Source organism: Dama dama, chromosome 17 (assembly GCF_033118175.1).
Source record: "Dama dama isolate Ldn47 chromosome 17, ASM3311817v1, whole genome shotgun sequence".
NCBI lineage: Eukaryota > Metazoa > Chordata > Mammalia > Artiodactyla > Cervidae > Dama > Dama dama.
This window is the reverse complement of record NC_083697.1, coordinates 28,962,159-29,091,005: the sequence shown is the minus strand read 5'-3', so window position 1 is coordinate 29,091,005 and position 128,847 is coordinate 28,962,159. Positions and strand designations below refer to the sequence as shown.

Below are 128,847 nucleotides of genomic sequence, written 5' to 3'. Positions count from 1 at the left end.
TTTGAACCAGTCCTAATGGGATGGATGAAGCTGGAGCCCATTATACAGAGTGAAGTAAGCCAGAAAGATAAAGAACATTACAGCATACTAACACATATATATGGAATTTAGAAAGATGGTAACGATAACCCTATATGCAAAACAGAAAAAGAGACACAGAAATACAGAACAGACTTTTGAACTCTGTGGGAGAAGGTGAGGATGGGATATTTCAAAAGAACAGCATGTATACTATCTATGGTGAAACAGATTACCAGCCCAGGTGGGATGCATGAGACAAGTGCCCGGGCCTGGTGCACTGGGAAGACCCAGAGGAATCGGGTGGAGAGGGAGGTGGGAGGGGGGATCGGGATGGGGAATACGTGTAAATCTATGGCTGATTCATGTCAATGTATGACAAAACCCACTGAAATGTTGTGAAGTGATTGGCCTCCAACTAATAAAAAAAAAATAATAAAAAAAAAAAAGAAGTTAAGACTTTAATAAATACCTGGCCCAAATTACTACTAAAGCCAAAAAAGAAATGATAACACAAACTTTGGAAAAGTCTGAGAGGCTTAAATCGTCTAATAAATCTAGGGTTGTTGTTTTGTGCAATTCCTTAGAGAAAGGCCAAAGCAAAACTTAAATTCAAAATAGAATTTTCTCCATTTAAGGCAAAGCTAAAAAAGGATTTTAAACTATGAGAAAGTATTTGATCTCATTTCAATAATTGTCTATAGTACACTTATCATGCCTAAGACTCCAGGCAAGGCATCATAAAGGGTAAAAATATGTACTGAATATGACACTGTCTTCTATAAACCCTTGTCTGAGGGGAAAAGAGTCATGTATAAAAATTCCACTTCATACATAAAAAGTTGTTGAAATATTATGGGTATAAAAAGGGAAAAATAAAAGTTTCTTAAAAGTGGTAGTAGTCAAAGTGAAACTTAAAAGATAAGTCATATTTCATCAACCAAATGTGAACCTGACATTCAATTAAAACACAAATCTGGCACACATGGGTCACAGAAAATATTAAGATTAGAACTTGTTGGTGTTTTCCAGCAGAAGATTCTAGAGAAGGTAGTTTTTTCCTGACACCTAGGCAAATACAATAGACAGATATGAACTGAAAAAATTACTTAGATAATAATCATTTTGATCAAATAACCCCACTTCCTACTTTATACTTTAAAGCAGTAGATAAGAGCAAATGGAAAGTATTTTATATTATAACTCCTAAGGATGAAGTAATTTGGTGCATTGTTTAAGCCAATAACATTTGGAATTAAAACTGAGTTCAAATCTTTTCTGCAACACCAGCTATTTGATTTTGGAAAGATGACTAAAGACATTTTATGTCCCAATTTTCCACTCTATTAAAAAAAGGAGTAGGATAATATCTGCTTTATAGTCTTGTCATAAATATAAAAGCAATAATACATGCAATCTTCTCATCCCTACTTTACAATTAAAATTTGTTCCACTCCCCAAACACATGTTTTATTACAATGTTTACTTAGTTATCTGTTTGTGTTCATATACTGATTGCATCTGCTATTTACTTTCCAGTTTATTGCTTCCTAATGCCATGGCCAAATATATATCAGAAATACATGCTGGTCACGTCAATGACCAATTACATTATGTCTTAGAAATCACATCATGGTACCTTATCCATTAACTCTGAGAATCAGTAATGTGGGCATTGAAGAGAGATATATATTAATATGGGTTTCCCAGGTGGCACTAGTGATAAAGAACCCACCTGCCAATGCAGGAGATATAAGAGGCACAGGTTCAATCCCTGGGTCAGGAAGATCCCCTGGAGGAGAGCACGGCAAACCACTCCAGTATTCTTGCCTGGAGAATCTCATGGAGAGGAGCCTGGCAGGCTACAGTCCAGAGTCACAAAGAGTTGAAGCGATATAGTACACACACACACATGTATTAATATGTGAGTATAAATTAACTTCAGAATGGTTTAATGGAGAAAAATCTGTGCTGCAAAAAAAGAATTTAGTTTTGATAAAGGCAGAAATGGAAGAAAGGATGGAGAAGAGTGGGACCCATAAACTGCACTTCAACCTGACCTCCAAAAGGACCAGCAGGACTTCTTCCAAGTTCCAGAGCAACTGACAGCGAGGTCAGGGGGGTCTTTAATCCTCTTCCAGTCTATCTCTGGGCCAGGCCTTAATAGGAAAAAGTTACACAGAAGGTTCCCGAATCTAGTTCCATTTTAAGTATTTGTCATTTGTATGACCTTGAACAAATCCTCCTGTGCCTCAGTGTTCTCCTTTGTGATACTGATGTAGAAAAGCCAAGGCTGCCTGTCATATAGGATCAAATGGATCAATGAACATAAAATGCCTTGGAAACCTAGGAAGAGTAATACACATGTCAGTCATGATTGCCATCCCCACTGTCTCTCTTGCTATTTGCAAAAGCAGAGGAGGGAGCTGCTTTTGATAGATAATCCAAACCTGCTACTAGCTTTGAAGCTGTGAAGACAAGCCTTCTTTTACCAAGGTAGATTTGGGGCTGCATAGTGGACACAGCACCAGCTTACTGGTTATGCTTACGCAGTTCACTTAGACAATCCTAGGCACAATTTGAAGACTTCCTGGATGAACACAAATCTCTTCACTGATTGGCTGGACCACCTGTTTCCACGACAACTCTAGAACCATTCCACACTCATCCACCTCCTGTTCCCATTCACTGTAACATCTCATTAACATCAAGAGACAGAAAGTTTAATAAAGTAGAAGCATTTTGATTAATGAAGGCATAATTTAAATAGAAGTTTTTGGCTTTTTTGTGTGTGTCTCCAGAGTTTTTTATATGTTACAGTGAACTCACAGTTCTTTCCTCTAAAGGTGAATGGAGGAAAGCAGACACTTTTTATAAAATTCCCTTTAAGAATTCTGAGAAAACATTGCCCCATACATCCTTCACCATATTTTATGAACAGACATCTCTAGTCAACATTTAGTTCACCTTGTTATCTCAGAGGAGAAATGGATGTTCCAAGTTCTCACCTGCCACACACGCATCTTCATGACCATGTCACTCTCTTCCCTCTACACAATTTAGTGTCAACCAACACCTGGTCTTGAGGGGTGGGGAACCTAAAGGTGGGGGAAGAATCAGCCACCCTGAGTCCGGTAGGTCAGGGTTCTGGGCAAGCTCACGGCAATCCTATGAAGTAGTAGTGTTTTTCCCATTTTTCTATTTGACATTACTGAGGCTCGGAATATTCAATTAACTGACAGGTATGTCAGGTGTGTAAGGTATGTAAGTGACAGAGCCTGGATCCGAACACACACAAGTGTGTCTTGACCACACAGACTTGATCACATCCTTGGTGGCTGTGCTCTCAGTATTGCATCATCATCACAATTTTCAAGGCTAACAAACATTGCTTAGTTTGAGTTCCCCCAGAAATCAGAACCTGAAACAAAGACTTGGGACAAGGTAGCTTATTTAGGAGCTGATCCCAGGAAACAGGAGTTTCTCTGGAGCAGTGATCATGGTCCAAGTATGGGCTCTGTGAGCCAGGATTCACTCCTAGTTTCATCACTAGAAAGTCTGCATGCATAAATTACTTAAGCTCAATGTGCTTCAATTTTCTAACCTGTAAAATGGACATAACAAAATCCATCTCATTGTTTAATATAATGTTATATAAAATAACATATGTAAAGCACTTGCAAGAGTGCCTGGATAAAGCAGGTACTCAAAGAGGTGGGTAGAATTTTATAAACAATTTGCAATTGCCAACATTTCCATCTCCTCTCATAGGAGGAGGTGAGTACATTAAAAGCATTCCATGTCTTCCCATTCATGATTATAATATACTAACCAAAACCTCAACACAAAATAACTACAAGTCCAAAAACCAAACACCATGGTGGCAGAAATGTTCACCACTCCAAACCCAACGTTTTCTTAGCACTTTGTCTCAAACTAATGAAAAGCATTTGGTGGCATTCCTCTCTCACACAAACTAAAGCTAAAGGGAAAGATTTCAAAGGTTCATATTTCCACTTGGTAAAAATTTTTTGGTGCAATAACATCTGGTTAGAGACGGCGGGGGGGAAAGCAGCCTGAACAGGGGCTAGGTAGCTTCTGGTCTCCATGGTAACAGCGTTTCACACTCTGACCCTTATAATCACCTAATTCCCTTGGGATAAAGAAAGGAGCAAGGAGACAAAAGTGCTACGACAAAAAAAAAAAAGTCACCATTTGTGGAGTGGATGATAAGTCAGCAAACATGGCTGGGAAGTGATTCTAACCACTTATAGTTATGTGACATTTCCTTAGAATTATTTTTTTAGTGAGGGTGATAGGTTAATATTGATCAAGCACAGGTTAATTTAAATTACTCATTCCCCCCACCTGGGACGCCACAGCCCTCATGGCACCCTGGGGATAGGGACAGTTGGCAGACAAGTCACAATTCATAGCAGAATAATTAATTGGTCTCCTTAGGAGTGAAGTTCATGATACTTTTCTTCTTACCATAAGGCTTTGCTTGATTTCTAGGAAAGATATTGAACGTCTTTTGAGTGACCAGAGCAGCATCTCAAAGCCAGGCCCATGGAACCCTGCCTCAGGACCCCCGGGGGCAATGTCACAGCACAGATTCCCTCCAGAGAGCCAGACTGGAGTGGAGCCAAGGAAGCTTCTTGACTGAGCAGCCTCAGGGCACCCTTCTGCACCCTACACTTGGAAACCACTCATGCACATTTTGGAATTTACTCAAAAACCTAACAAGCTAACTTTCCTTCACTCTGCTGTTTATGTTGGCATTCAAAAGATCATTTATAAATGTGACAGATTCTACTTTTCTACAGATGACCTACAGAGATAATCCAGTTTTGAAACCCGCCCCCCCCCCAAAAAAAAAAAAACATAGGGAATTGAAAGGGAACAAATATCTATTTTGGGAAAAAATGGCTATAAATTCACAATAAGTGTAATCTTTGGTTTCAGTAATTTTATTTCATTCCCTACTATATCACCTCACCCCTTATAGTAATGCCCATCTAATTAGCATAAAGAATATCTTTCACTTTTTATAAGATAGAATTCTTATGTTAAAAGACAGAAATGTAATGCTTTAAATCACTGATTTATTTCAGACTTTCTAAAAAACTATACAAATTACATTTGGATGCCCATCCAATTGTATCATACATTCAGAAATTCAAATGTTTACCAAGCACCTTTTAAGTGCAAGGTGGTGCTCAATGTGCTGGAGTCAAGGAAGTCAAAAATCACTGCCATCATAGAGTTTACATTCTAGAAAGGAAGACAGACCATAAACGTTAAGTCAAATAGCTGCCATGTCAGATAGTGACAGGAGTGCTACCAAAAAATATAAAGCCAGGAATGACATGGTTGCAGGTTTTAGTAACTGGTTTATAAGAAGACCTTAAAAAAGAAGATGACAATTGAGTAAAAATCTGAACATGATGAGGGAGCACATCTTACACATATTGATGGGAAATAGTTAAGGCAGAAGAACTTTCAAGTGCAAGTGCCACTTGACCTGTCAGAAGAAAGTCCCGAAGACCCTTGGGTCTGGAAGGGAGTGGAAGATGGAGAGAGTAGCAGGAGATGAAATGAGACATAATCATTCGAGCAGAGGGGGGCACATATCATGACCTTTGACTTTCATTCCAAATAAGATGAGAAGATCCTACCAGAAGATTTTGCACAGAAAAATTGTATGAGCTGATTTAGATTTAAAAGGATCATTCTGGCATCTGACTGAGAACGAACTGTACAAGAGACAATGAGAGAAAAAAAGGAAACCAGGTAGAAGGTATCCCAGTATTTCAGGAGTGAAATGAAACTGTGTAAGACTAGAATGCCAGTTGTGATGGCAAAAGAAAGAGTAAGATTCTGGAAAATTTTTCAGGGCAGAACCAAAAAGATTTGTGGAAGAATCAGATGTGGACTCAAGAAAAAGAAGAATCATGGTTCTTTATCTGGGAAATTGAAAAGACAGAGCTGCTTCCTTCTAGATGTGGAAGACTGAGAGAAGCAGGTGCTGAGACATGGTAATATTAAATCATCTGCTAGACATCCAGCTGGTAATGCCAAGTAGACGGTTGTATGAAGCAATCTGAAATGCAAAAGAGATACCTGAGCTGGAGATATAAATGTGTGAATCACGAAGCTAGATGATATTCCCTAAGGAGTGAATGTAAATAGAAAAGGGAAGTTCATTGTCCAAATACGGGTATGCTTTAACATTTAAAGATCAGAACTGACTAGGAACCATCAAAGGGATTGAGAAGGAGTGACTGATGAGGTAGCAGGAGTATCCTTGAAGCCAAGTGATGAACACATTTCAAAGAGGTGGGAATAATCAGCAATGTCAAATGATCAGAGATCAGTACCATGAGGATTGGGACTGTTAGATTTCACAATGGGGACATGAAGGATGATATGCCCTAAAGCAGTTAGATGTACTTGTGATATTAAAACCTTGATTTTATTGAATTCAGAAGAGAACAGGAAAAGCGGAATTGGAGAGAATCAATATAAAAGATTCAAGTCTTTACTTAATGGAAGATCTTGAGAAGTGACTTTTTCCTACTCTTTTTTCCTTTCTTTTTTAAAATATAAAACTTTAAAGAAATATTTGCAATCTAAGAGAAGATTTGCATAGAAAGGGTCAATGTAATTACAAAAGACAGGAAGGAAGAGTTGCTGAGCAGTGTCCTTGAATAGAGGACATGGGGTGAGATCTAGTAGGAAAGTAATGGAGGTATTAGAAGTTTTTTTCTTTGGTAACAAATTATTCATCTATAACATTAGGAGAGAAAGCAGAGGCATATAGCTGGGCAGAAGTGGTTGTGGCAGCTTATGGAAGTCCTTACTGTTTGCTTTTTTTCTCAGTGAAACAGGAAATAACCTCATCTGTAAGAACTGGGGGAGGTGAATGGGTTTTGGAAGTTTGAGGAGAAGGAGAAGGATGAGAACTTGATGTGGTCCTGGAACCTAGAAAGAAATGGACTTGGGCAATATGATGACTGCCAGTGGCATAAGGGTCACCTTGATGAAAGCAACGGGGGCTAGTCAGTCACTGTGGCCTAAATACTGAGAGAAAATATAAGAGTCCAGTAAAAAAAAATCTGAACTAGCCATCATAAAAAGATTGCCAATTCACTTTAGAAATTTCTCTTTTAATCTTGACAAAAGTCAGTTTGAGTATTTCTCATTTTTTCTTGGCAGTGCTGAGTCATGACTATTACCCCTGCCTGCTAGATGTGAATTTTGAAGGGTTTGTTGCTGAATCTATCAGTCTTTCACTTTATAAGACAGTGGGGTATCTTTTTAAAATATCTCACTCATTCCAGCCTCCATACTTTATTCTATGGTATAAAAATCTTTATGGTGTGATTTAGGCTAACATCTTGGTGGCTTAGATGGTAAAGCATCTGCCTGCAATGTGGGAGACCCGGGTTCAATCCCTGGGTTGAGAAGATCCTTTGGAGAAGGCAATGGCACCCCACTCCAGTACTCTTGCCTGGAAAACCCCATGCACGGAGGAGCCTGGTATGCTACAGTCCGTGAGGTTGCAAAAAGTTGGACAAGACTGGGCAACTTCACTTTCCTTTCCTTTCCTTTCTTTCTAAGTTTATTCCTACCAAAACTATGCTAAATGCAAATCAAAATAAATCATTCTCAATCTCGAGCTTTTGAAGGCTTTGTTATTTATACCAAGGATGATACAAAATTTCTCAAAGATGAATTAATTTTAGTTCAAAACCATATGGCACATTACATACAATTTACTAATGGCAAAAGAAATCAAACCCAGATTAACCAAGAAAGGATTTTACAGCTCAGTCAGGATATTTTATATGAATCATAATTATATGAATTATAGGAATGCCTATAGTCAGTCCTGCTTCTTCACAAATCATGCATTTTCATTCATGGCTTCTGTTAACACTCTGCTTCACATCTTGCCACAGTTCCCATTCATCCATTGGTTTCTGGGCAGTGACTCAAGGAAGCTGAGAGAGGTATAGGCTGGCATTTAGAAAAAATCGAGACTCGTAGCCACACTGATTTCGTATACACCACCTGCCATCACCAGACACAACCAATTCTTCCTCATCTTATCCACAGTGATACATCAGGTATCTCTTACAACTTTTTTGAAATATAAAATTGGTAAGAGAAGTTAATATCAATGCCCATTTTATAAGACTTAAGCATATTGTTTTTACATTTTAAGATACCTTACAAGTTTACATTAAAGTGAATAAGCTTATTTATGGCCTATTTTAGTCACATGTGTAAGTCACTTGATAATAGGTATTTATAGTTCCCCTAATTATGACATGTCTCTATGGAAACACTTTGCCACTCCGTTAATATGATGTCATTTCAGGGACCACCTGTGTCTCTTTTGTTGCTCCTTTGATTGACTGACTAATTGATTAAAAGATTTGGTCTATGAGATATAATGGTAAGTAAATATTTCCAAGCATATACTAGCCTCATAATTAATATTATTCCATATTTGCCTTTTAAAAATCTCTCCAGGATCCATCCACCAATTAACCAAAGAATCAGAATACCGTGAAGTGAGAAGAATTTTTAACAAATGTAAGAGGAAAAAAAAATTTTTACCAGAATTGATAACTTCAACTTGCCAAAACCAACTTTGGTACATACCATAGCTTGCCTGCTCAACAGTCATTCACTCTCCTTTGCTCCAATAAAAACTAAATTGGGTTCATCCTTCTTCAAGAAGCCATGGCCACAGAGGAATCTGAACTCTCCAGACCCAGAATAAGTTCCTTATTGTTTGTCCTCTGAGGCTGTGCACAAAATAAGAGGACAAAACTTCTGAAATCAGAGGTTAATTCTTAATGCAGAAATTAATTGAATAGAACTGCTAAAAAACAACCTGGATCACTTTGACACTCAGCTACAAGAGGGTCAAGATCACATTACTTGGGAAAATGTTAGAATTCCAGGCCAGGATTCTTGAAGAACTGACAAAGGAAATGTTTATGTTAGTGAGAAAGGTAAGAAATTTTTCTTAATTCCTTTTAAAAGCATTATCTTTGAAAATTATCCTTCTATTGAATGTTATTTTTATAAGATAAACATACTGAACTGGAAAAATTACACACTTAACTCAAACAATAAGTCACTATGCTCTCTTGCAAAACCAGCAGAGACAGAATGACCTTACTATTGACAACCACACTTCGCCATCATTTGGAGCCATTGCGCTTGAGAGTTAAAACTCCAGTTTAAAAATATTGTGAAAATATAGAATAGTAATTCCCCTTTAGTCTTAATCAGTCACATTGGAGTCTTTTTTAAATAGGATAATCTAAATTTTATACAGCTGGAAAAGTCACCTCTTTCTACTGTCCTCTATCTTTTATTTTCAAATTCACCATGATTATGTCTATGTAAGTGAGGGGTGGGACAGTTATACATCCTCATGATGTGTAGAAGATCCCAAGTCACATGCACTGCAAGACGCTTGGCCTCCATCTGGGAAATTCTAGGCTCCATGGGAATAGGATTGGGCCTGTCCTGCTTAGCTCTGTGTCCTCCTTGCCTGGAATGCTCAATAAACATTTTGCTGAATTAATGGATGAATGAATGTGAACTGAAATCAGAGCTACCATTAAATATGAGTTCCTTCTATGCCTCACATCATACCCAACTACTGTACTTAACTATTTATTAACATTCACTGTACTTGATTTTTTGCCTGCTCCAAAATGATTCTGTAAATAATGACCATTAAATTCTCAATTCAGTACCTAGATTTATAACTACTTTAAATTTACCAGTGTTTCAAGAATTTTCTTGGGTCTCTTGTAACAACATTATATGACCCTACCTGTCTATCTGTGATCTGGCATCATTTCACCATAGGCCATTTTAACTACATTCAGTAAATAAAATGATGGTTCTTTACAACTCCTAAGAAAGATGAATTTACCCATCATTCTGTTTTCAAGGAGCTGGGGACAAAAGACGTGACAAAACAGGTCAGAAAAAGAACTGATCATGTTTACTGTGCTCTGTAACCCAGGAATCACACAAACCAAAGTGGCAAGATGATCACAGACCTTTGGTGATAGGACTGATTATCTTAAACAGCAATTTAGCAAGAAAGAACAGTTCATCTTGTTCAGTGAATGGAAAATGTTGGAGTTTAATAGCCATCATTTTTATAGCATCTGTAGCCTACCATACAGAGAAAAAAAATCATGAAGCTTAAATCCAGGTGATAATCTATTTCTGGTGGACACATTATTAAATAAGCTCTTAATTTCAATTTGAATAAGTTAACACTTCCCTCCTGGACCCATACTATCCCTGTTCACTTTTGAAGGAATGTGGTATGGAGTGGGGGCAGGGAATAGTGGGGAAGGGAGGGGGAGGCTCTTGGTCACCAACCAACAACTACTCCCACTTTTTGCACTGATCATAAATAGTCTTTAGAGCCCACTTGTCTCTTGGAGTAAAGGAATTTGCCATTAAAGTATGGAAGGTTATTCTTCATCTTTCCATACTGTTCTTGTCTTGTCCAGGAAAGAATACTGGAGTGGGTTGTCATTTCCACATCGAGCAAACTCCAGGTGACGGTGGAGGACAGAGGAGCCCTGCGTGCTGCAGTTCATGGGGTTGCAGAGGTGGGCACGACTTAGCAACTGAACAACGACTCTTCATCGTAGGGAGAAATATATATTTCTTGGCTTGGTTATAGACTTAGAAGCAAGTGGAATGCCCATTCTTTGCAGTAGTCTAGATTAATGACTGCTGCCCTTCTAAATCTTCATTGATATATGTGTAATCTAGAAAATAGTACAGATGAACTTATTTGTAAAGCAGAAAGAGAGACACAGACATAGAGAAAAAAAAAATTGTATGGACACCAAGAGTGGAAAGTAAGGGTATGGTAAATTGGGAGATTTGAATTAGCATATCTACACTACTAAGTATAAAATAGATAACTAATGAGAACCTACTATATAGCATGGGGTGGGGGAGAGAAAGCACAATCTCTTTGTAGGTCACATATTAACCTTAAAAATGCATTCCAATATATAATAGATGCAGGCAAATACTGTTTGATTCCATTTATATAAGGTGTCTAGAATAGTCAAATTCATAGAATCAGAAAGTACATTGGTAGATAGATGTCAGGGGCTAGGGGGTGGGGGTGTGGTGAGGGGGAAGAGGAGTTAGTATTTAATGGGGACAGAGTTTCAGTTTAGGAAGGTGAAAAATTCAGGAGATGAAGGATGGTGAGAGTTGCACAATGTGAATGTTCTTAGTGCTACTGAACTGTGCAGTTAAATATGATTAAAATAGTATGCTATACATTAAGTGACTGTCACTACAATAAAAACACATGTAAAAATAAATAAACAAAATTTTAAAAAATAAAATATATAAATCTTCCTGGAAGCCTACTGGACCAGAAGAAAAGACAGGCAAAGTGGTGTCCCCAGAATCAGCAGTAATGAACAAGAAATGGTTAAGTCTTCTACATGGTAATTCAGTGTTTTTAATGTAATTATACCTAATAATCTCATCTTCAACTTTCTTAAAGATACCTGCTAATACTTTAGAGCAAGGTTAGCAATATAAATTAGCAGGAAGAAAATAAGACAGCCAGCATGGCATGCGAGACAGCAGGGCAAATTCGGGAATGAGACCCATCTGAGTACAAAACCCAGGTGCCCCATTTTTGCTGTGTCTACAGGGGAAGCTACTTAGCTTCTCCAACCCTCAGTGTGCCCTGAGATAAGCATCAGAGGAGATAAGCATTCCCATTTCACAGCATTAATTTAAAAATTACTTGAGATTATATATATTAAACATTCTCAGAGTGCCCACAGTTGCTAAATACTCAAGAACTAGTACTTATTATTAAGCTGCTACTAATAATCACCTATAGTCCCATCTCACAAATAAGAACTATCAATGCTTTAGCATGTGATCTTTAGTTTAATTTTCTATGTGTGTACTTCCCATATTTTTATTCAATAATGAGATCACATTATGCATAATGCCTGCAGCTTACTTTCTTAAGACAATCTTTCCATGTCAACAAAGTTTCACAACACAATTTCCAGTACCTCACAATATTCTCTTTTGTATCTCTACAACCATTTATTTCTCTGATCCTTTTATTGCTAAGCATTTAGGATGGGCACATATTTTTAGCATGATAAACAACGCCATTATTGTTGCACATAAATACTTCAATATAATCCTCCTTGGGTTAAATTCCTAGAAGTGAAATCACTGGTTGAAAATGTAAATGCCCATTCTTAGATATTTTGACACATTTTGACAAATTCTCTCCCAGAAAATCCTCTCACCAAGGATACACAAGATTCACTTTTTATGAAACTATCTACAACACTAGATGCTGTCATTTTATTTTCAAAGAGAAAAGGCATTGCCAATATAATAGGAGTGAGAAAGTGGTTCATTGCTGTTATGATAAAATAAAAACACTTTGAAGGTTAATTAAAATCTCCTAATTACTATTTTCCAGTTTAAACTTATTCTAGAGAAGGAATCAACAAATATGACCCACACAATAAATCTAACCCACCATCTATTTCTGTACATCCCACAAGCTAAGACTGGTTTTCACTGATGAATATTTGCAATTAATTTGGTGATAAGGAATGCTACCTTGAACTCCAATTAAGCAAAATGTTATTGAAAAAAATCAATTTTTCTCATTAGCCAACTTGTATTACAAAAAGTTGTATTACTAAATAACCTTTAGTATTGTATTTTGAATTTTGCAAAAAAAAAAAAATTTCATGAATATTTGTTTTCTCTCATGTTATCTAAGCATGTAATATTCTGTTTTGCACCTTGAGCCACAAAAGGCAAAATACCATCTGGCTGTTTACCAAAAAATTTGTCAACCTCTCATTTGTTGAGGGTCTTCTGAGGTGGCTCAGCGGTAAAGAAGCTGCCTGCCAATGCAGTAAATGTGGGTTCGATCCCTGGGTCAGGAAGATCTCCTGGAGGAGGAAATGGCAACCCATTCCAGTATTCTTACTTCAGAGATCCCAAGAGGAGTCTGGCGGGCTGACAGCTCATGAAGTCACAAAGAGTCAGACCCAACTGACTATGCACACACTCATATGCAAAGCGTTCACTAAAAATACAAGAGAATGAACGCTAAGTCCCGTCAGACTCCTTGCGACCTCGTGGACTGTAGCCCGCCAGGCTCCTCTGTCCACGGGATTCTCCAGGCAAGAATACTGGAGGGGGTTGCCATGCCCTCCGCCAGGGGATCTTCCCCACCTGCGCATCAAACCCTCGTCTCCAGCCCATGTCTCCTGAGGCTCCTGCATTGCAAGCGGCTTATTAACCACTGAGCCACCGGGAAAGCCCCATTTGCTCCCTGTCAGCTTTGCCAACTTACAGTTCCCGGGTGCCCCAGAGGTGATTTTGGGAGGAAAGGGAAGGCAAGAGAGGCCAAGCCCCCACACTTCAATGGTTTCTATTGCCTTTGTTTTCACATCTGGGTCCCAAATAATATTTCACGTAAAAATTAACTTTAGTGTTTTACAAAAATGTCTGAAAATTGCTTCTGAGTATGGAGCAGGGCTTCACTTAAGCCACAGGCAGCTTCTCTGCACTTTCTTCTGGGGCCTGTTGGCAGGAGACAGTTCCCCATAGGCCCCAGGCCACCTGCTTTCAAATCAAACTGCTCCATTTTTTAAAAGATTGTACTTCTGATTGATGAAAATAACTAATGATCAATGCAAATCAACCTAAATTAGTATTGGTAACATTTTCTCCTTTCAGGAGGAAACTAATCTTGAATCATGGAAACTATTTTGCAGTTAAAACAGTTAAGCAACCAGGGATTAAGGATCTACATATTGAATTATGAATAGTTCAAGCCTTGTTAAACTTGTAGTGAAATAGGAAAAAAAAAAAACCACATTAGAAGTGTTCAAGTGGGAATTCGTGGTTGAAATAACAATGTTAAGCTGCCACATAGACTTTCCCATTCCAGTATCTAATCAAGTATTCCTTTATGTATTGAAGTGACAGGCAGGCCTTCTCATGTATGAAAGGAGTTGTGTAATACATCACCAGTATATTGTAATTGTAAACTGTATATTGAAATAGAATTGACAAAATAACAACAAATTATGTACTGCATCCTTGTAGAGAACTTAGGAATGGCAGAAAACTTGATCCAGTAGTGATTAGCAGTGACTCCAGTAGTGATTAGCAGTGAGTCCACTTAAACCTAGAATTTCTATAAGAAAATGTGTGAAACTAGTTGCAGAAGAGATAGAAATATTTAAGTCTTTTTTACAAAAATAAGGAAGTGAGAGCTAGGAGAACTTCAGTTTTTAATCTGTGGATCTGGTAATATCTAAAAATTAAAACACATAGTTAAATAATACTAGGGAACAAACTGTTAAGCAACTATCTCCACAGCAAGGGAGGCAAGAGAAAATGTACAAGGAGAAAATACACATAGAACAGAAAGTATAATCTTGACTTTCTTCCAGTTTTCTGAGCCATTATTGGGTTGCGAGAGTTAGCTTACATGGAAGCTGTTTCTTCTGTCTATGGCAAAGTGTAATGAAATGGTTAGGAGTGAAAAACTAAACACAGGAATAAGAACTGGGTTGTTTTTCCATTAACTGTGACTTTCTTGATGATTGGGCATTTCCAGAAGGTTTAACATAATTGCCTCTTCACCCTTCCTGAAGCCCAGTTAGATACATCCTGACACATTCCCACACGCATAGCTCTTCTACTCTTGGGTTCAGTCTGGCAGAGAAATGCTTTCAAATAAGCAAGAAAGAAAATAGTGTGTTCTTTACTGGGTTCATGCTATTGAAAATCAACAACAAAATAAAGTATCAATTCCATAACAGGAACTCTGGCTACTATAATTTAAAGGTATATAATCAGTTTATATCAAAGTTATCTTCATTCTGGAATCAGGTAAGTCAAGACAATGAGAATATAATCAGTAAAATTACCAAAAGAGTAACCATGATAATGGCAATAATAACTAGTGTTTGGTGCTTACTGTGTAGCAGGCCATGAACAGGTCATGAAAAACAGATGCCTTGTAACTCCATTGTATTAACTACTTCAAGGTAATGGCACCAATGAGGTAAGGCCATTATTTTCACCATTTTATAGGTGTCATTTAGCAGATTGACATGCTCTTGGAACTAGTCACAGTGGGCCTGGATTTGAGCTGGGCTTCTTAACTCCAGAGCCATCTATGATGATGCTCATCCATGATATTCTTTTGCCTCCCAAACCTGCCTGATGGTGGAAGGTGAGATTATAGTTAGACAAGCTCTAGTCTTAACTGTTACTGAAATATTGACTATTGTTGTTGCTCAGTCGCTAACTCATGTCCAACTCTTTGCCACCCCATGAACTGCAGCACACCAGGTTCCTCTGTCCTCCTGGAGTTTGCTTAAATTCATGTCCATTGAGTTGATGATTCTGTTTAACCATCTTATCCTCTACCACCCCCTTCTCCTCCTGCCTTCAGTCTTTCCCAGCATCAGGGTCTTTTCCAATGAATCGGCTTTTCACATTAGGTGGCCCAAGTATTAGAGCTTCAGCTTCAGCATCAGTCCTTCCAATGATTATTTAGAGTTGATTTCCTTTAAGATTGACTGGTTGATCTCCTTGCAGTCCAAGGGACTCTAAAGAGTCTTTTCCAGCACCACAGTTTGAAAGCATTGATTCTTCAGCGCTCAGCCTTCTTTGTGATTCAACTCTCACATCTGTACACAACTACTGGAAAAACCATAGCTTTGAATATATGGACCTTTGTCGGCAAATACTGAACAAAACAGCTTTTAAAAAATAGAAATTGCTGAAAATGGAGGTAACTAATCAAAAAAAAAAAAAAAATGCAGTTACTACTACAAGGGTGCATTTGAACTCTATTATCTTCAAACGCCTTTAGAAAAAAACCCAGAAAACTGTGCTCCATATCAATCTCCAGACACTGGACCAGTAGACAAGGAGGGCAACAATCCTCAGATCCTAGGTGGAAGTGATGACCATGAGAAAGGACAATAGCTAGGGACCTAAGAGTTCCTCCCAAATGCTAACACAGCCGCAGCATTGTCAGTAGGCACTGGGATAAGTGACAGATGTAAGAATCACAAAAACTGAATGAAAGTTGTCACCATTTCCAAAAGTGTTTTTAAGTGATCCAAATAAGAATTATCAAATATGAAAAAATACTATGTGGTTTGATAACATGAGGAGAAATGGGGGCAAAAAGAGTTACGCTGCTGAAACAGATCACCAGCCCAGGTGGGATGCATGAGACAAGTGCTCGGGCCTGGTGCACTGGGAAGACCCAGAGGAATCAGGTGGAGAGGGAGGTGGGAGGGGGGATCGGGATGGGGAATACATGTAACTCCATGGCTGATTCATGTCAATGTATGGCAAAAACCACTGCAATGTTGTGAAGTAATTAGCCTCCAACAAATAAAAATAAGTGAAAAAAAAAAAAAAAAGAGTTACGCTGGCTTCTCTACTGCAGGACTTCTAGAGTCTTTGATAAACACAAGTGAATCTCCATGGGATGACTGCAGTATGCAGCCTTTCTTAAACCTTTTGAACACAGCATTCTTTCTTCTAAGAAAAAAAAATGTTAACATTTTGTAGATTACCTTTTTTTTCCATAGAACACAGTTTGAATGAATTAATCAACCTTTCTTCTTTCTCTGTGGTGAAATTATCAGAGTGCATTGCTGGGGGAAGGACTTGTGCTCTGTGTCCCAGGTGTTCATATCCACACACACTTACATGTAAAACAGTGTTACAAGTCAGCAAAACCAGGCTGCCTTATCAGATGTGCTACAATGTGTTCCATAAGCAGGACTCTCAAAACTAGAGGTTCTTTAACTAGCTGAGTTGGGAAGGGGAGAGTAACTGTAGACAATGTGTGTGTGTTATTTCTGCTATCTATGGAGAGAGGCACCCTCACATTTATCAGAGATTCAAAGAATTCCAGGATCTAAAAACCAACTGTACCTTGCACAGTAAAAAGAATCTTTACAAATACAAAGGTGATATCAACACTGAATCCCAGGAGTGTGGAGAACAAGATAGCACAATAGAAAGACCCTGGGATCACCTTCTCTTACCAACGCAGGAAAAACTACAATTTTCACATATCACAACTGTCATTAAAAACAACCTGGGGACCAGCAGAATAGCTCTTCTGTAACCAAGTCTGTAAAGAAAGATCCACATGGAGTCTGGTAGGAATGGAGGAGAAGCAATCTGGTCAAGACCCACATTCCCACCAAGGAATCCAGGAGAGAGGGGGAATACCATAGGCTTGGGCACCCTCCCAAAGCAAGGGAGCCACTTTTAGTCACCCCAGTCCTGGGGTCTGACACTGGGAAGATGAGTCCACTTAGCTGGTCATGGGTGGCTGAGAGTCGGACACGACTGAGCGACTTCACTTTCACTTTTCACTTTCATGCGTTGGAGAAGGAAATGGCAACCCACTCCAGTGTTCTTGCCTGGAGAATCCCAGGGACGGGGGAGCCTGGTGGGCTGCCGTCTATGGGGTCGCACGGAGTCGGACACGACTGAAGCGACTTAGCAGCAGCAGTAGCAGCAGCTGGCTTGAAAAGCAGTGGAGCTCACTGGAGAGTTGTAAGAAATCAAGACTCTGCTCTTGGAAGTGTGCACACACAGACTTGCTAACTCCCAGTCACAACATGGAGGCAGAAGACTGAAAACTGCCTGGGGCTCTGGACAGCTTGCCGGGACTGCTACCGTGTGCCCCCCCCAGCCCGCAGAGGTCTCCTCCAGCTCCTGTAGCCCCAGCCCTGCACCCCACCGAGGCAGAGACTGCCACGGCCAACGAACGAGACTGCATGCTTGGAGAGAACAGGAGAAACCCCCCCCCGCCCCCTCCTCGGAGCTCCTGCTTCCCTTCCGGAGGCCCCACTTCGGGCTGTGACGACCGCTGAGCGGAGGAGAAGCTCTGTCTCCCACCTGGCTCTGGCTTCAGCCCCTCCAATTCCAGCCGTGACTTCCACCCAGGCAGTGGCTGCCACACGCCCAAGCGAAGACACAACCTGTGCTCCCCTCACACCCAGCCCTCCCATCACTGGCACACACAGACTGTACGGGGATGTTCCCACGCAAGGGCACACCTCCAAGACGGGGACAGGTAACTGTTCCACATAATTTCATGGCGACGGAGCAAGTTAAATAAAGTGAGAAGACACTTTGCTTCAAACTTTGATGAGCAAAAGCGCTGTATCATTATTATTCTAACATTGAGTCATATTTCCTCTATCAGAGACAGTATAGGAAAGGAAATAGTCCGTAGCATTTTGAGTAATATGTGTCTGAAAACCAGCACAAATTACAAAGAAATGGGAAATACTCAAAGAAGACTTAAAATCAAAGCAAAGTTCTCTGTCAGGCAAGGTCAAGATGACAATTAAGCCATTTCATGAATCCATCTGAATCCAGGCAGAAATTCCACTGATATTAAGTACCTAGTACAAAACACCAACATTTTAATTGAAAATATTACTTAAATATTTATCTTCTAAAACAATATTAGTAGTATTCCTGCTATACACATATATTTTCAAAATAAGCAAATCAAGTGTAATTCAGAAACCTAAGAAATACCCTCAGTTAATTTTTTAAATGTTAATAATTGTTATTATTTATTAATAATAGCTCTATGGTCTTTTTACCATGAAATAGAAACTATGCATTATCCCTAGGAGATATTCAGAGAATGAAGGAGATAATAAAGTAATACAAGTTGAATGTCTACTACTTACCTGACATATTTCATGCAAAGCCACTTTTAACCCTGTGAGCTAGAAATTCTTATCCCTGTTTTATAAATAAGGAAAATGAGGTTCAAAAAGGTATAACCAAGCTCTCACAGCAAACAGATATCAGAGGTAGGATTAAAAGTCTGGTCTCTCTGATTCCAAAATCCTTTCCCCTTCAACACATCTATTTCTACAATTTAAAAAACTAAATAATTAAAAACTGATAAACTAAAGAACAACTATAGAGAAATGCTTTTAGTGATATAAGAGCAAATCTAAAAGTTTAAATAGGAAATAAGATCATAGCAATTGTTCATCATGAAATATTTCTATGGTTATCCCAGAAAGTTTTTTTTATAATTATACCCATACCCATAGGAAAATTTCCTTCAAAAGGAAAAATCATTTTAACAGAAGTAATACTTTGTAAGTATTGGTGTAAGTAAAACAAATAATATAACCTATAATTTAAAATAGCAGAAGCACTTAATGGCTAATATTTATTGATTGATTGACAATGGACCAGCATTGAAAAAATGTTATATTTAATAAAATACCCTTTGCTCAACATCACCTATTTTTATACTGATCTTGAAATAGCAATGGCAAGTTCTATATTTTAAAATCAGGTTGAAGAATGATCTAGTTTTTTTGCCCCCTCTGAGTGCTTTTTAAAAAAGTTTTTTACCTTCACTAGTTCTGTGAGGATAACTCACAGATCATTTCAGTTCGATAAATAACCCATTCACCGAAGACACTTCCCACTCTCTATTCATCAGCAGAGAAATACCGCTTCAAAAATACCTTTCCCTGAATATCCATCCACCATCATTTCTTGGATGAATGAGTAAGTGAGATTCCATACCAGAATCCTGGAGTAGAAACTCCAAAGTGTTGTCAGGAGCTCATACAAGCCCATGACCCACAGCGCAAATGGAAGCAGTGAAGCCAATTTGGATTTCCACCTGGAAATCAAGGACTGGATAGCTTCTGTGAGTGTAAAGAGTTATCCTCCTCCCCCAAGTCCATATCCCATTCCCCCGTGAAGGTGTCAGTCGAGCAGCTTAAAGATATAGGGAAGCCCCCTGAAGATGTGGCATGGTGGGGATGGGAGAGTTGGGGAGTTGGAGGGGCGGTTCCAGGAATCGTAACCCAATCAGCAGAAGGCAGGGGGACCCAGTGCCGATGCAGAAACAACTGGCATGGGAAATAGGGCTGGCCAAGGACAAGCAGTTCCGGAGGGCCAGCTTTCCCACCCACCGCCCACCTCCAAGTCTAGGAAACCCCTCCCTCTTCCATTTCCAGGCCCACTGGCATTAAGCATCTTCCTTTCCTCTCTTCCTCTTGGAAACTACTCCTGCCTCCTCAACCTCATGGAAGCTTCTCCCCACCAAAGCAGAGGCTGCAAACGGCAACATTTCCTCGGTTTTAGAGATTCCAGTCCCCAAAAGTCAAGTCCAGAGCATCAGTCGGAAACACCTTCTTCTCCTTCTGCCCTGCAACAATCAGGCACCCTCTGAAGCACCATATCTCAAGATCATAAAACAATGAAAAACTAACCAACTGATCTGTGTGGCTTTTCCCATAAAAGTTAGCTATTTAAATACCATGACGGGAGTCATGTCTGGGCTGGGCTCTCACTGGTGACAAGAGGTGGATGACAACTTTCCTTCTGGTTTTCACAGAAGCAGGAAATCTTGGGAGGAAAAAAAATGATTTTAGCCTTCTTTTTCTCTTGAACCTTTTGTGTGTGTTATGTGTGGTGAGAACCATGAATATCATGAGCTCCATCCTCTCAACAAACTTTTAAGTGTACAGCACAATATTGTCAACAGTAGATACAATGTTGCATGGTAGGTTTCTAAAGCTTATTCCTCTTGCTTAACTGCAACTTTATGCCCTCTGATGAGCTACATATTTTCTCTCCCCCTGGGCTCTGGCAACCACCGCTCCACTCTGATTCTACAATTTTTACTCTGTTTTAAATGCCCCTAGATTAAATGCCTTAGAGAGCATCACTACGAACAAAGCTAGTGGATGTGATGGAATTCCAGTTGAGCTATTTCAAATCCTGAAAGATAATGCTGTGAAAGTGCTGCACTCAATATGTCAGCAAATTTGGAAAACTCAGCAGTGGCCACAAGACTGGAAAAGGTCAGTTTTCATTCCAGTCCCTAAGAAATGCAATCCCAAAGAATGCTCAAACTACCGCACAATTGCACTCATCTCACACGCTAGTAAGGTAATGCTCAAAATTCTCCAAGCCAGGCTTCGGCAGTATGTGAACCAAGAACTTCCAGATGTTCAAGCTGGTTTTAGAAAAGGCAGAGGAACCAGAGATCAAATTGCCAATATCCGCTGGATCATCGAAAAAGCAAGAGAGTTCCAGAAAAAACATCTATTTCTGCTTTATTGACTACACCAAAGGCTTCAACTGTGTGGATCACAATAAACTGTGGGAAATTCTGAAGGAGATGGGAATAGCAGACCACCTGACCTGCCTCTTGAGAAACCTGTATGCAGGTCAGGAAGCAACAGTTAGAACTGGACATGGAACAACAGACTGGTTCCAAATAGTAAAAGGTGTATGTCAAGGCTGTATATTGTCACCCTGCTTATTTAACTTATATGCAGAGTACATCATGAGAAACACTGGGCTGGAAGAAGCACAAGCTGGAATCAAGATTGCTGGGAGAAATATCAATAACCTCAGATACGCAGATGACACCACCCTTATGGCAGAAAGTGAAGAGGAACTAAAAAGCCTCTTGATGAAAGTCAAAGAAGAGAGTGAAAAAATTGGCTTAAAGCTCAACATTCAGAAAACTAAGATCATGGCATCCAGTCCCATCATCTCATGGGAAATAGATGGGGAGACAGTGGAAACAGTGTCAGACTTTATTTTTTTGGCTCCAAAATCACTGCAGATGGTGACTGCAGCCCAGAAATTAAAAAACGCTTACTCATTGGAAGGAAAGTTATGACCAACCTAGATAGCATATTAAAAAGCAGAGACATTACTTTGCCAACAAAGGTCCGTCTGGTCAAGGCTATGGTTTTTCCAGTGGTCATGTATGAATGTGAGATTTAGAATGTGAAGAAAGCTGAGCACTGAAGAATTGATGTTATGGTGTTGGAGAAGACTCTTGAGAGTCCCTTGGACTGCAAGGAGATCCAACCAGTCCATCCTAAAGGAGATCGGTCCTGGGTGTATATTGGAAAGACTGATACTGAAGCTGAAACTCCAATACTTTGGCCACCTCATGCAAAGAGTTGACTCTTTGGAAAAGACCCTAATGCTGGGAGGGATTGGGGGCTGGAGGAGAAGGGGACGACAGAGGATGAGATGGCTGGATGGCATCACTGACTCGATGGGTATGAGTCTGAGTAAACTCCGGGAGTTGGTGATGCACAGGGAGGCCTGGCGCGCTGCGATTCATGGGGTCGCAACGAGTCGGACACAACTGAGTGACTGAACTGAACTGAACTGAGATTAAATGTATGTGTGTGTGGGTGGGTGTACACGCACTCAGTTGCTCAGTCATGTCTGACCCTGCAATACTATGGCCTGTAGCTCATCAGGCTCCTCTGTACACGGGATTTTCCAGGCAAGAATACTGGAGTGTTCCCATTTGCAACATTTCCTTCTCCAGGGGATCTTCCTGACCCAGGGACTGAAACTGCATTTCTTCCATCTCCTCCACTGCAGGTGGATTCTTTACCATTGTGCCACCTAGAAGCTTTTAGATCATGCAGAAATAGAAAACAGTAAGCACTTGGAGAAATTTGGGCTTTTGTACACTGTTGTTGGGAATGCAATGGTGCAGGTAAGGAAGCAAAGGTAAGGAAAACAATATTAAATTCTTCAAAAAAAATTAAAAATAGAACTACAGTGACCTAGCAATCCCACTTCTAGATATTTATCTAAAAGAACTGAAATCAGGATCTTGTTCATAGTAACATTGTTTATAATAGCCAAGATATGAAAGCAACCTAAATATCCATCAATGAGTGAATGGATAAAGAAAATGCACTGTAGTTTTACAATGAAATATTATTCAGCATTGAAAAATGACAGAAACTCTGCAATCTATGATAGCTTAGATGAACCTCTAGAGGACACTGCTAAGTGAAATAATCCTGTCAGAGATGACAAATGCTACATGATTTCTCTTGAGTTTAGGCATATAGAGAGATATCCAGGAGACTGTGAAGGAGGGTGGCCCTCAGGCAGAGTTGGACACTGGTATTTGGATTACAGAAGGGAACACAGGGAAAGCTAGTATCGAAAGCAACTCAAAGAGTTTGCATGACTAGAAAAAGTGATTACTACGCATATCAGCAAGTCCGAGGAAGTGGGACTCAAAGTAGGAGGTTTGCTGGTTCAGCTGCTGAGAATGTTATCCTATATAATGGTTCCAGGTTCTACCTTGTATCCTCAATACATCATCTTTGTATTCATGTTATTTCCTCTCAAGGTAACTGTTTTCACTTGGCTGGAGTTGTCATAACAAAGTACCACCCACTAGGGGGCTGAAACAATAAAAATTTATGGTCTCCCAGTTCTCAAGGCTACAAGTGCAAGATCTAGGTGTGCGTAGCCTTAGTTCTTTCTAAGGGCTGTGGGGAAAATCTTTTTCATGTCTCTTTCCTAGCTTCTGGTGGAAACTTCACCACAATCTCCGCATTCATCTTTTCATGGGATTCTTCCTGCATATACATCTGTGCCTATATTCCCCCTTTTCAAAAGAATACTAGTCATACTAAATTAGGAACCCACTCTTCTCCAGTATGACCTCATTTTAACTAATTACATTTGCAATGACCCTGTTTTAAAATAAGATCACATTCTGAGGTACTGGGGATTAGGACTCCGACGAGTCTTTTTTTTTGCTGGAGGAAAGGGTGGACACAATTCGACTTGTAACCAGACAAAACGGCTGCTGCAGACATCACATCTACTGTAGTGTCTCAGGGAAGTAAAGGGTATCTCTTCTTTCTCTGACTTCCCAGCACATGCTGTCCTAACTCAGGTATCGGAAACCGTGTCATACGCCTGACCAATCACTGGTGAAGGGGTTGGAATTGTGGGGGTTTGGAAGCGAAATGCTTCAGAGAATACAACCAACTACCTTGACTGATAGACAAGGGAAGAAACATCACAAGATCTCAAGCATCTCAGTAACTATGCTCTCCTGAATTTTTCTGTCCTCTAAACTGTGAGCTTTTCTCCTTTTTTTCTAATCGCATTTATTAGGGTTTTTTTTTAGAATAAATGTTCACTGAAGAAAACTGAGAAAGTATTAAAAAAAATAAGCCTTGAATAATTCATATCCCACCAGCTGAGATTTCTTCTTCTAAAACACTAGTATATATGTGCATGTTTATCAAAGAAAATTGAGAAAATGTTAATATTTTACCAAGAACCAATTTACAACAGCTCATAATCCCACAGAGTTACCGGCTACTAATACATTGGAAAATATATTTCCCATCTGTATATACTATGTGTTCAGTCACTCAGTCATGTCCGATTCTTTGCAGACTGTAGCCCACCAGGCTCCTCTGTCCATGGAATTTTCCAGGCAAGAATACTGGAATGGATGCTTTGTCCCTACTCCAAGGGATTTTCTTTACCCAGGGATCAAAGTTTCATCTCTTGCATCTCCTGCATTGGCAAGTGAGCTCTTTACCACCAGTGCCAACTGGGAAGCCTGTATATATATATACTACATGTTTATATATACTGTATGTGTGTATGCTGTTCACACATTCATAAAGAAAAAGTGGGACTACAGAGGGAATACTGCTGAGTAGCCTGATTTTCTCAGTTAGTATTAATTTACTTGTTTGCAGGTCTTTCTCTATATTAGCAACTATCGTGTTATCTAAAAACCTTCCACCTCCAATATACTCACACTATACAGGGGTGTACTGCATGCCTTCTCAGTTGCTAAGTCATGTCTGACACTTTGCAACCCCATGGGCCCTGCCAGGGTCCCCTCTCCAAGGGATTTCCCAGGCAAGAACACTGGAGTGAGTGGCCATTTGCTTCTCCAGGGGATTGTCTGACCCAGGGATTGAACCCGCATCTCCTGCATTCACAGGCAGATTCTTTACCACTGAGCCACCTGGTAGCCCCTGAAGCCCACACTGGTGTAAATGATACCAAAACATATTTACTTGGGTCAAGGGAAATTCATTGACTAGATACAGTGTAAATGATAGCAGTGTATTGATACCAGAAGTATCATCCTGGCAATCCCCAAAGCACCATTTAGTAACATTAATTGCAAAACTGGTCCATCTCAAGTCACAGAGGGAAGATCTTGATTCAAGTGATGGGAAGGGAGAAAAGGTTAAGTCAGAAAGGGATTAGACTTATTCACTAAGAGTAGAAAGGAATTAGACTTATTCACTAAAACCAAAGTCAAATAGTCAAACACAACCTCCTCTGTGAAGAATTGTCTGACCAATTCCCACTCCAACCTAAAGAGAATTATCACGTTTGTGCTCAATTTCTATTGGCCTGCATGTTTGTCTATCTGTGCCCTCTATGATAACACCTACAAGTGTGGTATCATTGGTTTTTATGTGACTATTCCCTTATGATCCTTCTGAGAGCAGACATGAGTTGATTCATCTTTGTAATCTCTGGGCTTCACATGTATGTTGTACTAAACAAATAAATGAATTCATTCATTCACAGAAGAACAAGCTCAGAATTTTTCTCATTCCCTGCAGTGGTCTGCCTTATTTTTTTAAAAGAGTTACAGTTTGAATGCTTAATTTTTAAAGTTTTATTTGGAAAAAAAGTGAAATATAATTATTCCAGCACTAACCTGGATATTATGCTTAAGTATTAGTGATGCATGTGCCTAAAAAAGCCAGGTGTCTATAAAAATCAAGTAATAACTTGACAACCAGGTAATGGTTGCTAAGAAACTGTATTGTTCTGTGAACACATGGTGTATGAAGTATGGCCTAGATTCATATCCTACATAAAACATCTTCCTTGGAGTTATCTAAAAAGTCTGATTTTGCATGGCTTGTCAAGGCATATAAGTTACTCTTTCTTCTCTCCTGCTCCTGCTATTAAATATCATGGTTCTATACATAGAATATTATTTCAGCACCAAGATCTGTTCCGGACCCCAGGTTGTTAGGTTACAGACTGAGGCCCTCTTCAACTCCAAAGCATTTCAGTGGCATCAGATGTGACCTTCAAGTCACCGCTGAGGACCAACCATCACTTCTGATGTACTATCAATGCTAAACACAAAAATTTAATATCTACAACGTTTCTGTATTCCAAAGTGAAACAACGAATTGGAGTTTATCTGCAAGTTTTACTTTTGTTTACCACTAGTGGAACATAGGGAGATTTTGCTATACTCTACCAACCCCAAATAGGAGGGCTTTCCAGGTGATGCAGTGGTACAGAATCCACTTGCCTATGCAGAAGATGCAAGAGTCATGGGTTTGACCCGTGACTTACTGACCCCTTACTGGGTCAGTAAGATCCCCTGGAACAGGAAACGACACCCCATTCCATTATTCTTGCCTGGAAAATTCCATAGATAGAGGAGCCTGGTGGGCTACAGTCCATGAGATCGCAGAATTGGACAAGATTGAGCACATCCCAAATAGGAAGTTGTCTCCAAATCTTGACAAGGAAAGTGGCAGAGGTGGGAGGGTTGTCCAAAAAGTACTTATCAACTACGCTAAATTTAAGAGGTAGAAATCATGCTTAAAATAAATATATCAATGTTTAACTTCTGTATTAGAATGTTTGTATAGCACAAGGACCTACATTCAATATCCTATAATAAACCACAATGGAAAAGACTATGAAAAAAGAATATATAGGATTGGTCAGGTGGCCTAGTATAATTAAGGAATTAATCTGAAAGAAGTCTACCCAATATTCATTCTTTGCTTCTTCTTAGAAACAGAACCTGTATTGGTATACCCAGCTAAAAGCACCCTTTCCCAGCTGCCCTGGCAAGTTGGCGCAGCCTGCAACTAAATCTGGTACATGAATATAAGTGGAATGATTGTATATTACTTCTGAAAAAGGACCTTTAAGGAAGATAAACAGCTGGGTGTGAATATTTTGCCTTCTACCCTTTCCTCCTTTCTGCTATGTGGAATTTAGACTTTAAAGTGGGATCTCTCTTGCAAACACTTTAAAACATGATGTAATCTTGAAGTCCGAAGCCAAAGATTACAAATCAAAGGAGCCCAGGTTCCCAAAGGCCATGGACCGGCCATGCCAGCCCTGCACCACCTCTTCCACACTTTTTATAGGAAAAAGAGAAGTCAAGCTAACATGTGAACACACCCCTTATTCTACACCATCAAATCTTAAACACAACAGTGGTGGCATTTTCTTGGCCAGAGTCCAACTGATGATTTTCCTCTTTTTTCCCTTGTTTTATTATTATTTTTTTAATCTATTGGGGTATGGTTGCTTTACAATGTTAGTCTCTGCTGTACTAGAAAGTGAATCAGCCATATGCGTACATATATGCCCCCCCCCCTTAGGTCTCCCTCCCCTCACCCATCCCACCCACCTAGGTCACCACAGGGCACTGAGCTGAGTTCCCAGGGCTATACGGCAGATTCCCATGTTTCCTTTTCACACAACCGTAAGTTCCTCAACAATGCACCTGGTGGCTAGTGATTTCAGCACATCCTTCAGAAATGTTCAGAGGAGTGGGGGGTGGGGGTTGAGGGAGTGAGGGGAGGAAGCCATGCTTGTCTTAGAATTAATGAAATAGGTATTAGGATTTTTCAGTTTATCCAACTGCCTTGCATGCTTAGTTGCTTCTGTCGTGTCTGACTCTTTGCAACCCCATGGACGGTAGCCCGCCAGGCTTCTCTGTCCATGGGATTCTCCAGGCAAGAATGCTGGAGTGGGTTACCACTTCCTCCTCCAGGGGATCTTCCCGACCCAGGGATCAAACCCGTGTCTTATGTCTCCTGTGTTGACAGGTGGGTTCTTCACCTCTAACACCACCTGGGAAGCCTGAGATTTTACTAGTAAGGATGCTGATTATGAGACATACGGAAGCTGGGAGCCTTTGGTACACAGAGTGACCATGAGAGAAGGCTTTGTGCACACTCGGCACAGAAAGCAAGCTAAGGGCGCCGCACTGGTACATGAGTGTGGCAGCCCAGAGCTGGGGGAAGGCAGAGGGTCAGTGCGACAGCAGCTGTAGCAACACCGATATTAAGGGATTTATCACAGTCAGAACCTCTTGCACTGTGCACGGTGGTGGTGGTTCAGTCCGACTCTTGTGACCCCATGGGCTGTAGCCCACCAGCCTCCTCTGGGTGATGGACCTTAAATAAATACAAAGGCATCTGGAAATCACGGTAAAAAACCAACCTATTGCTAGAAACCAACATGAGCCCCAAAGGAAGACGATGCCAATCAGAGCCTGGAGGACAGATTTGCAGTTAACGTTCCCCTGGCACAGATCATCAATAATTAGTTCTGTTAATACACCTACACTAATTTTCCGGTAAACTCATAGAGCTGTTTTGATTTTTCCCAATTTATTCATTTTTTAAAACTTTAAGTGTCTTCAGTAAAGAAACCCCTTTAGATGCTAGGTTTGTAGGCTGGAAACACTAACCATCTACAGGGCTTTATGAAATGCTGCCGAGAGACTGGAGTCTCCCGTTGGCTCTGCTGAGCAATGCTGTAGCTATGAGCCTGGCAGGGTTAGGTTCATTTCTACCTTCTATGAGAATGTTATTTTCCTTCCCTTACCAGGGTAAGTAATCGAGGTCTCTTATGGTCTGAATGTTTATGTTCCCCCAAAACTCATAAGTTACAATTCTAATCCCCAATGATGATGATATGGAAAGTAAGGGTTTGGGAAAATACTTAGATCATAAGGTTGGGGGAGCCCTCATGGATGGGAATAGCACACTCATAAAGGAGCCTCCAGAAAGATACTTTGGCCCTTCACCATCTGTGGACACAGCAAGCTGGTGCCATCTATAAAGCAGACCCCAAATGTGCCTGTGCATTGGTCTTGGACTTCCAGCCTCCAGAACTGTAAGAAATAGATTTTGGTTGGTTATAACCTATTCAGTCTGTGGTATTTCCTATAGCAGTCTAAACAGACTAAGACAGGGGCTGATTCAGGACTCAAAAAATGCCAAATTAGTAATCAATTGTTACAAAGTTCAATAATATAAAAATAAAAGTATACACCCCCACACAATGTGTTGAAACCATTTTTGGTTTGTCATAGTAGCATCTTTAAAGCCCGAAATTATAGAATATTCGACTTGCATAATGAATGTCTCAGTATAAGGTATGTTGACTGACAGGTTTACATTTTGTTATCTAGGATAATTTAAATTTAATCACGGCTTCCCCTATCCTACCTTCTGCCTGGAACCATAGCCTCTAATAAGTAGCAATTTTCTATTTTGGGGGTCATCATACCCTATCATCTCTGTTCTCCTCATATTTGAGAAAAATGGCCAAAAGACCAATACATAGAAAGAGTAACACAGAGCACCCAGACAGTCCACATACATTTTGATCAACACCAGATGAGTTTGTTAAACTATCTTGTTTTAATATCATGTTGCAGCTTTTTAAAAATTTTTTAAACTTGGAGTATAATTGCTTTACATTGTTGTTAGTTTCTGCTCTATAACAACGTGAATCAGCCATAAATACACATAAAACCCCTCCCTGAAAAGCCTCCCTCCCCCCACCACCATCCCACCCATCCACATTATCACAGAGCGCTGAGATGAGCTCCCTGTGCTGCATATATACAGCACCTTCCCACTAGCTGGCTATTTTGCATACAGTAGTGTATATATGGGCTTCCCAGGTAGTGCTGGTCATAAAGAACCCACCTGCCAGAGATGCAAGAACAGAGGTTCAATTCCTGGGTCAGGAAGATCCCCTGGAACAGGATATGGCAACCCACTCCAGTATTCTTGCCTGGAGAGTCCCATGGACAGAGGAATCTGACAGGCTACAGTCCATGGAGTCACAAAGGGCTGGACACAACTAAAGCAGCTGAGTGTGCACACATGCAGTGTATATATACCATTTTGTTATCGTCATTTAGTTGCTAAGTCATGTCCGATTCTTTGCGACTCCATGGACTGCAGCCCACCAGGCTCCTCTGTCCGTAGGATTTCCAAAGCAAGAATACTGGGGCGGGTTGCCATTTCCTTCTCCAGATCTTCCTGATCCATGTCCCCTGCTTGGCAGGTGGATTCTTTACCACTGAGACACCTGGGGAGCCAATGACCCAGCAATCCCACTCGGGGGCATATACCCTGAGAAAACCATGATTTAAAAAGACACATGTACCCCCCCAGGTTCATTGCAGCATTATTTACAATAGGCAAGACATGGAAGCAACCTAGATGTCCACTGATAGATGAATGGATAAAGATGTGGTACCTATATACAATGGAATATTATTCAGCCATAAAAAGGAATGAAATTGGGTCATTTTGGTGATGCAGATGAAGTTAGAGTCTGTCATACAGATGAAGTAAGTCAGAAAGAGAAAAACAAATATTGCATATTAACAAATATGTATGGAAATCTAGAAAAACAGTACTGATAAACCTATCTTCAGGGCAGGAATAGAGGCAAAGACATACAGGATACATATATACTACCATGTTGTAGCTTCTTAAATCACTTCTCAACCCAGACATACACTCTGTGCCTTGAAGAGGTAAAGATTATTTCCTAAGACTGAATGTAAACAGGTGAAATGATAAAAATAGATTCTATGTATACTGATTTCAATGAACAATGATTAATCTTTACAGTATTTATTTGCTGAATAGCTTTGAAATAAACATACCTATTTCTCTTCCTCATAATACCAGGTACATGAAAGTTACTCAAAAACTATCCGTTAAAATGAATAATGAATGACACAATACAAGGTTTCAAAGGTGTTTACTATTTGGTCAAACAATATTTTCAAATTGTCAGAGGGAAATGTACATTAACATATATGCTAAACATTCATCACTTCTGCATTATTGCTATGTGACACAATTTTACAGCCTGTGGGACAGTATAATTCCCGAGGTCATTGTTGGCTTCTGTGAAATATTTTTCTAGTTAAATTGTCTTCCCTTTTAAGTGATTTGAGAGTGAGATTGGGGCTAGGATGTTCAATTATAGACCAACTTTCTGTATCTACTAAATGAATAAACAGGCTTTATCTTTTATAAAAGGTAGAAAAATAATCATGCTGTGTGGGATTTTTTTTGCAAAATATACCATATAGGAAAAACATAGGCTGAATACAAAAAAAAATATTTTCTATTTCTTGGGCACCCATAAAAAACATATATCTTAGTATTTGACATACAGCCATTCAGCTTTCATTTTGCATTTACTTAAAATAGCCTCTGCTAAATAGTTGTATTCATCTTTTAAAGTAAATTGCTTAAAATTGCATTCAATTTCTTTCTGTAAACCAACATTTTCTTCACCTTGACAAAAGAAACACATTGGATACTGCCGATGAGCTGTCATCAGCTTTACATTACACTTGGAGGAAAAAAAAAATCTGAGTCTGAAATTAGTAGAGCTAACAAAATTTTACTGATTTCATATTGTTTCAAGATGGTTTTCAAAGCCATCCTACAAGTCCCTATCTGTAATATAAAAACAAAACCAAAGCTGTAAGCAATCTTTCTCTCCTGGATTCATTAAGGCCTTGGAATCATTTATATTTGTGTTTTGTACATTTTGATTCTCTTCCACATTTTTATGTACTTGCTTGTGAAAGCACTAGAACAAATTAATTGAAAGAAACCACTCTGAAACTACTTGAACATTTGATCCAACCATAGAGATTTAAAGGCCTATATGGCCTAGTTTATATTTTCCTCTGGGTTTTGGTGTCAAAATGATTATAGAATGCATGTTTCTTGCTTTGTGATGGTTTTTTAATATGCATGAAACATAAAAAAGTCAGCATTTACCAAAGATCTCATGTATCAGGCTTTTCAGACTGGAACCAAAAGCTTTTTAAAGCATTTTTAACAACAAATGATGGTCTATTTCACAGATCCTGAAACCAATAATCAGTTTTCTTGACATACAGCTAAAAACAAAATTATCTTTTAACTAAATAGGATCAGCTTAAAAATCCCTTTGGAGCTGTTTTTATTTATTAAATGCCTTTATTAACACCACCATCTTTCACTTCTTATTACTCCAGTTCGATTTCTCCCGCATACAAAGTAATGAGCAGGATGGCTGTGAATCCAGTTAACATCCCAGCATTCTGAATCATGAAGAAGGTGAAATCGGTTTTTCTTCCAGTTACCTTTTCTCTCAGCATATCGTTCATCTCTGGAAACTAGAGGAAAGATATATTGTTAGATAACTGTTGCCATCTTGTGGTCAAACATAAAACAGTTATTACAGATTCCTGTTGGGGTGGGAGGGGGTGAGTGTTTCCGTCCCTGGTTTAAATGTTTAGTACAGACAGCATAACGGCAAAAGCCAGTGTAATCAGACATCAAGAAGAAGAAGAGTAGGAAAACTGTGTTCCCCAGGTCAGTCAATCAGTGGCTTGACATTAACCTCATTTTATGCCTCCTCTCCCTCTCTTCCTTGCTCTCTCTGCTCCATCCACATCATTCGGACCTCAAATGTATCCAGCCTCTTTCCATCCTCAAAATCTTCACACCCACCAAAACCTCTTTTCCCTCAAGTCTTTCAATGAGCTAAATCTTTGAGGTTTCCGCTTTCTTACTTTCATAGGAAGGTTTCTCTTAGGCCTTCCTAACTTAGACACCCCTATGATCATCTTTCATCACATATACTGTTTTTTCATTCATTTCAGTTTTTATTTGTATTTATGTAATCACGTGTGTGGTTTTGTTTGTTGAATTTAGGTTCCTCTCTTTGTGGACCAAAAACCGTGCCTTTCTGCTCCCTCCACCATCTGCAATGCCTTACCAATTTCCAAGCCTGATACAAAAATATCAATCGATAATAGCTGATTAAATATGCTTTTAGAAATCAGTATACAGTTAATTCTTGTTCTCTTCAATTTGTTTCCTTTTGCTTGTTCTATCCCTCACTAAATCATAAGGTTTTTTAAAATAAACGGTGCTGTTTTTGAATTGAAGACTATAACAATCTCATGGCAGTGAAAGCAATTAAAACCCCAAGTTCTGTACTTAAAATCCACCCTTTCTCAGCACAAAACTTCTACTGAAAAGGCTCATGAAGAGATCTGTAAATGTCATCTTTTCATAACAGATTTCCAAGTGATTTGCTATGTACACAGTGGTGCAATGAGCCAAAGCATTCAGGAGACCTCCAGAGTCTGCAGTCCCTCCATTTGCCTGATTTGAGAAAACTGTTACAAGGATACAGTGGATGAAATTTATGAAGCCGTTCTGAAAAAAGCAAAGCTGCTGTAAGTATATATAGCATCATTTATTTGTATTATTTCTTTAAACTGAATAGCTCTAATAGATTCTGTTCTTATATTTAAAAAAAAAAAGAAGTGATGACCTAACATAAATACATTATGAGGCACTAAATTCTGTGAAGGAAAACAAAAATGCAGTGATGGTTCTAAGAGATGAAATCCTTGTGCTTACAAGGGTCTGCACAGAAAAATGAACAGAGTTAAGAATGCAGGTGGAGGAAATTAAATTAATACATTATATATGTAAAAACACATTCAGTTCCAAATGCAAAGGAAACATTCCTTGATTTACATCCACTTAGCACATTTTCGGAGAAGGCAACGGCAACCCACTCCAGTACTTTTGCCTGGAAAATCCCATGGACGGGGGGGGGCCTAGTAGGCTGCTGTCCATGGGGTAGCAAAGAGTCGGACACTACTGAGTGACTTCACTTTTACTTTTCACTTTCATGCACTGGAGGAGGAAATGGCAACCCATTCCAGTGTTCTTGCCTGGAGAATCCCAGGGATGGGGGAGCCTGGTGGGCTGCTGTCTATGGGGTAGCACAGAGTCGGACACGACTGAAGCGACTTAGCAGCAGCAGCAGCACATTTTCAATTTCTAGAAAGCTATCCATGATTTATTTGAAAATGCAAGGAACCACTGATATTCTCTCCCTTACACACACACACACACACACACACACACACACACACACACAGAGACATAGACAGAAACAGCATAAACATAAACATAGATATAAATATATACTGACCTAAGTAAATATCATTCAACTTTAACTTATCAAATTTACTTTAACTCAAAAGGCTCTCGCTGTTTAGAGCTTTGAAGTAACAGAATGCTATTTACTTTATTCAACAAGTCATTTCCTTCTAGATATGACATCTTGAAAGGGTGAAAAGTCCTATGGAGCCATAACATAGCAGGATACAAGCTTTACTCACAAGGAAAAACACCCGGGAAAATATCTCTACTTCAGCAAAAATAAGTCATTTTGTCCTCTAGCAATGAGATCCTACCTAGATCAAAGAATTGATGAGAATCACTTTCAAATCACTATTAGAACAAACCACTCAAGAAGAGTTATCTGTTGGACCTGGAATATTTTAAATGACAACAGAAAGGCCATCCACACTGAGAAAAGCAAAAGGTCACCCTTAGTCAATTCATAAGCCAGATGTCTATTTCCAAATTTAAAACACAACAAAATCTTAAAATGTCTTACCATGTCCGCCAGCGAAATATAGAGGAACATGCCTCCAGCAAGGGCAAAGATAATATTTGGAGCAAAATTATTGCCCACCAAGATGCCAAAAGCTAGCCCAACATAGCAGGAACACGCAGAAAGGAAATTGAATAACAAGGCTTGTCGAGTGCTCATTCCTGCATTGAGTAGGATCACAAAGTCCCCTAGAAGAAGAAGAACACATTAAGTCAATGGTTTTTCTTTTTTAAAATTCCTTTTTACTGGAGTATAGTTGCTTTACAACGTTGTGTGAGTTTCTACTGCACAGCAAAGTGAATCAGCTCTATGTATACAGGTATTCTCTCTCTTAGATTTCCTTCCCAGCGTGGTCGCCACAGAGCACCAAGAAGAGTTCCCTGAGCTATATGCAGGTTCTCACTAGTTACCAACTTTATACATAGTATCAATAGTCGTGAAAGCAAAAGGTGAAGAGGGTGGCAGAAGATGACATGGTTGGATGGCATCGCCAGAGCTGACTCATTGGAAAAGACCCTGATGCTGGGAAAGATTGAGGGCAGGAGGAGAAGGGGACACCAGAGGATGAGATGGTTGGATGGCATCACCGACTCAATGGAGGTGAGTTTGGGTAAACTCTGGGAGTTGGTGATGGACAGGGAGGCCTAGCGGGCTGCAGTCCATGAGGTTACAAAGAGTCAGACATGACTGAGCGACTGAACTGAACTGAACTCAAAAGACATGAACTTGGGCAAACTTCGGGAGACAGTCTGCCCAAGGGAAGGACATGGAAGCCTGGCATGCTGCAGTCCGTGGGGTCGCAAAGAGTCAGTCATGACTTAGCAAATGAACAACAACAATTGATAGAATATATATATATGTATACAATATACATATATATATATATATATATATGTCAATCCCAATCTCCCAATTCATTCCACCCCACCTCTTCCCCCATCACTCGTGTTCATACATTTGTTCTCTACTTGAATAGTTTGAGTAGATTTGTTCTCTACTTAAATATTTTTTTCTCTTTCTGGATGAAATAAAAGATAATAACCAATGTCTAAAAGGGCTCCTTCATTTCGAGACATCAGCGGGAGTTTTCAGAGCGTGTCATCTGAAATGTCTCCGTCCCCTTAAGCCAAGAAGCTGGTGGACGTGGATGACGTGGGCAGAACTCCTCACCTAACTCGTGGGGGAACTCCTCGCACAGGATGGCGATGGAGGTGCTGAGTCCCTGCAGAAGGGACAGGGTGCAGGAGGCCCCGATGGCCAGGCCGTCGATGAAGTTGTGGAGGGCGTCACTGAGCGTGATCATCCAGGCGATCGTCCCTATTTCTGAGAGCTTCGGCCCCTTCAAACAAGTACACGAGCTTGACTCTTTTCTTCCATCCTGTAAAACAACAGAAAATCAATCCACAGGATAACCGACACTTCTTGAAAGTCCAAGCGATACAGAGTAGTAGATGTATTATGTGTTGAGAGAGACAAATGTTTCCAACAGAAAGTCTTTCATAGTGGATAGGAACCACTAATCATAAAAAATGGAGGGAAAAAAAACTTGGAGAAAGGAAAGGAAGAGACTGACAGGCCTTGAACAAACCACTTAAAAGACATTTTACTCTGGTTTCCCTTCAAACAATCCTTTTGACTTGTATGAACAAATTCTTACTACTCCCTTCCTAAAATGTAATATTAATAGATATTAACCTAAGGATTTGATTTATTCATACACATTAAAGTAAAAGAAGTTTTTCAAAGACTGAATTTAAACTCTTTTCCATGTTATAATTTGAATGTGAAATCCACATTTAAAGCATGATAACATCAAGGAGTATGTATTCTAATCTATCCTGTGCCAATCTTGTAACTGTGAGCAAGTAATCTGAGCCTTAGTGTCTTTGATCGTGAAGTGAAGAGAATGTACTAAATGATTCATTTATTTTTCAATGACTTAGTAAGTTTCCACTGTGTTCCAGGTAGAGTTCTGGGTGTTTAGGCTATAACAACATGGTCCCTACAAGCTCTAAATTTCAATGATTCTCTTAACAAATTACATGAAGTATGATTGAAACAGGCTTGCCTTTACATAACACTTCTTTCCACCTTGAAACAACAGAAAATCCTAAAGCAGACTCTTTGTAAGAATTTTAATTTTCATAAGAACTTTTTTCAAAAAGAATTTAAATTTCCATAAAATTTACAAAATTGTATAAAATCAAATGACAGATGCCAACTGAAGCATATTCCAGAAACTGTGGGAAAAGATAATAAAATGCAAATTCATTTTTAAGTAGGGAAGCAATTTGCAATTAACTGGAGAACATTTTATTCCTAATTCTCCTCCCCTCAACTCTACCTCAGCAGCTAATCAACATATTTATTGAACATCTGCAATGTATACAACAGTCTGTTGAATGTTATGGGAAGTGCACAGAAGTGGAAAACACAGGTTCTATCTTCAAGAAGCCTATTTATCCTGGAGAAACAAGATGTAAAGTATACAACTGACTCTAAAAATTGTGCAACATATATCAGCTGAAAAGGGCTTCCTTCAGAGCAATCATCTGAGAGGTGGTGCTTTTTCTCCGATGTCACTTAACTGCTCGAAACACTCTGGGGACCATTTTGGGGACGTTTACTCCTTGGAAGAAAAGTTATGACCATTCTGAAGTGAAGTCACTCAGTCGTGTCCAACTCTTTGTGACCCCATGGACTGTAGCCCAACAGGCTCCTCCGTCCATGGGATTTTCCAGGCAAGAATACTGGAGTGGGTTGCCATTTCCTTCTCCAGAGGATCTTCCCGACCCAGGGATCAAACCTGGGTCTCCTGCAATGTAGGCAGACACTTTACCGTCTGAGCCACAGGGAAGTTCTTATGACCATTCTAGACAGCATGTTAAAAAGCAGAGACATTACTTTGCCAACAAAGGTCCATCTCTTCAAGACTATTGGTTTTCCAGTAGTCATGTATGGATGTGAGAGTTGGACTCTAAAGGAAGCTGAGTGCCAAAGAATTGATGCTTTTGAACTGTGGTGTTGGAGAAGACTCTTGAGAGTCCCTTGGACTGCAAGGAGATCCAACCAGTCCATCCTAAAGGAGATCAGTCCTGAATATTCATTGGAAGGACTGCTGTTGAAGCTGAAACTCCAGTACTTTGGCCACCTGATGCAAAGAACTGACTCATTTGAAAAGACCCTGATGCTGGGAAAGATTGAAGGTGGGAGGAGAAGGGGACGACAGAGGATGAGAGGGTTGGATGGCATCACCGACTCAACGGACATGAGTTTGAGTAAACTCTGGGTGTTGATGATGGACAGGGAGGCCTGGCGTGCTGCAGTCCATGTGGTCGCAAAGAGTCAGACATGACTGAGTGACTGGACTGAACTGAACTGAGCATAGACCCGCCCATCAGAAGAAGACCCAGTTTCCCCCTCAGTCTCTCCCATCAGGAAGCTTCCCATAAGCCTCTTATCCTTATCCATCAGAGGGCAGACAGAATGAAAACCACAATCAGAGAAAACTATCCAATCTGATCACATGGGCCACACCCTTGTCTAACTCAATGAAGCTATGAGCCATGCCATGTAGGGCCATCCAAGATGGACAGGTTATGGTAGAGAATTCTGACAATGACTTAAAGTGAAGTGAAGTGAAGTTGCTCAGTCATGTCTGACTCTTTGTGACCCCATGGACTGTAGCCTACCAGGCTCCTCTGTCCATGGGATTTTCCAGGCAATAGTACTGGAGTGGATTGCCATTTCCTTCTCCATGACTTAGCACATGTTAAATGGGTGGCTTGGGTAAAAAGTCCCAGATTAGGAAACAATTACTGTCAAAGAGAAACAAAAGCAGTTATGAGAAAAGTTATAGAGAAAGTGATCTTGGCTTTCTAAAAACTTACTGCCAAGATACATTCAAAAGACCAGTGTTTTCCTTTTCCAGCTTGGTTTACCTAATCACATATTTATAATTTCCTTATTTACTTGTGATGACTTAGGGAAAAGATTGCTAGACCAAGTCTTGACTACCTGATATTTTGTACAGAGACTGTATACAAACTCTTTTAATTCTGAAAAACAAATTAATATATCAGGCATGGTTCTTTTACCTCTGGGTACAGATATTACTATGTTTATTATACTTCCTTTTAATCTTATAATCTTAGGTCTCAAATAACACTGTTGGTTAGATTTAACTGTTATAGATTTTTAAAAGTCTTAAAACAAATGAAAGTAGGCAAACATTCACGAACAGTTCTTTTTTAATTCACCTGGAACAAAGTCACTAAGCATAGAGAACACTAGAGTCAAGTCTTAACTGTTAGGTTAAGGAGTTTTCTCTTTTTCGTTATTTATTTTTTATCTTTCTTTGGTCTTGTTGCTTGTTTGCTTTCTTCCTTGTTTGACTTGTACACTAAATATGAGGCTATTTCTAACCTCAGTCATGATAAGGTAATGCAGTCTAGTGAAAAGACCATTGGTCTGAAATCCAGGAGAACCAAGGTCTTGCTTGGCTCCGACACGAATTACAGTGTAGTTATCAGCAAGGTACATAAAATTGCTCACCTAAATTATTAATGAAAATGAAGTCAAAGCAAAGTGAAGACTAATCAGAATGGGGGGAGAAATAATAACATGAACAAAGTTATGAGAGGGGAAGGGAGACTGAGTAGAATCCCAACTTGAGTATAGAGGGGAAGAAGAAAAAGTGAAATAAAAATCACTAGGAAATCATAATGAAGAAAGCAAGTGGGCTTATTGCAGAACAGCTTAAGGTTAAATAAGGCAGTTAAAGAAAGTTAAAGAAGACCAAAAAAAGAGACAAAGAGGAGGGTGTGAGAGGAGGAGGAAGAGGAAGACAGGAAGGAGGAGGAGTGGCCTGTGCTGGGAGGAGCAGGAAGAGCTATCGAAAGAGGAAGGTAAGGAAAAGGAGAAGAAAAAGGAGAGGGTGGAGAAGAACAAGGAGGGCAAAGAGGAGGAGGAAGATTAGGGGAAAAAAGAAAGCACTTGGCTATCCTGCATAGGACATGGATCATATAAATATGGCTTATACCTGCAATGAAATACTATGCAGAGTAGCAGAGATGATGACTATCTGTATTTTTCCAAAACATAGCATTGAGGTAAAATATATTTGTATTTATACGTAACAACATGCCTAGTGGTCACCTTTGGTGAAAATTATTATTATAATCCCACAATGGTCTGAGTGCAACTTGAAAAGATACATATAAAAATGCTAATCATGGTTCTCCCTTGGAGACAGTACTATGGGTAATCCTTGGGTTTTTTCTTTTATCGTTTATGGGTGTTCTGGATGTTTTGCACTATGTTATTACAATACTCAGAAAACAGAACATTAAAGCCATGGGATGAGAACCAGCAAGAGGCAAAAGTGAACCTGTAATGACTCAGGAGTCACCAGCAGCAAACAAGGTAAAGCTGGAGAAGCAGGCTACCTGCCAGGTTCAGTCTGCATTTAAGAGGGTGTATGGTCCCACTCCAGGGTTCTTGCCTGGAGAATCCCAGGGACGGGGAAGCCTTGTGGGCTGCCGTCTATGAGGTCGCACAGAGTCGGACATGACTGAAGCGACTTAGCAGCAGCAGCATGGTCCCACTAAGTGAAATCCTTTTTTGTTAAATTAATGGCTGCAAAGATCAGCATGAATACTATCAGAATTCACTCTGCATTGGGGGAGGCAATGTGAGCCACGATTAATAAAAATGTTTTTTATGGTTTATTATCTTCTATTTTACTGATAAGAAGGTAAAAGCAAGCAACCACTGCACTTAAAGTTAAATTTCAAATTCCATATACCATGCTGAAAAAATTTTGCAGAGCAAGAATTCTGGTTATTTAAAATAAAAAAAAATTAAAAAAAAAAAGCACCAAGTCAAAAAGGAAAGTAGAAATCCTCCAAAAAACATAATTAAGATGGCAAAAGGAAGTACAAATAAACAAAAGCTGAAAATCATATGCAAAGCTAAACATAAAATCTGTGCCCATAGAAACTAATGTAACATAAAAACTATAAAATATTATTTTAAGAGGCCACAAATAAAGAGAGATGAGAGTTAAAGAAAGAGACATTGAATGCAAGCTAGCTTAATGCTTCAAGGGTATGGGCTTTGGCACCAAATGGGTGTGAGTTTAATAGCTCTGCTACTTAATATTAATAGCTCTATGTCCTTTGGAAAGTTACTTGGGTCTTAGCTAATGCAGTAAGACAAGAAAAGGAAATAAAAGGTATATACATAGTGGGAAGAAATAAAACTGTCTTTGTTGGCAAATGGACATGACTGTCTATGTAGAAAATGCTAAAGGATCAACAAAAAAGCTCCTGAAACATAATAAGCAAGTCTGACAAGGTTACAAGATGCAGGTTAACATATAGAAGTCAGTTGCTTTCCAATATGCCAGCAATGAACAAGTAGAATTTGAAATCAAAATCATAATAGTATATATATTAGTATCCCCTAAAATTAACTACTCAGGTATAAATCTAACAAAATATATGGAAGACCTATATGAGGAAAAGCACAAAACTATGATGAAAGAAATCAAAGAAGAACTATTCCATCCATGCATTAGAAGACAATGAATAGTTGTCAAAATGTTAGTCCTTCCCAAGTTGGTCAACAGACTCAGTGCAATCCCAATCAAAATCCCAGAATGTTATATTGTCGATATTTTTTTATTCTAAATCTATATGAAAACAAAAAATGCCTAGAATAGCTAACACAACATTGAAGGAAAGAAAGAAGTTCGATAACTGACACTATCTGACTTCAAGACTTACTATGAAGCTACAGTAATCAAGATGGTGCAGTACTGATGAAAGGATAGATAAATAGATCAATGAAACAGAATAGAGAACCTAGAAACAGACACATATAAACCTGGTCTACTTATCTTTGACAAAGAAGCAAAAGCAACACAATGGAGAAAGTCTCTTCTCGCGTTCTGTGGCTTGTCTTTTCATTCTGTTGGCACTGTCTTTTGCAAGAAGGTTTAAATGGTGCTGAAATAAGTGGACATCCATATAAAAACAAAAACAAGAGTCTAGACACAGACTTGACACCCTTCACAAAAAAATGAACTCAACATGGATCATAGACCTAACTATAAATGCAACACTCTAAAATTCCTAGACGATAAGATAGGAGAAAACCTAGATGACCCTGAGTACGGCCATGGCTTTTTTAGATACAACACCAAAAGCATAATGAAAGAATTGATAGCCCGGACTTGATTAACATTTAAACCTTCTCCTTGCAAAAGACAATGCCAATAGAATGAAAAGACAAGCCACAGAATGTGAGAAAATATTTGCAAAAGACAAATATCTGATATCTGATAAAGACTTAAGCAATATACAATAAGAAAACAATCAATTAAAAAATGAGCCAAAGACCTTAACAGACACTTCATCAAAGAAGACTTACAGATGGCAAATAAGGATATGAAAAGATGCTCCATATCATATGTCATCAGGGAAAAGCAAATTGAAACAAGATAACACTACATACCTATTAGAATGGCCAAACTCAGTAACACTGACGCCACCAAATACAGGCAAGGATCTGGAGCAGCAGGAACACTCATTCATTGCCAGTGGGAATGTAAAATGGTACAGACACCTTGGAAGACAGTTTGGCAATTTCTTACAAAACTAAACATATTCTTCCCATACAATTCAGCAATGATGCTCCTTGATATTTACCCAGAGAAGTTGGAAACTTATGTCCACATAAAGACCTGTACACAGATGTTTACAGTATTTTTTTTCCTAATTGCCCAAACTTGGGAGCAGCTAAGATATCCTTAATTAGGTGAATGGATAAATAAACTATGAGACATCCAGACAACAGAATCTTGTTACAGCCCCCCAGCCCCCAAATGAGCTATCAAGCCATGAAAAGACATGGATGACTCTTAAATGCACATTACTAAATACAAGAAGCCAAATTTGAAAAGGTACGTAGTGTATGATTGTAACTATATGACATTCTGAAAAAGGCAAAATCATATATGTAAACAATAAAAAGATTAGTGGTTGCCAGGAGTTGGGGGAAAAGAGAGATGGATATGTGAAACACGGAGAATTTTAGGGCAGTGAACATACTCTATATCATACTACAATGATGGATATATTACACATTTGTTTGAACCCATAGAATGAACAATACCAAGAGTGAAATGGAAATGATGGATTTTTGGTGATTATGATGTGTCAATGGATGTACACCAGTTGTAACAAATGTACTGATCTGGTGGGGGATATTGATAATGGGGGAGGTTACACAAGTGTGGAGACAGGGAATATATGGGAAATCTCTGTACGTTCCTCTCAATTTTGCTATGAACCTAAAACTGCTCTTTAAAAAAAAAAAATTACTTGGAATCTGATTTTAGATTCCTTATCTGTAGAATAGAGAAAATAATACTACCCACTCCATAGGATTATTGTGATGATTAAATGACATGTCTGTAAACTAAGTATGCCACAAATGGTTATTATTGTCACAGAGATCATTTTATGTAACAAAGTACAGAGGAATAAAGCATTACTAAAAGGAAGAAAAACAAAAACTGCCTAAGAGAAAAGTGTGCATGACAAAAAACTGCTCACATATGATCCTTAAATAAATTCTCCTGCATACTGATCAAGATGATTGGAGAAAATGGGAGAAAAAGCAAATCTATGCAAAAAAAAAGGAGCTTTGGAAAAGTGAGAGGGGGCAGTGACATATTAAAAAGAAACAAGGAGGGACTCCCCTAGTGGTCCTGGTGGTTAAGAGTCTGCCTTGCCATGCAGGGGACTCAGGTTCAATCTCTGGTCAGGGAACTAAGATCTCACATGCCTCTGAGCTACTGAGCCTGTGCACAAAAGATCCTGCTTATGGCAACTAAGACCCAACACAGACAAACAAATAAATACTAAAAGAAAAAAGAAAAACTGCTAACAAGGAAGTTTGAGGTTGGACATAAATATACTCTATTGAACTTTCAACGACTAGAATTCAAGGTGTATTAAAGAGTCAGGAGGTTAATTAGCTAGAAGGTAAAATCCACTGTGAAAAGTATGCAGTCTGAGTTAATAAGTTTATCTGAATCAGACAACTGACTGCCAATAGGAAGAAAGGAATCTCTAAGATGTAAGTAGTATCTTGCATATTCAGCGTTTCAGTTTATAAAGCGCTTTCAGATATTAGTGTCTTTGTTTTCTTTTGACCTTTACAACATCCTCATGAGTAAAACAGAACTAATATAGTATCCTAATTTTAGAGACAAGGAGAATGACAATCCAAGAATATAAATTACTTGCTCAACATCACACAGAAGGTGTTGGGACTAAGCTAAGCTCCTTAATTATTTACTGAACACCTATTTTACAGCAGGCAGGAACTCCGCAAAGAACTGAGGACTGAAACATAAATAAAAGAATCTGCATGTTGTTGGAATTCATAGTCCCCAAAGGAACATCCAAGATTCAAACTTCAGGGCCGTGATAATTAATTCCCATCAGCCTTTTCAGAATGACTTCCCACCCTCTCACCCTGCTCTCTGTCCTGAAGCTGTTTTTCCTGAATGGGCCATTGCTACAGGCTTCCTGTCCTCTGGTTTCCATTTAAGATGGACAACTAGGAAGCACTAGAGGGAATTCAGGGGGAGAAAGAAAGGAGAAATCAAGATCTTTATTCCTCTGATACCCCCTTGTACAGTTGACTCAAGCAGTCAATGACCCTCAAAGGGAGAACACAGCTCTTCTCAAGACAACTCTATTCCCAGATTCTCAGAACTGCACCTTCCTCTCCATCCTTTGGGTCCAAGAGTGGTAATAATTTTGCCATTACTGGTCTCTGGCTCAGGCACTACTCTTCTACCCAACTCTCACCTTATAAATCAATCTTCCTGAAATTATTCTACTTTGAGTGGTCTGTTTCCTATTGGATCCTGAAAGAATCACTGGTGCTGGAAATGGCCATAAAAAACAGACCTCAAAATGGAATGTAATTGGGTTTTTCATATATTCAAAGTATGGGGAAATGGAACAGTGGTTACCCATAGGTGGGCTGCATTTTTTCAGCGAAACCCAGAACATGAAAGGGTTCTGCAAGATCTAGACTGTGCTGTAAGTTTTCCTGCCATTTGGTTCTTACAACCCAGCAGACTAAGTGTTATTAGAAAAGTCTGTGACAGATAAGGATGCTGAAAGGAGCCTTCCGGCAAGCCCTGGTCAGAGAATTCACAGCACAGACCCCTAAGATGTTAGGGTACACCATGCCCTATTTTGCCAATAACTATTCTTTATCTCAGGGCTTCCCAGGTGGCGCTAGAGGTAAAGAACCCACCTGTCAGTGCAGGAGACATAAGAGACGCAGGTTCTATTCTTGGGTTGGGAAGATTCCCTGGAGGAGGGCATGGCAACCCACTCCAGTATTCTTGCCTGGAGAATCCTCCTGGACAGAGGAGCCTGGTGGGCTACATTTCACAGGGTCACAAAGACTCAGACAAAACAAGCAACTGAGCATGCACGCACACAATTTTTATCTCAAAAGCTGTGACTTGCTTGCTCCTAAGTCCTTGGAGAGACTTATCTTGTGCCCATGGGACATCAAGTGGGTGAGAAATCATGCCCAACATGAACTGGAAGTTATCTGATCCAACAAGCCATAAATTCAGTTGCCCACACCAGCATTCCATTTTCAAATTTCTAAACAAAAACAAGCCCATACCAGCCTTGAAGATACAAGCAAATTACAGTGGCAGTTGATTCAGACCCTCATAACCTAAGCCTAATACTGCATCTCCTTTTCCTCAACAACTGTAAGGCTACATGGAGTGTTTCCTATGGCCAGTTAACTGTGAATAGTGTTCCAGCACCAACCAACTACACAATCTTACTCACAATGAATTCAAAATATAGTGATAAGGATAAATCCTCCAAGTGGGCAGAACTTTTAAGTGTGATGCTGAACTTCAAGTAGAAGTAATGGCCTGAGATATAGGTCTACACTAACTCATGAGTGAGAGCTCAAAGAGCGGGCCGGGTGAACAGAGACTTTCAAAAAACAAGGTTGGAAACTGGTGGCAGAGATCTGGGGAAAAATATATAGACAGACCACTTGTAAAAGGCACAGAATGGGAAGACCATTCTATGCTGTTGACTCTCAAAAGAGGCTATCCCCTAGGATGGTCTCAATAATAAGTGCACAAGAAGACTGTAAATATCATTTGGCATCTTTCATTAGCCATCCCAGGGTTTGCTTAATGGCCTGTACACAAAGAAGTCAGATTAGTGGGGATGAAGATCATTCATGGGGGATTCCAAAGTGCTCTAACATAAACTTGGAGAGAAAGAGGAAAGGGGGACCAGGGTATTTATTCCCTGGGATCCCTCTTTGGTGGGGAGGGGGTGGGTAACTTAGGCTGGCTATGACCCTAATTAAAGATCACTGCTCCACTGAGCACTGGCTTTCTGTACAAAACTAGTTCCCTCCAAGTTCTAGTAAACTTCTTCCTCCCCCTTCCCTTTGGACATAAGATTGCTAACAGTTTCACCATTTCAAGTTCCAGGTTTACTGCACTTTCGTCTGTGGCGGCTAACCCATACCTTGCCCCAAGTTTTGTAAATTGCCCATTTTCTATTTTGTATCTTTACTTGAAAATGCCATCTCTTCTGGAAAGGATGATTGATTCAAACTCATCTGCTCATTCCCCATACAATAATCCCAGACTCTGTACATACTTTTTTTATTTAAGTCGGTCAGTCGTGTCCAACTCTTTGTGACCCCATGGACTGTAGCCCTACCAGGTTCCTCCATCCATGGGATTTCCCAGGCAAGAATACTGGATTGGGTTGCCATTTCCTTCTCCAGTGTACATACTATTGAATATATTTCAACCGAAAAACTTGCAAGAAGGATAAAATAGACACAAAGATATAAAGAGTTAAAGGCACTATTCTGCTGCTGCTTAGTCACCTCAGTCATGTCAGACTCCCTGTGACCCCATGGACTGTAGCCCACCAGGCTCCTCTGTTCATGGAATTCTCCAGGCAAGAATACTGGAGAGGGTTGCCATACCCCCCTCCAGGGTATCTTCCCAACCCAGGGATTGAACCTGGGTCCCCTGCACTGCAGGCAGATTCTTTATCACTGAGCCACCAGGGAAGCCCTAAAAGCAATATACAATATAAAATTTCAATGGATTTGTTTTTATAACTATATTTTCAAGGGATTTCAATGGACTTTGTAGCTGATGATTCCTTTGTCCTTCCTCTAGCCCTAAGAAGTCAGTCTCAGCTCACTAAAACCAAAATCAAACTTCACATGAGAAAGGAGAAATTATTTTTATTCTTTAATGCTTATAACCAAATATAATTCAAATGTACTTAGTCTCTAGTCATTTGGTTTCAGGAAAAAACTTCATAACCATTTTCAAAACTCTCCTTGCCAACGAAAATAACCATTAACAAGAAAATAACAATTTCCAGAAACCTTGAAAATGGTTTCCTTTCTCTCTGCCTCTTCTGTGAAATGAGACTGAAGTTGTTTAGCTCCTTAGGAGTTGAAATAATAGTCTCTCATTTTCAGTTGGGGACCATATGACTTTACTATCCTAAAAAAATAATTGAAGAGAAATCTGAGGGGTTTTCAAGAAATTATGCTCCTATTTTGCCAATGAAACTTAAAGTATATAGTAATTAAGTATTTACAGTTGTCCTAATGGACCACTTACACCACTCTGAAAGGAAACCTACTGTTTCTACAGACCGGGAGGGCATTAATGCTCTGATACATTCGGGAAGCAGAATACCATTTCTTATAAAAAGCCTGCATAATGTACTCCCCAACCTACGCAACCCTCATTATTACTGAGAAGTCTTAAAGGGACTCAGAAGGCACTAGGAAATTGGTTAAGTTTTCATGTAAGTTGGAGAAATTTGTTGCTGCGCTCCTAAAAAATGAGGTTCCCCAAAGGCAGGGATACCTACATTGCTCATTATTAAGTCCTACAGAATAGTTCAGATGAGGAGACATGAGGAGGGTGGGATGTGGTAGAGGAACCGCCCCCATGTAGCAACTGCCTGTGGTGTAATTACCATCTGACATGAATTATGTGAAATGAACTGAAATACAGAAGATCCCACCTAGTGTACTACAAGTGATTGACTACCCAGGCCTGCAAAAGATGAAGGTGGGCTGTCTCATTTGCAGAGAACTAGAAGCACAAGTTTCTTAGGGCAAGAAGCTCAGGAAAGTGATAAGAGACCAGGGATGACAGATGACAAGAAGGACAAGAGCAAGTGCCGGCTGCAGTCACTGCAATAGAAGAAGCAAGGATGGCCATAGTGGGGTGTTAAGAAACAGGCAGTGTGCCAGTAGTGAACAAAGTGAGCAACAAAGGGTTAACCCTGCTCTCTGAGACAGCAGCCAGTCCCTGGTCTCTATATATCTCAATAATTTAGTAAAACAGAGCATCTTTGCTTAGTATGTGGAGAGTGAGGGGCGAGAATTACACAGGTGATAAGGTACCAGGACCTCCTTTCCTCTTAAAGAGATAAATATGATTCTCTGCAGATTTGCTCACCGGTTCAAGAAAAGAAGAATTTTATTGAGGTTCAGCTGATTTACAATGTTGTGTTAATTTCCGCTGTATGGGAAAGTGACTCTGTCATACATATATTCTTTTTTTAAAATAAAGATGTAATTTTATTGGCTTTGTTTCCACTTTTTGTTTGTTTGCTTTTTCTTTTTGGGTTTGGCTGTTTTTATTTTTTATTTTTTGGCTGTGCCACTTGGCATGTGGGATCAAACCCGCACCCACTCCATTAAAAGCTCAGAATCTTAACCACTGGACCACATATACAGTATTTCTTTATATTCAAGAAAAGAAATTTTATACTAAGGAATTGAGCATGAAAGACATAGGACATACTCAGGGAGCACAGAAGTGTAAGAATGAAAACAGTACTAGAGAAAGTGAAAGTCACTCAGTCGTGTCCAACTCTTTGCGACCCCATTGACTACACAGTCCATGGAATTCTCCAGGCCAGGATACTAGAATGGGTAGCCTTTTCCTTCTTCAGGGGATCTTCCCAATCCAGGGATCGAACCCAGGCCTCCTGCACTGTAGGTGGATTCTTTACCAGTTAGCCACCAGGGAAGCCCAAGAATACTGGAGTGGGTAGCCTATCCCTTCTGCAGCAGATCTTCCTGACCCAGGTATCACATCGGGGTCTCCTGCATTGCAGGCAGATTCTTTACCAACTGAACTATCAGAGAAGCTCAATAGCAGTAGTACAAGTCATTTAATCATCACAATAACCTTAAGAGGTTATTAGTCCCATTTTATAGATGAGGAAACTGAAGTATAAACAGATTAAGTAATGCCCAGAGTCATACCTCTAAAAAAGAGTAGAGACATTATTTAAACTTCTATGCCAAACAAGCTATGCCTATGATCTCCAGGAAAGGTGGGGTTTTATTTCCTCTTATTCATTCCTGTTCATCCAGTATGTAGCACTACAAGCATTCTGAACATTTGGTGTCTGAATAGATGAAGGTGAAGTAATAGTAAAAGTACATTTTTTTCTCATGACAAATTCACAAACCATTGTCATATGCAGCATCTATTCTATTCCAATCTCTCCAAAGAGCAAACATAATGGGCATTTATACAATGTGGGAAGGTCTTGCATAGAAAAATGTTCCTTAATCAATTCCAAACTGGTTCATCTACATTAAAAAACAAACAAACAAACAAAAAAAAAAACCTCTGAAAGTGCATAAGTGTTTTTGTTGTTCTTTGTTTTTCTTACCAATTCTTTAATGTCATGGAGCCAGACCAAAAGCTCCTAGCAGACAAAGATTTCATCTTCATTTCAGCCCCAAATTTAACACAGCTGAGACTTCCCTGGTGGTTCAATGGTTAGAACTCTGCACGTCCACTGCAGGAGGCCTGGATTCCAACCCTGGTCAAGGAACTAAGATAGGATCCCACATGCCTGTTGCACTGTGCATCCAAAAATTAATTGAATATATATATGGAGGTGTTCAATAAATTTTTAAAAATAAATCAGCGGGAGAGGAGACTTGTTTTGCTCAACTGAATGGACTGATGGAATGCCAAAATCACACTTTGGTCAGCAGATGTCAGCACCTCTACAGCCATCCCAGTGACCACCAAAGCACTGAAGGTTTTAATCAGTGGCCATTTTGCATCTAATTCAAGGATAGCTACACGGTTTTAAGAAGATTGTTGGAGGAAAGTATGAAAATCATAGTAGCAACAAGGCAACTAACACCACTGAGTGCTCACCATTTGAAAGGAGCTCTTCTAAATGCCTTGAGCTGAGTCCCTCTAACATCCAATCACAGAGGAAGTGATGTGAGAGGTAGAGGTAAGGCCAGGACCAAAATCCACCTCGCTGGAGATGGAAAAGCCACTGGACCAAGATGATTTGACTCTTAAGCCCATGCAATAGAAGGCAAAAAAGGCTGGTCAGGACTGAGTTTTTCCAGATAAGAAATTTTGAGTTCAGTAATTTATTGCTACAATAATGGGTTATTTTATTGCTATTGCCAGTTTCCATCCCGAAAGGTGCCAGATTCGAGTACCTCTGGTTCTGAGTAGAATACACTAAGCTGATATGCTGAGGTTTGCTAACACTTTAGACACACTTAAAATAATATCTCCAATCATTGAGGGGATAAAACACCATCCTCCAGCTTTCAAATCTACTCCATAGAATCTGTTGTTTACAGACCGAAGTGCAGATGGGGAAAAAAGATACAGTTTTCTGACTGTCCCTTCCTGAATTTGTTACATTTACTAAAATGTAATTTTAGAACCAGGTGCTTACTTGGGATGATCAATACTTATTTAAGTAGAACACAGTAACACTTACTTTGAAGAAAAAGTTCGATCTAAAATTTTCCTCAATGTCATTTCATACCAGCATCTATTGTGCCTTAGCTACTCTGACCTTCTTTGAATTCCTAAAACCAATCAAACTCTTTCCCACCCTGGAGATTTTGCACTTTCTGTTTCCACAGCCCTGACCTTCTTCTCCCTGATCTTTGCATGCATAGCTGCTTCCTATAGTCTGTATTTTAGCTTAAATATGTCCCTGACCACCCAAACTGGATATGCAGACATCATCACATCACCACATTTCAACCCGCTGACAGCATCTGTAACCCTATCATGTTAGGCCGTGTGCCTACAGAGTGCCAGAGATCAGACACATTTTCTGTCTAATTTGCCCCAACATCTCCAGGGTATGGAACAAAGATTGCTGCTGGGCATGTGATCACAGGATACATGAGTGAACGACAGAATGGAAAACTGAATACCATCCTTCTGCCCATTAACACAGCCTCACTGATGTGGCCTATAGACCAGGATATCATTCAGGACATGAACCATTACCCCAAAAGAAGGCTAACTTTAAGACTGCCTTTGTTATTTTAATATATAAGTTAAGTGACTGAAATTTTGGTCAAAGTCACAAAAACTACAAAGAATCCAGAGAAATTTTCTGCAAAAATGATACCCTCCCAGTAAAGAATTTTTGTAATTTAACTTTCCAAATGTAAAACAATCTCTAGATTTGCTCATTCTACAACCTAGAAAACTGTTGATGATCCCTCACTTCAGTTTTTCTGATATGTATTTTATAACCTAATAATAAAAGTAGATGAACTAGAAAGCATCAAGCCAGATGCACGGTTTACTAACACTTCAAAAGTAATAATCTTTACTGGTGTCTTCTGAGCTATTGAATTTTTTTTTCTTTAATCTGCCTTCACTCAGTTGCTATAAAGGTTTAATAAAGTCATGCTTGTTAAGCAATTTTATAATCTTAAGTAGAAGAAGATTCAATAAAGTTTGTTCTTTTTTTTTTAACTTTTAATGCTCTGATACTTGATGTCAGAAATAGAAAGCAAACAATAATTTTAAAAAGAAATGGGGTCATGTACACTCTGTTATAGTAAAATGAAGAACCAAGGACCTACTGTATAGCACATGAAAATCTAGTCAGTGTTGTGTGGCAGGCTGGATGGGAGTGAGGTTTGGGGGAGAAGGGATACATGAATATGTATGGCTGAGTCTCTTCACTGTTCACCTGACCACAACATTGTTAATCAGCGATACCCCAATACAAAATAAAAAGTTTAAGGTTTGAAAAAAAAATACCAACTGAATAATCAAGTTTTAATATTAAAAAAGAAAGAAATGGAGGCTTACACATTAAGGCCTCTCCTTTTGATTGATAAAAACTCAAACTTATAACAGGTCTGGATATATTGGGCCACTGATCAACATAGTGAGCAAAGTTAAAGACAGGAGAAAGTCACAACTTAACTAACAGAAATGAGCTATTAACCTAATTGCACTGAAATCCTCAAAAAGGGACTAAAATTGCCTATCTAAAAAGCAAGTACACAGCAAAATAAAATTTCACCTCCCATCAATGATCTGACTGTAACCTGATGGTACATTTATTAACAGCAAATACTTAATTTGGTCTTAAACACCTTCAATTATTTTTATTCACTAAGATAATCAGTGAAGTATTGATAGTTATAAAAGTGCTATGTGTGATCAGGACATTTGCCTCAGACCTAAAACTGGATAGGAAAAGATAAGCAGATAAATATCTAAAGGGATGTGTGTGTGTGTGTGTGTGTGTGTGTGTGCACGCATGTGTGTGCGTGCATGTGCGTGCGTGTAACAATCTGCTGATGTTCTGCTATAGACTGTAGCAGTGTCAAACTCAAAAAACATCTTGGCAAGACCACAGTTCATTTGCAAGATACTTCAGCCCTGTGATCTTTCTAATTTAGGATTCTTATTTTTTAAATATACAGAATAAATATAACACGGAATAACAGAATATAGAATAAATTTCACCTCCCCAAGAGCTTCTACTCAGGACATGACTTTTACTTATTACACTAAAACATCTCATGCTTTGGCAAATTTTCCATCATGCAATCCACTGAGTAAAACTTACTCACCAGGTCTTGATCCAGTATTCCCAAACTGCAAGATGTAGCATGTAAAGAATATAGCACCACATAAATATTTTTAAATGAGCAAACAGCAGATATAAAGAGGCCTATTTTGGCAAGTTCAGTGTTTATGATATGGACATCTTTTATAACTCAACCTTAAAATATTTGAAAAAGCTGATGTTAAAGACACACCAGCAATAGAATATATATTTACATTTTTTCCATTGCGTATGCTGCCTTGCATAATAAAATTAAGCAAGGACACAGTAAAACTAAGCAACTCTTTCTGATGCCCAGAATAATTTACATGAACCTCTTCTTTTTTTCTCATCTTTCAAAAGAAAAATGTATTGGCATTCATTCTCAATTTTTTTATCAATCAGCCTGCACAACAAAGCAACACAGCAATTCTTCATTATGCTAATGGAGGAAAAATTAACTTGACATCAAGCCTAATTGAGTAAAACCTCACTAATTCTTCTAAATAAGGATAAGTCCTGCTTGATTAGTGAAAGCAATTTAGTATAGAACATATTTAGATAAGTACACTTCTGTTGCTTCCAAGAATTCATACAAACAAACAAAATCCACAGCCAGCATGAGGTGAGACCGAAGGCCTTCATAAAACCCACCATGTTGTATGGGTAAGACTAATGTAGCATCTCAATTCCATAGTAACAACTTGGTGTTTCTTTAGAGAACTTGAAAACTTTAGGTGCATCTTCCTAACATATTATTTCAAAAGCAATTTTTATAGAGGATACCCAAAGTACTCTATGGAGAAGGGAATGGCTACCCACTCCAGTATTCTGGCCTGGAGAATTCCATGGACTGTATAGTCAGTCCATGGGGTCACAAAGAGTCAGACACAACTGAACAACTTTCATTTTCACCTTCAAGTACTCTACAACCCAGTCTAAAAGGAAAATATAACAAATCATAAGTTATTAGTTATGATACATAAGTAGAATCGAAATTAATGAGGTTTCACTCTGCCGGCAATCCTCAAATTGTACTGCAGAAATTCACTTCTAAGTTCGTTGTTAGAAATCAGAACTGATGAGAGCAATGTTCCCATTGGGAAGGTCATGTCATGCACGTTTACAGAAGGAACAGGAGGTTACAAATCAAGACCCCGGGAGGGGATCTCATCATAACTTTGCCATTTATTATCTGTGTGAGTTATTTAACTAAGTCTTAATTAAATCTGTAGACAGATTTAATACCTATTTCACAGGACTGTTGTGGGGATTAAACACAATACCTGTTAAGGTTCCTACTACAGCACTGTCTACTATCAGCCCTGGGCGTGGATTTTCTTTACCAAGTATTCTCAGTCACTCCTCTGTGCTAGGGCAATGCAAGCAGACATTACCAAGGAGAGTACGATATACTGAGGACCTATGAGATGCCTTCTATCTACACCTGGACACTCCTAGCACGCTCCACCTCACCCCAGCCCCTGGCTGTTTCCTTCTATATTCCTCTCCAGTGTCCCTGAGGACAGAATTGCCTACTACGAGGGACTCTGTGCACCAAAGTCTCTTCTAGTGTACCTGGACACTGAGAAGTCTGGTCTAAAGGGAAAACAAATAACCTCGGAGTTCAACTGCCTTCATATCCTTTATTCAAACTTGCTATTTGGTTTTGTTTTCTGCAAACGTCCATGAAAACCTTGTTCTCAACTATTCTGGAAACCTTCATAAACATAACTCTTGACTGTACATTGTTCCTATACTAAAGCAATCCATCAATTCTGAACCTTCAAAATGTACCCCACCATAACTTCACAGAAAACCCACTGCATAAAATGCTTTCCTCCTTCCAGTTGATTTGTGCTTATAAACCTGACACCAGAGCCCACAACTTTACACCAACTCTCCTACTCGATCAAGAGTTACCCGATCCTTATTCTGTGACTGAAATAGAGAACATTGTGGCTTTGAGGCCACACACAAAGCTGGCTGTTGTCCCACTCACTTCATCCCCACACCTTCTCAGCAAGATGGTGATATTTGGTAGTATGGTAGTGGTAGTAATAAAATTTAATAATTACTTCACAGCTACGCTTATTCATTACTTTGTAAATAATTTGATTTAATTCTCCTAATAATCCTTATTGGGAGAGACTTTGACCAATTTAAAGATGAAAAGAAAATTAGTTTTAGGAAAAGTATAGTAACCCGACTAGTTGTGAATCAAAATTTCAACTCAGATCTATCTGGCTCAAGTTTTCTTTTTTAAAAAAAGTTTTTATGGAAATACAGTTGATTTACAGTGATGTATTCATTTTAGGTATATAACAAAGTGATTCAGCTATATATTATATATATATTCTTTTTCAGAATCTTTTCCACTATAGGTCATTATAAGATATTGAATATGGTCCTCCATGCTATACAGTAGGTTCTTGCTGTTGACCTATTTTATATGTAGTCGTGTATACCTGTCAACCCCAAACTCCCAATTTATCCCTCCCCTTTGGCAATCATAAATTTGTTTTCTACATCTCTGAGTCTATTTCTGTTTTGTAAATAAGTTCATTGACATCATTTTTTTAGATTTCACATATAAGTGATATCGAACACTATTTGTCTTTCGCTCTCTCTGACTTACTTCACTTAGTATGATAATCTCTAGGTTCATCCATGCTATTGCAAATGGCATTATTTTGGCTCAAGTTCTTTTGACAAAGCAAAGTTGCTCTAATTTTCATGTTACTAATCAATAATACCTAGTAAATAATACTGTAGAGTTCAGAAATGACACAATTTTTGCCAGAAAATATTATCTATTCATTTAGCCTTTCACTCCACTTTAAGACTCCTCAATTTTAGAAGAAAAAAAATTAACTAAGTATAGATTATCCATACTTGTTTATAGTACAGAGAAAGAAAAAAATTCCAGTGAAATTCAACATTGAGAAAAATACTTAGTAAATTCTGAATATGAAAGAACTTTCTCGATCTAATTAATGGTATCTATTAAAAGAAAAAAAAATGGAGCCAGCCACCTTCCAAATTTAAAAGTGTGCCCATCAAAGTCAGAAACAAGACAAAACACCAGCTATCACTACTTCTACTCAATAGTATCCTGTGAGTCCTTGCCAATGCAACAAGAAAAAGAGTTATAACAATTATAAAGAAAAAAAACTTGCTTATTTACTCATTGACATCTACATAGGAAATCCAAAAGAGCAAACAAATAAAACACAAAGAATTATAGAAGACTTCAGCAATACTACAGGATTAAAATCAATATACTGAATTCAATTTACTTCTACATAATAAATAATTAGAAAATAGGAAACGATACCATTTATAATGCTTACAGAGCTACAAAGTAATTAGGAATAAATCTAACAGAACACTTTAAAGACATTTCTACACAAAATTACAAAACAAAGAAAATCTGAAATCTCACAGAAATGTTAGCTGTCCCTCAACTGATCTCTAAGTCCAATGCAATGCCAATAAAAATCCCTAAAATGATATTGACATGAAAGAACAAAATTAATTTTCAATGAAAACAACTAGTTAAAGAGCCTTGTCTTAGGACATTCAATGTTCACTATAAATTATAATAATTAATGCATTGAGATAATAAGGTTGAAATTTGTTAATAAATTAAAAACAATTCAAAGTCTAAATATAAGCACAGTGATATATGGAAACGTGACATACAGCAGCAATAAGATGAGCTATTCAATAGCAGAAGCTAGATTAACTGCTTATCTATACAGAAAGAAAAAAACTGGCTCCTTTACTTATACATAAAAATAAATTCCACATGGAATATTAAACTTTAACCTTTTTGAAAAAAAAAAAACAGAAAAATATCTTCTTTACTTTGGCAAAGGGAAGCTATTTTAAACAAAATACAGAAAGTAAAAATCTTGAATGAAAGTACTGATATATTTTACCACATTAAAATTAAAACTTGAACAAATTCAATTTAAATGACATGAAAAGAGAAGTCACAGACTTTGAGAATATATTTGTTAATTCATTTAATCAATGAAGATTAGCATCCAGAATATATACAAAACTCCAAATGACAAAGACTATCCTTGACTAAACTTTAGCCAGGATCCTCTGAGCCCAGTTCTCAACTAGACCTCACTCTTGGGCTTCTTTGCGCCTGTGTACAGAGTCCAGTTGTAGCGGGGATCATGCTAAGTCAGTTTAGTAAGAATCCCTGTATTCTTGATATCTGATCATCTTGGTCTGCCTTTAGCAAGATTCTGTCAAGTTGGTTTAACAAGGAACCTTCCTGGAATTCTCCAGTGGTTCAGTGGTTAAAACTCTGTGCTTCCACTATAGGGCACATGGGTTCCATCCCTGGCCAGGGAAGTTCTTCCTGCAGCTCAGAGCAGCCAAAAAAAAAAGGGATCCCTCCTACTCTTACTGTCTCCACTTAGTAATTCCCTATCCACGGACTGCCTCACTCTGCTTGTTAGACATAAATCCTCAGCTGTCTCTGTTATATTCCAGGTTGAGCCCCACCTCTCTACTCTATAGCAATAGAGCTGACCCCTACTTCTATAATCTTAAATAAAGTATTCCTTGCCATTTTAACAAGCCTGAGAATAATCTTTCTATAATACAAATCAATAAGAAAAGATGATAAGCAACTCAACTAAAAATGTGTGAGACAGATGAACAAGAAACACAAAAGGAAACTTATGACCAATAAGCATATAAAGAGATGCTCAGCTTCGCTAGTGATCAGAAATAAACAAAGGCTAATCACAGAAAGACACCGTCACATAAGCAATAGGTATTTTTTTAAAGTCTGAAATTTCCAACAATCACTAAAGAAAGCAATTCTCCAATAGTGGAGAAAATGTGAATTCTCCTCTGCTGCTGCTGAAAGTGTAAGTAAGTAAAACAGTTTGGAGAGTGATTTGTTGTTATTCAGTAAAATTACCTATGGACATACCCGATGACCCATTTCTTACAAGTCTAGCTGTGTACCCCAACCTTTCTCACAGAAGTTCTATGAGACAAGCCCTAGTACCTTAAGGCATCCATATTATATATTAAATTATTTTGTTTGCTGTACACTTTTCCATATATATATATATGTTTTGCCACAATAAAAATGTTTTCATTTAGAGAAAATTGAATCATCTTTCCTCCTCCCCTCCTTCCTCCAACGTTCTTTCTGACTGTTTCATTTCTGTTAATCACACTATAATTTTTTCCTAAAGCACAGGCTTATGCACTCACTTTTGATCTTTCAACCCCAGGAGACCAACTCTTGCCAAGATAGACCAACACTAACCAGAACTCTTATCAAACGTCTTTCCTTCTTTCCCACCAACATCAAACAGATCTGTTTTTTTCTTTTGCTCTGCACTTTATAAATCGAACTGGAAACCAAGCAATTTTTGGCATCTTATCCTGATAACTCACAAAAGGTTTCTGTCCACTATGAGGAGTACTCACTCATTTCAGTGAATTTTTAAAGATTCTTTGGCAAAAAGTGTATGGGATAGGAATCAGTCAGTATTTCTCTGGCAATTTCTAGGGAAGTTGAGAAGTCTTCTCTGGGAATGTCTTATTTTTTAATGTCTTTTCTTTCTTTTCTTTTTTTAGATTAAAAATTTTAATTATTTTATAATATGAATTATTCAACAGAAATTAAATTGTGTGTGTCTATTTACAGAGGCAAAAGAAAGCCTAAAAGTCTATAAGCTATACCCAGAAATCAAAACATTTTAATTATGTTTGCATGGACCTGAAAGTACATAAAAATGGATTAAAATTAAAAACTCTACAAAAATCTTAACCATGAATATTTAAATGTTTATCAGATGATTAACTGAAACATTCCATTTTCATTTGGCTATAACAGCAGTCCCCGACTGAGACCCTTAAGCAACTGCTTGTCCTTCAAATAGATTAAACTGTGGATTTGGGTACATTGGGGCTTCCCTGGTGGCAAAGATAGTAAAGAATCTGCCTGCAATATGGGAGACCCAGGTTCTATCCCTGGTCAGGAAGATTCTATGGAGAAGGGAAGAGCACCCTCTCCAGTATTCCTGCACAGAGGAGCCTGGCAGGCTATAAGTTCATGGGGTTGCAAAGAGTCAGATACAACTGAGCGACTAATACTTTCACTCTGGGTACATTTCAAGGCACTTTCACATACATTATTATTTGATTCTCCCAGCTGGTAGTACCAACTCCTTCTTTATGAATTTTCTGTGTCAATGGTGATGCTATCAGTCACCCTGTGTAAGAACAGGGATGTCTTAGCTGGCCAAATGACTGGCTAATTTAAGGAACAACAGATAACCCCAAGGCCCTCCCCACACTTGATATTAACAAAAATGCTTCTGCCAAATGTATGTATCTGACACATTATTTTATCAGAAGAGCAAGAATGATCCTTCATGGATAGTTTGCCTTTCTGGAAAGTCGCTTCAGTTGACATTTCAAACCTCTCTATTTTATTTCTGATTTAGGTTAGATTCTATGTACTACCTCTAATCTTGTGACTTTATTCACTGGCACTCTATCTCATCTTTCGAATGACTATTTTTACGTTTTATATCACTAAATTTTTCATCTTTAGAATTTATCTGTATAAAATGTCTATATCAAATTTTAAAAGTTAACAGCACTTAACTTCAACTCAATTCAATCTTCAAAGATTTTATGCACCCCAATTATTTCAATAACATGACAACCAAGTGTCTTCCCTACGTAATTAAGGTGTCATTTTAATGTCCTTTCAAATGAACTGAATGTGTCAGAGCATGACAGATGCAACTGGACAAATGAGTGGGTAGTTGAACAACTCTGAAAGAATATGCAGTGCAAAAACTGATAATATGATTCAAGTGGCATGTTATGTTAGACTTTAAAGTTTTATTCCAGTGAAAGTAAATGTTTCAAGTTCTCTCAGTCTATCAGACAGAAGTCAAAAGCATATATTCAAAAAGCTGTCTTTCTTACCAAAAAGCCTTCAAGTTTTAAAAGTCAAACTTTAATTTCCAGGAAAGTCACTCAAATTTTTAAAACAGTAAATAATCAAGATGAAAAAGCATGGACTTCTATATGTTTTTACCTTCTCTATCCCACTAAAAAAACTACAGGCAGATTCAAAAGCCTTCCTAGCTTAGTATAAGGAGCCCTCTTCTAAATGATGATCTGTAAATATTAATAATTATGCACACAGATTCAAAAGCTAATCCCAGAGGAATGCAAATTGAAGTGAAAAGATTTAATAAGATCATTACGATTAAAAAGTAAGGAAAGAGAAGAAAAAAACTAGGTGAATGAAAGAGATAGGGAAATATATACTGATGTGTGTGTGTAACATCAGACACATTGTTACAGAGTTGGCCCATAATAAATAATTTTCACAAAAACTTATGAAGAATTTTGCCCCTCATTTCACAGATAGGTTAACACAGACTCAGAGATGTTGACTAACTTTCCCCAAATCACACAAGACTGGCCTCATGCAACTCCAGAGCCCTTGCTTCCTCCTCCCAGCTGTCCTACAGAGAAAAGCAGATTCTGAGAAAACATCAAGAAAGTAGTAGCTAAAATGGGACAAGAAGAAAAGTGTTATGTCACAGAAACCATTTAATGAGTAATTCCAAGAGGAAGGAAATATTAATAAGTTCCTGTGAGAAATCTGCCTTTATAGTCCTAACATTTAGCCAATAAAGGGTACTCAAATGCATGCTGGATTACAGGAATGCTTCAGAAAGGATATGAATGAATGTGAAGAATATAGTCTGCTGCCTAGAAAAATCACTTATATCATTCCAGAGAGAAATTTCAGAGATTACGGAGTAAATTTTTAAATTATACACAAATACTTGAGGGGGCTTCCCGGGTGGCTCAGTGGTAAAGAATGGACTCTGTGGGAGAAGGCGAGGGTGGGATGTTTCGAGAGAACAGCATCAAAACATGTATATTATCTAGGGTGAAACAGATCATCAACCCAGGTTGGATGCATGAGACAAGTGCTCAGGGCTGGTGCACTGGGAAGACCCAGAGGGATGGGGTGGGGAGGGAGGTGGGAGGGGGAATCGGGATGGGGAACACATGTAAATCCACGGCTGATTCATGTCAATGTATGACAAAAACCACTACAATACTGTAAATTAATTAACCTCCAACTAATAAAAATAAATGGGAAAAAAATTAAAAAAAAAAAAAAAAAGAATCCACCTGCCAAGCAGGAGATGCAGGTTCGATCCCTGGATCAGGAAGATCCCCTGGAGAAGGGAATGGCTACCCACTGTGGTATCCTTCCCTGGAGAATTCCATGAACAGGGGAGCCTGGTGGGCTACAGTCCATAGGGCTGCAAAGAGTTGGACACAACTGAGTGACTGAGCACACACAAATATCTGAGGAGATGATGAATAAGAGGAGGGAGCAGGTTAAGACTGGTCAACATATGGAAACAATAGACAAAGTATTTAGGATAATGGTTAACCATACCAGGAACCAGGAAGTCTGGGCTTAAGTCCTAACTTGGTACCCATGTGACCTTGGCTAAGTTACTCAATGTCTCTGAACATCAGTTTCACATCTTTAAGATGGAGATAACTACTGTACTCACTTCATACACTTGTTACTCTGAGGAATAAATGAGTTAATACATGTAAAGCACTTGAGACAGTGTCTGACACATTCTTATTTCAGTATCAGCTGATGTTTCAAGAAGTTGTACAGTGTAGAGAAGGAGAAGATTTGAGAAATCATGGGAAGCAAAACAGTCTGGAGAAAAAAAATAGTCTAAGGAAGAGAACAGGTTTCCTAGGTGGCGCTATTGGGAAAGAACCCTCCTGCCATTGCAGGTAGACATAAGAGATGCAGGTGGGTTCAATCCCTGGATCTGGAAGATCCTCTGGAGGAGGAAGTGGCAACACACTCCAGTATTCTTGCCTAGAGAATCTCATGGACAGAGGAGCCTGGTGGGCTACAGTCCATGGGGTCACAAAGAGTCAGACATGACTGAGCAACTTAGCATGCAGACAGCCTTAAAAAAGAGAAAGGATACAAGTCCTGACACAAAAAGGAAGGTGGAGAGCGATATGGATACGGATATCCATATGAGGATATGGATGAGGACCCAGAGCCAGGAAGTAACAGATGAAGTGAGACAGCAAAGTTCACAGAGCTTCCAAATAATCTTCACAGTCTGATCATTAAAGAAAGAAAAGGTTGCCTTGAGAATTCTGTGAAGTAATGAAAACTTTTTTGCAACAGTTGTTCCTGAAAATGTGAGAAAGCGTTCCCTAAAGATGAATGAAAGCAAGTTAGTATTAGTCAAACATGGGTTACACTGAGAGTGGATTCGGGTACAAATTTTCATGACTTTGAAAAGACACTGACTAGCGCCTGATAAAAGTCTGTAAGGAGCAAGGAAGCATGGAGATGGATCCAATCAGGAAACTAACGCCACGAACAACCAAGGTGCGCTCAGAATTCCTCCTCATGGTTGTGTAAGGACATCCTTTGCCTCTAATTTAGCCAACGCTTTTGTAAGAATCTGTCAATCAAGACCAATGAGAACCACTTCTTATATGATTTAATACATGTATCATTTTCAATTTTAACTAATTGCTAGTATAACCCCATAAACTAAAATAACTGATTTCTGTTTTTAAATCTTATGATGCTCAAAAATTACATGATTTAATATAGTAAACAGGTCTTTCGTGCAGTATGGCAAACTACACATACGTATTTTTCTCTTGTCCCTCTCAAAACTTCCCTAAATTAAAGACTAAAAAAGACATAAAGTCACAAGGACTGAAAGAATGGAAGATGAGAGCACAGAGATATTTATTTTGGAGGGTGAAAAGAGGAGGACAAGTTCTGACTCTACAGAGGAAAAAAGTCAAAAGAAACACAATGAGGCAAGGCCCAAAACCTCAGAAGTATTGGGGAACGGGGGCATCAGGCAAGCACCTCTGAAGGTGGCAGAGGAAGAATGGAGCTAAAAATAAGGGGAAAAGGTGGGATGGATTGGGAGATTGGGATTGGCATATATACACTATTGCTACTATGCATAAAATAGATGACTAATAAGAACCGACTTTATAGCACAGGGAACTCCACTCAATGCTCGGTGGTGACCTAAACAGGAAGGAAATCCAAAAAAAGAGGGTATATAAGTAAACGTACAGATCCACTTTGCTGCAGAGCATAAACACAACATTGTAAGGCAACTATACGCCAATAAAAATTAATTTTAAAAAAAGGAATTCATCGTTGAGTGTATTTAGGGAGCAATTAAAACATGAGATGACTGCTCCCAAGTCAATTCAGCAAGGAAACCACTTTCACATGAAGACTAGAGATTTACCCTCTGGGAAAACGGAACCTAAAAAAGCCCTCAACTCTAGGACACGAAGCAAACTGAAGGCTGGAGTGAAGTATGGGACTGAATCAAGGGCATCAGGTCAGATATTCACAGTGTCCCAGCCCCCTTTCCTCACCCACCCTCCTTCCCAACATTCCTGGTCAGCCAGGGATAGATACCATCCTTCCACCTCCAGGTAAGAACAGAGAAACACCCACCACACTAGAGGAAAAAGAGGAGTAAGCAAGCCCCACACATACATACAGAGCTTCTGATTTTTGTACTTAAAAAAGGATGCTTTCCACTTTTGTGTAAAATATCTCTGTATACTACAGAATACTTCAGTTATGTTATGGAAGGGCAGAAAGTTTGTCTGTTCTGTCCCATTGATGTATCTCAGTACTCAGAATAAGGCCAAGTATATATTAATAAATACTTGAATGAATGAACTATATTTAAAATCTGTTGGATTTTCATGGAGAACCAAGCACCTCAAAAATGTTATATTTGTAGAATATCATGTCCTACCCATCACTGACAAAGTCCCTAACATCAATACACTTTGCAGCTAAATTCTACTTTATTGCACTTCAATTTTCAACATAAAATTCACAATAGTCAACTTTTTTAAATGGCTGATATTAATTTTTCTTCTGTGGGAAGAATAACTGGCTTCTAGCATTTACTATTTAATAGCATCTCCTATTTAATAGCATCTCTTCTTAAATGAAAGCACAGGAGGTTTCCTTTAGAAAAGACAGTGATTACAGACCAGTGTAGGAATGAACTAGGCGGGCCCCCTAGTGGCTTGAAGAGCTAACACTCCCCAAAGTACCGGACATGCTTGATGAACCTGGTAAACACAGTCCTTCCAAAGCTGTAGATTCAGGGGGAAGAGACCCACCTGGCTGCAAAGATAAAGAGTAAGGAAAGAGAAGAAAAAAACGAGAGGGAAATACATACTGATGTGTGTGTGTAACATCAGACACTGCTGCAAAGATACAGAAGTGACTTCTCCCCACGTGTGTGCAGTGGTCAGAGAGGAAGAGAGCAAGTGTCAGAGAGTGAGACGGGAAATGGCACTTAGGGGCAGTAACTGAGCAAGGAGAAATGGCATCCTGTGCTCGTCTTCCCTCATAACTGCCTCCTTATTACGTCTCTATAGCTCCCCCAGAACCCAAAAGCTCCTACACGCCCACAGCAGCACACACACACCCCACACAGGCTCCAGTGCTGACATTTACTGAGACTGAAGCAAGGGTACTAAGGAAGTTTCACACCATGTGTCTAAATATTTAAAAGTTATTATCAAGCTAGCAAACTGTTAAATATCGTCTTCTCTCCAACTGTGATAAATAGTCTCCATGGCAACAAAATTTTTAAAAATACATGTAAAGCTATAGTTTTCATGAGTGAAGATAGAAAAAATACCAAAGGCAACCAAACTTAAACATGATAGTGTTTCTGAGTATTCTGTGACGAATCAAAATTGTCCAGATGAGTATTGATAAAGATATCCCTAAGTCATGCATTTTAGTTATTCTATAACATTTCTTTTGCTCTTCCCATATTCCATAAAAAAAACAAATCATGTCATTATAATCCAGATTGTTATGTCATTTGTGTTCTTTGGATAGTAATGTCAAATTAAACTACTTTTCTTAACTCTTGCTTATTATCTTCAATTTGGAAAAACTTCACTTCATCAAAACAGTAAAAACAGGAATCATCAACAAAATTCTTGGGGCAATACTTGGACATAGAAATGAGTGATGAATTTTACATGCCATGTTCAATCACTGAGGTCACCTATGTTTAATATATTCTTATCATACAAAATATTAGAAAATAGCCTCTTTATTATTAAAATAAGTATGACTCATATTTCTTTACCTATTGTCTCTTAAAGCAATATCTGGACCCTGATAGTATTTTTAAATTTCACTTCTTTCCATTTTTTTAATGCAATGTGAAGAGAAAACTGAAAATAACAGTATGCAGCTCAATTTGTCTTCACTAGAGTTTGTACCTACAACCAAAATGGCCAGAAAATAGTCCCCAGAGGAAATGACCATCTGGACTTTTTATGTGGCTCACGTCAAGGCCTGGTTCACAGCAGTCATCCTGGCATGTACCTTCTCTGCTTGACGTGCACTTTTCATTTCTAGAAGTAGATTTCCAGACACCCAGATTTATTCTGCTCTCTCGTGAGACTGGTAGCTCACCCAGGTTAACAAGTCCACAGTTGTTTCTGTTCAGCATATTAAAACAACTGTGCCACTGGTCTCCAGAATTGATGTTGGGAAACTCAGTGCCATTCAGCTTCCAGCTCCCTTGTATGGGACCAACTGGGTTCTTATCAAAGTTTCGGGCACATTCTTTTCCTAGATATTTGCATGGCTGTTTCTTCTTTCTCATTATCCATTTCTCTGCTGACCTCTTAAGGGACTGTTCCTGATCAGAGAAGCCTCCACGTGCCACTCCCACATCACCCACGATTTTCATCAAATCTATGAAAATTTGATGAAAACTATTTTATTTTCATCAAAATAGTTAATGCCACCTGATGTTTTCTTTTATTTACTTATGGCGGTGCTGGCTTTTTGTTGCTGTGCGTGGGCTTTCGCTAGTTGCAGCAAGCAGGGGCTACTCTTAGTTGCTGTGCTAGGGCTTTTCATTGAGGCGGCGTCTCTTGTTGCAGAGCACTGGTTCTTGGGTGTGTGAGCTTCAGTTGAGGCTCATGGGCTTTTAGAGCATGGGCTCAGTAGCTGTGGCTCAGGGGCTTAGCTGCTCCCCAGCAAGTGGGATCTTCCGATCGAACGCATGTCTCCTGAATTGGCAGGCGGATTCTTAACTACTGCACCACCAGGGAAGTCCCCCTGATATTTTCTTGTTTATTCTTTTCTATATTGTCTATTTCTTCTGAATATAAGTTTCACAAGAATTTGTCTGCTTCTAAATCCCCAGTGCCTAGGATAGTGAGCAGGTACTCAGTCAGTATTTATTGAATAAATGAATGAAAGCCTATATATTAGCACTAGCACCAGAAGTAGAGAAAGTATGGACTTTTGATTGGCATTTCTAAGTTATGTAAAACAGGATCATGTCTAGGACCACATCTGTCACAACGCTTGTACTGACCGTAAACATGTCTTCTGACCGTTGTGAATTATAAATTAGGAGCCCTAGGACTTTAAAACTAAAGTAAAACTTTTGAGCAGTTCAATTTCATTTGCCCTCAGAAAGCAGTGACCTTGGACCAAATTACCTTCTTCCCCCTACAAAAATTAATATTTGTTAAGAGTTAATGTTATCATCTTGATTCTAGTAGAGCAGTGACAAGATGAAGGTAATCCAGCAAGGCATATAAGAGTGCAAGCTTCAGCATCAGATGGCCTCAGTTCTGATAGAAGCTTCATCATTAGGAGCTGTGTGTCCTTGGGTTTATTTAACCTCTTTAAGCCACAGTCTTCTAATTATAAGAGTGCTTGTCTCCTGGGCTGTTATGAGGACCAAATAAGATCATTTATCTAAAGTTCTAGGCATAGTCCTTGAACATTTAATAAATGTTAGCTGAAATTATTATAGGAAATTATCTATTTGAACATTTACATATTCTTTGCAAAGTCTTGCCTGAAAGCATCATTCATTAAGTTGCAAGAAATAATTTCCTCTGTTAGCTTAGTGTTCACACAAAACTGCCTCTTGAAACACACTTGAGATTTTCCTTAATCAGGTGGGAAGAAGTGTAAGACCAATCATGATTTCTTTCCAGAAGGAAATTCAGGTCATCTGCACTAATAAAACCTCTTCCAAATCTCTTTTTTCTGGCTTATTTTTCTTAGCTGGCTTCCTTTTGATTTTATTTTTAATTGTCTTTTTTAATATTGTATTTAACTTTGTAGCTTGTGGATCTGTCAGTTACGAACTGAGAGACCCTGGAGAGGTTATTTAGCATCTAATGCTCTACTTTCTTAATTTGTCAAATGAAAATTGTATGGACACCGATGACACTAACATCCCACTCTCCTTTTATAATAACCTCTCGTCTGCTGCATCCATATTCCCTTGGGGTCCTACAAAGGGCCCAATCCTCTAAGCACTGAGATGACTCTAAAAGTGAACATTCATTCAAGATGGACCAAGGAGACACCTGCCAGAAATGTCACATTTAGGACTGAAAGAGGCAGGTCAATTCCATCTAGTAGCTGAAATTATAAAACATAAATCTCAGGAGTTGCTAGTGGCTATGTTTCCCATTTACGAAGGAGCCGGTCCGCCATGGAAGAGAAGAATGGCTCTCAGATGAGAGAGAAGGAGAGGGAGTCCTAATGACTCTAATGGTTCCAGGGCTGTAGCTTGGCTGTCCCTTTAGACAGCCCACGATCTTCCCAATTAATTCTCCTCTTTGCACACATCATTTGGGTATAAGGTCCAAATAGTTCTAACACAAAGAAAATAAACTCTCCTTTTAGTTCTAATTCTAACAGTTCTAATGTGTAGTCCTAATACATAGAAAATAATTCTACTTCTAATACTTATTAAGGAAAATGAATGGGATAAAGTAAGTGCCTGGTCTACTGTGTATGTATTTGTCCTCAGTAGAGCATGACTCTTTGAGACCCTATGGACTGTAGCCTACCAAGATCCTCTATCCATGCGATTTTCCAGGCAAGAATACTAGAAAGGGTTGCCATTTCCTACTCCAGGGGATCTTCCCAACCCAGGGGTAAAACCTACATCTCTTGTGTCTCCTGCATTGGCAAGACAAATCTTTACTACTAGCTCCATCTGGCCTATTACCCAGCATATAATTCTTGCTCAAGAAATGAAACTTATTAACCTTACTTAGAAAATTGAAATACAAATTCTAAATCAATTAATTAATAAACACAATCAAAAAAGTTTTTTTTTTTTTTTTTTAATTTTTTGGCCACACCTTGTGGCATATGGGATCTGAGATCTCTAACCAGGGATTGAACCTGTGCCCCCTGCATTGGAAGGGCAGAGTCTTAACCACTGGACCACAAAAGAAGTCCCTAAATACAATTTTCTTAGCTTACAAGTCTTCTTTCAATTTCAAAATCACTCAAAAGGATTCTTTGGTTTGGGATCTTGAAAGAATTGCAAAATAGGAGAAATGCTCTGAATTAATTTTGCCACACATTATTGTGTAAATCTAGGTAGTTCTTACATAGTTAAACAGTGTTAGAGAATAGTAAAGCCTCTGACCCAGAAACTCACAATTTCATGCTTAATTCATATGTTTGTAGTAAATACATGGAGGGAAAGTGGGAAAAGTAACAGACTTACATTCTGCTTTTCCCACACATACAGGAATAAGCCTGACACATTTAAATGGGCAAAATACTAATGTAGCTGCATGCACAGCGGGCTTCACAGAGTGTCAACGACGCAGTAGAGAGAATGACAATACCTGTAGAGATGCCACACTGACGTTATCGAAATGGATGTGTCCATTAGGCTCTGTGACAGCTGGATTTGCGTAACATGTCACACCATTGATGGCAGGTAATGTTTTAGGTTGATGAGTTTTTTCTTGAGGAGGGCCAAAGTCATTATTTCCAAAGTGGGTATGATCATTCTACACGGAAAAACAAGAGAGGAAAATGTTATAAGAAGAAACAAAGATTGCTCATGCAGGCAAGAGAATTTAATGGTCTTTATCTATAAGAGAAAAATGTAGTATAATCTTTTTAGATTAAAAAAATTTCTCTCCCTTTAAACGTATCCTCATTTATTAGATTCTGTTGAGGGTTTGTTTTTTTTTTTCATGTTTTAGAGTACACATACTTCTCATGTCAATGAATATGAGAGTAAACAAATTATGTGCATCTGTTATTGCACATTAAATTGTTAGTATTTACTCCAAATTCTACAATAAGAATCAAGTCTTCCTCTTAACACTTATCAATATATTGATTCTTTTCTTTCTACTCATATTCACAAGTCTAATACCTGAACTGTTCACATAATTGTAAGAATAAAATTCCTGCCTTTACATGCCTATATAAAGTAACTTGAGTGGGTAAAACATCAAACATTTTAAATAAAGTCCACTTACCTGACCATACGTCTTCAATAACATCTTTAGTGTTCTTTCAAAAAAGAAAAGTATGTAAAATCCGCCAAACACAGCAACTGCCTTCTCAATATAGTTGTTAACTTTAGGATTGAATCCAAATGCCTAAAGGAGAAAAAAAGGCTTATGGTTAAGATCAAATAATTTAATTCAGTATATAATTTTCACCACAGTTCTAAGTCCATCCTTTACATCCAAGTAATACTGGAAAATTTACCTGCCAAAAATCTGAAATTTGAATAATCAAACTATAAGAGATGGCATCAAAGTCTTATAACCATAGGAATCTCTATTAAATAAAGCCCCCAGAGTACCTTATAGTTTCCTAGCCATAAAATCTTCAGCAATATTTGTCTAAAAAAGTAAACTTTTAATAGTAAAAAAGCAGTATTAAAAAAAAAAAGCAGTATTGATTCCTATATTTATAAGATAGCATTAGATATAGGTCATAAAGACAAATGAAATATTGATTACCCACTTTTCCGAAAGTAATATATTTTTCCCTCAAATCCAGAGTCAAATTTTTAAAACAAATATGGCAGCTCACTTGGATTACTGTTTTCACAAGAGATCTTCTTGAATGTAGAGGATTCTAGTAAGTTCTACAGAGATAAATTAAGAACCAAACTCCAGAATAAAGAAGAAAAAATTTAAGATACCAGGCACATAGACACACACACACACACACACACACACACACACACACACACACGATGATAATGAAATAATGCATCATTCAAAGAGCATAGAGCAAGAGCTAGAGTTTGAAATTATAGAGTCAAGAAGTCCTAAGCAGATAACAATTACAAACTTAGAATAGAAGACACCTGGGTTCTTGTTCTACATTTGTCTCTGTGGGGGAGACCTCATGCCACATCTTCATTTCATGGCTTCTCTGGACCTACTTATACAGTGCAAGAATGACATAAAATACCTCCTCCATATACCTAACACAGAGGGTATGAAACTAAAATAACAAAGGGGAAGTATTTTTGCCACAGAAGGAATAATTATGTAAATTGGGGTTATTATTAAAAAGATAGATTCTTTAGTGTTTACATAATTCTCTGAGCACATCCATCCATAATTCCCTAATTACCACAGAAAGGCAAAACAGTATCTTTAAGTGCTACTGAAGAAGTGTCTTATTTTCCTAGTAAACATTTTTATGTATTATTACATTTTCAATAAAATAGAAAACTTCAAAATCATAAAGGTACAATCCTCAGTTCACATACAATATCAGTTTAATTTAATTTGACCCACAAATCAGATGAGTTAATATATATGTTATGTTAAATATGGTCCATGTATAATACTACATGTAATGTTTATATTCAGAAAGCCTGTACTATAATCCTGGCTATGTTACTGATTATAAGTGATTTAATCTCCTTGGATTTTAATTTTTGCAATTTTGAATTTTAATTTTTGCAATTGAGGGTTTGAAGTACATGTTCTCCTAGGTCCCTTCTAGGTATAATAATAATACTATGACTTTAAGAAGCTACATCCCCACTTTCATATAGTTCTAATTTTCTAAGACTTATGCGCCAAAGGTAGCACTATTTTCTCTCTGTTTGGAGCTCCACCTTTGTGGGTACATGGGCTGGAGTGATACCATCCACATGTGTATGGATTTCTCTGGTTCCCCTTTGTGGCTCCTTCCTAGTAATGTCTTTTGCTCCTTCCCATCTCTTTTCCTCTATTCATTCTCCTCCCTCTGCCTCTCTTCCCTATATGACCACATTATAGATTTGAAGTATCACATGCTGATCAACTCTGGGCAATGGCATCTATAACATACTTCATTACAGGAAAAAATAAGCTGCTATTTATTTATCGGCCCTCAATTGATTTTCTGTTTCCACAGTCAAAAAAAAAAAAACAGAAATGAAAAGTTTTGTCAACCTTTTTCTAATATGTCCTCTGATCTCCTACAGCTATATACAAAGGAATTTTGTTGTATATGTTTAGTAAATTAGATACTGTGTGCTCTTCAGAAATAAATAAATAATAAGTACAGAAAATCGAATTTGCTGAATGTGCGACAGAATAGAGTTGTTAAGGCCCTCCAAGGTGTCCCAGGGCTGTCTGGGCACGTCGTGGTGGCTAGCCACCCAGAAGATCAATTTTCTTCCTGACACTGACTTCCCCAGAGCTTGGAACAAGCTTTTTCATTTGCTGTGATTCAGCTTTTTCTTATCCAAAACACTATAAACCAGACCATAAACTGCTGCAAGAATTATGGAGGCTTAAAATGTACAAAGTGCCGAAACATTTAAAAACAACAGTTATTCACAGAAACAAACAGCCCAACTTCCTTACCTCCGGTATAAGCTGGAAAATTGCATTTGAAAATAGAGTCCCGATGGCCAGCCCCACAAAATAGGTCAGAATCTTAGGGAAATAAGATTTCTTTATCAATGGAGTCAAAACCAATCCAAGGAGAGAAGCCAGATTAATAATTGTCACTGACAGGAATCCATATCCCCAAACTGTGGGTGAGAGGGAAAAGAGTAGAAATTAATTACAGCAAAGGGGCAAATGACATCTTACTGCACATTAAGCCTGAAACATGTTTCTCTTTTAAAGGCTTGAAAAGGTATCTTCTTAAAACAACAAAATCTTTTCAAGGAAAATTATATAGAAAACTGAGAATATAAATACTAACAGTAACACTGGAGACGCTTTCCTCTGTCCTAAGTCATCATTAGGGGATTGCAGACTTTCACAGCTTACGTGGAATTTGGGGAATATCTAGCACAGTGATCATCCAAGACCCACAGGTTCCAAACTACCTGGTTTTATCTGTGGTTCAAAGCCCAGTTGACAGCTCAGCCTTTCAGAGAAATAATGCAGGCAGTGTGTTTCAAGGAGAAGATATGGGGGGATGCGTGTGAGGTAGGGGTGGAGTTGGGTGGGAGTGGTTAGCTTCAAGATGACCATAGTTGCTGACACTGAGCTGGTCATAATCACTCGTCTGCAGGCGCCTGTGGACACCTCCTCGGGGGAGGGGGTACCTCAGCCCCCCGCCTGGGCCTCCAGAGAGCCCCAGTGTAGTGAGCACTCAGGAAGGGAGCATATGGCAGCAGGAGAGAGTGGATACCTTGTACAACTCACCCTACCGGGCTCAGGCAAAGGTGAAAATATGCTCTACATGTAGATGGGGGTGCATTCTTCGTATCTCTATCCCCAGGGCAAGTCACCCTAGTGATGCTTAATAAATATTACTTAGAATGAAATGATTGGATGGCATCCTAAGGTCTTTAGCCAATGGTATGCATGATCTTTGGGCTTCAATATCTCCTCAGTTATCCTAGAGGAGATGGAAGACAAAATGGGAAAGTGAGGAACAGCCTGTGTGAACTGTGCAAGTGCCAGGGTAGTATGAGCTGAGATACAAGTTGGCCCCTGGAACTGCGTGACACGGGCTCTGCCCATGGCCCCACTCACGGCGTGCAAAGGACAGCGTGAAAGTTAGAAAGCTGCCTCTGAATCGTCACTTCTTTAAAACGCCCAGAAAATAGTTTTAAACGTTCGAGTGCTTTCTTTGTTGACACTATCGTTGGGGTACGTGTTGACGAGTGCTTGTCATGTGCCACGCACTGCTCGGACTAACCTGTGTTAAATCATTTTATCCTCGCAAATCCCTATGAGGTTAGTACTACTATTACCTCCTTCCATGCAGTTGAAAAAACCAAGGTATGTGGAGTTCATTTGAATTTATTTAAGTTGCCCGAGTCATGTGAATAGAATGAGAGATTTCAAAGCCAATCCAGTCCCAGGACCCACTTTCCTTAGCAGTATGCTTTATTACTCCTTAGAGGTGATCTAATTTTTAAAAAGCCCAAGAGACTCAACAAAACAGTGAACATTTTATACTGTGCTTCCTGAATACAGGATTGCTCACCATTATTCTAATGACTCTACTACAAACAAACAGTCCTAGCAAATGGAGCCTAGAATGTAGACCAAACCGTGGTTTCTGCCAACGAGGGGCTTGAACCACTGGCTTTGGGAGGCTAGCAGGAACAGGTATACACAAAGCAGAACAAGGTAGCTTGGACTGAGCACCACATGAAAAGGACAGATAATAAATGTTACAATGTTACCACAAGGACCATCACAGCACCCACCATGCCTTTATCTTCTGCAGATACTTTCCTATCAGTCCTAGACTCCTGACCACCCCTACAGAGTTATCTCACCAGACTCTGAAGATCCACCTTGTTCCCATGTGTTACCTTATCACCTAATGCAGTACTACCCACGCCCCTCTGCACTTCCACTTAGAGAAAGTTCTCAACCCCACCTCTTCCTCCAGAGGATAATCTGTGTGTGTAGCCCTTAACACAAACAACCTACCGCATCACTCGCCTACATGTGTTCATTCTTTCAATAAATATTTATAATCTAACAAGGTAGACAAGATATATACACACTGAAACTAAAATCAAAAAATCAAAATGCAAAGAATTTTTTGAGTATCAAATAGAGGCAAAGCCACTACACGTATTAAAGTCATCAGCTTCCCCCTAAGATATCCTATTCCACTACCCTTGTCCACTGTTTCTATAAGCAGCAGAAGCATCAGGATCAATTTCAATTTCTCACTCCCCACAGTCAATTCCAAACACAATTAGCAACCAAACTCGATTAATTCTGCTTGAGATATTTCACTCATTTCTCCATCCCATCGCCTGTGCCTTGAGTTCAGGCTCAGTCATCTCCCAGTCTTCATCGGCTGCATTATGACAGCCTCTGTCTGGTCTTCCTCTCTCTACTTGACAGAGCCACCGAACTCATTATCTGAAAACACGCTTCTGATCACCTTGTGTTCCTATTTGCAACTGCCCTTCATATAAACTGCCACACAACCTCGCCAGTATTTTTTCTTTACCCCCTTATCAACATGGCTTTCATGCAGACACAAGGTTTTCCTTATACAGAATATCTCTGCACTGTGGTTCTTTACCTAGAAACACCTTTCTGTCTTCATTGCCTGACAGACTCACACACAGCTCTCCAAACCAATGACAAGACCTCCTCCAGGAGCCTTTCTGGCTCCCCCGGGCAGCAGTCTCTCGCACATCAAGTTTCCCATAGTTCTTTGAAGATATCTGGGTCATTTGCCATTTCTTGTGTGCCACTATCATTTTATCACTTATGTATTTGTCTGCTTCCCAGGTGACGCTAGTGGTAAAGAACCCACCTGCCAATTCAGGAGACCTAAGAGACTGATCCCTGGGTCAGGAAGATCCCCTGGAGGAGAGCATGGCAACCCACTCCAGTATCCTTGCCGGGAGAATCCCATGGACAGAGGAGTGTGGCGGGCTACAGTCCATGGGGTCACAAAGAGTCGGACGTGACTGAAGCAACTCAGCACGCATGTATGCTTATTTGCCTACCAATTATAAGATTTTCAAGGACAGGGGCTATGTTTCATTCATTCTCAGAGCCTAGAATGTTGCCCAGCAAATAGCACACATACCCTGATGAATTAATGAATGCCATACTTTCAAGGCACAGCCTAGAACTCTGTCAAAAAATACCAGTTCATTTGCTGGTCCAACGTTTCTAACCTTCTTACTATCAACGTGCACACTTATTGGAACCACCTGAGGAACGGTGGGAGTGTGAACCATCACACTCCAGGTACACAGACTTTACTCAGGGGGGGGAAAGATCCATTCATCCACTCAACTCGAGCACCAAAGAACGAATTAATATAAAAATATTCCTTGAATCTCTCCATCTACACATGGGACTCCCTTGAATGATCTGTTTCAGAGAAAATCTTTTCTCTCTGCTTCTCAGTGAACTCTGAAGGATTATTAACAAATTTTCAAGGAATATTAGTAACAATAGCTGACACTTAACTGAATGCCCACAATGTGTTGAGACTATTCTAAGAACTTCACCTTTTCAAACTCATTTAATTCTTCTATTTCATAGAGTTTTTAAAAGGATAAAATTAAACCAGTTAACCCAGTCTCTAATGTCTTAAATAAATGTAGTTGCTTTTTAAAAATTTAGTAAGTAGACATGATATAAATTTTAGTTCATCTGGCTCACTTTATACAATAAAACAGGAGTCAGGAGACCTGGGCTCTCATCCCACCTTAGGTATTGTACCCGAAGGAAGCCATTTAACCCCACTGGAGCACAGACTCATGTCATCAGTTGTATTACAGACTTGGACAATGTGACTTTCAGGGATACTATTATGGGTAAGATACTATTATTCTTATCTGTTATTTGAATTGAATGGCATTCTGTAACTAAAAAAAAAAAAAAAATGAGGCAACTTTGGACCATTAACTTACTGCTAAAATATAATTAATCTCCTAGAGAATTTAATTTACCATCAGTTTATTGCACTGATCAGTATGAGTTTAGCACATGAAAGGCAATTTCAAAATCACAAAATGTGAGGTCTCAGATTATGTGAAACTCTTTTATCTGCTCACTGAACTATCAGAGTAAATGTGCTCATAAAATCCTGGTATCATGACTCTTTCAGTTCAGATCAGTTCAGTTGCTCAGCCGTGTCCAACTCTTTGAGAACCCATGGACTGAAGCACATCGGGCTTCCCTGTCCATCACCAACTCCCAGAGCTTACTCAAACTCATGTCCATAGAGTCAGTGATGCCATCCAACCATCTCATCCTCTGTCGTCCCCTTCTCCTCCCACCTTCAATCTTTCCCAGCATCAGGATCTTTACAAGTGAGTCATGACTCTTTGGCTCACTTTTATTTTGGTTTTTCATTCCCTTGAATGAGCTCAAAATTGTCTCTGTATTAAGTAAACTGCTATATAAAGAATCCAGGGCATTTCATTATTTAAAAAATCCTTTCTTTCTTAGAAAAGAATAGTCTTACATGGGGGCCAAGGAATGGAGTCAACCTCTGAGCACGTGTATAAGAAAAGCGAAGGCACACTCTTCCTACTTTCTGCCAGGTACTGTTCTAGGCACTCATATGTGAACTCATTTTCAACAATTCTGTAAGGAAAGTACTATTGCTATCTCCATTTTACAGATGAAGCACAGAGACAGGCTGTGTAATCTTGAGCAAATGATTTTAAACTGTCTGTGTCTCAGTTTCCTAGGGTGTAGAATGGGAATAGCTGTTCCTTCATCATTTAGCTGTCCAAAGATGAACTGAGTTAACATATAAAAGAATTTGGAAAAGTGGCTGTTACAGTAAGCACTACCTAAAAGTTGACTATGATCATTATTTTTGCCTGCATTGCTATCCCTGTTACTCATATATACACAAAGGAATCCGAAAGTTAGTAAAAATAGGCACATCCTTTGTTGAGGCTTCCCTTTTCTTCTCCATTTTTACCCTATGTTCTCTATCTCTTTATGTTCTCTGTCTATATCCACATTAGATGTGCTCGCTCAGACCAGTGGCTCCAAAGAACACTAGGATGACAAATCTCCAGCTTCAACCTAGCCTCTGGATGTGTGTATCCACTGTCTACTGGACATCACCCCTTGGGGGTCTACATCAACAGCTCACACTAATCACATCAAAAATACACTCTTGGTCCTCACCACTCGCTTCCTCCACGACAAAGTGCTCCTCCCCAGTCTTGCCCACCCCCACCATTTATACAGTTTCTCTGGCTCAAATTTCATTCATCTTTCCCTCTCACACATCCAGTGCAGAGGGCAAACCACATTAGCACCATCTCCAAAGTCTATCCTGAGCGCCCATATGCTTTGACGACCAGTCATCCAACTCTTTGTGACCTCATGGACTGGGATGTCTTCCTGGTGAGAATACTGGAGTGGGCTGCCATTTCCTCCTCCAGGGGAGCTTGCCAACCTAGGGATCGAACCCACGTCTCCTGCATCCCTGCATTGCAGGCCAATTCTTTACTGCCGAGCCATGGAGCCTTTGGGGAAGACTCACTGAAATCCATCCTGAATCTGACCACATCTCTGCACTTCTCCTCTCCCACGTTAGACCAAGTCCCCATTTCCCTGATCCATTTCCTTGCTTCTACTCTTGCCCCATAACAACTTATTCCTCAAACTGCAAGTAGAATAATCTTTTACAAATCCAAATAAAATCATATCACCCTCTTGTTTAGAACCCTACAGTGTCTTCATACCACATTCAGAACAAACTTCAGTCAGTTTACCACACCCTACAAGCCCTCCTTCTCTGCCCCTGGCTCCCATCTCCTTCTACTCTGCTTACTGTGCTCCAGACATGCATGTTTTCTCACTGATGTATGAGCACATGCCAAGATCATCCCCAAGCTTATGTTGGTATCCCCTGGACCAAGAATTCTGTCCCCCAGAGAAGATCTGGCCATGGCCCTCTCCTTCCCCTCAGTAATCCTTCATAAACAGAAAATGAAGGAAGAAAACAAAAGAGAATTAAAATACTCATGTGGGGCAGGTAACAATCCAAGAATACCATGAACTTGTAGAGTTAGTGAACAGCCCCTCAACAGTTGGTTTATCTCCCTGATGAAAGAATTCTTCCACACATTTAATTAAGTATGTGAACTATATAGTAAGAATACACTCGGTTAAATTTTAAAATTTCTTTACAAGTGTTTTTTAATGCAATAATCTATGGAAACACTATTATAGACACATAAAATAGTCAGTGGCACTTTCTTTCATTTTTGAAAATCAAAGCAGTAATAATTCAGTACCTTATGATTTAATTTAAAATCATACTAGCTCCCTTTTCCCTTTACTGACAGTGACAGATAAATGGACAGGTTTTAAAATAATATGATAAGCACAAGGTAATGGAAAAGGATCAGTTATGACCCAAATAATGAATGCAAATAGCGTAATGTGCCATCCAATGTACACAGCATAAAATGTATATTATTTAAAACTAGCCCAAATTTTATAAAATTTTCAGTTGGTACCAAGTAAAACTTTGACTCCATGAACAGAAGAGCATAACCTTTGAGGCATAAATGAGTTCTAGTTATGCTTACTCTGAAAGATCTCCAGAATATAAGTTGGTTTTTTGTTTTTTTTTTTAACCAAGGGATTCTGTGCAGATTGATTCAGAGCAATAAAGTAAAAGTATCTTGATTTCATTTCAGACTAGCCCACAGATTTTTCCAACAAATGAAAAAAAAACTTCCAACATACCCTCTGAAAGACTTGGTTTTGTTATGTGTTTGAGCCTCTCCTTGCAAGGGTGAAAGTTCAGTTGCTGTAAGACCGCTGGACAGATGACAGAGAAGTTTGAGCTGGTGATCTGTGTAATATTTGAAAAGCCATGAAGGGAAAAGATCTCTTCAGCTGATAAACACTGAAATAGAAGAAACACAGTAAACATATATGTGTCAACATAGTAAAAGTCCACAGCAAAGATACTATAAAGAGATACAAAGTGTTTTCTCTAGACACTCAACATTACTTTTTATACAGAAGCCTAAGGGAAAAATGTATCAGTTCAGTTCAGTGGCTCAGTCCTGTCCAACTCTTTGCAACCTCTGGTGAATTGCAGCACGCCAGGCCTCCCTGTCCATCACCAACACCCAGAGTTTACTCAAACTCATGCCCATCGAGTTGGTGATGCCATCCAGCCATCTCATCCTCTGTCGCCCCCTTCTTCTCCTGCTCCCAAGCCCTCCCAGCATCAGGGTGTTTTCCAATGAGTCAACTCTTCACATCAGGTGGCCAAAGTATTGGAGTTTCAGCTTCAGCATCAGTCCTTCCAATGAACACCCCCCAAGACTGATCTCCTTTAGGATGGACTGGTTGGATCTCCTTGCAGTCCAAAGGACTCTCAAGAGTCTTCTCCAAAGCCACAGTTCAAAAGCATCAATTTTTCAGCACTCAGCTTTCTTCACAGTCCATAAAAATGTATAGACCTCTATAATTGTGAAGCAAATCACACCTCTTTAATGCTAGAAACTAGAAAAATGGCCAAAAAAAAATTTCTTGATCAACAGTCTATCTATAGCAGCCAAAATATAAGTTCAGGGATTTCCAGGATTTTAAAAATATTAACAGTGAACCAATTCACACAAAGAGCTCTAAACCAACTCTATATCCTCAGTCTTCCATCTCTGTTTTTCTTTAGTTCAACTAGGTATTTCATGGAGGCTACTGAAGTGGCCCTGTATAGCATTTCTTATAGACAAACACACCTGGCTCCGTTATAATTTCATGATTAAGAAATTCATCCATCCTAGACTAAAATAATAAGAATCTTAATATGTAAAAGTTGTTTTAAAACATGTCTTTACAACAAATCATTGTTTGCTAAAATATTTATTATTCTCAGTGATGGTGGGTAGCTTTTCTACATCATAGAAAGTTTTGAAAATGGTGCGAGGCTGTTTAGAAATTCATTTAACTATTAATAAGGAATAGAATCTGCATGAGAAAAAATTCTCTTCAGAAATAACTTTTTTAAAGTATCAGTTTACTCAGGTATATTTTAACTGTAAACTTTCTTCTATATACTTGCATTATTAAGATGAATATAAAAGAAATTAAGTGTGTTACTACTGCTAATAAATATTGTAAGAGTTACAGAGCATTAAAAATACCGATTCACTCAAATAAAAAAATTATATCTCTAACAAGTGCAAAGAACATTTCTTCACATACTTCAGCCAATATTTAAGCCCCACTAAGACTTTCGCTTTTTCTCTGGACTGAATTGTGTCCTCCCCAAATATATATATTGAAGCCCTTTGTTGTTGTTTAGTCACTCAGTCGTGTCTGACTCTCTGCAACCCTACGGACTGCAACCCACCAGGCTCCTCTGTCCATGGGATTTTCCAGGCAAAATTACTGGAATGGGTCGCCATTTCCCACTCCAGGGGATCTTCCCGACCCAAAGATCGAACCAGTCTCTCGGGGTCTCCTGCATTGCAGATGAATTCATTACCGCTGAGCCACTGGGGAAGCCCTTCTGAAGTCCTAACCCTCTACAAAATGTATGAAGTTGCCAAATGCTAAGACTTCAACTGCCTTAAAGAAAATGCACATTCAGACAACTTTTAAAGTTGAAGTATGTGCCTAAAGTTGTTCTTTATTTAACCTGGTTCATGAAGGTGAGAACTGTGTGCCCTCCCTAGAAGAGGTAACAATACACTCAACGCTCTGTTAACAGTCTCTCCTAAGGTCAAGAATAGGGGATAATAAATGAGTGGAGGGAGAAAAATTGCTTGATGGCCAGCCGGGGGAGAGAAAGTGGGTATGGTTTATTCATTACCATGAAGACACCTAGCAGTATAATTGCAAGGCCCAAACATTACAGAGTCCAGGGAACTCCCTGGCAGTCCTGTGGTTAGGATTCCACACTTTCAATTGCCTAGGGCCTGGTTTCAATCTCTCTTCAGGGAACTAGGATTTGGCAAGCTACAAGGCACGGCCAAAAAAAAAAAAAATACAGAGTCCATGTGTCTCAGTTACCCCACTGCATGATTCCAGAAATAAATAGGTGTGGAAGTAGAAACACAAAGCTGCACTGTTTCCCTGCAAGGAAATGCCTCCAAAATAGGAGGAAAGGGGGAAGCTGGGCATAGATAATGTGCAAAGTCTTCTCAGAATTCACAATCTAAGACTTCCTAAAACTTGATGACTGCTAAACAGTTCCTTTTAGACGCTAATGTGACGCATTCGTGGATCAGGAAATCCACTTACAACATCAGAGTCAGCATTTTGTAAATAAGTAAAAAACAATATCATAGAAACTGTAGAGTGTATCACATAAAACTAGAGTAAAGATTGTTTAGTCAAACTTTTGCTTCAGTTATGCTTTAGACATACCAGACACGTGGATTCCGGGCTACAATATAAGGTTCATTTCTCACTATAAATGGCAGTCAAGAGTTTTAAAGTCACTATCCTTATGGACACCAGACTGTCCATTGTACATCATTAAAGACACTCTCCTACATACAGTTTTTAAAAAATGCAGTCAAGAATATAAATCAATATTGTAAGATAGCTGAGAGTCTTGATGATCTGTGCTGAAAGAACAAAAAAGTAGTGAGACAACAAAATTCAAGCTTTGCTTTATGATTTTAGAATGAGGACTATTAACAGTGTGACAAAACTGAATTAATGGCAGGCCTGCTTCATTTAAATTGGCTATTTCAGAAAACAAGCAGTGACGGCCAGAAAAGGGGAGGAGGGGATGAAGTAGGTATAGGGGATTAAGAGATACAAACTCCCAATTATAAAATAAATAAGCCACAGAGTTGTAATATACAGCATAAGGAATATGGTCAATAATATTGTCATAATTTTGTATGGGGATAGATGGTTACTACTGATCACTTCATAATGCCTGCAAATTTCTAATCACCAAAACTAACATAATCTAATATAATCTAACATAATGTAATCACCTAAAACTAACATAATATTGTATGCCAACTATATTTTAATTTTAAAAAATAAAAATAAAGGAGTGAAGTTATGAGTGAAAATTAATTGATGAGTTTAATTAAATATTATGTTGGTGCAAAAGTAATTGCAGTTTTTGCACTGTTGAAATTTGACATTTGATATGGGAATACATTCTTAAATAAATGTGGTCATGTTACATGACATTTTAATGCACATTGCTCACTTTATGTTTTTTTGCCAATGACTTATGGCTTGCTGTTTATTTTGTATTTATTTTAGACTACGGAAATGATGTTAGACAAAAAAGCAAATTCAAGTCATTTTCTTTTTCAAGTTCAAAAATGGGTAATAAAGCAGCAGAGACAAGTCGCAACATCACCAAAGCATTTGGCCCAAGAACTGCTAATGAACAGACAGTGCAGTGGTGGTTCAAGAAGTTTTGCAAACGAGATGAGAGCCTCGAAGATGAGGAGCACAGCGGCTGGCCAGCAGAAGTTGACAGCCACCCACTGAAAGCAATCATCAAAGCTGATCCTCTCACAACTATACAAGAAGCTGCCAAAGAACTCGATGTTGACCATTCTATAGTCGTTTGACATTTGAAGCAAACTGGAAAGGTGAAAAAGCTCGATAGGTGGATGCCTCACGAGCTGTCCGAAAATCAAAAAAATCGTCATTTTGAAGTGTCATCTTCTCATATTCTTGGCAACAACAGTGAATCATTTCTTGATCAGGTCATGACATGCAATGAAAAATGGATTGTATGTGATAATCAGTGACAACCAGCTCAGTGGTTGGATCAAGAAGAAGCTCCAAAGCACTTCCCAAAGCCAAACGTGTACCAAAAGAAGGTCATAGTCACTGTTTGGTGGTCTGCTACCTGTCTGATCCACTACAGCTTTCTGAATCCTGGTGAAACCATTACATCTGAGAAGTATGCTCAGCAAATAAATGAGATGCACCAAAAACTGCAAAGCATGCAGCCAGCATTGACCAACAGGAAGGGCCCAATTCTTCTCCATGACAACACCTAACCACACATTGTACAACCAATGCTTCAAAAGTTGAACGAATTGGGCTACAAAGTTTTGCCTCATCTGCCATAGTCACCTGACCTCTGGCCAACCGACTACCACTTCTTCCAGCATCTCTACAACTTTTTGCAGAGAAAACACTTCCATAAACAGCAGGAGGCAGAAAATGTTTTCCAAGAGTTGGTCAAATCCCAGAGCATGGATTTTTATGCTACAGGAATAAACAAACTTATTTCTCATTGGCAAAAATGTGTTGATTGAATGACCCCTATTTTGATTAATAAAGATGTGTTTGAGCCTAATTATAGTGATTTAAAATTCACAGTCCAAAACCACAATTACATTTGCACCAACCTAATAGCTACCAGCAAGTGGAATGCAAACAGTTTTATACTGTACCTTCTTTGGTTTTAAACAATCCTTATTTTTATTGTGCTTTGAAATAACAAAGTTGAACCTGACACAAAGAAAGCAGTTGTCTAAGAAAGGGCAGTGCTTTCCAGAGCAGAGATAAACAGGATGAGCTCCCAGAGCCTGGACAGAACAGAGTGGAGTGACAACAGAACCGGCAGAACCATTGAGGAAGTTCAAACATCCTCTCAAACACACCCCTTCTCCTCCAAATAAACAATGAATGAACTATAAAACTGGTGTGACCAACAGGGGCTCCTCAGAAAACAGCTCAGGGTGATTAACCTGAAGAGTATCTGCTTCCGTGTGCTTTCACAGGCTCCTTCACATTTCTGTACTGGCTGTTCTTTCCACCTATTTGCTCTTAGAACACTGTTATTCTCAAGACGGCCACTCTGAGGTCTGCTGTGGCCCTGTGAGCTTTGGCAAAAAAAGCTGCAGACTGCACCCAGCAGCCGCGCTAAGGCACAGTGGCCTGACTTTTTCCTAAGACGTTTTCTACACGTTGAGTTAAACTCCTACCTGCTAGTCTCTTAACCACATTAAGACGATCTCAAAGGGGCCTTAGACACACAAAGTACCAAATATGTGGCAGAGGTCAGGGGATTTAGATGCATCTCCTTAATGAGACCCCAAATTATATTCAAAATCATTTTAGCAGATAGTTCCATACATCTATTCTTCTGCTTCCCCCACTCCACCTTCCACCAGTGCTGACTAGTGAGAAGTTGTTTTGGTTCTCTTCCAGACATATCTTTGTAGGGATTCTGGGGACCGGTCCAAAGAGAGGACAGGGGAAGGTTGAATGATTAGGGCAAGTTCCTCCCTCAACATTTCATACAGTGGAAATCTGCTTATACTAAGTGCCAAGGAGTTAGGCAAGACTTGAGATTACACAGCTCAGATAAACATACAGACTCCTCCTTGACTAGATTTCAGTCAGGTTCTTCTAAGTCCTCTAGACTTCTCTGTAGCTCAAACGGTAAAGAATCTGCCTGCAAGGCAGGAGACCAGGTTTGGGAAGTTCCCCTGGAGAAAGGAATGGCAATCCACACCAGTATTCTTGCCTAGAGAATTCCATGGACAGAGAAGCCTGGAGGGCTACAGTCCCCGGGGGTTGCAAAGAGTCAGACACGACTGAGGAGCTAACACAGTCCACACAGTCTAAATCCTCTAGGCTTCAGCTTTGCATCCATCCTTATATGGCTGGCGCTGCCCAGTTTTAGCAAGAATGCTGCTAAATATGGTTACAGAGAATCCCCTGTCCTTAACATGTGACATTATCTGAACATCCTCAATATCTGGTGAAATTCCTCATTCCTCATGCTGATATCTGATTAAGCCTGGCTTTAGCAGAAATCCTGTTGGGTCTGTTTAGTCAAAATCCCTCTCTACCTCTGATGTTTCCTCTCAGTAGTTTCCCATCCACCGATCCCCACACTGCTCCTTGGCTGTAAATCCCCACTTGTCTATAATGCATTCAGAATTGAGAAGAATACTGTTCTATACTGAGGTACTTTTCCCCTATTGCAATAGTTCTTGAATACAACCTGTTTTTATTACCTTACTATCACACTTTTTTTTTTTAACAATACCAAACTATGTGTAATAATTGTACTACACATCACAGAAATTCTTTCCTTCACTCAACAAGCATTTATTGCTTCATAAATTCTTGGTATGACACTGATGGGAGAAGCTGATGGTGGGGGGATGCTGGAGGGTGACAAGAAAGAAATGGTATGAAGAAAAATAAGTCATACTTTCCATCGGGAAACTTAAATAATTTTGGCAGCAATAAATCAGATATACCAGTATCTCTAAAACCAGGGAAAAAATGATAAAGTAATGATAAAGAACTATGAGAGTTCACACAAAGCAGAAATAATATGCAGAGGGAATAGTCAAAAACAACTCTGAGGTCAGAACTCCAGGAAAGTAGAAATAGAATGTTGCTACTTGTGGGATTAGAGAACCTAGGAAAAGAAAGGTATCAGAAGGGTGGTGTCAAGTTTGATTTTAGACTTTTAAAGTTGCAATGCCTGCTTGTGGGACACCAGGTGGAAATGATGAATGAGCTTTCTCTGGGAAAGGTAGAGGCCAGAGATCAAGATGTGACTGTCTTCTGTAAAGAGGTAACAGCTAAGTGGGACTAGAGAAGATCATCACAGAGAGTACAGAAAAGAGAGAAAAGCTATATGATTTGTGAAAAAGCAGGAAAGGCAGTCAGTGAATAAGACAGAGCAGTTCAGTTTAGTTCAGTCACTCAGTCATGTCCGACTCTTTGCGACCCCGTGGACTGCAGCACATCAGGCCTCCCTATCCATCACCAACTCCCAGAGTTTACTCAAACTCATGTCCATTGAGTCAGTGATGCCATCCAACCATCTCTTCTCTGTCTTCCCCTTCTCCTCCTGCCCCCAATCCCTCCCAGCATCAGGGTCTTTTCAAATGAGTCAGTTCTTCACATCAGGTGGCCAAAATACTGGAGTTTCAGCTTCAACATCGGTCCTTCCAATGAATATTCAGGACTGATTTCCTTTGGATGGACTGGTTGGATCTCCTTGTAGTCCAAGGGACTCTCAAGAGTCTTCTCCAACACCACAGTTCAAAAGCATCAATTCTTTGGTGCTCAGCTTTCTTCTTTATAGTCCAATTCTCACACATACATGACTACTGGAAAAACCATAGCTTTGACTAGCTGGACTTTCGTTGGCAAAGTAATGTCTCTGCTTTTTAATACGCTGTCTAGGTTGGTCATAACTTTTCTTCCAAGGAGTAAGCATCTTTTAATTTCATGATGGCAGTCACCGTCTGCAGTGATTTTGGAGCCCCCAAAAATAAAGCTTGTCACTGTTTCCACTGTGGGAAACAGTGGAAGTGGAAGATAGAGCAAGATAAGCCCAAAACACAAGAAATAATTAAGGCCTGTGAATCGCTTTTGCTTGTCTGAGATCCCTTCTCCATTATCCAGGAACAGTTCACCTGCCTGGGATGGGAGCCTCCCTCTAAGTGATGTCGCTGTGACTGACCAGGGAACACAGGACCCAGACTTGTCCACTCTCTGATGGAGCCACTGAAGAAACTTTCTTCCACTAGGAATGCTATGGTGACAAAGTGGCCAAAGGGACCCACAGACTGCCTATGGGTCCCTTTGACCACTTTCCCATCACATGAACTAAGGTGAACAGAGCAGAGAAAGGCAGATATCCAATACGATCACTAGTCTCCTGGGTACATCTGCACCTAAAGCTGGTTCTGCCCTCCTTGACTCCTCAGTTACCTAAGTCAATGAATTCCTTTTTTGACTTCAGCTGATTTCACTTAAGTTTCTTTTATTTACAAACAAAAGACTCCTAATTGATATTCAAAGTAACTATTTTAAGAGACACTTTGGAGACTTCCCTGGCAGTCCAGCTGTTAAGACTCTGAACTTCCACTGCAGGGGGGCACGGGTTTGATCCCTAGTTGGGGAACTAAGATCCCATGTACTTTAGGATGTGGCCAAAAAAAAATAGATAAAAATCAATGCAAAAAAAATACATGATGAACCAAAAAAATCAAAAACAAAAGATACTTTTAAAGCTAGCAAAGGAAAGCTCCTGGTATATCAGAACCTGACTGAAAGCAAAAAAAAAAAAAAAAAAAAGCTTCTCCATCCTTCTGCCTTTTCCCAACACATGGTTCTCTTCTCTACTTGGCTGTTTAGTCAAACAGCATCCACTAAATAATACAAAGCAATAGGACCATCTGATCCTGCACACATTAAGCCTAGGCTTTCACACTACACCACAAATGAAACATCATCCCAGTCAGGAGTCACCCCAGAGGTGGTTTCAGATTCTGTTTTGCACAGACTGTGAATCTGTGGAAGCTGAGCAGCTCACATTTTGAAGAAGGACCCTGCTATAGGCGCAGCTGAGCTCTCAAATCAAGGAGAAGTAAGGGCCTCCTAACACATTTAGACTCAGTGATGATCAAAACTAGAATGCAACATCAAATTTAGTCAGTTTTTCCAGGTTGTCAACTAACTGAGCCACACAAACTTTCAGATTCATTACAAAGTCCCAAAGGGAGCCAGAGGTAGAACTGGGGTTAGAATTCAAATCTGAAAGAGCCCTATCCATCTCCTTTTCTCTTAGCAACTTCTCCACCCTTCCCTGCTCTGTGACAGCTGTTGTTTTTCAGTAAGAACTACAGCTAGCCTTCTGGAATTTGCCAACTATACAGCTGAGAGGAAAGACGTGTAATCTATCTCCCCATTCCCCAGATGAATGACAGGTCTCTTGTTATTTGAAGAGATGCCACAGGTAAGAGGCTGAATAAGAATCCATGCAAACTCTGAATCTATTCTGTTCTCACAGAAGCCATTTCCACTTCTCCCTCACTTTCATTTATTCATTCATCAATCACAGGTTGATCAAACTCCTCTGGGCCAAGCACTCTGGTAAGTGCTGAGAATAAGACACGGTTCCGTCTTCAATAAGCTTTTACCATTCAGTAAACAAAACATAGATATGGATAACTATGGGCTTCTCTGGTGGCTCAGACACTAAAGAATATGCCTGCAGTGTAGGAGAGCTGTGTTCAATCCCTAGGTTGGGAAGATCCCCTGGAGAAGGGAATGGCAACCCACTCCAGTATTCTTGCCTGGAGAATTCCATGGACAGAGGGGCCTGACAGGCTACAAAGGGATCGCAAAGAGTCAGAGACGACTGAGTGAGTAACACTTTGACTTTCACAGATAACTATAACAATTAATTGTTCTAAATTGATATAATATTAAAGACACATGCAACGTCTTGTGAGGGAAGAAGAGGTCAGGGAAGGCTTCTTGGAGGAGGAGATACATGTGCTGTATCTGAAATGTTAGTTCAATGCTTCTGATGGCTGGAAGATAAGACCTGGGTCAAAAAAAACTCAAGTAAAGCACAACTCAATGTTGTAGCCACACATCCTGGGAAACAAACTCACTCAGAAGGACAATGCAGATAGTGGAGTGCAGTTAATTACACTGGCGGGCCCAAGGCAGAGTCTCCTCTTAGCCAAGGACCCCGACCAGTTTTTCTGAAAACCTTATATACCCTAAGTGTACATGCCCAAACCCACCTCAGAACTGCACTGCCTGCTCATAGGTCAGTGCTGTCTCTCGGCACAGACAGAAACCTCCAGGGATTCAGCCAAAAGGCACGCTGCCCTTTGAACACTTGGAAGTGGACTTCACTGAAATGAAACCTCACCGACACTACCATTACCTGCTGGTCATAGTATGTATGTTCTCAGGATGGGTAGAAGCTTTTCCTACCTGGACTGAAAGAGCATCAGAAGTAGCCTGGTGCCTGCTTAGGGAGATAGTTCCCAGATTTGGATGTCCTACCAGCATTGGATCGGACCATGGCCCAGCTTTCGTAGCTGATTTAGTATAACAAGTAAGCAAAACTTTAAACATCAAGTGGAAATTAGATACAGCATATAGGCCCCAGAGTTCTGGGATGGTGGAAGGAACCAACCGGACACGTGAAGAGACTCTCCAGGTGGATCTTAGAGACTGACTGCTCCTGGGTGGATTCGTTTCCGACGGTTCTGCTCAGACTCAGGATGACCCACGGTCCCATGGCTCTTCTCCGGACAAAATTGTGTATGGGGGGCCCCCCTCCCATAATAAAACAGGTGTCAACAAATTTGCCTCAGGTAAGGGGAGATGAGATTTCACAGCAGATGGAACAACCGGGAAAGGTAATAAATCAGTTAACTAAGTTTGTACAAGAAAGGGTGCCGTTCCCCCTTGGGGAACAGATTCATGAATTTGTGCCCAGGGATCAGGTGTGGTCAAGGGCTGGAAACACGACTCCTTGGCCCCACATTGGAAGGGTCCATATACTGTTGTTCTAACCATCCCTACTGCAGTTAAAGCTGCAGGAATCACCCCCTGGATCCACCACACGAGTGTGAAGAGGGCATTCTACACAGACCTAGAGGACACTGAGTGGACCGTGCAAAGGGACCCCACTGATCCCCGTAAAACCAAGATCATCTTAAAGAAGAAAAAGGGATGAAGCTCTACAATCAACTGCTGCTACAAGGACTTGCTGGTATCATCTTGAGACTAACCATAGTTTCAGTACAAAGAGGGACCTGTGCTATAATTAAAGTGGAATGTTGTGTATATATTCCTGACTTATCTGGCTATATCTTAGCCACCTTAGATGACATGAAAGGTCAGGTAAAAGTTATGTCTGATGATGATCTTCCTTTTTGAACTTTAGTCCTATCCTGGGTGAAGGGTGTTTGGTGGAAAACTATATTGACCACTGTTATAGTTTCCATGATCTGCTTTGTGGACCCTTTATTTTATAATGTGTTATGAACTTTGTAACCCAAAGGTTGATGTCGTTCTCCCAAATTGGAGGTCGGAGAGTCAGGGTGCAATATATCCCTATGAATGATGCTCATACTATGAGCTAAGAGCATCAGGAGTGGGGAATGAAGGATGAAACAGACAGAACAGGCTCCATCTTGAAAGCAGGACTCCAAAAAAAAAAAAAGAAAGCAGGACTCCATCTTGGGCTGGACTGTGGACTTTGAGCTCTATGCCCAGGATCTATGGAAACAACATACCAACTGGAAAACCAGACCCCCCGGATGGAAGAGCCCCAGGGCTCATACCTAGACTCTGTTGCCTAAAAGAATACCCTAATTATCTGTGTAACCAAATAGAATCATAAATTCTTTTATACTTATTGGGGTATGACCACAGGCCTATTGATGATTGTCCACTGTTAACTACCTAGGCTTAAGGCATATGAATCACGGGTTAACTTTGATTGCATCTTTCTTTCCCTTTGTTCAGACTAGTTTCAGGGAATTTGAGGAGGTGGGTGTGGGCACGTACACTTAGGGTATATAAGGTTTTCAGAAAAACTGGTCACGGTCCTTGGCTAAGAGGAGACACTGCCTTGGGCCTGCTGGTGTAATAATCTGCACTCTGCTATCTGCATTGTCCTTCTGAGTGAGTTTGTTTCCCAGAATGCGTGGCTACAGCATCAGTAATGCAAGAAACTATGTGATTACTTGACAAATGAATTTTATAAATAATAGTTACTATAGGAATTCTGGCCAGTATATAAAAGCTATATGCTTAAGATAAATGTATAATCTATTTTAATCCCCACATCAACTACCATGCTAGTGTAGATTTTAAGAGAAATCTGGGATACAGAAATCATCTCTTAGAAAGGTAAATTGTCCAAGATGAAACAACTTAAAATTCAAGCCAACGCCTTCCTGTGTCTCCTATGTTTAGGTGGGCTGAACAGTGAGAAGAAGGACACAAACAATAAAAGAAAGAACTATTTAGACCCATCAAGGAATGTATTTATACACTTATAAATAGTGTCTAAATGTGACTTACAGTGACTTGAATCATCAAGCTAAATTACTCTTAGACCATATTTAGCATCCTATCCAAAGAGAGACCTCAAAAATGAACATCAGCCAAATTCAAACATCAGTCAAGTTTTCTTACCATGATGAGAATTAAGAGGGAAATGGAAGAGGGATGACTTTTGCCCTTCCAATGAGCCTTCCTTATTGTCCATCAGCCTCCAAGAAGCTCATCACCCGAACACCCAGTGTGGCTGGGCAGGTGCAACAGCCACACTGAAGAGGCAGAGAGCCCCAAGCTGGCACAGCACCCTCCACCATAGGCCCACAGCTGCTGACGCAGCCACGGCATACCCCTGCCACAGGGTCATCAAACCGAGGACATCCAGAAGTGGGTATTCTTTGCTTTGCTTCCCCGTCACTGCTTTAAACCCAGTATTCTTACAGTTCAAGCAGAGAAGCCAGCTTATTGATTCAGCCACCTAAGCTACCATCGTATTAACGTAAGACGGCAAGACCAGGAACACTGGTCTCAGACTGTTAGGAACGTATCAGGGAGAGGAAAAGACGAAGATCTAAAATAAATATTTAATGGGAAAGAAACCTCTAGAATCCTTGAGCACATATCTATCTTAGTGTTGGATTAACTACTGCTATTACTAACAATATTAATACCGTGTGGCTGATACACAGCAAAGATCAGCAAATACTTGTTGAATGAATGTAGTAAATGAATGAATTAACCCCTCACCTGTCTTCACAGCAGTTTTCAAAACCAACTGCCAAACTGGTTTTTCACAGTAGTTACTTAAACAAAATTATATAAAAAGGAAAAGAAGTATAGAAGATGAAGTACACATAAGAATGTATCGAATATTATGGCAACTGGCCAAAGATGCCAAGAGGACAATTTAAATATTTAAAGTTTAAAAAGGTGATTTGAGTTTAACAATTGGGAGGCCATTTCTGACCTTAAAAACAGTGAACTCTTCAATTAACTTTCCCCTTCAAGGGTGAGCGCACAACAGCCGGGAACTGGTGATTCAACCGCTCCATGCTGGTAGTGGAAGCCAAAAGTGGGAGTAACTGTAGGCATCACTTCCAGGTTTGTTTATGACGCAGCAATGGAACTGCAGTTACAAGGAACTCCACACCACTTCCAAGCCGCCTTGATATTGCACAACGTGTGTATGTGCTCACCCTCTGCCAATCTTCTCTTGAACTTTTTCCCCCTCTTAATTTCCTCTTTAAAGTTTAGTCATGATTATTTCACCATGATAAAAGAGTTTTCTAAAGTGTGAGGAGAGAACATCCTAGAAGAATGATCTTCTAAGGTGTAAGAAGTGGCTACTCCAGTGATCCCGACTCTGTTTCCCCAAGACTTGGTCTTCTATTTTCCCTGTAGGTTTTCTTACTGAAGCCACTATGGTACTGCAGCACTCCCCTCCCATGATGTAAAACATATGTACACACACACACGCGTGTGCATGCTCACCAGCACGCTCAAAGCTCTTCCTTAAGAGAAGACAAAAAGACCCTTTCCTGGATATATTATTTAAAGGAGAAAGAGACAGTAGAGAATCTGCCTTCAATGCAGGAGACCCTGGGGAAGTTTCAATGCAGGTTCAGTCCCTGGGGAAGATCCCCTGGAGAAGGAAATGACAGTCCACTCCAGGATTCTTGCCTGGAGAACCGCATGGACAGAGGAGCCTGGGAGGTTACATTCCATGGGGTCACAGAGAGTCGGACACGATTGAGCAACTAACACTTTCACTTTTCACTTTAAGGGGAAAAAACAGATTACTACAAAACAATGTGTGTAAAATGATACCACTGCAAAAAAATAATAATAATAGTAATACCACTGCTATAAACCAAGTTAAATAAAATCCAGAGATACGTGCCTCAAAATGCTGAAATTATGGGCGATTTTTTTTTTTGTTTTTTCCTTTCTGCTTCTCTTGGGCTTCCCTGTGGCTCAGATGGTAAAGCATCTGCCTGCAATGCGGGGGACCCAGGTTCGATCCCTGGGTCGGGAAGATCCCCTGGAGAAGGAAATGGCAGCCCACTCCAGTACTCTTGCCTGGAAAATTCCATGGACTGAGGAGCCTGGTAGGCTACAGTACATGGGGTCGCAAAGAGTCGGACACGACTGAGCAACGTCACAGGTCACATGTTTGCCAACATTTTAGACAACATGCACGTATTCCAATTTCAATGAGGAAAATAAAATCAAATCATTGAGGTTTTTTAATCTTTTTCCAGGTTCCTCCAAATACAATTAAGACATGTTGATTTATTTTTCTTTTTTTAATTTTTACTAAAAAAAAAAAGAAATTTTAAAAGCTTTGATACACTCTTTAAAAGAGGTTTACAAAATTTTCTGACTTGACCACAGCTACCGACAAGTTTCTCAGCCATGCCCCACTCTCCATGCAGTTTCTCAAGGTTCTCTCACCTAGAAGCCCAGGGTAGTGTCAGAGGACAAATAACCTGGATTCTTGACTTCCTGATCCTGACTTGCCTCCAGGGGCAAGGAGTTAGTTCCCTAGGCCTCCTGCTTGTTGTTAAGAACAAAACATCTTTTCAGTTCAGTTCAGTTCAGTCACTCAGTCGTGTGCGACTCTTTGCGACCCCATGCTCCCCTGTCCATTACCAACTCCCGGAGGTCACTCAAACTCATGTCCACTGAGTCAGTGATGCCATCCAACCGTCTCATCCTCTGTCTTCCCCTTCTCTTCCCACCTTCAATCTTTCCCAGCATCGGGGTCTTTTCCAGTGAGTCAATTCTTTGCATCAGGTGGACAAAGTATTGGAGTTTCAGCTTCAGCATCAGTCCTTCCAATGAATATTCAGGACTGATTTCCTTTAGGATGGAATGGTTTGATCTTCTTGCATGCCAAGGGACTCTCAAGAGTCTTCTCCAACACCACAGTTCAAAAGCATCAATTCTTCGGCGCTCAGCTTTCTTTATAGTCCAACTCTCACATCCATACATGACTACTGGAAAAACCATAGCCTTGACTAGACAGACCTTTGTTGGCAAAGTAGTGTCTCTGCTTTTTAATAATATGCTATCTAGGTTGGTCATAACTTTCCTTCCAAGTAGTAAGGGTCTTTTAATTTCATGGTGGCAGTCACCATCTGCAGTGATTTTGGAGCCCAAAAAAATGAAGTCAGCCACTGTTTCCACTGTTTCCCCATCTATTTGCCATGAAGTGATGGGACCAGATGCCATGATCTTCGTTTTCTGAATGTTGAGCTTTAAGCCAACTTTTTCACTCTCCTCTTTCACTTTCATCAAGAGGCTCTTTAGTTCTCCTTCACTTTCTGCCATAAGGATGGTGTCATTGGCATATCTGAGGTTATTGATATTTCTCCCAGCAATCTTGATATATTAAATAAATATTTAATTTTTCTTAACATTAATTTCTATGATGGTAAATATCAATAGCTATAAATCACACATACTTTAGTATATTGGTGTCTTCATGAATTTTTAAGAGCACAAAGGATCCTGAGATCAAAAGGTTTGGTCTTGGGCATAAGAACAACAGACAGGCACTTACATGCCACTTAACTGACAAGTTGGGAATTTCTAACCAATCTTAGTCCATCAGTCTCTTATCCTGTTTATCTTTACCCCTCTCCCACACACAAGACTATCTCTACTGAAATGTTGGCATTATCACTCTTCTGCTCAAACTAAGCTCCTTCATACACACCAAAAACAAACAAACAAACACTTTTCCTTCTGCCAAGAGGCTAAACACCTAACACTGAAGAATTATCTGTCTCCAACCTTCCTTCCTTGCCCTGCCCTCCCGCAAAAGCATATTTAAACTCTCTATTTTAACCAAGCAGTTCTAATATATGTTTTACTTTCACTGTGACTTTGCCTGCCCTAAGATCCCTCCTTAGAATTCTGAGATACTTCCTCTCAAAGTATCCAGCTTCCATCTGTCCTACGTTTGGCCCCCATTGCCTCTGCTTAATATATCTATGCTCTCCAGACTCCGCCACTCATAGAATTTACATATTTAGTACTTATTGTGTGCTTCCTCGTATTACCATCTGTTCATGAAAATGAGTATCTCTTTAATAAGATCATGAACATCTAGAGAGGAAGGATGTGCTATTTCTCATCTTCCTCAACTTCTAGAAAAGCTTCAGACACAGAAGACACTCAACTTATAACAATCACTGACATGACAGATTAAGGAAAGGGATGTGAATGAAAGATCAGAGATTAATATATAGTGTCTGAATATTAATTCTGAGAAATACAAAGTGATAACCTGAGACATTTACCAGGAATTCTGAAGACTCAAATTTTTCTAGTCATGTTGCTTTGCTCATTCTTTGAAACTTTCCCAGCATCATCTCAGTAGGGACTTGATAACCACAAATAAACTAATATTGCCACCAGTGTCTGCAAATTGTCCTAAAACATACAGCTGTGGGCTATGGAGAAAATCTCAGTCTAAATTATGACCAAAAAACTCTAGAAATTTCAAAAATTGGAAGGAATAAAGCCTTTATTATTTCCTTCTATTGATATGATACATGGGTGAATTCTAACATAATTTCTTTTCTATTTTTTATTAATTTGTCTGCATCAAATAAATGGATTACTGGTTTATGTTTAACTAGATGAGACATCCAGGTTGACTGAAATAATTTTAAAAGCTATATTGGCAGAAAATTTATTGTAAAAAGCTGAAGTTATTCATTCATTTAATAAATATTACCTGAATACCAACTATAAGCTAGACACTATGCTAGTTACTAGCCTATGCTAGTAACTAGGTTATGTATCAATAACTTCATATATGCAGATGACACCACCCATATGGCAGAAAGTGAAGAGGAACTGAAGAGTCTCTTGATGAAAGTGAAAGAGAGTGAAAAAGCTGGCTTAAAACTCAACATTCAAAAACTAAAATCATGGCATCCAGTCCCATCACTTCATGGCAAATAGATGAGGAAACAATGGAAACAGTGATGGACTGCATTTTCTTGGGCTCCAAAATCACTGTAGATGGTGACTGCAGCCATGAAATTATGAGACGCTTGTTCCTTGGAAGAAAAGCTATGACCAACCTAGACAGCATATTAAAAAGCAGAGACATTACTTTGCCAACAAAGCTCCATCTAGTCAAGGCTATGGTTTTTCCAGTAGTCATGTATGGATGTGAGAGTTGGAGTATAAAGAAAGCTGAGAGTCGAAGAATTGATGCTTTTGAACTGTGGTGTTGGAGAAGACTCTTGAGAGTCCCTTGGCATGCAAGAAGATCAAACCAGTCCATCCTAAAGGAAATCAGTCCTAAATATTCACTGGAAGGACTGATGCTGAAGCTGAAGCTCCAGTACTTTGTCCACCTGATGCAAAGAACTGACTCACTGGAAAAGACCCCGATGCTGGGAAAGACCGAAGGCGGGAGGAGAAGGGGACGACAGAGGATGAGATGGTTGGATGGCATCACCGACTAGATGGACATGAGTTTGAGCAAGCTCTGGGAGTTGGTGATGGACAGGGAAGCCTGGCGTATTACAGTTCATGGGGTTGCAAAGAGTTGGACACGACTGAGTGACTGAACTGAACTGAACTGATGCTAATTACAGGAATACAGAAAGTGACTGAAGGACTTCCCTGGCAGGTGAATGGTTAAGATCTCACCTTCCAATGCAGGGAGTGCAGGGTCAGTCGCTGGGAGGAGCTAAGACCCCACATGCCTTGCAGCCAAAAAATAAAAAAAATGACATAAAAAAGAAGCAGTATTGCAATGAATTCAATAAAGACTTTAAAATTGGTCCACATCAAAAAAAAAAAAATCTTTAAAAAAAAGAAATGATTGAGATAAATCCAGTCCCTAGCCTCACAACAGATCTCAGAGACTAGTACAGGTTCAGATTTTTTAAAATAATATTAAGTAATTATAGTATGGCCTGCTAAGTGTTAGGGTAGATTCATTTATGAGGAGACAGAATAACTAACCTCCCCTAAAGTAACAGGACTGTTCAAGTCTTCCTGAAGCAAACAACATCTAAGATGAGATGTGAAGAAAAAAGAAGAAATAAGGTTGGAGACATACAGGAGGTAAGTGTAGGTACTATAGGGCCTTAAATACCAGGCAAGGAGTTTAGATTTATTCTTACAGTAATCATAAGCCATCTGAGGATGGTGAAATGATCCGATTTGCATACTTGAGATATAAATCTGGCAGCAATGTGAAAGATAGGACATGGGGCAGCACGGAACGCAGTGGGCAGCAGCCTGCCAGGCACAAACACAATGCGAGATACAATATCTAATTTAATCTCACAACAATCCCATAAAGCAGGTAAAACTCTTCTCCTTACACAAAAGAGAACACTGGAATTTACAGATATTAAATAAGCAATGTTTAAGTTACTGTGACAGAATTTATGTGCATTTGACATGGGAAGTAGGGAGAGACAGGAGTCAAGAATAACATCCAGTTTTTCATCGTAGTCAATGGAGTGGAGGGTGATGCTGATCATGTAGACTGACAAATAGGATTACCAGAAGGTGTGGGTGGAGAAAGGATGGAGTTGATGAGTTCCATTTGGGACAGGTTTAGACCTGCTGAGTTGGGGAGGGGAGAGAGTTAGACATCAATTGGCAAGAGGTTGTGCAAGCTGAACATCAAGAAAGAAATGTGGACCAAGCCAACCTATGCAGAAAGCATCCACAGAGAGGTGATAACTGCAGCCAGAGGAGTGACTGAGGTTGCACAGAGAGTGTGCAAAATCAAAAGGAAGAGGGCTTGAGACAGAGCCCTCAGGAACATCAATATTTAAAGCATGAGCAAAAGACACAAATCGAAAAGAAACAGCCAAAGAGGTAAGAAATTCAAACCAAGGCAGGCACAGCTGCGGGCAAGGAGAGTGTGGGTTTCAAGGAGGAAGTGTTCAATATCATCAAAATTAATAGAGGTAAAGCCTGAGACTCTCCCACTGTATTTAGCAATAAGACATTCTGGGTGACATCCTTTAGAGCAATTTTAAGCAAGTGTTGGGGAAACAGCCAGACTACAATGTGCTGAGGAGTGTCTGCAAGGTAAGAAAATAGAATAGGCTTAATATATTACCACTGCCCAAGTTATATATAGCAACTAAAGCATGAAGACCATGGGATATTCAGGGGATTTATAGCACAAGAGCCACACTAAAGAAACACCTGCCTAAAACTAGAACAATGCAGAAGAACTGAGGATTCAAAATTGGTACCTCTGTTTTCCCAGACAAATCTGGGCACATGGTGATTGCTGCCAGATGACTTCCTTGTGCCTCAGTTTCTGGGGAAACTGCTATGTTCTAATTCTCTGACAATACTGCTTGGAATATCAAAAGTCAATGATCACGAAATAATATTGTCAGGTTGAAAAATAGCTTGTGAAGGGATTAACAGTCATGTTTTAACACTAGACCTGATTCCTGCAAGCAGTTCAGCACAGAAAAACAGTAATAATAATTTTTTTCTTGCTTTACTGGAAAAAAAAAATTGTACTGTTTCCAGGGGCTTCAAGAAACCAGTATCAGTTCTATCTTGACACCTAGGCACTTGGATAATATATGAAGCACTAAGATTTTTGGAAAACAAACCAGGATTATATTCTTCCATATGAGAAGCAACAGTAGAGAGAGCTTAGGTTTTGAAGTCATGTCACTCCGGAGTGGAATCATCACTCTGCCATTTCTGAGCTATAAGGCTGAGGGAGGTCTCAGCCAGACTGGGTTTCTTTATGGAATACCTAGAGTACTTACCCGGTAAGGTTAAGAGGCTTATTGGGACAGTACATAAGAAGATATAATGCCTGGCACATGGTAAGTGCTGCATAAGTGTTAACTACCACTACTACCAGGACTTGCTTCCTCTGTTAGAGTGAAGGTCCTAACTGAACATTTACTTAAATGGCATTCATCCCAAGATTAGAGACTTTCTAATCCAGTGTTTAGACTTTCTCATTAATATGTGTAAGAAAAGTAACCAAAGGATATACCTGAATTCTGAGATCCCTGTTCCTAAAGAAAACTGTAGAGCATCATGATTTGATACTCAAACTCAAGTACCTGATATCATCAATAGGGTGCCTTCCTTAATAAAAGGGTCCGTGTGTTTTCTAGCATATATGTTCAATAGTCATTTACAGGAGGGTGTGTGACTCAACTCAGAATCGACCTCCTAATTTTACCTCTCCTTTGAAGTTTGGGCTAACTTCTCTTTCCCTGTCCCTGAAGAGAAATGTCCCTCACGTATCACTGTGAGACCACAGTGGCTCCTGTTCTCTCACCTACTTTCCAATTGAAAAGGTCAACTGAACCTGGAGAAGCCTGGATTCTTCTGACTTGCAAAACCCATGCAGAGGTCTTGAACTTAAAATCACAATTACATCCATTTCTACAAGTATGATGTGGACTTCCAATCATTCACATTTCAGTATTGATGCAAACTTTGGACAAAAATTATAAAACAAAAATTACAAACATAAAAAATTATAAAACCCCTAAATAAAGCCTCTGAAGCCCTCTAGAAAAGAGGGAATGTTTACAATTTCAATGTCTATTGAAATACTCAAATTATTTCATTAGTCTCTAATGTTTACATTTTCAGGAGTTTATTACTACTGTTTGATGAAAAGGAAGAAGAGGCAAAGAGTAAAGTCTTTCTCAAGAGGAGAATCACCATGGAAACTAACACCAAATTCACTAGACTGATGTAGTTCTCACTGAACTTTTTATTTCCTTAATCCCTGCCCTCTTTTTATAGCAGTGCTTTCTTCTAAGTTGACTGACCCTAAGGTGTGCCGGCCTCCAGTGAAAGACAATTTTGTTGAGGATAGTTAAGCTCTTGCAAAGCCATATCAACTAACATAGTATTACAATGAAAATAACTATACATTGAGCACATAATTTGAGCCAGGCTAAGTATTTTACATCACTGTCTTTTTATTTGCTATTTGAATACAGGAAAAAACAGCATCTTTGTTTGATTTACTACACGTAATACACTAATTATAGAAATGCTTAAAATATAATGAATGCTCAGTAATTATTATTATTATTGTTCATATATCTTAGTTCACAACTACCCTATGATAAGTTTCATTCTTTCAGTTCACAGATGTGAAAACTAAGGATTAAGGAGGTTAAGTCACTTGGCTGTGATTCCCCAGCTAATAAGTGACAGAATTAGAATTTCAGCCCAGGCCTGGTTTAACTACCAAGACTAAATTGTTAACCATTTTGTTGTATTCTCTTCTATAGTTAGAGAGCTAAGAAACCCACTGAATGTATCGATGACAAGTGTATTATTTTTGAACTAGGTTCACAGAAATAAAGCTTTAGAGGCCTTATCAAGGCTCGCCTGAGTTTTTTACTCTATTCAGTTAAGTATAAATAAAGTAAGGTACTAAATATTTGGAGTTGGAAGGCATAATACTACTTTTCAGGTTAACACCTTTGATCTAGAATTCACAGATTTTTGTTTTTGTTCTCCTTAAACTTCAGGCCAAGAAAAACAACAGAGGATCTTTGGAAGGATATGGAAACCAAATTAAACAAGGCTCCATTCTGAAGATTTTCTATGTTCCAAAATTCCATCATCACAAAGGTAATTCAGTTGATAGTTTCATTTCTTTATAAAATAAATCTCAAGACTCGGCAAACCCATTTGGCTCCTGAGAGAGACACTGGGAACAGTTGGAGAATAAATTAGTTTCAATATTCAATTACGAACAAGAATCTACCATCACCTGGAACTGGAAATGGGAACACTCTCTGAAGCCTACAAGTTTCTTAGGTTGTCTAGAGTTCAGTAACAATCTTTTTTTTTAACAAATTGCATTGCAAATGATCCTAACATTAACTGTGTGCACTTAGTAATGTGGACAGTCCCTTGTGGAAATGCCACTCTGCATCCAAGTAACTGGCAAACTCTTTATTACCAACCGCATTAGACTAACACTTACTGCAGGTTGCTTTGCTTCTCCCTGAGAAGTGTCAATCCCTCTCAACTTCAGGCCTATTTCCCATGCCTATTTATATTCCTATTTTCTCCCCCAAGCCCATTGATTGTTGTTGTTCAGCTGGTTACTCGTGTCTGACTCTTTGCGACCCCATGGATTGCAGCATGCCAGCCTTTCCTGTTCTTCACAACCTCCTGGAGTTTGCTCAAATTCATACCCATTGAGTCGGTGATACCATCCAATCATCTCATCCACTGTCATCCCATTCTCCTGCCCTCAATCTTTTCCAGCAGCAGGGTCTTTTCCAGTGAGTCTGCTCTTCGCATCAGGTGGCCAAAGTTTTGGAGTTTCAGCTTCAGCATCAGTCCTTCCAATGAATATTCAGGGTTGATTTCCTTTAGTATTGACTGGTTTGATCTCCTTGCTGTCCAAGGGACTCTTTCAAGAGTCTTCTTCCCCAAGCCCCTACTACCAGCAAAAGAAATAAAACCTCAAGGATTCAAATGTCTACTGAATGTAAAGAAAAAATTCTTAAGCTGCAGTCATAGTTGAAAAGCAATGGGTTTTTATGATCGGAAGATGAAGACTTTGCCCCTCAACATCTGCCAAGGTGGACATCCTCAAGAAACAGAAATATGGTGTGAACCATGGAAAGCACGAAAACGCAAAATCTCCCACCCAGCTACTCCACTTTGAACATCTCTAAAGAGAAATGAAGATCTACCTCAATTAAGGGGAAAGTTTACTACACCCTCTCTCCATAACTGTGTTAGAGTTCAAACTCTCACCTCAGCGGCAACGAGAGTCCAAGAGTTAGGAATTCTGTTAAAATACTCTGCTCTGTCCTCATTGCTTCAACTCATTCCCTAGCACCGATGCACAATCCTCTTTCTCCAGTATTGTGCAGTCAGCAATGCAGCTGCTTCACAGGCATGAAAAAAGAGGACTTGCAGGATTAAGAGGAGCAAACTACAATGTATAAGTTACAAGGATATATTGTACAATGTACGGAACATAACCAATATTTTATAACTATAAATGAAGTATAATTTTTAAAAGCTGTGAATCACTATATTGTACACCAGTAACATACAGTATTGTACATCAATTAAAAAAATAAAAAAGATGATTAATTAACATGTATAAAAAAGAACTATCTGCCAGAGAGAATATAGCACAATTTCTTTTTAAAAAGAAGGACGTATACTCTAAACTGCCAAAAGAGAGAGTAAATTCATTGGTAGAATTTTAGAGTAAAAGTGAGAACAAGACTGAAAAATTTAACACTAGACATGGGTATTTCTCCCATACCCACAATCTATCTACAGAAGGAAGAAGTTGATTAATATGCCGTTCTCCAGGAAAACTTTGAAACTCAGAATTAGGAGAACTGTTGTTGCCAAAATATTTTCTCCAAGAAAAATTCAACATATAAGAGAGAAATAAAATAAATTTTCCTTCTATTAGAGAATTCACGGAACCCACTGGCAAATCCATCTTGTGATTAACAGCACAGACATTTGGTACTAGCAGATGTTCATCAAGTAAGTATTTTAAAAGCCAAACCAAACAAGCCAAATTCTCCAAAAACAAGAGAACTGGCTGACTAGTAACTCCTTCACGAGGTGTTTCCCAAAAGGCTCCCTCACTCTTTTCAACTAATACAGCATGCTACCAAAAGTGTTCATTTGGCAATTAATCACACACAGTCTTGTGACATGCCTGGTAATATTTCTTTCAGTGATTATTTAACTACTGCAGTTTTGCCTTACATATTTCCCACAAGTTGCCACCTATTTCTTAGATTAAAAGCTCTCTGAGGACAAGAATCCATCATCATCATTATAATTTCTTTGCCCTTAAGGTGACCAAGCAATGTAGGTAGATAAGTAACTGATGGTTAGATCAAAATCTGAAGTAACAGTTGCCCTGGCTAGAGACAGTATGATTTTCTAAAGTAAAATTCAAAAAATCCACTGTAGTACTGTCAACTACAAATTGGCACTTGCCAAGAGCATTGCCAGCGGCTGAACACCAAGGGCATTTGCCACCTGCATCTGCAGAGATTGAACCTTCAACACCCCCTGAGGGAGTTCCGGGTGGAGTGAGGCTCTCTGTGCTCCAGGCACTCCAGTGGAACAGGTCTTTTGATAGTCAGATATTCTCAGGAACTGATTTCATAAGCCAACCTTTGCATCTCCTCATATCTAGAAAAGTACTAAATCCCTTCATGATGACATCAGCTCCTAATAACTAGCAGAAAACCTTTTGTCAAACAAGTGCTTAATTGCATTGAACTCCCCCTTCACCAAAATATTATATATTGACCTTCCCACACTGCCTCTTGGAAGCAGTGTCTCAGAACTAACTGAGATGCTGTCTCCTCAGTCGCAGTCCTCACTTTGCCCCAAATAAAACTTAACTCGCAGCTCTCAAGTTATGCATCTTTTTTAGTCGACAGGATTTAGGATTGTCTGAGGTTCTACCACTTACTGTTTGATTTTTGTTGAGTTACATAATCTCTCGGAACCACATATTTCTCCTGTGTAAAGTTAATAATGGTATTGTTATCATAGGATTGCTGTGATTTTGAAATGTGTTAATACAAATAAATTGGTTAAGAGTATGTCATACAGAAAAAGAAAAAAACAATAAATCCTTAGATATAATTATTTATGTTATGTACACAAGGGTCTATGTGACTCCTAGAGTAGTGGGTGAAGATGCAAATTTGGGAGTTAGATATGGAAAGAATGAAGGATATTTTCTCATATGGATTACCATCATCCCTGGCAAGGGAGCAAACTAAGCGCTTGACATCATGGTCAAGTGAGCTATGAGTGTCTCTCATTTCTTCAAAACCTTTTGGAAACAATGATCACACTGTACACAGTCAAGTTAAATAGAACGATATAATAAATCAGAATAAGTCCATTGTCTTGAAGGAAAAGGCCCCAAAGACGTAAGTACAACCACACCCTTCCATCCTGCCATTCCAGACAAGTTTTTCACCTGAACAGGCAGGCTGGAAGGCATTCCCAGGACACTGATCCCACCATTTTTCAGAACATACAAGGGAGGGTGGGGGGGAAGAGGGCAACAAGAGATACTTTCTCTCATCCATCTACAATCAGTGCTTCCCAGCACATCCTTCATCTAATGCACTGTTAACCGCTCCCATACCACAAGCTATGCATACAATATGCATGTAATAACCACACACACACACTCCTCTGTTTGCTACAGACCACTAGCCTGACCCCACTGAAATAAGCCAACAGTTACCTCACTGCCTCTTCCTCTGGCATCCTCAGGCCATACATTAATGCAAGGAAAGGTCTAATAATAGTTACATGACCACTACAGACAAAAGGCTGCAGTAAAAAATACCTGTCTTTGGGACTTTTTTCCCTACTCCTCAGTCATGGCTGCTCTCCCAGGAGAAGGCAGAGCCTTTATGCTACCTCCTGATGGCCTCTCCAGGTTCAAGCGATCATTACAGCTCCTACAAACCACTGCAGTTTCCTCCTTAGTTCCTGTCTCGACCCACTCTGACACATTCCACACTCTCATGCAGAAAAATTTTCTAAAAACACAAGTCCGATCCCATTCCACTTTTGTTTAAAATTCTTTAATCAAATATATCATTCTATTATACACTGTAGTCATACATGCATTATGTCATACATCTACCTAGAAACTGTAAAGTCATGTGAGGGCTCAAATTGCCTTACTCGTATTAAGCAATCTTCACTCATTCATTCAAAAATATATATAATGGAAAATTCCATGGCAGTCCAGTGTTTAGGATATGGAGCTTTCACTGCTGAGGGCCCAGGTTCAATCCCTGGTCAGGGAACTAAGATCCCACAAGCCATCTGGCTCGGCTTAAAAGAAAAGAAGTGTGTGCGTGTGTATATATATATACACACATGTATATATTATATATACATACACATACACATACACATATAATGAATATGTGTTGTGTACCAGGCATTACACTAGCCCCTGAAGAGATGAGTCAGATCATTCCCTTCAATTTGTTCAAAATCATATTGGAGGAGGGGAGGACATTCAACCATGTGAACAGAAAATTTAAATATATATAAATTATTTACATATTAAACTACAATTTCAATATATGTTATGATTGCAGAGGCACCAACTATTAACAGGGCTTCTACTAAATCCCTGAAGAGGCTAAGAAAGGCTTCTTGGAAGAAGTTACGTAAACTGATACCTAAAGCATAAGCAGATGTGTATCCAGACCCAGGAACTACCAGCAGTCTACGAAGAATGGAGTAGTAGCAAAGGACAAGACTTGGGAAATACACAGGAAATAGACCATAAAAAGTCTTAAGCCACTTTAAAGTGTTTGAAGTTTGTCTTGAAGATATTTAACTGTTCTTAAAAAATGAGCAGTATGGTTAGGTTTGTACTTTTAAAAGACCACTCTAATTAGAGTATAGTAATTACTCAAAATATTTCTAAAACACATGAATAGCTAAGTCTCATCAGCATAATGAAAAAATTTCAAGAATTCAAAAAAAGAGAAATTGGCAAATCAGCAGTGGCTGTGAAGTCCTAGAAATATTTTATGGAAGAGTGTAGCTGGGTTTTTAAAAGTGTAAGATTTTGAGAGGGTAATTCAAGGAAATGAAGGACAACCCATCTGGGAACAGGAAAGGGTACAAGGAAGATAATGAGGTAAAAAGTGCTTGAATAAAAATATAAGGTGAAGTCACAGAAGAATGACTAGTTTAATGTAGTGAGTGCTAGGTCTGGGCAGGTTAAGTTGATATCTTAGGGTTACCCTTGATGTGCAGAGCCTCAAATGCCAGACTCCAGATTTAGACTTCACCAGCCAAGGGAATTCATGGAGAACTCAAAGAAGAGAGGCATACTCCAAGCATTGCTTTATGAAGACTGAATATGAATTGAAAGATGTCTCAAAACAACCTGTGAATGAAAAAAATAAGATGCAGGAGCTATGCTGCAAGATTTTTATCAAATGAAAAAAATGAAGTTAGAAGAGATAAGCAAAAATCAAAGGTTGAGTGATGGTGGGAAACAAAGGCTGCCTCACATGACAACCTGCCACACCCACACCCACATCCCCAGCACCCCCACCAACCCTCCCCAGGAGACTGATTTAAATAGAAACATTTCCTGCAGCTGAGTGTGATAATTTAGAAATGAGGGGTTTTGAAGGAGAAATGAAGAGAAAAGACCACTTGGAGAATGAGAAGGAAGGACTATCAGAACAAACAAAAGGTGGCACTGAGCCCATTCTTGAAGTGAAGTGAAGAAGTGAAGTCGCTCAGCCGTGTCCGACTCTTTGCGACCCCATGGACTGTAGCCTACCAGGATCCTCAGTCCGTGGGATTCTCCAGGCAAGAATACTGGAGTGGGTTGCCATTTCCTTCTCCAGGAGCCCATTCTTAAATCCCCTAAATTAATCACCCAGGGTATTTACTCAGTTGGGGCTTCCCTTTGTATTCTACACTTGATCTTAGCCAAACGGCCAAGAAGCAATCCCTTTGTATTCTAGAAACTCCCTCAGATAGAGCAGACCTACACTTTGTCTTGGGCCCCAGAGACCCATTTAGATAAAAGAGCTCCTTCCTCTCACTTGTTTGGCCTACTTCTTCTACCTGCTCTTTGTACCCTCAGAAACCATAAGAAGCAAAACAGTCAACTCAACTATTCTATTGTCTCCAGTTTGAACTCAAGTCACTTTGATGTCCCAAAGCAACAAGCTAATTTAATAGTACTTGCTGCTACCGCTGCTAAGTCGCTTCAGTCGTGTCCGACTGTGTGCGACCCCATAGACGGCAGCCCACCAGGCTCCTCTGTCCCTGGGATTCTCCAGGCAAAAATACTGGAGTGGGGTTACCATATCCTTCTCTAATTCATGGAAGTGAAAAGGGAAAGTTAAGTCACTCAGTTGTGTCTGACTCTTCACGACCCCATGGACCTACCAGGTTCCTCCGTCCATGGGATTTTCCAGGCAGAACACTGGAGTGGGTTGCCATTTCCTTCTCCTAATAGTATTTAGGGATACTGAAAAAATATTAGAAAACCTTCCGAGACTGTCTAAATTTTTAGCACAGTAGTCTGCGGGAAAACTGGTCTAAGCCCTCATCCAAAAAAACAATGTTATTTGTAAATAGATCTCATATAAGATTCAATAAATCCCTGGCCCAAAGAAATAAATTCTATCTTTTCAACTGTCTTCAAAGTCAGAGAATCATGTTTTTCACATTTATTATTATTCTACTTTGTTGCAGGTGAGGAAACTGAAGTTACCATCTTTAAGGTATAGAGATATTAACAGCCCTAAATTTTGCTCCAAATTGGATAGTCTCCTGCTGGAGCAGCTGTAAACGCCAGCAAATTAACAGATTCTTCTGGAATGGCATTTCATTCAACATCATTTAACTGATGATGGTTGTTATCAGTAGAACTTTTTTAAAACATCAAACAGATGTTTGCTAGGTCTGATCAAGTGATAAATTTTCCTTGGCTTCCCTTTGTTTCCAAAGTAATTATGGGCTTTTCCTCATCTCTTTTTGATGTCCACAGAGGCCATAATGAGGGTAGTTAAATATGCAAACAGAAGAAGGAAAAACAAGGTGTCAACATAGATATAATTTACCTATTGAGGTACCTCCTTACTCATAAACTAGGAATCATATTGCTAACAAACTTAAGCAACTTTCCTAAATTATTTAGGTATATTTTCCACTGTCTGCCAAGGTGTGGTTCAGGGGTCTTTTGTCCCATTATAATTCACCAGCACCTCCAAACATTGCAAGATAAGGAGATAATTTAAGTCAAAACAATGTGTAGGCTACAGATATGCAGCTGCAAGTCAAGTCCCCAAGCTTCTTTCTAAGCAAATGACGGACCACTCCTGCTCCTATCTAGAAATGCTTTAGTCAGCTCAGCTGTTTCCCTTGATTGAAGAGTCTGCAACTAGATGGAAAATACTTATGAAGTTAGTTGTTTGCCTTATTTTCTAAAACATCAATATAATATGAAGTCATTTCAGCTTTTCCAATGTATCATTTCTTAGCCATTACATTCTGGCATGTAATGCCATGCAAGAACCTGATAGACAGTTTACTAAAGAACTTGCATAAGAGGACAATAAAACCTTTCTAAATCAAAGGACGCGCACTCTGATACCTCATGGCATCAGAATCTTATACTTCTTTGGTACTGCATGTTTTAATTGAGGTAAGATATTTCTAACAAAATGAATGCCAAACTATAAGGTTATCAGCAAAGAATTTGTCTGATTAAAGGGGCTTCCCTGGTGGCTCAGCTGGTAAAGAATCTGCGTGCAATGTGGGAGACCTGGATTCAATCCCTGGGTTGGGAAGATCCCCTGGAGAAGGGAAGGGCTACCCAGTCCAGTATTTATTCTTGCCTAGAGAATCCCATGGACAGAGAAGCCTGGCGGGCTACAGTCCATAGGGTTGCAAGAGTCGGACACGGCTTAGCAACTAAACCACCACCACCACCCACTCCAGTATTCTGGCCTGGAGAATTCCATGAACTGTATGATCCATGGGGTCACAAAGACACAACTGAGCGACTTTCACTTCACTATCTGATTAAAATTTCCCTAATTGTAATCAAAGGCCAGATACATTGGGAAACTAGATTTCCAAGAGGAGAGTAACAGTATAACATTTCCAAACATTTTTTAACATTCTCAAACATTTTGGACCACAAAACTTTTTGTAACACAAACTAACATCACCCAGAAGTGACAAACAATAGGAAAGTACTGAATACCGCCATTCATCATCAGTTGTCACTGGAACCACAGCAGAAGGGGGGGGGGGGGGGGGGGGCGGAATCAAAGCACTGAGTTAACAGAGTTTTAAAAAGGAGAGGGGATTTCTGGGGAGGATGCTAAAAGCACATTTTGCTTATTTCACAATTTTAAGAAATAATCATAGGCTATTTATTATGGAAATAACGAAGAATCCCTAATACCCTTTTTGAGGTTTACTGACGGGTATGGTCTTAATTGCGCCTAGGTAACTTAGGGTGATCCTTAAATCTTAAGAATTACCAAACGCCTAACTAATGCTGTGTATCTGTACTAAGATAGGTTTTTGTTTTTTTTCTTTTTGTTTGAATGAATGAATGCATGAATATTAGAATCAAACCTTTGACCTGATAGATGAACAAAAACTATGGTTCTAAACCCAGTTCCATCACCAGTTGGATGTGTGATCTTGGTCTCAGAGCCCCCTCGGCCTCCTGGTCTCTATACAATAAGCCCTTCAGCCCTAAGTGCCTCCTATAACTTACACGGGAAAGACAGAACTACATTATACCTTGCTAGCAGCCGTTACCCATCAAGCTGCTGTTAACGGGGGTGCCTGTGAACCACTATCTCCGCCAGGAAGACTTAAGCGCGCCATTCCTATCTCAAACGCATCTCTCAAGGTGCTTCCCGCACTCAACTACTTCATCAACTTTTGCATAAAATCTTATAACCACAAGCGTCTGACGGCTCAACTCATCGGGCATAAAACTGCAATTTCTGGCTCCCTCGTCACCGCCAGCCCTTTAACCCCGGCTAGAAAGTCAGATCCGGTAAAAAAAAAAAAAAAAAAACAGGACCCGCCTTACACATGAGAGACAAAACCAAGTTCTTTCTCCTGCGCTTGTCCCCTTTAATCAACGTTCAAGTACAAATGGACGTCTCCGGACACCCCGGCGTTTGGGGAAGGGCGGCCCGACCCGGCCGTACCTGGTTGAAGTGCAGCTGTCCCGGCTCGGGGGCGCCCTCCTCGGGGGCGGCTCCCAGACGCTCCAACAGGCGCCCGAGCTGCGCCGCCGACAGGCTCCGGTTGGCGCCGAACAGGCTCAGCACATCCTCGCTGAAGGCGAGCCCGGGCCCGTCCGCCTCCCCTCCGAGGCCAGCGGCCGCCAGCAGCAGGAGCCCAGCCACCGCTCGACCCGGGGCCATCCTGGCCGGGGTTGCCCCTCACGGGCCCAAAACGGACTGGAGCGCACAGGGGCGTGCCGGGCGCAGCCGCGTCGGTGCCCAAGGGCGCCGGTCAGGCGTCGGCGCCGGTCCGGGTCAGCGGTGGCGCGGGGCGCACCTGGTCCTCCGGCGCCTTCGAAATAGCAGCAGCCCGCGACCTGCCGGGCATTGAAGTGGCGGTGCAGCCGAGGGGGTGGGAGCGATAGACAGAGCGGGCCCCCGGGCCTCCTGGAGAGCCTGAGATAAAAAGGACAAAGGGGGACAGAGATAAAGGCCAACCGGCTACCAGCCGGCCAGCCTCGGGAGCACTGCGAGGCCGGAGCCCTCGAACGCCCCGCCGGGCCTTGGGCCAACTGCCCCGGAGCGGAGTTTGCAGACGTCCCAGGATTAGCTTGCAGTGTGATGAGACATGCTCCTTCCGGATCTAAAGCCCCAAACCACGTCACTTTTTAGGACGAAAACTACACTGGCTACAGAACCCCACCTCCCCTTCCTTTCTCTCTGATTAATTCCATCAGCAAACTTAGAAGGGGTGAGGCGTGCAGTCCCCAGGCAGCTGCAGGAAATGGCCCCTTCGGGGTCCTGGGGTTTGACCGTCTAAACGGGACCCTCCCTCTCCCAGATCTTCCTTGGCAAGCAGAGAAGTAGGTGAGCTGACCTGCTAACCTCTCACCTCGCCTGTGTATTTCTGCGTCTGTTTTTGTCCACGTAAGTCAGTCCCTCTCTCCTTCCTTCTTTCCTCCCCTCCCTCCCCCTCTCTCAACACTATCCCTGGCGAGTCCGCAGTGAAAACTCTGAGCTCCGGCCCCGCGCTCTTTACAAATAACTGGAGGAGGAGGGCCCTGTCCCCGCCTCCCCGCAGCACGTGGTGCCACTCGCCGGCCTGGACTCCCGCGCGCGTCCACGCCGGGGCGCACAGCCGCAGCCCTCGCCTCTAGGCGGGCGCGGCGCACCCCTACCCCCAGCGGCGCCGGCTCCCACCCTCACCCTCGGGGAGTTACCTGAAGGCCACTTTCCGGTCGATCTCTCTCGCCTCCTTTCTGACCTTGGCGGTCTCTTTGTTACCTTGTTGAAACCAGCTTCCTGCAATGGAGCCTGGAACCCTCAGCATTGTCTAAGAGATTTAGCAGGAATTGCTTTTTTGTCTTTCTTAAAGCCAAGAGAAAAAGGAAACCCAATCTGGAGCGGTGGTGGCGAGCTCAGAGCCGGCACTGCTCTACCCGGCCCTTCCTGACGCCGCACGGGATATCCGCAGATCAGAGTGAATTGTTTGTTTGTTCAGATGAGAGTTCAAGAAAAGCCGACTTAGGTGTAAGGTCAACAAGTTTGTGCAAAGTGAACGCGGTGTTTGAGGGCAAAGGTTGTGTCTGGTAGCTACCACTGTCCAGAAATAAAGTGAAACCACGATTCACTGGGACAGAAGGACGGTAAGAGGAATTCAGAGCGCTGTTCTTGTATTTCACCGGGGAGGGCACGGCTTCCTAAAAGAGCACATTTTACAAGAGGCACTAAATCCAGACAAGGGGCAAGCAATCTCTTTTCCCACGAGGAACTTAGATGGTGGAAGAAAGAGACACGGAGAGAAAATTCCAGAAGGATGAGGATCTAGGGGGACATATCTGCAGGACTGTCCCTATGGAGAAAGTTTTGTTGTTTAGTCGCTAAAGTTCTGTCCAACTCTTTTGTGACCACATGAACTGTAGCCCACGAGGCTCCTCTATCCCTGGGCTTCCCAGGCAAGAGTACTGGAGTGGGTTGCCATTTCCTGTTCCAGGGGATCTTCCCCAGGGATCGGAACCGCATCTCCTGCTTTGCAGGCATGTTCTTTACCACTGAGCCGCCAGGGAAGCCACGAAGCTTTGCTAGTGTTCTAACCACAGAGCACGGAAGGCAGCAGTAAGAGGACAAAGTTACCAAGAGGAAGATTTCTGCAGAAAATAAGGCACAACTGCTTTGGGAGGCAGTGATTTCCCCATGATTGAAGGTAATTCAAACTCATGGGTATGTAGTAGGATTCCTGCCTTGGAGGAAGATCAACAAAGTGATCTTTATGGTGTGTCCCTTCCAATTATGAAATCTGTGTGTTTGTTGTTACTAATTTACAGAGCATTGGTGCCAAAGGGCAAATATTTCACCAAGGGCCTGAAGTACGTTCATATCACACTTCAGTTCTTAAATTACACAACTGATGAGGACACTTCAAGATTTTTCTTGGATCCTTACATATAGTTTGTTGCCTATTTTTCCTTTTGATCCCAATAACTCATGGTGATTCTTGGAAATCAATGAATGTTCTAAATGATTCATCTAAACCCAGCAAGTTCTTCATTCCCACTTGAACTGCAATGTTGATAAGATGTTGAACTTTCCACAATGTGAATGGGTTTCAAGTAATACAAATTTTATATTGTGGATTTTTAAAATTTTATTCATCAGTTATTTGGCTCTCTCTTTCCCTCTCTCTCTCTCTCTCTCTCTAGATATATATATATACATACATATATATATACATTTTGCCTGGATGGACTGGATGAAGCACAAGCTGGAATCAAGATTGCCGGGAGAAATATCAATAACCCGATATGCAGATGACACCACCTTATGGCAGAAAGCAAAGAGGAACTAAAAAGCCTCTTGATGAAAGTGAAAGAGGAGACTGAAAAAGCTAGCTTAAAGCTCAACACTTAGAAAAGGAAGATCATGGCATGCAGTCCCATCATTTCATGGCAAATAGATGGGGAAACGGTGGTTGACTATTTTGGGGGGCTCCAAAATCACTGCAGATGGTGACTGCAGCCATGAAATTAAAAGATGCTTGTTCCTTGGAAGAAAAGTTATAACCAACCTAGACAGCATATTAAAAGGCAGAGACATTACTTTGCCAACAAAGGTCTGTCTAGTCAAGGCTATGGTTTTTCCAGTGGTCATGTATGGATGTGAGAGTTGGACCATAAAGAAAGCTGAGTGATGAAGAACTGATGCTTTTGAACTGTGGTGTTGGAGAAGACTCTTGGGAGTCCCTTGGACTGCAAAGAGATCCAACCAGTCCATCCTAAAGGAAATCAGACCTGAATATACATTGGAAGGACTGACATTGAAGCTGAAACTCCAATACTCTGGGCACCTGATGTGAAGAACTGACTCATTGGAAAAGACCCTGGTGCTGGGAAAGATTGAAGCCGGGAGGAGATGGGGACAACAGAGGATGAGATGGTGGATGGCATCACTGACTCAATGGACATGAGTTTGAGTAAACTCTGGGAGTTGGTGATGGACAGGGAGGCCTGGTGTGCTCTGGTCCATGAGTCGGACACGACTGAGCGACTCAACTGAACTGAACTGATATACAGTTTGCCAAACCATCAATCTCACACGATAAATAGCAAAGTAATCAACCTACTCGGCATCTTCATCAAAAAAACAGTTAACATGATGTAAGCATGCTATAAAAGAGAGTATTCAAAAAATGTTACTAACAACCAAATTGGTGAGGCTAATTTCTACATCTAATGAAATACAGTCACCAAAATACTACTTACTTAATGTTTTATGGCCTAAAATATAGCATTATACCAACAATATCATTATTGAAGAAAAGGACTTCCAATTTAAAATATAAGGTATAAAATAAAATATAAGGTATAATATAAAAATTAACTTTTCTCAGACATGTGCCTTAGAGGCCAAATAATTTTAAATGATAATAATGAAGAGAGAGTGCCAAGAACACTGGCCAGGATGTAGAAAATTGTTCTTTCTCTTTCTTTGTCACCTGGGAAACCTGGGAGAGTCATTTGACACTCCTCTGTCCATGGGATTCTCCAGGCAAAAATATTGGAGTGGGTTGCCATTTCCTCCTCCAGAGGATCTTCCTGACCCAGGGATCAAACCCAAGTCTCTGGCATTATAGGCAGGTTCTTTACCATCTGAGCCACCAAGGAAGCCCCATTTGACCTCACCAGGACTCAGTTCCCACATCTATGAAACAATAAAATTGGGCTAGAAGCACAAATATTCATTCCAGTTTTTTCATGTCTAAATGTCTAATTTAGAAGTCATCTATTGGGGCGGGTGGGGGGCGGGAGCAGGGCATGATACACCTAGAAGAGAAATAAAAGTTCAATTCTCCAATGAAAAGGGCATTTAACTTCAAATCTTATTTTTCTAATCACTTCAAATTTTTCTTAGTCCAAATCTTTTGTTACTATTGCAGAAGAAGCATATTGACCACTTTTGAACTTTTCCATGCATTAATTTCCCTCTAGAAGGACTAATGAGCAAACCTGGGAAATGGTATGTCCTTTTCCTTTTTTCGCCTCCTTTCTCTTCTTCTGGAGAAGGAAATGGCAACCCACTCCAGTACTTTTGCCTGGGAAATCCCATGGACGGAGGGGCATAGTAGGCTGCAGTCCACAGGGTCGCAAAGAGTCGGACACGACTGAGCAATTTCATTTTCACTTTCTCTTCTTCTCCCTCCCAGTCCTAAAGAAGTCATCCTCAGGAGCATAGCATAATAAATAATATCTGTATGGAGGGCAGTCACAGTGGCCCAAAGAAGAGTGTTGGAACTCAAACAAGGGAAGAAGGGTATCCAAATGGGAGGGAAATTCAGCATGTGCAGTTAGAGCTCAGGTAGGGTGACAAGGTGTCAAGATTGGGGAAGGAAGCTAGAGATCAGAGGATGCCTCCCTAAGGTGGTAAGGGCATATTCAAGCACCCCCACACAGTATGTCAGCACCCAAGTATGATGAGTAAAGCCTCCTTTCCAGTGTGATTCATCAGAGCCCAAGCTGGAAAGGAGGGCTTCGACAAAAAACAGGGGCGTGGTGTGAGGTATCAACATCAGAGCCAGGGTTACAGGGCACCCTTGGTCGGAGTCTGAGAGAGAGAAGCCGTCAAGTGTGGGGTCAGAGGCCGGGTGGGTGAGGAGGGCACTCCTGCACAGAATGTCTGAGGTGGACGAGGGTGGGGAGGGAGACCCTGCCAAGCAGCAGCACAAAGTACCAGGGTCTGTGCGGTGAGGAGGGCAGCCTGACGTGGGAGATGTGATCCTGTGATTTATAATCAGTCCACTCACTCAGCCGTGTGCGACTCTTTAAGACACCATGGACTGCAGTACACAGGCTCCCTGTCCATCACCAACTCCCGGAGCCTGCCCAAACTCATGTCCATCGAGTTGGTGATGCCATCCAACCATCTCATCCTCTGTCATCCCCTTCTCCTTCTGCCCTCAATCTTTCCCAGCATCAGGGTCTTTTCCAATGAGTCAGTTCTTCGCATCATGTGGCCAAAGTGTTGGAGCTTCAGCTTCAGCATCAGTCCTTCCATTGAATATTCAGGATTGATTTCCTTTAGGATGGAATGGTTTGATCTCTTTGCAGTCCAAGGAACTCACAAGAGTCTTCTCCAGCACCACAGTTCAAAAGCATCAATTCTTCAGTGCTCAGCTTTCTTTATGGTCCAACTCTCATATCCATACATGACTGCTGGAAAAGCCATAGCTTTGACTAGACAGATGTTTGTTGGTAAAGTAATGTCTATGTTTTTTAATATGCTGTCTGAGTTGGTTATAGCTTTTCTTCCAAGGAGCAAGAGTCTTTTAATTTCATGGCTGCAGTCACCATCTGCAGTGATTTTGGAGCCCAAGATAAGAAAGTCTACCACTGTTTCCATTGTTTCCCCACCTATTTGCCGTGAAGTGATGGGACTGGATGCCATGATCTTAGATTTTTGAATGTTGAGTTTTAAGCCAGCTTTTTCACTCTCCTCTTTCACTTTCATCAAGAGGCTCTTTAGTTCCTCTTTGCTTTCTGCCATAAGGGTGGTGCAATCTGCATATCTATCTGAGGTTATTAATATTTCTCCCTGCAATCTAGATTCCAGCTTGTGCTTCTTCCAGCCTGGCACTTCACATGATGTACTCTGCATATAAGTTAAATAAGCAAGGTGACAATATACAGGCTTGACATGATGTATAATAAGAAAAATATATTTGTCTTCATTTGTTTCTGACACCAAGCTCTTAAAACCCTTTGAATTTCCTAAGTGATGCAAGTGTTAAAAAGGTGACTTTTGGACCCCACCTAAGGATGAGGAAAACCAGCCATGTGATGAGAGGGTTTGAACTTTCAATTTCACCCACTTAACTTCTTGGGAGAGGAGAGCAGCTAGAGGTTGAATCTGTCACTAATAGTAAATGGTTAAATCAATCATGCCTATGTAATGGAGCCTTATAAAAATCTAAAGGATTGGATTGGGAGAGACTGCAGGTTGTTAAACACAAGGAGATTCTCGGAGACTGGTACATTCAGAGAGGGAAGAAGCTCCACCCACTTTCCACAGACCTTATCCCATGCACCTCTTCCATCAGGCTGTTCCTGAGTTACTTTTTGTAATAAATGGGGGATGTGTTAAGTGTCAGTTGTCGGCCGGCCCTTTGCAACCCCATGGGCTGTAGCCTGCCAGCCTCCTCTGGCCATGGAATTTTCCAGGCAAGAATACTGGAGTGGGTTACCATTTCCTTCTCCAGAAACTGGGGATGGAGTAGGTAAAATGTTCTCTTGAGTTTTGTGAATCATTGGAACCTCTGATCTATAACCAGTTTATCAGAAGTACAGGTGGCGACCTGAACTTTGTTACTGACATGGGTGGGGTGACTGTCTTGTCAGACTGAGCCTTAAGCTGTGGGCTCTGACCCTCTCTCTCGGTAGATAGTGTTAGCATCGAGTTGAACTGGAGGACACAGTGATCTCTGAGATTGAACTGGGTACATGTGGAAACCCACCCCCCATATTGAAATTTGGAATTTCAGAATTGTAGAAGGAGAATACAAGGAGAATCCAAGGAGGAGGGAATCAGGAGGGAAAGAGATGGCATCAGAAATAGATCAGTTATGTATAAAGAAATCCATTAAATAAATATATTAAAGATAATAACAACCAGTTTTCTCACTATCAGAGAAGGGACTTGCAAACATCAAGATGGAGAAAACTAGGATGAGCCCATGATGAGGTGTTGGAGATGTCAGCGTTAATTTGTGGTTTTCAGTATGTAAACAAATCAAAACAGATATTGTTGTAAATAATTCCTGGCTCTGTCCATCAGGAGGGGCTGGAAGTGGTGATGCCCTAATAACGATAAGCAGGCCCAAGGCCCTGAACTTGGCTTCTGAAAACTATGCCCACCAGTAGGAATCAGAGCTCCTTAGAAAAAGGAGTTGGTTCCAGGACTGAGCAGGCCAAAACCAAGATAAACCTAGAATCTTTTGCTATGCCTGAAAACAAGAAAATGGTCCAAAAATGTGGGAAATACATGCAAAGTATTCCAAAAGAATGAAACATGGGAACAGCAACACACACTCAAATGGATGGGTGGAGGAGAGGAATCTCTGTACTGTGCTTGCAAATTTTCTTTACACTTGTAATTGTATCAAATTGTTAAAAATAATAATAATAAAATAGTAAGTATGAATAAGGAAAGGAAAACATTCTTGCAACAAATTACACAGAAATTAATAGTAAAATTTGATAAAATCCCAACTTGGTAAATTCCATAAAATTAACAAATTCATTCAATACATGTTTTTAGCCTCTGCATCACAGCCCTGAATATCTGGGAAAAGAAAAGTGAAAACATGCATTTTGTTTTACCTTTAAAAAACCTGTAGTTAAGGTGAGACAGAAGGGAGATAGTTAGTGTTATGGAGATGTTAAAGGTTGCAGAGGAGAGAGATTGGAGGACTTATGTCTGTAGAAGATACTGAGCAAATAATTCACAGAGCAGGGAACACTTGAGCTTGAAAGATCAGTAGAGGTTTGACAGAAAGACAGGGAGTGGAAGCACATTCCAGGACAAAGAAATGCAAAGTAAAAGGCTCCAAGAAACCTGAAGAGCAGGGGGAACTGAAAGAGGGCCTTTGGACCTGAGGAGTCTAGAGTAGGAACTCAAAGTTCCCGGGGGTCAAAGATGTCTTTAGTGATGCTCCAAAAGATTCCTCATGGTCATCTGTGCTAAGAGTTCTCCTCGGTGAATTTAAACCTTCTATTTCCTGTATTATGACTATCAAATATTACTCATTCCTTATTAGTACAAACATGGCACACATAAAATTCTCAAATGGGAGCAAGATAATGACTCTGTCCAGATTGTACGTGACTATTCAACCATCAATGCCACAGGAAATGTAGGTAGTAGTCAGATTTCTGCAAGTTTTCTCTGAACTTAACTCTTAGTCTATATAGTGGGAATTAATATCTGCTCAATCTACATCACTGAAGGTGAAAATCAGATATGATAAGGTGTGTGAAAACTCTTTATATACTGTAAAACAAAATGTTGGTATTATTATAAACTTTTTAAAATGGTAAGGTAATCTGACCTGTGTAACCAGCCTAGTGAACTGCTGTTGGGAAATGGACAAAAACAACCGTGAACCTTGGAACAAAGACTACATTATACCTAACTAAATTCTTAAGGTTTTTTTTTCCCCCAAGGGAAGTAAAGTGCTAACCAGAAATGGAAAGAATCATAGATATCGTTAACTCTAATCTAGTCATTTTTGAGTGGAGAAAGAAAACCTCAGGAGAGTTGAGGGACATGGTTAAGTATTATAACAATCAGGCCTAAGCCTGCCTCTTTTCATTTTACCACCAAAAGTAAACACCAGTCAATGTTTGGATAGCATTACACACGTGACTTTAATTTGAATGAGCAAATGCAACTGGAAATTATATCAGCCTATGTTCTTCCTCGCTCTGCTTCCTTCTAATGGACCAATATCCCTGGGCCTTTTGCTCCCAATTCAACTCAGTGTATTTACCATGGCCTCATCGTGGTTTGTGTGCTTTATAATTCTGTACAATTTTTTGAAGCTATTCCTAGAATTTTTGGAAAATGTATATGCACACTCACAGAAAGATGCTGAGTAAATTAGTGAAAAAAATGAAGAGCAGAAGGCGCTGTAAAACAATATGAACAACAGTGCGTATGTTTATGTGTGTGGGTGTGTGTGTTTGCATTTAAAACATCAAACATCTGCGGGTTTATGCACCAAGCTGTTTACGTCTTCCTCTTAAAGAGTAGGTTTGAGAAGCAGGGGATTCTGAAGGAAGAATAACACCTTCCTCTGGGGGGAAGAATGAAAGAAATGTATCTTTTTTTTTTTTTTTTTTTCTTTTTTGCAGTATTATTGGGTTTGTCTTAGTTTTTCTTTCTTTTTTATTGAATTTAAATTGCCTTACAATGTTGTGTTGGTTTCTGCTGTATAAAAAGTGAATCTGCTCTATGTACACATATATACCTTCATTTTAGGACCTCCCTCCCCTTTATCCCCCCCCACCCCCTGCCAATTCAGGTAACCACAGAGCACCAAGCTGAACTCCTTGCACCATACAACAGTTTACTACCAGCTATCTGTTTTACTCATGGCAGTGTACATATGTCAAGCCCAGTATCCCAATTCATTCCTTCCCCTGTCCCTGCCCACATCCACCCATCCATTTTTCTATGTCTGCGTCTCTATTCTTGCCCCATAGATAGATTCATCTGTACCATTTTTCTAGATTCCATATGCATGTGTTAATATACACTGTTTATCTTTTTCTCTATACACTTCTATAGAGTTTGAATTTTTCAAAAGTTGTGTTTCACTCTTATAATTAAAAGAATAAAAATCGTCAACATGTAGATGGTGGTAGAACTTAAGGCAGCCTCCAATGTAGGGACTCGGGGAGTTAGAACCAAGATGCCTCTGTGAGCCCAGGGAGGAGAGTCCTGAGCGGCAGATGCAGAGATGCCCTGCTGTGGGGTTGGCATGCTTCGTTATCACAGAAAGCTAACAAAAATAGCATGGGTTTGTAACAACAGACCTGAAAGGCATCCAGCTGGGTCTTTGATGGGTAGTAAAGTCAGCTGAACATCAGGCACGAGTAATTCTCCTTGGAACCAGGGCTTCCCATATCTCAATTCTCCCAACACTTGAGGGTCAGGGGCCCAATGCTGGAGTGAAATGGAGCTGTAGAAAGTAGGATCATGTGAAAACAGTTATGAATTTTGTTTTCAAAATAAGATCTTAGTACAAAGTCTAACCTCAGGCAAATTTTTGGAATGAAACTTTGACAAGGAATTCTTTTCTCTTCTGAGTTCCCAATCTCTTAATACCTGGACTCCCGTCCTCTTCCCTTGCCCTCCCTTCCTTCAGATATTCTGTTTTCCACTCACATTAAATATCTCTGTTCAGATCTGGTTTCCTTGGTGTGTATGCCCAGGAGTGGGATTGCTGGGTCATATGGCAGTTCTATTTCCAGTTTTTTAAGGAATCTCCACACTGTTCTCCATAGTGGCTGTACTAGTTTGCATTCCCACCAACAGTGTAAGAGGGTTCCCTTTTCTCCACACCCTCTCCAGCATTTATTGCTTGTAGACTTTTGGATAGCAGCCATTCTGACTGGCGTGTAGTGGTACCTCACTGAGGTTTTGATTTGCATTTCTCAGATAATGAGTGATGTTGAGCATCTTTTCATGTGTTTGTTGGCCATCTGTATGTCTTCTTTGGAGAAATATCTGTTTAAATCTTTGGCCCATTTTCTGATTGGGTCATTTATTTTTCTGGAATTGAGCTACAGGAGTTGCTTGTATATTTTTTAGATTAATCCTTTGTCTGTTTCTTCATTTGCTATTATTTTTTCCCATTCTGAAGGCTGTCTTTTCACCTTGCTTATAGTTTCCTTTGTTGTGCAAAAGCTTTTAAGTTTCATTAGGTCCCATTTGTTTATTTTTGCTTTTATTTCCAATATTCTGGGAGGTGGGTCATAGAGGATCTTGCTGTGATTTATGTCAGAGAGTGTTTTGCCTATGTTCTCCTCTAGGAGTTTTAAAGATTTGAAAGAGACACGTGTACCCCAGTGTTCATCGTGGCACTGTTTATAATAGCCAGGATATGGAAGCAACCTAGATGCCCAGCAGCAGACGAATGGATAAAGAAGCTGTGGTACATATACACTATGGAATATTTCTCAGCCATTAAAAAGAATTCATTTGAATCAGTTCTTATGAGATGGATGAAACTGGAGCCCATTATACAGAGTGAAGTAAGCCAGAAAGATAAAGACCAATACAGTATACTAACGCATATATATGAAATTTAAAAAGATGTTAACGATAAACCTATATGCAAAACAGAAAAAGAGACACAGATGTACAGAACAGACTTTTAGACTCTGGGAGAAGGTGAGGGTGGGATGTTCAGAGAGAACAGCATTGAAACAGGTATACTATCAAGGGTGAAACAGATCACCAGGCCAGGTTGGATGCAGGAGACAAGTGCTCAGGACTGGTGCACTGGGAAGACCCAGAGGGATGGGATGGAGAGGGAGGCGGGAGGGGGGATCAGGATGGGGAACACATGTAAATCCATGGCTGATTCATGTCAATGTATGGCAAAAACCACAACAATATTGTAAAGTAATTAGCCGCCAACCCATTTTTAAAAAAATGGAAAAAAAAAAAAGAAAAAACCAAAATAAATAAATAAATATCTCTGTTCAAATTAAAATATCAAAGATTAAGAATTAAAAAGTGATAGCTGACCCAGGCATTATTTGCAAAATTTTGTATGCCCATGGCATCACTGGCTTACCTGGTTCACAAAGCATGTTTAACTTAAGAAGAGTTCAGGCGAGACTACTGGAAGTAAAAAAGGAAACGCACCTCGGGTTCTCCCTGCAGTGTGTGTGGGCCCTGTGCTAAGCTGCTTCAGTCATGCCCGACTCGTTGCAATCCTGTGGACTGTAGCCCGCCAGGCTCGTCTGTCCATGGGATTCTCCAGGCAAGAATACTGGAGTGGGCTGCCATTCCCTTCTCCAGAGGATCTTTCCGACCCGAGGACTGAACCCATGTCTTTTTGTCTCCTACATTGGCAGGCAGGTTCTTTCCCACCAGCACCACCTGGAAGCCCAGTGTGTTCACGATGAGGAGCTTAAATCTACCTAAGAATCCTGTTGACCAGTTTCACTTCTAGCCTTTTCCCCAAGGCTCATTCAGACCACATTCTTGCTGCAGAAGGACTCTCACTATAGGAAACATTCATCTATGATTCTTGTTCAAAAGAGGTGAAACCATTTGGTGTCATTTAGGGGGCTCTGAAGAGTGAAGAAAGCTGAGCGCGGAAAAATGGATGCTTTTGAACTGTGGTGTTGGAGAAGACTCTTGAGAGTCCCTTGGACTGCAAGGAGATCCAACCAGTCCATCCTGAAGGAGATCAGTCCTGGGTGTTCATTGGAAGGACTGATGTTGAAGCTGAAACTCCAATACTTTGGCCACCTCATGCAAAGAGCTGACTCTTTGGAAAAGACCCTGATGCTGGGAGGGCTTGGGGGCAGGAGGAGAAGGGGGTGACAGAGGATGAGATGGCTGGATGGCATCACCGACTCGATGGTCATGAGTTTGAGTAAACTCCAGGAGTTGGTGATGGACAGGGAGGCCTGGTGTGCTGCGATTCATGGGGTCGCAAAGGGTCGGACATGACTGAGTGGCTGAACTGAACTGAAATGAACTGAAGAGCTCCAGTACTATAGTCCTTTATGTCTCAGTGCAGAAAAGAATTCAATGAGAGGCGTCGTGATAGATAAGAAGTGACGTATTAGAATAGGACACTTGTGAGGTTTGCTGTGCCCCAGGAACTTACTGGGCTACAGTTTTATTTGCTGTGCTTAGTCGCTCAGTCATGTCTGACTCTTTGCAACCCCATGGATTGTAGCCCACCAGGCTCCTCTGTCCATGGGGATTCTCCAGGCTAGAACACTGGAGTGGTTTGCCAATAATCAAAGGAAAAGTGGGAAGGGGGAGAAGACCTTCTTTGTCTTTCTTGAATAGATATCATGTCTCCATTATCAGTTCCTCCTCCAAGTTGAGAAGGGGGGTTTTCTTGTCCTTATGAGGTCAAGCTAGATCTACAAATCATTGTTTTTTGTTTTTTATGTGTGCAGAAACATGACCTGGGATCGTTAACTTACTGAGCTCACTGGGCAGTATGTGGGTCTCATGCCACCATTATTTTATGGTTTAGGGGCATGTCTCATGCTTCTGTTGCAAGTTTTTGTTGCTAAGCCAGCCTGCTTGGTTTTGTGGTTAAACAAACCTGTTCTCTTAAGTAATCATTAACTTACAGGGGTCTCCTGTGTTTTTCCTACTTACAATCCCCTAGTTGGCATGCTAAGTCACTTCAGTTATATCTGACTATTTGAGACCCTAGGAACCATAGCCCACCAGGCTCCTCTGTCCATGGGATTTTCCAGGCAACAATGCTGGAATGGGTTTCCATGCTCTCCTCCAGGGGATCTTCCGGATCCAGGGATCGAAACTGCCTCTCTTATACCTCCTGCATTGGCAAGCAGATTCTTCACCACTAGCCCCATCTGGGAAGCCCCCCTCCCCCACCAGTGGAATTAACCGTTTAGTCACCTCATTTGTCTCTTTACTCTGTCCTACCAGAGTTGTATCATCTCTTAGGGGTGCACCATAAGCTAACTCTCCCAAGGTCTCTTGGCAGCTCAGTACTGAGGCATGAACAATGAAATAAGAATCAGAAAACTTGAGTTCTCATTTTAATTGAAACCACATGAACAACTTTGTCATCTGGGTAGCTGAAGTCCCTTAGTTCTTCTGGTACTTCACTGAAGTGTTTTGATAGTTCACCGAGATAAACATTAAAGCACTTTATAATCAACAAAGCCAAGAAAAACTAAAATTTCAAACCAGCCAAACCAGACTGAGACGTCATTTTGAGCACAGTGTACAACGCTGTGACAACTACTTGTTTGTCTGACACATGTAGCAATATCAAACAGGCCAAGTAGCTCATCCTCTGTAGACTGGAAAATTACTTGTCTGTAGGACATGGTCCAGAGAGCCCATTTTGAAAAACAATTTAAAAAAAAAAAAAAAACTTGGATGGAATATGTCATTTAATCATAGAAACTTTAATTTTTTCAGTTTGATATCTTATTCAGATGCCTTCATTTGGTAAGTTTCAGAAGGAGGAAAATTACTCTTGGCACCCAGTGAAAAATCAAGCTTTGGTATCTGTGGCTTTATACTTAATATGATCCATTCTTATGGGAAAGTCTTAAAGTACGTAAAAGTACTTGAAATAAAAATGTACACAAATATGAAGTAAAAGCAAGATAGATGTTACAAGTAAAGATACTGATTTGAAAACAACATATTCTAATACCCTAAGAATTGTAGAGAACTGTTCAACTTGAATTGGGTTGACCAAAATGTTCGAGTTTTTCTGTAACGTCTGCCATAACATCAATATTTATGAAAGAAGAAATATTCCTCAGGACTAAAGTCTGGTGCCACTGAGAAAATGATGGATTTACTAATGCCCATGTTTTTTTATGTTCCATGCACAAGTTCTAGAAATGCCTCGTCTGGTACATGTGTATTTCTTAAAGTCTATGGACAACTAATAGACCTTGGGTATCTTCTAGGCACCCAGCCTACTTCTTAATCCAAGTTACCCAAAACATGTTTGTACTTTCTTACAAGTGAAAAATGTACTTTCTACTGCAGTTTGGGAACTAAATTAGATATGAAAAAAATTCACCTTAAAAGAAGCTGAAATATTTACCCAGACAAAAACACTACAAGTCTTTCTACAGTTGATACAAGCAAGAATAAGTAGGTGCTTTATTCCAAAGTCCCAGGATGATTGCCTAGGTTTCTCTCATCTAAAAAAAGAAAGAAAGAAAGAAAGAATTGCTATAATTGAGTTAATTCCAGGAAAATACAGCATTCAGATGAATTTTCTTTAATTATTTTTTTATTATCTGTCATTTCCGAACTTGAGAGAAGTAAAAAGAAAGAAGGGTAGAAGGAAATGTTCTATAATGGTATGAATTTGATGTGTCACATGCTGAATTAGGCTTCCTAGTGGCTCAGTGGTAAAGAATCTGCCCTCAACACAGGAGACACAGGTTCAATCCCTGGGTCAGGAAGATCCCCTGTAGGAGGAAATGGCAACCCACTCCAGGATTCTTGCCTGGAAAATTCCATGGACACAGGAGTTGGCAGGCTGCTGCTACTGCTGCTAAGTCGCTTCAGTTATGTCCAACTCTGTGTGACGCCATAGATGGCAGCCTACAAGGCTCCTCCATCCCTAGGATTCTCCAGGCAAGAGGGAACACCATGGGGTCACAAAGAGTCAGGCTTGACTGAGCAGCAGCAACATACTGGATTAAGTTCATATTTCCTTTGCCATTTCCCATTAGTTTTATTTTTAAAAATGAAATTGCAACTCCAAACTGTAATTTCCAAACTAACTTGAGGGTTTTTTATATTTCTGCACTCTCATCCTCTTACTGTAGTTGTTCTTTAAATACAGTTTTCATTGTTTTAAATGTCATGAAAAAAATGTTGCTGATAGTCATAATTGTTTTAAATGAGATTAAATTCATTTTTGTAAGAAACTAAATAATAATAATAATTCATAAAGAAAAGAGTTAATGCACAAAATCAACTTGATCATCTCTAGATGATTGAAATGGGAAATTTTTATAATGTTTTATATTTTCTAAATCTTCTGAAAAATGATTTCACAATGAACTTTTTACTATTAATTTTAAAACAACAATGACAACAAAATTAAGTTAGAACACTAAGTAGAATGAGAATACAAACAGCTTTTCATTGAAAACCAATGGTAAAGTGTGGTGAAACTTTATTGCTCTCAATTTCATGCTTGTGGGATTGCCTTTAATTTGAGGACAGAACGTTGCTTTTTCCTAGTCTCTATGGTTAATTACAGACTCACAGTAAGAACAAGAATTAAGTCAACAAGCTCAATATCTAGTAGGGGAAAAAAAAAAAAGTCCCCCCAGGCCAGAATTTTATGTTCCATGAAACTTTCCAAGTGTAATTATACCCTCCTACATAAAAGGTAGCCTAAAACCTTAAAATACAAATGATTAAAATACAGTAAATGGTGTAATACATGCTGGGTAGCTACCACTTTGCAAGTCTTTATCTAAAATATTGCATAGGACTAATAATTATTTTAGAAGATTTTTAATCTAAAATATTACTAAATAAATACTAAAGCACCTAAATAAAACTAAAAACTTAAGCTAAAAGAAAATTATCTAAGATACCCAAAATAGGAACAAGTAACTTCTCTCAGTTGTTTCTCCTTAGTTAATCCATTGAAAGTTAATACAAAACAAGTTTTGGTCAATATTATGTGTAAGTTTTCAGTCTTTCAATTCAGAATTATTTCTATTAGGCTCCTGCCTATTTTATTCATCAACATTTTTTGATTCTAGGAAATGAATTTTTAAAGAAGGCTTGGAAAACTCTTAGGACAAACTTGGAGCAAAGGTAAATTTATCACCCAGAGAATTCAGACAGAAAGTTGCGGCTCATATAAACCCTAGTGTCCTTTCTACTCATTTATCTTGAGAGAGGTTCTTAATGCTCTGTACTGGCCAACACTGGAGAGTAGGATTAGCAAAATGACTGGGATTAGAAAAGAAGGTATGTGTGTAGCATTACTATCTTCATGCCCTGCACCTGACAATGCCATAGATTTAAGAACTAAAGAATGGGGTAGGGGGTCATCAAAGATCAGATCAAATCAAAACTGCTTCTAGAGTGGGTTCAAAGATGCCTGGCTTTCAAGTTTATTAGAGAACATTTATATCACTGTCATTTTTTTTTTTTTTTTTTGTCTAAGACCCTGCTGACACTATAGGATTCAATATTTATAACTGAAGGTCCAGTGCCATCAACAAAAATAATATCTGCAATTACTCTCTCTATTCCACACTGACTATAAAACATGATCTCTCTGGGGAAAATTTGGTCTATGGGGTAGGTCTGGAGAAAGCCCACAACAAAGATAACAGCATTCTTGGTTTATCATCTAGATTAATATGTAGTTGTCAAAATGCTATCATTTTCTTACAGATGTTATTTTCTTCATATAACCTTTACTACCTGACATTTTAATTCACGGGTGAACATTTGGAACATTAACTCATTGCCTTAATCTGACAAAAATGCTTTACATACAGTTTATATTCTTAAATATTAGGAGTGAAGATAAATCAAAGGTAGGTTAAACACAGAAAAGTAAGCCAGTTTTTTAAATATTGACTCATTTGTAACAAAAGGTAACAATAAAAAAATATTATACATTTTAAATTTGTAATCTTCTTTTGATATAAATATTTATAAGGATGGTAAAGACTACTACCTATTAACAAATTGATTTATATTTGAGAAACTAAAACAAAGACAATGCCTCCTGGACTGGACTTCTGGTCAAGAAGCTGCAGTGTTTGATCAGCACATAAAGTCAGTTATGAGTAACCCAAGTGTGCTTGTTCACAGCGCATTTCCACTTACAACTCTTATAGCTGTTAACATGGGTTTGGTTTATTTGTATTATTTGTTACCTATTTGGGAGGGTTGGCATTCCTTTTATCATCCTAGATTCTTCTTAATAGCTAATTATTATTTTTTAAAAATATATATACATATATATGACTAAGAAGCAGTATGGAGTGCCCTAAAATTTTTAAATGACATTAAAGAGATTTTGTTTGGTTTGGTCTTAGGTCTCTTTGTCCTGTTATTGCTAGCACAAAACTGATTATGAATAAACAGTGGTATTAATTAGATCACTTAGTTTAGGTAAATAGTCACTAATTGATCTTTAATCTATACTTCATATTTTAATCTATTCAAAAATCTATATTTTAATCTATTAAAACTTTTCAAACTATTCTTCTCAGTTTTGTACTGATTGCATTGCAGCATTCAAAGGACCTATTGACAATGTGCTATTAGCTAACCTCTAGACTATTATGGTATTCTTGCCTAGAGAATCCCAGGCACAGAGAAGCCTGGTGGGCTGCCATCTGTGGGGTTGCACAGAGTCGGACACAACTGAAGAGCCTTAGCAGCAGCAGCAACAGAAGACTACTATAAGAGCGTATTTAATACTTTAAAGCTTTATGGTATGTAGAAAAATAAATTCTTTTGCCAGAAAATTTCTTTGTCAAATGTTATGAGGATTAAAGTAAATGATATATGTAAAGTACCTAGCATAAAGACATAGGAATATGTTTGGGAGCATGTGTGTGTACCACACTACTTTCACCTGGACTACAATTCCCTAAAACAATACTAATTGTGATTATTATATTGATTTGAAGTTCAAGTCAGAAACATTTGTTTCTTTTTCACTGAGAAAATATAAATACTCAAAAGAAATTTCTTTTCCTGCCATCAAATCTGTAGTGCACCCTTACCTGAATTCCTAAACTCTTCTCTCCTGTTAGGGCAAATGAACTTTTCATCCTTTTTTTCCAAGACCAGCCTCCACTGTTACAATCGTTCCCATCCTCTCTTGCTAACTCAAGGTCTTTGTTCCCACAATTATACCTTCTCTCTCCTACAACGCCATCAATTTTTCTCTCTGTGCTACAGCATTCCCAAGAACAGGAAACATTATTTCCAATGTCTGAAAAGATCCTTTCCTACTAAGTATTTCTCAGGAAATCAGTATATTTTGTATAGGTTGTATCATGTTCCTCAAAAAAAGGTATGTTGAAGTCCTCCTGATTCTCAGTAACTCAGAATGTGACCATGTTTGAAAATAAGGTCATTGCAGATGGAATTAGCTGGAGATGGGTGTGTTCCAATCTGATATGATTGGCATCCTTCCTTGAAGATGGACATATGAAGACACAGAGAAGAACATCATGGGACAATGAAAGCTGATAGTGGAGACATGCAGCAGTAAGCCGAGGAATGTCAAAGATTATCAGCAGACCACCAAAAGCTGGGAAGATGAAAGGAAAGTTTCCCCTCAAGGTTTCAGAGGGAGTATAGCCCCACCAACAACTTGTTTTCAGATTTCTAGCTTCCAGAACTGCATGTGGGACAATAAATGTTTGTTGTCCTCAGCCACCCAGTTTGTGGTACTTCATTATGGCAGCCCTAGAAATTAATACATCATTTCCACCTTGCACTAAATTATTCCTAATGAGCAGAAAATATTATCTCTTATCACTTAACAAGTCCCTTGACCCTAAAGCCAGCACTCTATTCCTTTGCTTCCTTTTTATAGCAAATATCTTTTAAGAGTTACTTTTGATTGCTGTCATCACTTACCTCCACTCCCACTTTCTAATGGTCATATTCTGGTCAGGACCCTCACCCCTTCCGCTAGTCCCCAAAACCACTTTTGTCAAAGCAACTTATTGTACCTTATTTTTCTTCGAAACAAATAATGTTTATTTCTTAATTTTGCTACTGTCCCTCTTCCTCACTGAAATCTAAGTTCCAAAAAGACAAGGAATTGATGTATTTTTTCACTATAGTGCTGCAGGTCCTGGCTCTTGGTAGGTTCTTAATGAAATTTTGTGGAACCATGCAACTCATTTGCTTTTAGATTATTAATTACATGTGACACATAAAATTTCCATTTGGATATAAGCACTCTATTTATAGATGCTATAAATTTTGCAAGTATTCTGTTATAACTTTTCAAGTATTTAAAGGTTACCAATAAAAAAGGTTTTTATGTTTTGCAAGCATACAAAACATAATTTTTAATGTTTTATCCT

General features: G+C 39.7%; 1 protein-coding gene across 3 annotated transcripts; it reads right to left on the bottom strand.

The window, feature by feature from the left end:
- Window positions 1-30,805: 30,805 nt before the first annotated feature.
- On the bottom strand, window positions 30,806-110,532 carry SLC39A8 (solute carrier family 39 member 8). 3 transcript variants are annotated; one of them, XM_061164324.1, is made up of 9 exons: window positions 110,215-110,532; window positions 108,977-109,450; window positions 78,153-78,315; window positions 71,340-71,509; window positions 68,994-69,116; window positions 68,346-68,513; window positions 35,722-35,929; window positions 34,555-34,739; window positions 30,806-32,242 (listed from the first exon to the last, which is right to left on the bottom strand). In XM_061164324.1, the coding sequence occupies exons 2-9, from the start codon at window positions 109,193-109,195 to the stop codon at window positions 32,093-32,095; spliced, it is 1,386 nt and encodes a 461-aa protein (XP_061020307.1). In that variant the 5' UTR covers window positions 109,196-109,450; window positions 110,215-110,532; the 3' UTR covers window positions 30,806-32,092. The 3 variants fall into 3 exon arrangements, with proteins under 3 accessions (XP_061020307.1, XP_061020306.1, XP_061020308.1); XM_061164323.1 differs by lacking the exon at window positions 110,215-110,532 and adding an exon at window positions 109,887-110,040; XM_061164325.1 differs by lacking the exon at window positions 110,215-110,532 and adding an exon at window positions 109,872-109,996.
- Between the last annotated feature and the right edge of the window lie 18,315 nt (window positions 110,533-128,847).

What these genes read in the sequence shown, in the direction of transcription:
- SLC39A8 (XM_061164324.1), bottom strand. Translation starts at nt 109,195, where the DNA reads ATGGCCCCGGGTCGAGCGGTGGCTGGGCTCCTGCTGCTGGCGGCCGCT. An exon ending in TATTGAAGACGTATGGTCAG is followed by an intron (nt 68,514 to 68,993) that starts GTAAGTGGACTT and finishes TTTTCCGTGTAG; the next exon opens with AATGATCATACCCACTTTGG. An exon ending in ATATTTCGCTGGCGGACATG is followed by an intron (nt 32,243 to 34,554) that starts GTAAGACATTTT and finishes TCTTTCCTCTAG; the next exon opens with TTTCCAGAGATGAACGATAT.